General features: G+C 36.8%; 6 protein-coding genes across 7 annotated transcripts in view; 5 read left to right on the forward strand and 1 right to left on the reverse strand.

The window, feature by feature from the left end:
• Window positions 1–5204: 5204 nt before the first annotated feature.
• Window positions 5205–7450, forward strand: LOC137402360 (putative transcription factor SOX-14). The gene is made up of 2 exons (XM_068088863.1): window positions 5205–5983; window positions 6306–7450. The coding sequence occupies exons 1-2, from the start codon at window positions 5581–5583 to the stop codon at window positions 6881–6883; spliced, it is 981 nt and encodes a 326-aa protein (XP_067944964.1). The 5' UTR covers window positions 5205–5580; the 3' UTR covers window positions 6884–7450.
• Window positions 7451–8452: 1002 nt separating this feature from the next.
• LOC137385720 (uncharacterized) lies at window positions 8453–69772 on the forward strand. Its single transcript, XM_068072254.1, has 14 exons — window positions 8453–8566; window positions 12701–12829; window positions 21416–21582; window positions 41063–41121; window positions 45017–45146; window positions 50575–50720; window positions 55322–55476; window positions 57171–57303; window positions 60899–61065; window positions 61542–61651; window positions 62444–62534; window positions 64955–65084; window positions 69049–69187; window positions 69345–69772. Exons 1-14 carry the CDS (start codon window positions 8459–8461, stop codon window positions 69442–69444), a joined length of 1764 nt encoding a protein of 587 aa, XP_067928355.1. The 5' UTR covers window positions 8453–8458; the 3' UTR covers window positions 69445–69772.
• A 1256-nt stretch (window positions 69773–71028) lies between these two features.
• Window positions 71029–91420, reverse strand: LOC137385721 (threonylcarbamoyladenosine tRNA methylthiotransferase-like). 2 transcript variants are annotated; one of them, XM_068072256.1, is made up of 10 exons: window positions 91411–91420; window positions 84846–85132; window positions 81734–81897; window positions 81364–81551; window positions 81059–81162; window positions 76696–76862; window positions 74167–74312; window positions 73356–73599; window positions 72501–72584; window positions 71029–71548 (listed from the first exon to the last, which is right to left on the reverse strand). In XM_068072256.1, exons 2-10 carry the CDS (start codon window positions 85096–85098, stop codon window positions 71249–71251), a joined length of 1650 nt encoding a protein of 549 aa, XP_067928357.1. In that variant the 5' UTR covers window positions 85099–85132; window positions 91411–91420; the 3' UTR covers window positions 71029–71248. The 2 variants fall into 2 exon arrangements, with proteins under 2 accessions (XP_067928357.1, XP_067928356.1); XM_068072255.1 differs by lacking the exon at window positions 91411–91420 and adding an exon at window positions 86769–86788.
• A 4507-nt stretch (window positions 91421–95927) lies between these two features.
• LOC137385727 (N-alpha-acetyltransferase 60-like) lies at window positions 95928–105524 on the forward strand. Its single transcript, XM_068072264.1, has 5 exons — window positions 95928–96034; window positions 96306–96441; window positions 100949–101048; window positions 101148–101315; window positions 105327–105524. Exons 1-5 carry the CDS (start codon window positions 95949–95951, stop codon window positions 105467–105469), a joined length of 633 nt encoding a protein of 210 aa, XP_067928365.1. The 5' UTR covers window positions 95928–95948; the 3' UTR covers window positions 105470–105524.
• A 2969-nt stretch (window positions 105525–108493) lies between these two features.
• On the forward strand, window positions 108494–127827 carry LOC137385719 (monocarboxylate transporter 14-like). Its single transcript, XM_068072253.1, has 10 exons — window positions 108494–108654; window positions 115849–116055; window positions 116287–116430; window positions 116879–117061; window positions 117487–117727; window positions 120516–120780; window positions 121845–122073; window positions 123308–123487; window positions 125104–125229; window positions 127461–127827. The coding sequence occupies exons 1-10, from the start codon at window positions 108507–108509 to the stop codon at window positions 127586–127588; spliced, it is 1851 nt and encodes a 616-aa protein (XP_067928354.1). The 5' UTR covers window positions 108494–108506; the 3' UTR covers window positions 127589–127827.
• A 3175-nt stretch (window positions 127828–131002) lies between these two features.
• LOC137390642 (monocarboxylate transporter 14-like) overlaps window positions 131003–144179 on the forward strand; it is a 14458-nt gene continuing 1281 nt past the window's right edge. The window contains exons 1-9 of the mRNA XM_068076972.1: window positions 131003–131147; window positions 132334–132546; window positions 136199–136342; window positions 136595–136777; window positions 138654–138807; window positions 139253–139505; window positions 140573–140801; window positions 141995–142177; window positions 142799–142924. Coding sequence (XP_067933073.1) covers window positions 131003–131147; window positions 132334–132546; window positions 136199–136342; window positions 136595–136777; window positions 138654–138807; window positions 139253–139505; window positions 140573–140801; window positions 141995–142177; window positions 142799–142924 — 1630 coding nt within the window. The remainder of the gene's footprint in view (window positions 131148–132333; window positions 132547–136198; window positions 136343–136594; window positions 136778–138653; window positions 138808–139252; window positions 139506–140572; window positions 140802–141994; window positions 142178–142798; window positions 142925–144179) is intronic.

Here is a 144179-nt window from a genome sequence, read left to right on the forward strand (position 1 = left end):
TATACATACTTTATATATATATTTCATATATATATATACAAATATTTCATATATATATACGTTATATAAAGTGTATATATGAAATAGTTAGTCTCGAATATAGTGCTAACAGAGCTCCCATGGGCGATGATCAAAATTTAAAATTTAAAAAATCTTCATGCGTCTCTACAGATTTATCTGCTAACACGTTCAGCAAGTTGTCTCAGTTTTATTTCAACCGATGTCTTTGCGAGCTGCTTGTATTTTTTGATTTTGCCTTAAAATTTTAGACTCGTTGTCATCCTTTGACGATTTGACAGGAATATGATGGTGTCTAGACTCACGTCTGTTGATATGATATCACTGAACAGGCCTGCAGTGTGTACACTGCTTGTATACATGCATCTGTAAACAGAAATGAGATCAAATAAATCATCCAGTAAACAGGGCGTCTCACAGCGTTCATTCAACTTTTTACCGTTTCTGTAAAAAAGCCTGGATCTATTCAGCCCCTGCATATTAATCACGAATCCTATAAGCTGGGAAGGATGACCCCTCCGTTCTGCCTGGGTTAGGACACGGAGCTAATATTTTGTTGGGCCACCGGTGAAAGCAATTAGGGCAGTGCAAGTGAAATAAGATTCTGGGCATGTGGCTGCCATGCGCCAGTTGACATTTGAGACAGTACGCTGTCGCTGACACGCTTATGCTGGCATCTGCTTCTTTGATTTGTAAGACAGCCTTAGTTTATTCTTACGAAGATAACTGTATACGATAAAACATGAAAGGTTTTTAGGCAAAGGTTAAGCTAGCGTTGCTGGCATCGATCATCATCGCCGGCAAAACTTGGCCATGAGTAAGTCTCACGCTCTCCCCAATTTGACAGCATTTGCCCTCGGACCAAACGAGTCATGAATCGCAAAGTTCATATGAGAAATAAATTAGCCAGCTGTTTATCCTCGGCTAACACGCAACTTGTTGCTAGCTTATCTCCTTTCCTTACCCCCTGAAATAATCTAATTAGGCGTTATTTAGTGTGCAACTATTTCCCTTACATTTGTACTCTCTTAAAGCTTTGCTAGCCCTCCTTTAAGTCTATGATGATGTTAAAAGCTCAGTGCATCTATTGTCCTAACAGATGGCCTCTCAGATCTACAGCTCTCTACTGCGTTCTCACCCACTCGTTAAGATTTTCAATCGACTACATATCTCTACACTCATCTGATAAGTGTTATTCATAGAAAAGTACTTTAAACTCTTTACAGGTCTGTCCATACGTGCACCAGCGTGAGAACTTCTCCGCACCATTCTACCAACCTGCAAAAATCATTCTGGCGGTGTAGCTTTTGCTTTCCTTTTGCTGCCATAAATGCCAACTGGTTGCCTATTGGGTTTAGGGCAGCTCAGATTATCTAGGATAACCTCGAGGCAAAAATATCCATCATAGTGTCAACTTGTGGTCCCAAGAGAGAAGTGGTAATTGTAGCTGCCCTGGTGTATGACTCAATCGCTCTGCTGCCACAGATGACTCATGCGTTTTCTTTCGCTTATTCATTGATTTTCGCTTAACTTTGATTTCCGCATGCACGTGTTGAGCATTTCACTTGGCCCTTGGGAGTTCACTTGGAATAGGTCTTTAAATTCGAAGTGATACGATTAGGCATTTTTTGAATGATGGTAGCCTATACACCTGTGAGGTGCATTTTGAATTGCATTACGATTAGGGACGTTAGCGCCCTTGTATCCATTGTTATCCTTTTAGTGTTAGTATAATATCTATTATCATACATACATTTTATGTCAGCCATCTGAAGCCCTTTTTTATGCCGAAACGCATGACTCAGCGTTGACATTCTTTCAGCTATGGACTTTGTATCATTTGTTCACGATGAGAATGTAGAACTTGTCACTTCCAGCCAAAGTCCTACTAATTCCATTTTATTTTTACATTTCCCAGCAGATATTATTTGCCATCCTGTTACCATCTTTATCTTGATTGGTCGACAAAAAATATAGATTTTGGCACGAATAAGGGCGCTCATAAAGGTAACTAACAATCAATGAAATGCATCTCATGGTTTTTGTCTACTCAACTCTGTTGTTGTAGAAGTTACTATAGATGTACTCTCCTATAGATGTACTCTCCCACTATGGTGATGGATGGAAGAAGTTCCACCAAAGGTTGGTGTTAGATGTATTAGTTACAAAAAGCCTAGTTTATATTATCTTCCATTGTTCTTGAGCGCTAAAATCAAGTTTAGCAGTGTTATTCAAGCCCAAATTCATAAACTCAATTACTGCGTTCACATCGGAGTTGCTTTTTCTCTGGAAATGTTTAATAGCTTTTGCTAGCAAGCATTGAACTACTTTTTATGATGAAACAAATAAATTTTTCACAAACTCCTAAAACAATAAGTATATTTTAGAATTTATTAAGTAGGAATATTTCATGTATGTTGATGAGAAATTTACCTCATTTTAGAGTATTCAATTAGAAAAGTTGATTGTATTATTACATGGAAACTTGCAATTAGGGTTTGCCAGCAGAACCAGGTGATTTCATCCATTGGTTCATTAGTTACCGTGTGATATACCTCCTCTTCTGCTCTTCTTACCTCATACTACCGCCGTGAGATATCTCTTGTTGTTTTCTGATTTGGTAATGATCAGAAATTTCCGGAAGCGACAGTGATTGGCCCGAGTGCGGTCAACTGTTTGATTGTGCAAAGTCTTTTGGCTTTTGACTACAATAGACATTGGTAAATGAAATGTTTTTGGTGTGCGAAGTATTTACCTTCTCGCCCAGAATGGTTAGTTAATCCGAAAAAGCTTTCGACATCTTCGATGACCTCTGTGACCTGTAATTTTGATTGATGTCCTCTTGTTAATAGCGGGTGGTTATCATCATGTTATGTAATGAAATAAATTCCCGACCAGTTTGGAATTACCTTAATCTTAACCTTGAGTCGTATAAGCCTCTATTTGAATGAACATAGGTTTATAGCTGATCTCGTGGTGCAACGGCTGTGGCGAGTGTTGTAAGAAGATATACGATGAGAAAGACAACATCAAAGAACATAGCTAATTTTCATCATGCATACTTCTCAATTATTAATCTATCAGATTAATTTAATATTTTTCTATAGATAATCCGATGGAGCTTAGAGAATTAGATTATTACTAAATACGATACTTTTTATTGATACGAAATTATTGAAGATATAAGTCTGTATAAGTATATTGCTCACTAAAGTTCGTGCCTCCTTACACTCGGCTCTCGTCCCACCCATTTATCACTTCTCGCTAGATTGTCAATAATCTCTTGAAATTCTATTATTTGCTAACATATGTTTCCGTTGCGCTTACAGTTTCTCAAACAAACTGCCTGCTTGACTTAACGAGTTCCCCAACTTCTTCAAAACATCTATTCATGGACTCTCAAATCTCTGCAGCACGCTATTATTAGCTAAGGTTTCTAAAATCGGCAGTAATTAACAGATGAATGTCGGCACCTCGAGGTTACTAAGTCGGCACCACGGTGTTGATTGCAGGACTCGGCCAGATGTCACCAGTCGTTACTATTGTTATTATTGTTTTAGCCTTCTGGGCTGTTGACTGTTTAAATCTGCCACCACATAATCACTTAATGTCTTCTAATAGCTACCTTTATTATTACTGTTATTATGTAACATCACCAGCGTCCTTGCAGCTGTATATTAAGCAAATAGCGGGCTCGTGTTTCTACCCTTTCTAATTTTAAAGGTGCTTTGCTAATCAATCTGGTATGAGGCAACTCGACTTAGTCCTCACCTTTCTTCCTGTTTTACTACCTATATTGTTGAGACATTGTTTTAATGGCATCAGAAATTTAGATCCCTTGCAGGAAACAATACGTAAATATTGTCATTTAAATTTGTATATCGTTTAAAATTGTACATTCGTTTGTACATAATGGTTGCCTGAATACTAAACTGCTGCATTTACAATTTGTATATTTACATTTGTATCTTGTTGAATTATATTGCGATACCATAGCTGCTGATACCATACCATGCTGCTAGTGTCTCAAGGTGATACATAGCTTGCTCATGGTGTGTGCTAGCCAGGAGCCCCTTGCATGAGGTTTGTTTCATTCAGATGGCTTCAAACCACCACTGTTTACTTTCAGATTGGACCTGTCTGTATGCTAGCTATAGTGACATTTTTTCATTGTGTGCACAAACAGTATCACTAGCTTTGGGCTTAGAGCCGTCAGAGGGGTTGATTGGCTAATTGAGTGCAGCCATCTGTCCTTGTCGCGTGCTCTTGCTCAGGACCACCTGCCCCTGCCTGCATTTGCGCATACTCTCCACACTACCTGTAATTGTGTGTGTTTATAGCAAATTCATCTAAGATGCTATCATTACGCATACACACCTTGCGTGCTCTCCCAACAGTTTGCATTCTAAGAATCTCTCTGCGCTTGGCCAGTTTCATCTTACACTCATTTGAAAATTGCTAGTTGAATTATCTGAATGGGTGTTGATTCAACATTTGGGTTGTAAACCCTCGGCCGACCAGCTGCTAGAAAGTATTTCCCTGAACACTTCGATCATTTCCATGCAAGAGAAAATTCAGTTCAATAATTTCCATAAAGTTGTACCTTTTAAGTGAAGAAAGTTTGCCTTCATGCAGTCATGATGATAGGGATTACCAGCATTAGCTTGGAGACATTTATGTTTAACTTTGTGATGACTATAATTAGGAGTTGTCCTCTCCCTGTTTTTAGAAGAATAACATTGTTTGTAAATTACTCTGTTCCTATCAGGTACTATGATGGCTAGTACCAAAGTGAGCAGCAACAGAGTTTTGCATTCCATGCTCTGTGATGCTATTGCCTGTCGAGGCAGAGTATTTCCTGGCTGGTTTCATTGAGTAAACCACCCAGTGCGACGGTATAGGCCCTATCTCCTTCTCCGAGGCGCTATAAACAGGAAATCTCAAGTCACAGGTACTAGAGGGAATGAACGTAAAAAGTGTCAGTGACTTGATATGATATATTTCTAAACTGAAGCTTGTGTGCCAATTCCTTGTTCTTGTCAAATGAATTGTGCCTGAGCTCACCGTGCATTCACCTGAAAGTCAATCAATATATTTGGCTTCGACTCTTTCTTCGCAGATTGAAATTTAAGTTGTCTGATCAGATTTCATGATTATTAAGGGTGAGATTATTGAAGATTTGTGCAGAAATGTGATTTATTTCAGGTAATAGCACAATCTGACTCTATTCACTTGCTATGTATTTTTCTTGTCGACAGTTTTATGGCTAACCTATGGATAAATGTAAATTTCTAATGTTGTATTTCAATCCTCGCTTCTAGCCCAGAAAGTCACGCTTACTTCACCCATTGATATTGTCCCATCAACCGGTGTTAAAATCTGTAGCACCGCCCCCCATCTCATGATTGGTTGATGAAGCGCACCGGTTTCCTTAAAACCTCCGTGATTCATTTCAATGAAACATAACACGAATCAGACTCGAACGTGAAGGTTGTTAAGTAATTTTGTAAATATATATTTTTCATTGGATGCTTATTACTGGACTTGAAAATATTAGCCGCAATGAGTGACACACTTATGATTGGAATATATGAGAACACGAAGATTCCATTAAAGGACATCACATTTGGAAGCACGCAAGTGAGCCCGGACTCGAGGACGCCATACTCGGATGCGACGCAGTGCAAGAAACATACAGACCATGTCAAACGACCTATGAATGCTTTTATGGTTTGGAGCCAAATGAGACGGAGAGCGATCACAGAATATGCACCTGACTTGCATAATGCAGAAATCAGTAAGAAACTTGGTGCCATTTGGAAAACTTTTTCTGATGCTGAAAGACAACCATTCGTAGAAGAAGCCGAGAAGCTCAGACTATTTCATCTACAAGAATATCCAGACTACAAATATAGACCGAGGAAAAAGAACAGCGAAAATCCAGAAGTCAAGAAAGTTGCTCAAGGTGAGTCTAGCATAAAATTTGTAGTAAATTTCAACTTTTATTTTACTAAAAAATATAGTATAAAATTACCGTAGTTTCCATTCCTATTATGCTATGTATTTTTGTATTTGATGCATTTAACTAAGTTTAGTAGCAATTTTTTAAGGTCATATCTTGAGACGCATGTAATCCTATTTGCAGAGCGTATTGCGGTCTTAGCAAATCATCCTTAGTGTTGCCAAATTTCTGTGATTGTATGGTTTTATATCTAATCTGTAACATCCATTAAAGTCACATCTCACGAGTGTCATGGTAATTAATATTTGTTCATTATCTATTCCAGCTAAAAGCAAAGTGTCCAAACAAGCATCTCGACTGAAGAAATCGGAAGGCAAAACGAAGCGTCTCGTTATCTCCAACTCAGGAAACCTCAGCCGTCTTACTTCACTTGACAGCTGCACATCTAGTGAGGGGCGCATGTCTTCACCTGTGGCCAACATGCAACCCGGGGAGCCACACTCGCAAGGCATCTATTCAGGTGAGGAATGCAGTGTATTTGGAGATACCCCGGAGTCGAGCCCTTGCAACAACAACTCTATGCATTTGGATTACTACCATCAGTCACCTAACCAATGCTCGCCCATAGACAGCAGCCTCTACAGTTATCCCCAAGCCCCTGGTCATCTCACACCACTGGCCACTTCCGCAGGACCTTTCGACTCGACCGCCCAAACCATGGTCAGTCCAACTGCCGAAGACCTCCTCAATATGGACGATCTCTTATATTGCCCAAATATGGATATTGATAGTGTGATTGACGACCTTGAGCTCGCAGATTACACGCAGGGAACCACAAGCTATAATCCACTGCACTTCTCCGATTTAGACTATAACATAGTGCCATCCGATGTATACTATTAAACCTAGTGCAGTCTGTTTTAGTCATAATTTTACAGATGCAATTTTTTATACGCATTTGAAAGGAATCAAACGCTATGCACAGATTTTTGCATGGACCATTTGATATTTTCAATTGCTATGCAGTCAATTTCATTTTGTGTACATATTCCAGACCAAGTATTCCTATTTATTTTGCTCACATAACATAATAGATTTCGCTAGTGATATATTTCCTATGGCAATCGCAAGATATGTAATTATATTCTAATTCTCTCCTCTCATTCTTCCTACTAGTTTTATATTAAATTAACCCTAATTATTTTGTGTATAGTTTTCTAGTTTCCTAACAAATTTTGTGTGAATCGTGTGAACAAAAAAGCATTAATGCTACTGTATAGTTGCCGTTATAATTTTGTACAAAGCCTTGGCCTTCTTGTATTATTGTACATTACATTGCTCATATCACAGATAACAGAACGTTACGTTCCCACAATATTATATTTATTCATTTTATATTTTTCACACACACAGATGTTTGGTGCACACTGAGAATTGTTGAATATTAAACAAATAAAAGTAGCACTTTAATTGTGGTCTTCCATTACTATGCCTCAGTCGGTTGTCGGCTTGGGTCAGCTGATCATTCCCATTGCAATATCGCTCATCAACATGAGACGTCTGATTAGGTTGTGGTTGACTTCAGATCTTTATGGTTTATTTATTGTTTATAAAGATAGGTAATCTTAATAAACGGGTATAAGTTGGCCTACACTCTCAGCCCTACTTCTACTAACTCACTGACTCACCATAGGTTGTTCAGCTGCGGTGTTTGTTGTTTCGCAGAGGGGTGTTAAGAATATCTTGATACATGCTTTGCTTTTGAGATTTCTGTGAGTGATATGTACGTATTCAATGGAGGCGGGAAAAATTGATCTTCCGATTATTTGCATTGCAAAGTGCAATAAATAGCTGAGCGTTGACTAACGTCGCAGCGCATTCATCATCGTTACATATTCCCTAAATCTTTCTCTTATGGCAGTCATTGTTGTATGACATCTGCATGAATCCAGATAAGAAGTTGATCATCAGGGAAGTGTGTCAGCCAGTGAATACAAATTGTCAACTAGACTATTATTCACCTCTACTGCGGTTTTAAAGAGTGGCTCTGAACAGTGCACAAGGCTCATAAAACACTTGGAAACATATATAGTTGTCTCTGATCAGTCGGATTTCAAGTACTTGAAAGCACTTAGCGCTTGTTTCACACTTAAACCATGAACCTACACTTCTCTATGCATTTAGACTCAATCATTTTGTTTTATGCAAATCTCAATAACCTGGAAGGCGTATAACACATTGAAAGCTGGGCAAATCGATACAAAGTGAACTATAGTGGCCCATATATCCGACAACTCTTTAATATTGCGGATGAATAATCGTTAATGTAGTAAAGAACTGCGCATGATAGTTAGCTTACTCTCGATTCCCCCGAGTCACTTCACACTAGGACATTTTCATTTGAGTTTGCATAATAGGTTAGTAGGTATATTGCCAGTAGAAGAGCCACACTCCGTATCTCTCGGAAAAACTCTCAACATGAGGAAAATTCTCTCGCTAGGCAAATATACACTTGATGGAGAAGTTCTTGGGTGTGGAAACTTTGGACGTGTGGAGTTGGCTACTCATTCCCTAACTAACGTAAAGGTATTGTTTGTCTTTCAGTTTCATATCATCTGTGGAGTAGCTTTCGTTCTTTGTAAGTTTGTTTCCCTGGAATCTTGTCAATTCTATTGGTTCTACTTCCCGGATATAGAGTTCTGACTATTTCATCCTGAACGTCAATATTCAGTTTGCTCTGGCAGTAATCATAAAAACACTGACAAATCTTCGTACTAAATGGCAGACTTGACTAATGACTCGTTGTCATTTTTCATTATTGATTTGTGGTTGGTCATCAGCCCTTTGCTTTAGCCAGGAATTGAAAATGTGTGGGTATCACATTGTATGTTTTGTCTATTCAGGATTATTTTACAGACGCAAGTTGAAGCATAATCATTCATCAACCACTCTGACTCATTTTGACATGGTTGACTTATGTCTGAAAAGAAGTTTTGGTACGCTGATGCAACTGTTTATTTTTATCAGCAATGTTTAGATTTGCACTTTATCTTCACGCGTATTTGAGGTTTATCACCCTGGATTCTTGGCAGCGGCAGCATAAGGAGTCAAGGGCAGTTACCGCTGATAGCCTAAGAATCGCTGTGCATAACTTTTTGGCATGTGACTATCACTTTTCACTAGACAACTTGTATAAAAAGCTGATAAGTCTGTGGTGAGCAATGTCCACCTATAAGGGGTCCATGACTTCATCAACCTGACAGCTAGCTGGGAAAACTGTCAGTAAGTTTGGCTTACTATCAGATAGTGATTGGGGTGGGGAAAAGTTATTATTATGTAATCGAGTCATCACTTTATCTATCCTCAAATGCAATGATATGAGATGGGCACAAAGTACTCGTTACCATACAGTCTCCCTTTCCCTTTCTTCTCTATACTCGCTTTGTGGTAGATGCTTTTCAGTTCTGAAGTCTACTCATGAGGTTTGAAGGTGGTGATGGTTGGTGTCAATTCCTATCATACTGTCATGATGGATGGCCGTTAGGGCAGCTGTGGTCTGGGGTATTATTATGTAAAGTAGAGATTTGACCCAATATTGAAAGTGATTAGTTAGCAAACCTGATTATGTAATATCCTATGCATTGCAATTTAGCAGTGCATGCCCATATTAGGTGCAATCAGATTAATTTTGTTTAGTGTCTCCTATCAGGTCAATCCGGTTAGACCATGCTCACTGGTTTCCTTCGGCTCTGATGCAACATGATACAGATTCAGATACACTTGAGCTGTTTTATGACTTACATATTATGTTGTTATCATTGGGCTTATTCAGTGCCCTTTCCCACCATTTGCGGTTAGAATTTTAAAGAACTTACCCTGGATGGTTTCTCCTTTTGAGATATTTCTTGGTCCTTTTTAGTGACCATTTTTTTAATGTCCTTGTGAGTTATTGAAATGATTTTAACCTTTATCTAAAGGTTACCTGCCTCAATAAAATATTAGTGAAGTCGTAGCCATAAGCAGGTACAGAACTATTGCACCATAGTTGTTGTTGTAGGGCTGCCTGGATGAACTTTGGGTTATAAAAGTGTCAAGGCAACTTGATATCCCCCTACTCCTATTGATAATCCATGGTCTGAATCATGGAGGTCAACTGACCATCATCGTAATTGGATTTATCCATCAATTACAAATGCATATCACGGTCTAAAATAAGCTAATTGTTATTATGTGGTCAGCTTAAGGAGTTTGTTGGTTCAAATGGCTGTCATCTCTAGCTCTGCCAAATGCTCTTCCTATTCATAGAACATCCATTTGACATGTTTGTTGTATCTTGCACTCCCTAGTTACTGAGTGTCAATCGTTCAGGCTATCACACTTGGCATCTGGCAAGTGCTTGCAAGTCACTGGTTCTACAGAAGAGTCGCATGCTGATTTGGCTTCCTTTTAACAGATTTGAGACTGCTGATAGCACCGAATGCTTTGGCTGCCTCAAATTAGTGGCAGGTATCTGCGTTTGCACTTCTCCCGCTGTCAAAGTTAAGGTGGACAGAACAGGAAGGCCACATTTATGTGATTAGCAAGTGCTGTCGTTCAGCCAGTGCAGGCATATTGCAGCAATCCTAAAAATTCTGAGTCCAGTAGGGCTGCGCTGGTGCTCTAAATAAAGCATTCACCTTTCTCATAATTTCTCAGGCGATATAAGCATTTTCCTTCCGTTCTTTGATTATGCTGGTGTCATTTAGTCTTAGACATTTCCTGTCAATAGTGTCTTTTACAGCGGGTCATCATAAAGGCATCGCTGAATGAATAATCTGTCATCCTCATGACTAACCGGCAGCATTAAATCAGCCACCATCGGCTAATCTTAATTACCGTTACCTGCCATCCACTGCCATAAACATATATGTCGGAGGTCAACTCGTAGTAAGCGTGCCTCCTCTCTCATCACACACTTTTACAACTTTGACTGTCATAAATTCCCTGTTTATCATTATGGCTGTCTGACTTTCATTCAGTAAAGTTATGATTTTGCCGGTGTAAGGGCTCTAGGGTCATATCAGTGCCTCTGCTTTTTTGCCTCTGATGTTTCACCACATCATTCCATACCTTCCCGCTCTTGGACATGTCACTCTTGCCCTACTCTATCAGCTACTAGTTAAACAAAAAAGGTTGATATGATCTTCTGAATCGTCAATAACGCTAAAACATAAAAAACTGATATTTGTTTATTGATTTCTGACGCCTCATTGGATCGATCTTTGCAACTGGTTCTATGTCACCTTCAATCATTGATTGGTGGTAATAGCAACAATACTAGAGTTGCGTCGAGGTCGAGAGCTTAGACTATAAAATTTTAAAAGTATGTTTTATTACCTTTAATTTGATCGCTTTTAAAAACATTTGACTACCGGTATTGTCTACACACAGCCATTTTTGCTTTGCAACACTATGAATACTTTCTGGCAACCCTCTGAATTGCTCTTTCAAGACTGACTTTCAACGAGTGACATTTTTTTAACAGGATCAATCTTTACAATTGAATCGACCCGACCTCTGTCGATCGTTGTTAGCATAATATCAGTTTATGGTTATATTTGTTATCAAACTTCTATAGCTTCAACCTTCAAATGATAAAATTTGTTTCAGTGGTAGTGATGCAACAAATCTGTTCTGTTTTAGCAAATTGACTATTTGGAAGGTTTTCTGCTTTATGTTGAGTTCAAATTATTAATACTCAGTAGCAAGATGGCCCATTTTGAACATCTGATTGCAATAAAACCTTTTTTTTTTATAAAATTTATTACTTTTTCTATGCATGCGTTTAACTCTAATTGTGATTTGAGATTTTTGTCAAAACTTTGTTTTTAGCTGACAAAAGTTTGTTATTATTAATATAATTTTTGTATTAGATAAACTTGGTTGCCTAACCTGGTGCATAATATTCATCATTTGGCCATAAAAAATAATAAAATGGTGCAATGTGGCTTGCCTCAAATATCCTACAAAAACTCCAGCATTTATGACATGTAGCCTAATAAGTTATTTTCAAGCACCGACGCAACTACAGGATTGAAGGTCATTTACTTATTATATCGTAAACAATGTTTATTTCTTTAATCGTTTCAATTTAGTTTCAATGACTTTTTATTAACCATTGACTAAGGTTGTCTTGTATGTACTGATGACCTGAGAGAGGGAAAGGGAGAAAAAGAAAGATGAGGCGAGGGATTGGTAGAGTAAGGGCAGAGAAACGCACAGCATATCTGTTAAGCTCCTATTTGAGTCATTTTATAATGGACTAAAATGGTTCGCAATAATATTGGAAGAACTTTATGAATTTAAACTAATAATCTTTAGTAAACAATTTTACACTATAAATAGAAGGAATTTTAAAAAAATTCTGGACCATTTTATATTACATTTGAAGACTAAAGTTTTTCTCTACTAAATGTTGCAGAGAACTTGGTCATTACAATGAATAAATACTGGTTCAACAATAGAATTGTGTGGTGATGGTTTATGAGGTTATTACAAAGTCTACCTAGAAAGAAATTGTAAATTCTGCCAGGATAAAACGTGTTGATAACAATTTGCGAGGAACCGTTTTATATATTTTTGGTTTTGAAAATGACTTTGCATATCTGAAGAGTTTTACATATTTATTTGCGGAAAAGGGCATTTGATCAAACACTTTATCTGTTTCATATACTTTTTCAGGTGGCCATCAAAATCATAGACACTAGAAAACTCACTACTTCGTATGCCAGTAAGAACTTGTACCGAGAGTCAAGAATTCTAGGGAAGATTCGACATCCCCATGTAGTTCGGTTATACGAGACCATGAAGGTAAAATATTGATTAAGTATATTTGTCTAATATTATAATAATTTATTATTAAAAGTATCATAAAGCGCAACTAAAATGGAGGCTTGGGCATGGCTATATATTTAGAGCACTACTGAAAATCCCTTACACGATTTGGTCTGAAGCACTGCTGGATGCTCTCCCTCTCCCTCTAGATTCTTTACTCACCTCTAGATTTTAAAGTTCAATGTTAGGTTTGGTTACCCCCAGTAGGTTGTGGTGTGCTTTATGTCATATGTCATAAGATTTTGGACACTGTTGGAGGTCTGAAAACTGACTGGAAGTTTTATGTACAACCTGAAACAACGGGAATGCAGCTTTGCTGAAAGTTTATGGCAGTAATAGCTGGTATCGTTAGACACTTGGTAAACGATTTCAATTTAAGAGCTAGAAAGTGACCTGAACCTACTGCGGCGTTTCTTGACTTGCATAATTGCTTTAGATTATGCAAACAATTTAAAATTTGCAATGATGCACTGAAAAAGAGAAACCCTTAGGGTGTTATTATGGAGAGCCCCTGATGATTGCATACATGGGTGGAGTAGGGGAAAACAATAGATTATCTCTTTCTGCAGGGCTTTTCGGTTAAATATGTTACTAATACTCTGCACCTGTCCTCTAAGACCATCCGAGTGTGTTGACAAACAATACATTACTCTCGTCTTCTAACATTGTCAATATGAATATCGCTCAGCTCCCTCATCTGTCTATCTAGCTTAGGTACAACCATCAGTTATCCACCATCACACATTCTTCACTATGTCCATAAATCAAACGCTATTGTTCTATGTGGCAAACTCTATTGTGCGTCTGCCAGTTATAATACTATTATCAAGGAAAAGATGATTTTCTCTCAAAGATTAATGACAGTGGCTTAATCTGTACAAGATAGAGCCTAGCATTGGTTCGGGCAACCATAGACTTGGACATGGGCACGTGCTCTCTTCAAGTGCGCATCGTGATTACAATATTACGCCACATAGCTCACCGATCTATAAGCTTCTTTTTACGATATTTGGGAGGAGCTGAAACAATGGATTATTGAAGAGATGTTTTCTTAAGAAGCTATACTTCTGTGATTATCCTTATTCCATTAAAAAGATGTTTTAGAGCGCGGTTTACTTAATTAACAATAGAAAATTGGGTTGAAGGCTCGGAGGTGAAATCAGTTCTAACTACCATATTTCCTACGAGTAATCCTTTAACTGCTGACTAGACTTACCTGTTTCCATATTTATCATCCACCGAAAACTGTACGGTAATGAATTTGTAAATAAAATTTTAAAAGCTACCGTAAAACCTGTAATTGACCGCCATGGCGCTCTATTTTTCAACCCTTATTTTCTAGTGGTGGTCAATTAAAGGTGGCATTCAAATAAAGGCTGGCTGTGTAGTTTTCAAATGGCTCGTCAGAACTTTGGGAAGATAAATTTAGCCCTATTACGGGCAAAGCGAATGTCGCCTATATTTTATATTAAATCTTTTGGATGCAATAAATCTGCGAGCTTACCTCCAACTTGTCAAAGATCTCTTAATAAATATGCATCGAGAAACCGAGAAATATCTCTATCAGTTGATATATATTGCTTGCAATTGACCTGCGATGATATTATAGCTTGTGTCCTTCTTTGCAATTTGTAGAGACATTTTTAATTTTTATTTCATTCTCAATTTGAAAACATATTTTTATTTTGTATCTACATTTAACAATGTTGCATAAAAGCTCATTGCATTCATTGATATGTTTGCTACAGTTTGCACCCAAAACTAGTTTTTTATGTGCAATAGAAGTGAAGTTATGAGTATCGATCCGTTGGAAGATCTGTGTTAAGATAGCCACAAAGATGCTATTAAATAACATGCTATAAATCTGCACATTTATAAGTTTATACAACGATAATCATAGATATAATAAACCTATTATTATATCTATGACAATAATCTATCAAATGATACAAATATATATTCATGAACAAGTGGCATAAATGAACCATACTTATATTACATGCAGAAGCAAAAATGTACATTTTTAAAACAAAAAATATTTCTATCGTTTGCTCGGATAGCTGGGTTCTGATTGTTGTTCTCGATGGAATGAACATCTTCTAGTTCTCCAATACCTTCCGCAATATCTTCAGGCCTCAACTCTTCTTCGGCACTGCTGAACTGGTCGGTATTAGCATCCAAACAATTTTTTGGCAGAGCAAATCTTTTATACGCTGCATTTAGCCTAAATGCAGTGTGTAAAAGTTTGCTCGCTAAATGTAACGTTTTGCCCAAAACTTGCAAACCATTTTTTAAATGCATACTCTCTGACCGTGTTAAACAAGGAGCTACTATTAGCGTAAGACAGATATTAATTGTTTCTATGGCGTTGCTTTCAAAGTTCATCTACCAACGTAAATTTAAACCGTTTTTATATAGGTACATGTACTTCAAAATATTAAGACTTCGTTAAACAAGGAACTACTTTTAGCCTGAAACTGCTATTGATTATTTCTATGGTGTTGCTTTCAAAAAATTGAAAAGCTTCAGAGTTGGACAGCGAGAGAATTGATTTTTATTAATGTTAACGATTCATTATTAATACGATTTTGTGGAGACTTTTCTACTGATCACTTGATATTATGGGTTCATAAAAATCAAAGATAGTCAAAGTGGTGGTCACATGGAGTTGGCGTTCAAATAGAAGGTGGCGCTCTATTTTTCAACCCTGTTCTCGTAGTGGCGTTCAACTAAAGGTGGCATTCAAATAGAGGTGGCGTTCAATAAGAGGTTATACAGTAAGTTCTTTCTAAATCTGAGACATAAACAATTTCTAACATGTTGCATGAGAAGTCATACATTCAGTTCAGTCATGTGATAAATTTTGCTGTCTTGCTAATGATGTTAGAGCACCGCACCAGATACTAGAGCGTCGCACTGCAAGTGTTTCGTCTTCTCATGCCAATTATTGGTACAATAATTTTTGTGTTATTGTAATTGTACTGTAATGCTACAAAATAAAATGGCAAGTGTAACATTACTTCGCATATTTGCAAACTTTCCATAAATTTAAATATGAATTTCTTGATAAAATGATTAGAGAAGTTAGTCTCGATCATATGATAGACTATGTGTGGCCAAGCGATGAACTGAGAAGATTCTGCTAGAATGCGGAGATTAGTATGTTGGAGCCGAGAGCTAGCCTCCCCTATTAGCTCATCTCAATGGCTCAAATAATTGCAGATAATAACATGCTAAATTAGCCGCAATGTAACAGAATACCGTTTATTCTCCTCTTTTATCATCCGACCGCGTTATTTGGTTTTGTAAAGTGTGTGTCAACAGCTGTATCTCGAATGACGGGTTCCATGTTATTTGCAAGGAAAACACGAGGGTAGATGTAAAGATGGGAAGAATAATAGTCAGCCATGCAAATGCGTCCCTGTCGGCTGCCTTGATATGTGAAACGAATGAGCGGACTGGGACTGGCTTGGCCTTGGGCTACCCGCACTCACACGAGCCGCTATCTCCATGAGTGCCGAAGGAAATTAATTAAATTTTTTGTCATGAGTGCGATATGAAGACGTTATTGAGCTGTTCAACTTCGTACTGCACAGATTATCTCCATTTAAGAAGTTGATAAGTTCGTTAGATGCGTAATCTCATACGCAGCTTTGAGGCCATTCTTGTCGAAGTATTTGTCTTTCCTGTAGATATAAATACATGGGCGTTAGATTTATGAGGCAAGTTTGTAAGGCCAGGAATGTTAAGAACCCGATAGAGATAATGCCTTAACATGATTATAAAACCGTGAGTTTCGAAAATGTTAAAATTGCTTTCGTCCTTGATCCATGACTAGACAGACAAACCCTGATCAGTCCAAATTACGCTAAGATTAAGTACTGCCAGTCATAGGCAGGCATAATCACAACTCGCTAATTGTTTGTACGAAACATTGAGGCTAATTTAAATGAATAACTAGCCCATTTATATCACTTTTGGAAAGCCTCAGGCGCTTCAATTGGCCCTTCTCCTTGATCCGTCGCATTAACATGGCAGCTCAAGATCGGCCAACTCTGGCATCCTCGAGGTCTGAATTCGGCCAGGGCCGGCATCCTTGAGATATATTCAAGACTCTTGAGGGCTGATTACTTGACAGCGAATTAGCGATTCATCGTCTATGTCTTGACCATCTGTCCATGCCAGCCCCGGGCTCCGATTAGGTGCAACTCTCAGCACCAAATCTGTGCCAAGCACTGCAGAGCGACGTATGACGCAGTGCTTTACACAATTTATCATTGTCAGTAGGCTTCTCCCGTGCTGTCTAATCCATCTAGACTTCTTTTGCCAGCATCCTGTCCCAAACCATTTGTGGGGTCTCTGACTGGAGTGTGTAACTAGGCAGGGAATAAAACGGCCCATTAACCACGTTTGAACGCTATACATGATCTTCCTACAATCAGGAGCAGTGCCTATCTTCGTGTACATATGTCAAATCTTTCTGGCAGGACAAAATGTTGCGAAACTGACAGATGGTCGTAGAGTCATATGATTTTGTGAGTATTCACGTTGGACTGGTTGGACTGAGCAAAAGGCAGCGATATCGCAATAGATTGTTTACAAAGGTAACCTCAGCTGGGTGCTGCCGAGTTGGGCATACCTCAACTGGAGGTGCTAACCACAGCACCCCATTCTACAGGCATGAAAGCCCTGCTAATCTTGACAGTTGCGGTCTAAGAACAGCATGCTTCTATGTACGAGGTATCAGTGCAATCTGTTTCAATTATGGAACTTTTGCTAGCAATCTACCATATGGGAACTAATAACGTCTAAAAAACAATAACATCTAAAAAACACGCCTCCCACTTCACTGTTCAGTCAGAAGGCTGCTTCAAGCTACTCCCATCTCTAATTTGTACCTTATTCAAATTCTCCCATCATAGCTCAGTTTAATGTTCACTGTTACTCTTCGAAGCCAGCAAATAGCATAAGTGTGAAACATATTCCACCGCATGGGAATCGAACCCGAATAATCAGATTCCTAGCCAAGCATGTTACCATCTGCACCACTCAATCAGCTTTCCACGTGCAAGAATAATTGTGTACATAGTTATTACACATGTCTGATCTCTCATGGTGCACGGGACGGCCAATGTACTAGTCATTCAAAAAAATGCAACAAAAATGTGAAATTAAATTGAGTAAACAGCGAGTGAATGGCAACCGTTCTTTAAGTGATTGCCTGGTGATGGCCGTTTGTGCATTTGTTTGTGTTTAGTAGAGAGTAATATTCAAGGTAAACTTCTATCAATTGACTAATCAGCAGAAGATGCGAGGCTCTCATCCTTCGGAGACAGCGTGTAGAAAAGTTTGAACTCGGTACAAACAAACTTAACTGTTTTGTTTATGTGATGATTTGTATAGACTGTCTCGATATGCATTAGCGAGTAGCGCCTAGCTTTCAATCGGGCCCATTCATCACTGTTTGCTCTTCTCCCAGTTACCTAATACAGATGAAACTCTACTAATTACTTCTTGCAGTATTATTTGCTTTCCTCCATTTCCAATACCTGATTCTATTTTACTTTGGTAATAATAGAAACCAAATACGGCTGTTGCCTAGTGCATAGTCTGATGCCTGGATATTTATGCTTCTGGCAGCCATAGACTCTCTAGTAGTCACCCGGTGGCTAGATGACCCTCTATTATTTTCTTAAGGTTACTTTAAAAATGAACTGGCACAAAATTTCACGAGATTTTACCAGAAAGCATCGGTATTTTTCTATCATTTGCGACTGTATTTAGTGTTTGAGTTGATCTGACTGCCAGGATGTTTCAAGAATAAAATAGGAAAAACTTGATTGCAGTTAAAATGCTCATATCAAGTGAAAGTGTGATTATGAGGTCTATAGTTGCAAAGAGACCTACAGAATAGCGACGCGTAACGCTGTAACTTGAACGCAATAGCTGATATTAACTATCCCAACAATAACAACTAGTGATGTCATTTCAGATGTATTTTTTTCTGAGCGTTTTAATCGCGATCAAATTTTGTCAATTTTGAAACATCCTGGCGGTCAGATCAGCTCAAACATCAAAAACAATCGCAAATGATAAAAAATAGCCTAACAATATTTTCTGAAAAATTTATAAAATTTTTCGCAAGTTCATCTCTAGCATGTCTTCGTTAATACAGCGAGGAGGCACCTTGATCAAAGGTTTACAATTAGGTAATGGTAAGGGCGTTTAAAAGGAAGATATGCATAACAGTCGATGAGATCCAATTTCACACCGACCTGCGGATGGTTTGACAAACTGTTTGAAGGATAGGATTAGCATCCCTCAGTGCAGTCAGACCTGCATGCTAAGCTGGAGCTAAGATGGTTTGAGGATTAAATAGCATACCGAGTTTTATTGAGGAAATTGATTTATTTTTTATCGTTGAGTTTTAGCTCATGAAAGTTATTATTACACGTATTTCGCAAGAGTTCCTCTGAGGTAATGGTGTGTTTATCTAATTGTGGCTAGCCCTAATTGCATTCTTGGCCTATAACAATACTGGCTTACACGTCAAGACTCTCTATCTTATCTCGATCCCATATTGTTGTTTGGCTAGTTTTCTTTTGTCTCTTCCAGTTTATTGCTGAGGATTATAGTAGATTTGTCACTTTTTGTAACGGTTAAGGTTGATTATAATATTTATGGTTAGGCAATATTAATAGTTTTATGAAAGTGGTGAACTTACAACACTCTGCCGGTGTCTCTTAACTCCTGATCACCCTCAGGTGAAACCTCAAAAACATGGCCACTCGGGTTTGACGCTATTTGATTCCATTTGTCTAAATAGACTCAGCGGGTGGCTTTATATGAAGGAGTTAAGATAAGCTGATTGTGTGGAAAGATTTTCACCGGTTCAAACCTAAATTTCTAAGTATATGTCGCTATTAGAGCTCGTTTGGATAGCCCAAACTGTATAGCTAAGTGCTACCCTCTCCGGCTGAAATTTATTTGACAAGATCAAAATCTGAACGCATTGGATACAAGTACAGTATCAGGTGAGGGTTGCGCAACTGCATGGCCATATGCACATACATGTTGAATCGCTGAGCATTATAATAGCTCGCTGTCTCTGGTACACTGAATAACTGACATCGGTCATAAAAATCATAGATCTACCAAAAGTTTCATCAGCTTTTAAGGCTTGGCAGATCAACAGCTTTGACATTTAAAATGCTAGGAAAGACCATGTTATATCGTCTTTCAATGCTTTGGGCATTGACCCTTCGATGAGTTGCATCACTCATGCAAATGTTATATTTCGATTGCCAAAGCTCGGTTAGAAGCACTTTTGGCTAACCAGCCATTTACATAATGACCAATTAATTGTGATGTCCTGAGACATCTTTCGTCACCAGAGCCTTAGAATAGAAATCAACTGATTCAGGTAGCAACTATTGTCCTTGCAAACACTTGAGCCAATAATTACTTTGCGTAAGTCTTGTCTGGTCAGACAGTTTGGGGCAAAAAAGTGCAGAAATACTATAAAAAGATTAAGTAAGAGAAAAGCACTCGTTTAAATCTTGCTCCTTCATGACTTATTTCTAAGCGTATCGTATTGCATTCATGATTGTAACATACTTAGCACCTACAACAATACACACAATTGATTCATTACAGCTTCTGTGACAACTAATATGCAAATGATATACTAATCTAAAAGTGGGGTGATTTAGGAATGGCTATCTAAACTAAGACAGGCATAACTCATACGCTTTCAATGGTTTAATTTAAGGGTAACGGCGAACTCGGCGAATAATGGGCCGAGGTGGACACCAAACACTCATCCCGTACGCATGCATCTATTATTCATGAATATTTCCAATTAATAATTGAGACATTGTTGTAATCTGTACATGTCAATGAATTGTCAGAACCTTGCAAACTCCTGCATTCTTCTCACTAGAAACATCAGTTGAAACTTTCATACGCCGATTTAAACTACTATCAGAAATCTATACTAAGGCTTTTGCACTGGTGATCACGTATTCCAGCTCACCACACTTCTGCCAACCACATCACAAAATCTTTAAAAATTTTGCCTTATCCCAAACTTGCTCGTTTCTGGATTTGTGTTACAGGTTTTAAATCCTGCGTAAACTGTACCCAGAATATTTGTATTTATCCTTACCCACATATGACAAATACCATTTTCTATTTCGCGTCACAAACATACTACATACACCATTGTATGTTTCAGTTTATGAACTTCCGCAATACTATTAGATTACCAACCATAAAACACGTTTGTTCAACTCACTCAATGATTCCTGATTCCTGGATTTTCATGTTTTTTTGTTTTTTTAGGGCATATAAAGAAAAAACATCATTTTGTTGAGGATTATCAATGCCAATAAAAACTTATATTATATCAGAAGATATCAACTAAAAAATCATGTAGGGATCTAGTCTATCTGTTTGAGATAAGGTGCCATCTCACTACTATTTCTTAAGACACAAAATAGCCTATATGTATGAAGTCAATTATTAGTAGATAAGAGCCTTTCACTTATGCAACGGTTGTAGGCCAGCCACCTTTACTGCCTGGTGCTCGAGTACATTCCCAACAAGGACCTCGACGCTTTTCTCAAGACGCTACCAGATAACAGAATGAGTGAGCTAGGCTGCTGGCCCATGGTCAGACAACTTGTAGCAGCCCTGGTCTATCTTCACTGCAACAACATCGTGCACAGGTTAGCCTCAGCTCCTTAGCCATACTTCTTTATCACTTGTTGCAACACCTTAGAATCTAAGTCATTATATTTGTACAATGGTACATGGAACTAAGGTTATTTGGTTTAGCAGAAGTAACAGGAATACAATTATGAACTTGAGTTATGGACGAGAAGTGATCCTGCAGTGATTGGCTAAGCAGACATTTGGGAAAGGGATACATCTGCAAAAACTATTAGAGAAAGTTCATCATGACATTCATTCCAGCAGCATTCTTTCATTTGTATAACAGTCCTAGCCTTGCACCCCTTGTCATAATACCCTGGTCAGGTTGTGGAAAAGCAATTGAAGCTACCTGCTATAGCCTTTGAAGACCATCGATATATTAAGTGTCATCGTGTCCGGCAAGTTCTCCTAATGAGAAAAATACAACAGTGAATAGAGAGTGAGTCATCAGCTCTGATTCCTCCTATGAAAATATTTAATTATCATATTATTACTGTCACGGGTGCCACAAATTCAGATGTTCGCATGAGTAAGACTGAGAGCTCTAAAGCCTCTCTTATCTTCCACTCACGTAGGTGGCTAGAATCAGTTATATTAGCTTGTCCTTCCCTAAGCTTCGTGCCAAACGACGTATACGGATGTTATTCTATCCAAATACCATAAACATCTTAGTAAGCATAGCTGATAAGGTTGCAGATTGGCAGTGGTGAATTGGTAGGTTAAGAGGTACATCAACGATAGTCTAGCCGTATAAACACACTTCAAGCATCGGCAGAATCTATATCCCCGCTATCTGAAAAAAGAGTTGAGAAGACGTATCAGTAGTCTGGTTTGACAGCATTACACTGTTTGGTGATCAGTAATGCTGAAGTGCTACTCCTTTGCGAGTTATTGCCTCCGAGCGGATGATATAAAATAGTCTGGTTTTTCCAAAAAACTTCTGGTATGGTTTGGTATGCAATGGTATGATATAGTTTGGTGAGACACTAAACGGTATCATGAAGTTAAGTAGAGAATGTTATGGTACAGCATGAAACCATATAGCATGGCGTAGTAATGCTCAATATGTTCTAGTGTAGAGTGAAGTGATTAAAATCTTACAAGGCACAAACCACTAATAAATTTTAAGAGAGGCGAGATTGTTTATACCTTTTTATTTCACTGCTGGAATCACTCACAAACAATGGCATGCAAGTATAATAAAAATCACCTAATACCATATAGAGCGGCGGGCGTGTACAATTTTTCTTGTTCTTCAAAGGACAAGCCTTTTGAGGTTTTCCTACGATCTGGCATGTGGCATAAGATGAACACATAACAAGAACATGTCAGAAAACTTTTTGTTTTCAGTATGTCACATGACAACAGTACAATGGCATCTTGTCACAGGTGTGCCACATGACAACGCTACAGCGATCGATGTATCTTATTGCAAGTATGTCACATGACAACAGTACAGAGATGCATCTTGTCGCAAGTGTGTCACATGACAACTCTACAGAAATGCATCTTGTTACAAGTGTGTCATATGACAACACTACAGAGATGCATCTTGTCGCAAATGTGTCACATGACAACACTACAGAAATGCATCTTGTCGCAAGTGTATCACATGACAATACTACAGAGATGCATCTTGTCGCAAATATGTCACATGACAACACTACAGATATACATCTTGTCACCAGTGTGTCACATGACAACACTACAGAGATGCATCTTGTCGCAAATGTGTCACATGACAACACTACAGAAATGCATCTTGTCGCAAGTGTGTCACATGACAACACTACAGAGATGCATCTTGTCGCAAATGTGTCACATGACCACAGTACCGGTGCAGTAGCAGATAATGTAGTAACAGCAAAGCTTTGAAACTGGCAGTGTTTTTTCTGTATCTTCCGGAAGCATTGTGAGTAAGTGTTATCAGATAGGGGATAGACAAATGTCTAGCAAGAAGTTGTAAATTCTCAGATCATGTTGCAATCACATTTTAGCCAATTGAATGATATCGGCTGACAGCAGCTGCTGACGTAGTCGCCAAATTTTTGAGAGACTAATCATAGTGGTGAGGAGACTTGCAACCTTTTACTATTAGCAGGAAATAGCTGTAGATTAGATAAAGGAAGCCATTAGTCTGCCTCATTTGTGCGAAGCTTTTTACCACATTTCCTTCACAGAGTGACATTGGGGATGCTACCTTGTTTAATCTATGCTTTGCATAAAATTTTAAGACTTAGTCTATTGATCGTATCCTAAGGCATACATATTCTGATTTTAGACTCGTTTCATCTAGTTTTTTGTTATATAGAGTTTTATCAAAGCGCATTCATGCGACTTTTTACTGTTTTAACAGAACAAGGCTATTTTTCACAAAAAAACTGGAAAGATTATATAGTAAGAATCATTTGATATTAAAAACTAGGAACATGTTGTGACAACTTAGTGTGGAAGGAAATGTTACGTAAACAAAATATTAGTGTACATATTATTTTTCTTTTATAGTTATTATATAAGAATACTCTTTATATGTACGGCATATTTTTTTCATAATCAAAATGGCTGCCTCCTGTATGATAGTCACAATTGATCACTTTCGATAAATTATTAGTGAAAATTTCAAAACATGATGGTATAATTAGTCGACTTACTGTAAAAGGTGTGCTGCCTGAATGCCAAAAACACAACTACGAATATAAATACATCTCCACGGACTCCTCCCACAATAATTGATGCTGGCTTCCATCAGAAGACTTTTACATAGCCTGTTATCTTCACTGTGTTCTTGACAAGTCCACAATCAAAGCTCGAAAAGATAAACCTTGGCCTGGCATAAACATCTGATTTTTCCTTGCCAAACAGTGTCAATAGACAATGTGATAAGAAACCCATCAAATATCCATCAAGCGTGTCTTATTTTACCTATCTACTAAAGAGACCAAAATTTGGTCCCAGATTCTCGGAGGAAAAATATAAATGTTTAAAAGAGATTACATCAATTTCAATAGACAATGCTAAAGAATGACAAGGCTCTCGCATTTGATAGCTCATTGATTTGGAATGAGCAATCTAGTTTTTACAGAAGAGATAAGGTTTCACGCATTCGGTATTACCACAGTAGCATATACATGCGTATATGTATTGTAGTCCAGAAAGTTGTATAGTAATTTAGTTGCTTGTGGTCCCGCGTTCAGCCTAATTTTATCAATACAGTTTTACTTCATTTCCTTAGAGGCTTAGATGCTTTTATTAGCTGATGCATTGTGGGTAGAATATATTAAAACTGTTTGAAGTTATCCCAGCAATTAAAATTAAAAAGATTAAAGGTTTCATGGAAACGAGCTGCTACCTAATAGGAACCCCATGAAACCTAATAGACTGAGAACCCATATGACAACATTGACTTGACATTATCCAGACATCTAACACTTTTATTAGCTTTTTGCTATAAGCATACATTCTTATCAATGTTTAATAAATTAACTTATGACCATCATCTCACTTTTTGCCGCTGTTTTTCACATAATAAATTTCATGTGGAGCCGTATCGGTATGTCCAATTCAGTCATCTTATCAGATGCTATCAACATTTATTGTTATTATAACTTACGGAAGCTTACCACTAGTGGGGTCTTTATCAGGCAAAGGTGACAATTATAGAAATACATTGCTCTCAATCCTAGTTGGGTTACAGATAACATCGCAGAACTAAGATGAGAGGGCTGTTCCTAGCGAGTAGCAAATTCAGAGTTGTTTTTGTCAAAATAATTTTCAGAGTTAAATGTTGGGTAGGGTGGATAGAAGCTGGTAAGTTTCTCAGCCTAAACTTAGAAGGCTGATGGTTGAACAGCCCCTAACTAGCATTGAAGAGAAAAAGCTATTTAACTAACTTGCTTCACCGAAATACCGACGAGATTTGTACAATGTCTGATTGTAATATACAAAAGTTGAGAGGTCGTAGACAATGGCTTGACGATGTGGAAAAGTTCATGGAGTCTCTTTTTGGTAACTTTAGCCCTAGTTCTTAGTAATTGTACTGGAAGCGATGCATAGGCTATCTTTGGACTCTTTTATAATGCCAACATTTTAATTTGGCTTTTATGGTCAGCTGGTGGTCGTAGATCAAAGCATATTATCCTAGTTGCTGCAAATAGGCTCCAGTCATCTTAGGTTTGGTAGGGAGAAATGATGGGCGGTACACAGCGCTCTTCCTCTAATTGATTAGATCTGAGGCTTCATGCATTGGATGAAGATTATTAGTCAGCAATAGGAGAGCTAGGAAGTGAAATTATGCCTCAATTACGGCTGACATATTTCTTGCGGTAGATCTGAATTTATGGTAGTTGGTAATGGGCAGGACCGCATCCTCTCAGCCCTGGATGAGCTCAGTGCAAGTAGGGAGTCTCGATCATATGCCTTTACGACTATATCCTCTTCCTATCCGAAGACCTCGCAAGCAATTTGTATGCATAGAAAGATTCGCACCGATTTTATGTAATGTAATGCATATAGCTGGAAATCATTGAAGGCACTCCGATGCGTTCAGAGAAAACCACAAGCTCGCTTCCTATTTCCTTTAGATATGATTTCACTGCTGGCATGCACAGTTCCTGGGCGGACGGTTCTGCATCCATAGCTACGACTATACAAACCTGCCAAAGCTTCTGGCCCCAAAGTTGGTTAAAGAATGTGTGGGAACTACAAATCTGTCGACGGATTAGTCGCTGTCCAACAACCGATGAAACATTCCAAAATAATTTGAATAATACACGCGTGTTTGGTTTGACGTATTTGTTCTGCTTAGCCCGGTCGTGCTTAACATTGTGAACACGGCTGGCTATTTCAGCACTGAGTCAGCGCATGACTGTTAGGTCTGTGGCAGGTAGCCATTCGGCAGCTGCTGATACCGCAAGCATTTCGATGGCATGCTCTGAGAGCAGCGTCCTGCATGTCAATATAATAAAGTGTAACTTTGTGGTCTAGTGTGACATTTACCTCCTGCTTAATGAAGCTCGCTAATTGCGCAGGCCTTCCATGCTGCCTGAGAGATCTCATGCCAACTAAATGTTCTCAATGTTGCCTAAACATCGGCAGCAAACATATTCGCTGCTCAAAGCACACAATAGGCGCCCTATTTCACGCATTACCACTTATAAAAATGCCCTGGAACTTGTAGCATACACCAATTGCTGGATATTTCACAAACTTTCGCACCATAATGTTACAGCAAAGTCTAGATAGGAAAAGGTGCATTCAATGTGGCTCCAGGACATTCCATTGCTTCAAACAAGTCACAAAACTAATTTTTCCTGTTTGAAGGATATATAACCACGGAGGATTTGTACAATTTGTAGGATTTGTACACTGTCGCAAAAGGCGTCAACCTGCTGTTATGACTTTTCACGATAATATCGCACTATTGTGTGTGGATATCTTGTATTGCTCAGTGTCATAGCTGGTCAGTTCAACTTTAACCGCATATTTTAGAAATATTTTAAACAGAAACATAATGTCCTTTTTAACAGTGTGATTATCTATTTAATCGAAGCATTGAAGGCACGCAACAGGTTGAATAGCACCTCGTGGCCTATGAATAAGAGTTTACTCAGGTAAGCTGGTGATGTACCGTGTTACCCAGTCTTCCCCGTACACTTTTGATACAATTTGCTCAGAGTTAATCACCAGCAGGCTTGCCACGCTGACGTGTCCAAGATAAAATCAGTCCACCTGTAAAGCTTTAAGGCTGCTCACCCCAATGGACAGCCAAGGATATCTTCATAGAACGCAATAATAATTTCTGAGGTCAGGAAAAATCAAGAAAACGTTCTTAATTTTCTTCCCAAGTAAGCTTTGACTACAAAATTCCAAGAAGGGGAAACAATTACAGGTGTATAGGTACCGCTATGGAATGAACTTAGAGCGACAGTATATGATTGTTCATGCTGTGTTTCTTCAGCAGATAGTAATGAATTTTCATATAATTCTCAGCGGTTATTAAAATCAGAAATGTGAGGTAATGTAAGTCAAAACTAATTGCTACAAAATCCTCTGGTTTAGCTGATGATGTGAAGCAATATATCTTGTGCCTAGGACTGCCTCTGTCTATATTTGGTCTGCTCCGCTTTAGGCTTCCCTCGCGTCGTCATGGTAACGCTTTCCTTTTAATCACCCTAATCACACTCGAGGATGTCTAAAGCATAGTGTAACATCTCATCAGTCTTCTATCATCTCGTCACAATAATTATGCAAATCTGAGTAAGTCTCTCGTTTCTATGGAGGCTGCGGTGGTCTCCCTCCCATTCTATTTATAGATTATAGAGTCACCCGCTCTCGCCTATTTCTCATCTCATACCCTTTTCTTTCTATGCGGAGTTGTATCAAACTACCACAGTCCTAGACATCTTCTAAATATGTTTATTAAATTTATTTTTTTGAATTAACCATGCAAAGGTGGGCTGGTGTGAATATGTGGGTGAGTTATGGGCATACTTGAAGTTTATAGGATTTATCTGAGATTTGTCTACTGTTTTATGCTAATACCCTTAATTACATAGCACTAATCCCCCATTAATCTCGCTTTTCGTGTAAACCATTAGTCGTCCCTTACCCGTCGTACAGCCATCAGGGTATAGGAGATCTGCATGCGTTTTCTGGTTATCAATTCCTCTATGTTTCTCGTTCAAGTGTTACTTTGAGTTAAACTAATATAGACATATGTTGTGATAGCCCTTCGTATAGCTGAATGATTATATAGCCTAGTTTTCTTGTTCTGCAGTAGTTTTTTAGTACAAAGTTACGAGGTCTTGAAATCTTCATAACGATAGTAAAAAAGGTGTTATAATACATAGAGTTATTCATTTTCCAACTAATAAAGCTGTTTTTATTGTATCGTACTGTAGTAGTATTTGTGCTCACAATCTAAAGGTACTTCATTCTGATTTTCTGATAGTCTAGCTTAATATACATTTTGCTTAATGCCGGATGCGATGTGATGGCTTTATCAATCAAATACTCAAATCGTAACCTCGCAGACGGAGAAATAAAATTAATGGATTGAGTTACTATGGAGTGGTGTAATTGAGTCAAGTAATCTATGGTTTGTTTTGCATGCTGTTCCTATGGTAATATGAAATTTCTGCCAACTGTTTTATTAGTACTACTGCTTTTGATTGACATGTCTCATGTGCCAGAGAGGCAGAAGTCTTTAGGATAAAGTTGGAGCGAGCATCTGTATTTCTATGTTCTCTAGTTACGTAACAAGATATAACAGCGACCATTTAATATACTACTTTGATACAAACGTTGATTCAGTTAACAGTTTTCTGTTCCCTAGTTTAGCTAACCAAGTATAACAGTGACCATGAGATATCTTCTGGTATTTTTTTGTAAATTCGTTGAAGTCATATACCAAACTTAATAATTAACTGATCCTTAAAATTACCCGATTGCATATTTTATTCGTGTTGTTTTTAAAAAGTAATAACTTAGGAATTGCTGCTCTTTATTAGAATTATAGTTAAGCAAATCAAGTTAGACCTATTTCTTACGTCTGTTGATACGGTGTCCTTAGTCTTTTGATTATAGCAAAACTCTGCATCTTTTATACTGCGTTTGATTTTATACTGGTGCCACCCTAAGAACTCGGCAGAAACTCAACCTAAGCTTATGTTTTCTTCAAAAAGAAACTGCTCAAACTGGTGGCAAGTAGAGACATTCACCTGTTCCTACTTGCCACTAGTGATGACACTTGGCCAAATCAAACTGGGAGCTGCTGATAACTTCTCAACATATTTTCAGTTGACTTTGACACGTTTTACAGTGACATCGCTACAATCATTTGTTGATGTTTTTTTCAAAAAGAAACTGCTCACCCTTTTACATAACACGCGTACGTGCTCTGGCTCATCGCTGCGGTCACGAATAAGCAAAAAATATACATTTTTTACAAACATTTTAAACATAATAGAATAATAAAAGAATATATTTAAGCTAGAAAATATACATTCCTCAATGAGTAAACAGCGTGTCTTTTGCAATCATTCATGTATTGCCATCAGAATATAAAATAATTACAGTTCTTATCACTTTTGTTTGAGAAATAAATAACAGAATATGAGTGTCACCCTGATGGTTTCCATCAAGTACCACTATAGAACAACTGATTGCATATGAGGTTTCTTGACCTTAGAATTAAAGTTAACTCAACCAACCACTAGTGATTAAACATTTTGTGGTCTGCATTGAAAATCAATGTGGTTTAGCTATGAAAAGGTGCCTTTGAGGACATTATTTGATTAAGAAGCTTCATGTTTAAGCCTTGTGTCAAATACACACAGCAATAGTGACACAGCAGGTTGCGGTTTTCAAAAGATTGCGCATCACGGCCCACCTAGCAGTCCCCAGCCTCCTTCTAGCCCGTTAGCACTGCTCTTGTTTAGTTATATCGCATTCTTACTTGTAATGTTGATGTTAAGTTAATGAAATGATATTAGTCTTTTTGCCACCGGAATCTTGCTGTTTTAGTTGTAACGCCTTTAGTCAAATCATAGACCTATTAACTATACTATAGTTAGTAGGTCTATGAGTCAAATACTCAGCTGCTTTGGTAAAATTAGTGTAAACTTCTGCTGGAGTACCAGCAGACAATCATGTCATCATCATCAAAGATGAACTTAAACAACATTTTTGTAGGTTTTATCAGAAAGGATCAGTATTTTTCTATCATTTGCGATTGTTTCTGATATTTGCGATGGTCTGACTGCCAGGTTTCAAGATTAAAACCAAAAAACTTGAATGCGACAAAAACGGTCAGATTAAGCGAGTGAAAGTGCGATTATGACGCCTACAGTTGCAGAGAGACCGACAGAATAGGGACAAGTAAAGCTATTACTTGAACACAATAGCTGATATCAACTATCGCAATGATAACAACTAGTGATGTCATTTCGCATGTATTTTGCTTCTGAGCGTTTTAACTGTGATCAAGTTTTGTCGATTTTAATCTTGAAACATCTTTACAGTCAGATCATCTCAAACATCAACAACAATCGAAAATGATAGAAAAATATGGATACTTTCTGATGAAATCTAGCAATATTTTGTGCAAGTTTATCATAACCTATAGACCATAGGTTCACAGAGCCGGCATCTAATAGGTGATGTCTTTGAGTTGCCTCACCATGATTAACTTTGCAATATTCACCCGTACAAGCCCGTACAATTATCTAATAGAGCTGCAGCTCTTTTGAGGTTATCAATATACCACTTCATCACAAATGTTAGTTTATCAAATGGAATGTTTGCTAAGGATTTAATTGCACAAATCTGAACATTAAATTGGATAGAAACCATAAAATCAATGACAACAAAAAAAGTAGTTAGTAGGTCGTTCTTGAATTAGCTGGTAGCGCGAATACTTCTATAGAATAATGTTTTGTTATTCCATCTTCGTGCTATGAGTATCAACAGATGATTGTAGCGATGTCGCTATAAAACAAGTCAAAGTCAACTGGAATTAAGTTGAGAAGTTATCAGCAGCTCCCAGTTCGATTTGGCTAAGTGTCATCACTGGTGGCAAGTAGGGACAGGTGAATGTCTGGCGATGGTTTGGACTGTTTTGGATGAAACGATTTATTACCTGCTAGTCCTGTCAGAATTGAAGAATGATCAAGCATTGTCATGGCACTCGCAGACCCTCGCCATCACTTCAGCCAATTGCTCATGCTGATGTTTTCAATGCATTTTTCTACAGCTGTGAGCTAAAGATAAAAAGAATTATAGGTGTGTTCAAAAAATTTTGTCTCCAGCGGTGTTGTGGCTTCCGTACCACATTCATTTTTTATCTTTGGAATCCAATACATGTCACAATTTTTATTATCTTTGCCCGAATTGTTTCATGGCTGCAAGTGATCTGGTCATTTGCCAAAAATTACAATCAGGAACAGCACTGGAACTATCAACCACTAACCGCAGGTCTGTTTTTTCTACCACCATATTATCAGAGATCAGCTACATGTGGTCGAGCATTGCATAACAGTCCACAGAAATGTGTCACAGCTGGTTCTATACCCTGCATCGCAAAAATGTATGAAAGTGTGGTTACTATGCCTGGTGTTTTTCATTAGATAGGCAGCAAGTGAGAGCCAGTTTGTCTATAGCGGACTTCCAGCATCTGCGCAAGTTCATTCTAGTATATCTTTGTATCGGTCAGTTTTATTGGTTGATTCTGTTTGAGCCAAGTACTTTTTTTCAGTTTTTTAATTTAATTATTTGTCCATATACATCTTCTGCAGGCATTTAAAAGTCACCGTTCAATCTAAAACATTGCAAAAACAAACTTTGGCTAAATTTGCCATCCAGCAATGCTCTCTAAGAGCTGTTTTATAGCTAAATGCTGTGCATCAGTTGACAAAACACCAAAACGCCACCCACTAGCTGAGAAGCAGATCCCCCCTTCCTCACCGACCTTTAAGATGGCTACGAAAGTATTGTTACAGCGACTTTGAGAAATGATTCGTTTGTTTGTTTTATTCCTTCATATGGTATCGTTTTACAACAATGCTCTAATGTATGAAACAAATTTAGTATTTCTTAGTCCACTTGGCACTTCCTACTTGTGTTCAAGAAGAGCGGTAGGAACTCGTTTTTGTGACTTGCACATTTTTTTTGTATTTTTGACAGTCTTCCATATTTATGGCTATTTACTGCCAATATGGTTTAAAATATTTTCACTTTTTTGCAACATTGTAGCTATTGTCCATTTTGCAATGGTTTATGGCTGGTTGGGCAAACATTCATCAAAAAGCTTTGGCGATTAATAAAAAAGAATTAACTGTATTTAAGTGAATAAATTCATGGAACGTGAGAAGAAACGAAAATGTGTGAAGCCTATTGAGACAACAGGAACATAAATTTACCATTTAACGTGTTTAGAGGTTCACTATTAAAGCACTCAGCAGCCGACACTGTACCGGTTGTCTCGGCTTATCATTCCATAACGGGAGTTTTACTATTATTAAAAGTGATCTTGCAGAGATTCAAAAAATAATTCATAACCGGTGAAAACTTGCTGTTAATTTAAATTCAAGATTTTCAGGACAAGCAAACGGTCAACTATCTTGTAGGCCTCTACTGATAGGTTCACTACGCGACATCAATACCAAATTCATCTTGTTGGTGTTTGCTTGTTGTATTGATTTGGACTGTGGTTGCCTGATGCTCGGCCTATGTAGCCTGTGGTTCCCTATAGCATCTGCCTATGTAATTTGTGGTGCCCTAATACATCTGCCCGTGTAGCTACCCAGCGCCTCTGCAACATTCTCTATCTTACCTAATACCTACAAGTTCCCACTGATGCCAGCCATACTTGCTTTACCACCTGCTTTTAGAATCGTTAAACATGTGTCTATTACGGCCTCTACAAGTGTTGCATTGCTGACAATCGGAGGCATTGGTAGTAAAAAAACTCTCGGTACATTTGGCACACCATATTGAATAGCTCTATGGTTTTGTGCAGCAACATCCATTTAACCAATGAGTCGTATAAATGGTCAAACATGTACAAGCTTTGATAGCAAGTAGAAAGTGATAGTATTGTTTTCCTCTCAATTGTTTGGTTTTTAACTTCTTTAACATGTATTTATGTGTAGATATGTTTATCTAAATGTAAGTAAAGGATGGTACATTTATACGTTGTTATATCTATGAATATTTACATGCTTACATTCATGAATGTACTTACATGTACATTTACTTACATGTACATGTAAGTACATTCATGCACGAGTAAGTGAATTTGTGTATATGTCGGTATACACTAGTGGCTAGTAAGAGTTTGCATCCTCAATTACAATTCGTAATATTTCCAATTGATGACCAATCAAAGGGCATCTTGTATTTCGCTTAATCATTGGAAGGTTTCTCCTACTACTCTATACTCAACCTCAACTTCAACAATAAGGAAATTAATTTCGTGGTTCACTAGTCACCAACATATACAGGATATTTGACTCAGTTATTAGTCATGTGGGATATGAGCTTAAAGTCACCCCCCACCCTGAACGTTTTAAACAATTTAAAACAAATGGCACAGGTAACGACTTCCTGTTTCAGTTATTATACATAACACCGATAAACCTATTAAGTTTTTAAAAACAGAATTTATGAAACACTTGCTCATGAAAGTGTTTTTATGACATAATTCGCCATAGTGCCAAAGTCACGTGTCAAATGACTCTTGCCAATATCGTGTGTTTGAGTGACCGAGTACAGATAGCACACTAGTTGATCGCTGTTCTACTGGTTTATTTCATTTCCTTTGGCTGTGTGCCTATCGATGTATGAGCTCATGGTCTCTCTTGTCACCTGCTGGCAAACTCGGCAGTGCATCTGTTAATCTCATCTGCTATTTCATACTCCAATCTTTATTTGATGCGCTGTTACGAAACACTCTCGCACTGATAACCTCAAGCATTCAGAACACCGTGTTTAGACTGTGGTTTTAGTCCTGGCTTCTGGCTGAGTAGCTATAAAAACTGAATCTGATATAACTAATTGCTGGTAGAGTGTCCCGGGGAGCCAAGGAAAACAGTCTAGGCTGGAAGCTTGAGGTCAACAAGTATAAGTGCATAGCTGAGATAAAATCTCCTTTGGTAAATCTCTAGTAGCATCTGCCATCTTTCCAGCCCACCATGCCTCTTTCTGCATGAAAAAAGATTGTAGTTTTCTCCACCTTTTGGATCTGAGGTTATTGCAAGGCCCTATAGCTTGGGCTATTTGAACAGTTTCAATACTTCTCGAGGGTAAACACGCTGAAGCTACGGAATTTAAAATCGGCTCTTGTAGCAGCTGTAAAAACGTGGATTACCGGTAGATAATTGATGAGATCAAGGCCAACAAAATATCTCTCATCAAATATTGACTATTGACTATTCTATAAAGCCAATCTTGATTTAATCTCATGTCACCGGCTTGTTTTCATTGCGAACTGATGAATAGCCTTTTCCCAAATTGACTCTCAAGATGGACGCATGAATCAGCAATCTCATCCCTTCCTTTCTAAGTTTACTGTAGTCCTTCACCCCTAAATGCCCTCGTCTACCTTCAAAGATAAGTCCTTCACTGACTCACTTTGCGCTAGCATGTTTATATTCATTTGGACTACTTTGCAGTGTCGCAAGTCGATATCTTATCATGCCTTTATATTTTACATTTGCAGTAGTTAGGTGACAACATTCAAGTTTACCAATAGCGAAATGTCATTTACAGGTCGATGTCATTTTTAAGCCGTGATTCGGTTAAGATGGATCGACAAGCGAGACACACACACAATTGTTATGAGATATTAAGTTGGCCAAGAATTGGAAAGTATTATTTGTAGGTATTCCGTTTGACCAATGGCTGATCAGAGTTTCTGTAGGCACCGCTGGCCATTAATCCTCTCAGAAATTTAGGGTTGTGGTATTCTCGCCTTACGATTAATGCATGTAGATGAATTGTTATGCAATGCAACAGTTGTACCTGGCTAAATGGTTATTTAATTATTTTGTATATTCAAAGTATTCGAGGTGACATTAAATAGATGCTGTAAGGGTTGACACTGACAAATTACAATAGCTGAACAGAACATCCATTCATCGCTTTTCGACCCAACTATCAGATTGCATTGAGACATTCTGTGTGAGTGCACTGGAAGTGCTGATTATTTCATTATGTTTCTAGATTTTAACAAGTACTGATTTTTTTTCAATTTCAACTGACAGGCGCTCATTGTGATTGGCTAGGCAGAGTGTCTTATATTGTTCTTGGGCAAGATTGTTAGCTGAAATCAATGACTAGCCTATCACTGAGTGTCGTGTTTCCAAAGATTTGATCAACTCAAGAACTGCACTGAGTACCTATGAATGTGAATCATCTAGTGTTAGCCATCCTCTAGTGTCAGCCTTTCTTTAGTGTCAGCCTTCGGTGTCATAGCTTGAAGAGTGACAACTCTTGAAGTTATCTGCAAATTGGACGTATTCGACAAAGACGTCTGCTCGGTTTAAAGATAGACTTACGCAAAATATTAGTATATTTTGTCAGAAAGTATCGATGTTTTTCTATCATTTGTGATTGTTTTTGATGTTCGAGGTGATCTGACTGCCAGGACGTTTCAAGGTTAAATTCGACAAAATTTGATCACGGTTGAAATGCTCTGAAGAAAACTACGTGCCGAAATGATGTCACTAGTTTATGGCCATCTGTCTCTCCCATTCATATCGGTTATTGCATTGAAGTTGCAGTGTGCAAGTCGCATCTCTATTCTGTCAGTCTCTTTGTCAAAGTGCAACTATAAAAGTCTGAATCTGAGCGTTTTAAGCCCAAACAAGGTTTTATCAATTCTATTCCTGACGAAACAAACTGGCAGTCAGATCGCCTCAAACATCAAAAACAATCGCAAATTATAGAAAAATACTGATACTTTCTGATAAAATGTACTAATATATTGTGTAAGTAGATCTTAAATAGTCTCCTCATTAGGAAGCATAGGCATTTGTTTCCATTTCACGTTTTCTAATTACATAAAGTATGATGTATGGTGGTTTCCTCTCAGATATTCAATTTCATTTGCAGATCTGATTTTGGTTTTCCCTGCTATTTCCTTACAAGTTACCTTTACTAGATCACTGAATCATCGTTAGTACCAGCTTACATACTATCAAGAAGCTTGCTTTAAGAAATGGCAGTTCCTTTCCACAATCTGTAGGTCAAAAGGTGTTTGTTACCTGTTTAAATAAGCTGATTGATTGGGTGTCCATAGGTCTGCATGGTAACACCGAGTATCATCTTCCCACATTGCCGCTTGACAACTTTTCCTACGATACAAGTGGTTGTGTGACATAATATCTGTTGGGACATTGCAGATGTCTTTACACCCTTCCTGATTGGTCAATGCCAAAAAATAATCTGTAATTATCCTTAAAATAATGACAACAAAAACTACAAGATTATACGTAATCAATAAAATGCGACAGAAGTTGATTGGCTGCGGCCTTGGCATTAAATAACGATGCTTTCACATAAACAAGTAAAGTCGCTAGGGATTAGTGATAAGAGCTATCTGATACCTTCAGTGCATTGTATATTATAGTTATTATTATTATTATTATAATTGTATGTATGTTATTATATTCAGGCTTTTGTTAGGGAAACTTATATAACTGATAGATGGCTGAATGAATAAAACTGATAGGCTGGTTGCTCAATGCTGTCTCTAACATCTGTAAGATGTACCAATGTGAGTCACACGACAGCGACAGTGGCCTTAGGCACGAGATGTGAGAAATATTTTCTTTTGGGACACTCCTCATCTGTTTCAGTCCTACTAGTTATGTGAGGAAACATAAGGGATTCGCTTTGCTGCTGAACATTATGTTTTTAGGGCAATTCTGTCCATGACTGAATGCCATTTTTGGTCATTTTCCCAATTTAAAAGCTGAACTTTAGGTGGTCAACGGAAATTGACAAAATAGCCTCGCTATTGCAACAGAAAACGCACCGTACTACACCTGGCACCTACTATAGGAATAGGTCTATGACTTTCGCCTGGCTAGCTAAAATTTATTATTAATTCGTACCAAATGAGATTTTCTTAATTCATAGCTCAGTCAGGAATCAGTATGTTGAGGCTCCATGAACTTACCCTGTGACAATTACACTTATCAGCATTTTCTCTCCTATCGATACAAAGCCTCACAGTTGGGAGGATGGTCATTAACGTTTGTTCATAAGAACAGCATACATATATGAACTGTCCTTGGGGTTATCGTTAACTCTTCCTAAGCAATTCAAGCAAGCAATGATACGTTTTTCCTCGATAAAATATCATAATTCAAGTCCTGCATTGCAGTGCAACTTGAAATAATCATCAACAACTGGAGGGCTAACTTTAAAAGCACCAAATAAGTTGTCACTGTTCATGGCACAAAATTGATAAAAAAATGTTGTTATATCAGAAGATAAATAACAATTTAGCCATAGCTTCGCATTACAGCAGCGAAAATCGAGAGAAAGTAAATCGACACAATTAGATCGATGTAATTTTTAAGATCGATTTTATTGAGATATTATTGTTCATAAAAAAGCTGGCTCTGAAAGATTTACCCAATTGTGCCAAAAAAGTTGCCATATCATCATGGAGTAATACATATGATGAACAAGTTACTGACACACGAGGTCGAGTCATCTGTTGTTGATAACAACCTTGACACGCAGAGTGCTACAATAGCACTCTGCGTCGTGATGAACATCAAGTTAATAGTTTAAGGTTCATCACTACACAGAGTGAGACCTCATTCAGTGGATTAAAAAAATATACCTTATTAAGTGTCATGGACCAACTGACAAATGTCGCATCTTTACCTATTACAAAGATTGCTTTTTTGTCAGAAACAGTGGCTGAAGATCTAGCTCAGAACAGGGTTTTGGTTGTTATTTGGACTCACACATAAATCGAATCGCTAATGTAGTCTTCCTTGGAAAACCTGACAACTCGCAAACAATTGACTCAGTTTCTACTTGGACGGTTGAGTTTAAGTTCAGCTACGTTGAATTAAGAGACACCGGAGATTTTTGGTTCATGTTGACACAGCGGCAATTCACGCAAAGAATTCTTAGGATGCGTGTTCACCATAAACTATGTTTGTGACAGTCTATTCTCAAACTTGAAACCTCCTTCAAGTCCACTCTGCCCGTACTAACGCTGCAGCATCTGCCCGCCTCTTCATCGATTACTTTCACTATAGGTAATCTCTTTCGCACCTTTCGTTATCAATAAAGCATTTTTCTTTATGCACACCTTCTCATTTCACATGGTTTGTACAGCTCACTGTTTACACCTTGCTGGGAAGGCCGACTCATATTACTAGATGCCCATCATGTTTTTTATAAGTCAATGGGCGAAGAAAACAAACTTTTAAAATGTTTAGCAGCCGTAGTTATAGTTCCACCCACTATAGCAACTGCCCTAGTGATAATTGGTCAGAAGAAAATGAAAGTACAGTCGCGCTTATGGCCTTCAAGTCATGTCAAGGTCTTTGAATGACAGCCATAATGAAGTTATGAGTACTGCACTCATGTAGACATGCGCAGGGTGGGCATCAGCCGATAGTCTCCCTACTGCACTTGACTACCAGATTGTCATTGCTGTCACCCTTTACATTACATTGCACTCCACAAATCACCTATCGTCATTTAGTCATAACTACTTTCTCAGCTTTTGACAGAACTATTCAGGCCTCCTGGGAAGCCCTGAATGCCGAAAGATGATGCAATGAGAGTTTTAATGAGCCAGCTGCTTGTTGGTGTGATATTACATAAGAGTTAATCTTCAGTACGAAGACTGCCTAAAAGATACAACACTCTACATTGATGGGCAATATCCCACCATCTAAGCATAATTTGTTGCTTTGTACTACCTCTTATTTATTTTTAATAGCATTCCAGAAGTACCAAAAACAATTTCTTGAAGAACGCTTCAAAAACCGACCAACTCTAGGAGTAACAATTTTATCAGATTTGGTGTACTGCAAAGGTGCTAAAAGGCGCATGCGCTTGTATGAATGCCATGACTGGATGTCAGCCAACTTCAGGTAACCAAGAAGGAAATTGAGGTCAACAAGTGCTAAAGAAGTTTCCAAAATTTCTAATTTATATTATTAATATTATTGCCAAATATAGTGACAGCATCCAAATGGTCTGCAATGAACCTTCCTATGAGTCATTTGTAGAATAATAAGCTACCTTTTTATAAGGTACCAAATTAACTCTAGAGCCTAGCAACAAACTGATTCGAGAGGCTGATGTCAAGTCATGTAATACAATTAGTCAACTTCCTGCTGTGCCTGAGCAGCAACTATGGGAAGGTGCAGATTGGATGAGATACCATCTTAACATAACTGTGCATGCTCAATGAAATATTTAATGCCACTCACCGGCTGACTCATCTCATACAAATTGCATCAAAAACCCCAAATTGACACATATACGCAAATATAATGAGTGATAATCAGAGAAGTGAATAACTGAACCGGCAAACTAAACATACACTGGCAGAGATAAGCATCTATTGCTTTCGTATTCTTCTAGTATTTTACAAACTTATCTGCAACCATTCATAGATCATCTTTCTGTATAATTGAAAGTCAATAGAATGAAGGTAAGAGCCATTTGAATAACGCTTTGAGAATTTCAGTCCCCTTGTATCCCAAAGTAAGACTCTAGGAATGAGGGCCCAACTGATGGGAACATAACCGCTTTTATAATGCTCCATTATATGGTTGGTTTACCATCCTCTTCTCTAATTACACCAGCTAATTGGCTTAATGAATGTACGATTGAGCCTGAGAATACAAACTGGAGTGATCTTTGGGGTCCTTGGTGGTTTTTGCTAATTTACTGGCAAGTGGAAGTCACTTATCTGTGGAGAAGTGTAATTTTAGACTAAGTTGTTGATGCCTCTAAGTCCAACATGTGTCTATAAAGTGCTGCATCCTTTATAAAATGAAAAGACAAGTAGTTTGGTGGTAGTTAGGTGTCCGATATATGCTGGAGCAAGGCAAGAGAAATAGGGTAGCAAAACAAGGGGCGTGAGGCTGTTCAAAAGTTGGGCGAATACTTGAGTGTCCGCTGGGCACAAAAAGAAGACTGAACAATAACGGTCCGGTGATAGAAGTGCGTTCAAACCTCAATCTTGTATTCAGGCATTTTAAATCAGGTTTACAATCACTCTAGCGAAATTATATCAGATGTAGACATCAACTCACTGCATCGTTTGTTCCAGCATTGGCTGAGACCATTCTGATTGTCTCATAAAAGTGTTAATATCCAAGACATAAGTATTCCAAAAAAAGTTGATTGTCAGGGAACTTCACGAACCAGCTTTTGATGGTCTCACATAGCTTCTAGTTAAATAGTTTTAAAAAAAGGAGTTAGTGATCTAGAAAGACTGAAGTGGAACTGGTAGGAACGAGAAAGGATAAAATTCCATAAATCTATAATGCAATTATTGATGGGAGTCAATATGTACTTAACTGATAAATTAATATAATGTGAAAGATGATTGAGTTAGAGAGAATGCAGTTGAGTGAGTGCAGCCACACATTTATGCCGGCTTTATAAATCCGTAGATAACTTGGCCCGACCTTCACACTCTCACCCATCATATTTCTTATCACCATATTACACGATTTCCAATCGTACCACTGCTTACTTATGTAGAAGGTATTTTAATTATATTTAACACTAATACCTCATGTTTGCGGTTTTCCCTGGTGATTTTACCATTTTTTGTAAATTAAAGCGCTAAGGAAAGTTATTCGTGTTATAACAAGTGCTAATTAGAATATTGCACTGGTAGCATGCAGTGACACTAGTCAGGCCTGTTTTCTTCGCAGACCTTACGGCTCTGCCTCCTTGGTGGTAACCACTATGCATACATATGTTCTTCCTCTCTTCCAGAGACCTGAAGATGGACAATATCCTGTTGGATGAAAGCAATGAGAACCTCAGAATCATAGGTAAAGCATTTCTCAATGTGTAATTGATCCATTTTTCTGTCTAATTATGGTCAGATCAACTTTAATTCTTTGCTTTGAATAGCATGAAGAAGGAATGACTTTGAGTGAATTTGCCTCAAAACTGTCAATCATCAATAGCTCTCTCGCTACCAGCTGACTTGGTGGAAGGAATTTTTGTAATCTGAACAGACCTCCTATGTACTATTCAAATAGAGACACAAGCAATTATCGGTTATATGCTCACATTATTCAATCTGCTGTCACGCAATGTAATTCCTTTTTATTTTACTTTAGTATCTGCAATCAGGCTAAATTTATTTGTCTTATTGTAATGTGATGATACAGTAATAGTAGAGGGATACAGGGACAATCAGTTCGCCAAGTATAGGTTAATTTAAAGACAGCTCTCAACTTTCACGCTGTTATTGTCACACTCTTCACCTTCTCTAAGTGTCATAAGGAACTCACTGCATAACCAGTAGGACTCACGAGTTGCTCGAACACATAGTCTCTTCTGCACAAGTTATGTCCATAAAAATCCTTTTTATTTTAGCCTCACATACTATTTGATTAAATTCCATGTTGAGCAATGCCTTCGTTGTCATTCACAGAGTCTCGCAGTTCTCAATAACTGCGCTTATCGTTCCACGGTATTAGAGTTATCCTTCCGAAACAGGACAGCAGTCTATTATAACTGTTAGTTGTCTTTTAATGGCTCTCACACTCAGCGCTATACGATCCCTGCCACAATTGTGGCCGCTAATAAAATAGTCTGGCTGTAATACTAGACCAATAGCGCATTTCTCGGCCTATGAGTGTTTGTACTAATCTTGTGCTGTGAAATCTGGCGGCCAAATGTTTTTAATAGTAACTCTTAATAGTCGCTCTTCCTTATTAGTTGTGAGGTGAAGCCCAATGAGAAAGAAACTTTTTTTATATATCAGGTCGGTAAGAGCTAAGGCTATTTATCTAACATTCCTCATATATAGGTGAATTCAGCTTTTATCTTAGCAAAAGTTGTGCTAAGTTTGTTCTTCTCTACGCTAAAAATCAACTGGGTTCATTTATGAATTATGCAATTAATGCTGTTATCATAGCATCCCAAAGACTCTGTTCACCCTGACATGTTTGTCTGATTGGCTCTCATGTTTCAAGTCAACTCGTTTCTGTCAAACTTATCTCTTCTAATCGCCACTTTGCCGAGCACACTCTTTTGTAGAAAGTTATCTCCCCTCTTCCTAAGCTAACGATTCATGTCTAACATATAGACGAAGTGTAATTGTGACAATGACGCTGTAAGGGCACTAATTATAGACCTAAGGATCTCTGCCCTTCATTGCTTCTCATTAAATCGCATGTTAGCCACAACGGTTTGCAGCCACCAGAAGTTCCGGAAGAATTGCTAATTTTGCTGGCTTCGTACAAGTGCATTTTGTTAGCTTATAGAGTTCGCCGTATTTAAATCCCTTTCAATCCGCATTATAACTCTAAATATATGCAAAAAATATCTAATTGTTATTTTATGCAAACAGGTTTGCATATTTCTAATAACTGCACACACCCGATCAATCCCTGATCTCAAACATTGTTTTTCATTTGTTCTGTTTATATTGGTAAGTTGACATCAGACATGTTTGGCATTATGTAACTGTCAGTTAATTGGTTAATGTATACAAACTCTTCGCCACAGGCTACTCTAGGATATCTATTTCTCATGTCATACAAAAGTTCGTCATTACTGGTGACATTTTGTTTCTTTCTCACCCAAAAAGTTTCTTATGTAATGTTACATAATCAATTAAGCGTTTATGTTTGAGCCCTTGCTGTGTAATTCAAATCATACATGTTTATTCAACTATCAAATTCCTAATTGCATTCCTTCACACTCCATCACTTCTCCCCGTTCCCAGCAGGCCATTGCATACAGTTACATCTCAGATGGATAACGATTTACATAGACTGACTTCCACCATTTTATTAGTAAAAAAAGATGAACTTGATAGAATTGCGATTTCCTCACAGGCCATTTTAGTCGCTTTTTCAATTTTCAACACCAGTTTGAATGATTAGCAAGTTGTATTGAACAAGCTGTGTACCTTTAAAATTGTCCAATAGCATTGTAGAATTCAATGTGTACCAGCCAATGACAAGTACAAATTAACGCTGCGTTTAAAAAAAAGTTATTTATTACCCTACTTAGATGTTAGCAGACTTTAAACCTCAAAGTTAAATAAAAGATATGCATGTATAAATCGATCCTAACATAAACAAACAAACACAAGAACATAAGGCAACTTTTGGCGCATATTTCACTGATATTACCATTCTGTCATAAATATCGGCCATAAAAATGAAAATCGTACATGAAAGGTCTTATAACTGATTAAACTCAATGTTAGTGGTAGTGTTAGCTACACCTTGAATAAAATGAAATATAACCATGTCTAATTTCACCATATTGTGCTGACCCCTGGCAGTATCAGTTGACATTTTCAGTCACCTGATCATATGGTACTGTGATTGGTCGGTCATTCTGATGATCGCTTTTACGGTGGGGCTGATCACATGAAACTCTGCATTGAGAGTAGAAAAGTTCTGACAAATTCAACCAAGCTTTGATAATGAACCTTTATCATGCATTTCCTACCGATATTATTGTGTTATCCAATCAAACAACAGTTCATGGTATCTGTTCAGAGTTCTGTATTTAGAGTATTTGGGAGATCAGTTCGAATCACTTTGAAATTTTCCTTTTTAGGGAGCATCTGAAAGGTCGATTTATATGCCAGTATAAGCAGTAATTATTAGTGTGTCAAAATCTGTGAGAGCTCTGATTGCCATGTAATAAAGCCACTTAATAAACAAGACACACTCACTAAATCACATTCATCCGCTATCTCTCTGCCATTAGTCGAATGACAGACAGAAATCGATTCAAACAAGTAGAATGGTTAGTTATTGGAAATGCTTGAGATCGCGAACATGCTCACAAATTTTTCTGCCGTAAACCTGTGTAAGTTGGAACTTGGTTGTGGAAGACTTAATAGGAAAGATGTGAGCAATTTTAAAGCATTTCACCTTAAGACTAGCGTAGTGATCTTACTACTTATCCAATTTGTAGCATATTTTAAACCCATTAGTTTTTTAATCAATGCAAAAAACTGGTCAAACTCCTTTGGCTTTACAGCTTTCTTGTCTGTCCGGTTTATATGCAATGCTAGTGGTCATATCCCACTTATCCATATTCAGCTGCTAGAGAAACATCTCTGGATCTAAGAGCCGACTCAACCGAATGTCACCAATCAGCAGTTAGAAGAGTTAAGTGCAAGATTGTCACACCTACATCTTGGATTGATCTAATTCCAAACCATCCCATTTTTAGAATGATGAGATTTTTATTTTATTGTCTGGGAAATGGATATTACGTGCTTGGGTGGGCTTTGACTACCATGTGTGAAACCACACCATCAGCTGTTGTCTTCTGCGGTCTGATACAGTTTTTGGATGCGGTCTGGCCATTTCTGCTCTACCTTTCCTTGCTTCTAGTGGTTTATTGCCTTCATCTTTGCCACACCGGAACGAGGGAACTTATGCAAACATCAAGGAGATGAGTATCAGAGGTTTGAAGACCCATAATGGGAGATAGATTGGGTTTGAACCTACGTGACACCTGAGGACATGAGCAGGGGCGAAAGAGTACGAGATGGAAATCGCTTCGCCTCTTCCTCAGTCAGCATTATTTAGTCATTTAATCTAAACTTATAGGTTGAGTCATGCTATGTACTGACAGCATGAGGGCAAAGGTCAGCATTTCTTCTGATTACAACCGAGTCTCCTTTAGCTGATATGTCATTTTATATGTACTATTATCATTTAACCTGTTCATCATTTTTAGATTTTGGCCTGAGCAATACAATGGTAGAGGGGGAGTTGCTGAAGACCCACTGTGGCAGCCCAGAATTTGCAGCCCCTGAGCTCTTCTATGATCGGCACGATTACGGACCTGAAGTAGACGTTTGGAGCTTGTAAGTCCTAGATTGCATGAGTTTGCTATTGAAATAGCAATAGTGCGGGCAATAGTATGCAGAATGCATGGTCGTGCAACGGCTTTCCATGCAATATAAAAAGAAATTAATCTATTCTATTAAATAAATCAGTCTATTAGCAGAAAAGAGGGACAATTAATGCAAATATTTTTAATATTTCCCGTGAAATGTTATTATTGCTCCTCCAGTCAGTGTGAGTTAAGTACTTTAGCCATGCGATTCCAAATGCCTCTCAATGAAGCTTAGTTGAAGAATGTTGACTGCTATTCTGTGAGGCACCCGCTTCAATTGTCAATGCAATAAACACCCTGTATATCATAGTAGTGTCGCTCTATTGAGAAGTAAAACCAGTTGTGTTTGGTATCCCATCTTTACACGAAAGGCCACAGGAGGGTCAAAGTGAGGTGATGATGTTGGCAGCTTTGGTTTAGCCTGAGAACCATCAAAGCAAAAATATCTCATTCAGACTCAAGCTGATTGATTAGACTTACAGAACCTTGAGTTTGACTGGATTATTATTAGCAAAAGATCAATTTCTCTGCTTTTCTTTGCGACTCAGCAATATAGACCTACTTACAGATTATTCACCACAGGAAATAGATGTTGCAGTATTAAATTGCAGAGACATCAAGGCTTGCGCACCGGCTTGATTGAATAGTATAGATTCAGCTAATGCATATTCTACTACTCTTATTATAATGTGTATTTGTTGTGAATATTCTTCAGTTTGGACATGTCTGCATACAGTTTGTCTAACAACTCTATGAATACAGTGCGTCTAACAACTCCATGCATACGGTTTGTCAACAACTCTATGAATACAGTGTGTCTAACGACTCCATGCATACGGTTTGTCAACAACTCTATGAATACAGTGTGTCTAACAACTCCATGCATACGGTTTGTCTACAACTATGAATACAGTTTGTTGGACAACTCTATGAATAAAAGTGTCTAACAACGCCATGCATACGGTTTGTCTACAGCTCTATGCAAACAGTTTGTTGGACAACTCTATGAATACAGTGTGTACAACAACTCTATGCATATGTGCTCAGCAACAACGTAATTTAGCGGGTTACTCTATAGTTCATCCATGATGAGCTATTACACAATCAGCATCAAGTATAACACCTTAGATTTATATAACACACCTTATGATACATGTCAGGTTTATTTGTGGCTTTAACCTAAGTACTGACACTGCTGTCTCCATCAGTATAACCTGCTTCTATTGAGGGTCATTGTATATTAGCTATAATATCATTGAGTTTTAAACCTTAGGGATTATGTTTAACTACATATTTGCAAACTTTTCGTTTCTATACTAGGGCAGTGGTCTGTCAGTCAGGATAAGATATGACACATCGGCAGCGATTAATATTTTTAGAATGATTCATGAGGCAGCATTCTTCTGGTTAGAGTTAGTTAAAAATAAAGCAACCATGCCGAACAATTTTATGGTTCTGTGTTCAAAGATAAGTGAATACATGGTTTTTATGAGTTTATTATAGAATTTATGCAGAGTTGATCAGTTGCAGGCCGGCATATCGTGGACTATTATTAGGATTGTGAGAAGTTCCCTCCACAAGTTTAAAGATATTCCGTTGGGAAAGGCTGGTTACTCAGGTTCAGCAAGGGGAATCCTGCTGATGCCTGAGGGCCTGCAACAGACACTCCACGGATTCTTTGCATTGCTTCATAGAAATTTACTGTTTGTCAATAACTCTTTCCCTAGTTATGTATTGAGATATAGAGTTCCTTGGTTAAGGCTGTTTTCTATGTATGTTCATCAGTCATAAAGAAAATGATCATAATTTTATGGTTTCTACTAATTTTCAAAACTGCAGAAGCTGTCATCATCAGAAACATACCTAGTTACCCAATGAGATAAAAAAAAATTCTCTTAACAAACACAGACACATTGAGTCTAGTGTCAGAGCTATTAGAAGCACGTGCTGAACACACTGGTTCCTAGATCAGCCCCTGATATGGTTGGTAACACCAGTCTGCATAGACAGCCCTTGGTATCTCCTGCTGGTGGTGTACTTAACATACACTGTTATTCATTCCTTATCTCTTCCTCCCATTAATTATAATTAGCCTTCGATATGTAGCTGATGTCTCTGCCAATCGTAATAATCCATGATTCTGCCAAGCTTAACTCACTAGCACCAAATTCATATAAGTTTGCTCGGCAGGCTCAGTAAAAAGCCAACCTAGAAATCTGCACTCATTCATCACACTTGTACTAAAGCGCCTTGTTCACTATCAGCAATGTACTTTTGATGAGAGTTTCTTGGGAACAACCTTACCCAATGACGAGCAGACTGACAGGAATACTGACAGGCGCACTGAGACACATACTGACACACATACTGACAGGCGTGCTGACACACATACTGACAGGCGCACTGACACACATACTTACAGGCGCACTGACACACATACTGACAGGCAAACTGACAGGCCTACTGATACACATACTGACAGGCAAACTGACAGGCCTACTGATACACATACTGACAGGCATACTGACAGGCATACTGACAGGCCTACTGATACACATACTGACAGGCATACTGACAGGCATACTGACAGGCCTACTGACAGGTGCGCTGAGACACAGCTGAGAAAAAGAATTTGCCAATAGTTGTTCCAATATTTGTGGTACTACTTTCATTAGCAATTTCTGGTAATAACTCTTCATCTAGGTAATGAGCACATGATGTCAGTGGGCTATTCGCATGTGTGTACAATGCCATTTGTGGTTTGTTTGAGATAAATATATAAACTATAAACTTTCTTTAATTTTAAATATGCTCATAAAACATGCTCATAAGGTGATGTGGGATTGGAGAGTAGCCATTTGCACAAATGTTTTTAGACTAGCAGATCCTGGTTTGGCTCTTACTGAGTTTTTAACTGGTTCATTCTCATTTTTGGGCTAATTTTTTTGAATAGTTTTTTATTACAACAAAAAATCAATTAAAATAACCAAATTGACTCACTTTGACCTGGTCACTGGCAAGCATCTAAATACCAAAGATAGTCAAGTTAGCGTAGTTAGCTATAAGGTTAGCATTGTAGATTACACACGAATGGTGACCACTCGTCTGGGTGGTGACAAATATCTGAGCTCCCCTCTCTCACCATCGCTGCGTGCCTTCCTGGCTCTGGTCCCCAGACCTGACCGGAATCATATATCCATAATTATCTTTAATGCATGTGTGAAACCGCCAGCTCTCTCTTTCTGTTTTCCGTAAGCTTTCGTTCTTTCCTTTTCCTTGGAGCTCCCCATTTAATTAAAATTCACTCACTGAGTAATCGCCGTCATTTCACCAAGTCTTATGCAATTATGGCTATCAGTGCTAACTAATGCCTTGCTAGGAATTTGGAGAGGAAATTGGTTGAAGACTATAAGAGTTTAGAGGCTTGGTCAACGATTAGGCTTGCTTTATTATCAACATGTCAGTCGAGGCTCATAGAAAGATAAATTAGAGTAAATTTAGGCTTTTTAAAGTGATAAGGCAAGCCAATTATAGTTGTGAGGCTTGGTCAGTGCCACTTGTCGTAAAGTCATATAGAATAGTGTGCTATGAGGTCTCTTTGCCAGTTCATTTACTCGTATCCTACTTGAATTTGCTTGCAACTATGATTTTTATGGTGTAACCAAATGGTAACCAACTCAGTTGCCTGATTCCGCTACTGTTTCAGCTGTGTTTCCTGCGGTAACTTCAGGTTGCATTGGGGCCAAAGTGTTGGAGAAAGCTAATCAGATTGGTTAATTACACAATCAGCACTAACGAAATGCTGACTTTGATATGATATTTAGCTTCTACATGTATTGCCTAATGTACTTATTAGGGGTACTAAACTCTGTGTAATATGGCAAACATCAGAGAGCACTTGTATACAGTCTCAGATATAATGCATTTTCTATATATTAGTGGAAATACCATAGATGCTGCCTCCGTACCTCTCCCGCGTACCCCTCTCACGCGTATTCATGTCTTTGAAAGGCTATAAAGATTTTGGCTCTGGTTCTTAGCTGCCCTACCACGGTAAAGATCAGGCCTCCACTATGTGTTATGTATATGCATCAATCTAGAGGGCTTGGCCTGAAAATTGAAAAATAAATGTTTGGTGAGATTTATCTGCTCTCAAGTTTTTATGATTGATTTTCTCCACTCTTTCTTTAAAATAGTTTTCAAGTATGAACAAAGTCTCTCTCTTAAATGTTTTTTAAATAGCTTTTCCAAATAAAACATAAAACATGGCAAATCTTTTTGCGTTAGAAAACATGGGTAGATAAGCTGCTAATGCCATAGAACTCAAATGTTTGCTAAAGTACTAAAATGATAGCATCTTTCTGCTTGCATAGAAGGTGCACTACTTGATAGCATGTCTTGCCATGCATAATGCTTTTAAACTTCACAGGCAAGGATGTTATCACATCAAAAACTTCATTCTTGTTAATCCAAATAGCTTATTATAACAGTTAGAAATTTGTGTTGTTTAAAGCTACTGTTTTGTGGAGGTCATTCGTTGCCAACTTTTATAGCATACATATTTTTGTCAGCTGGAGTAGTGCTCACAGAATTATATTTAAGTTTGTTTTTAGATTTAAGTTTATTGCGATTAGCACACAGGAATGTTGTAGCTACGCAATGTATGGCGTGAGGTCGAACAAGAATAGTTGTGATTTCATGGTTCTCTTATTGATTTGGAATTCCCTTTCATAATCGATCTTTAAATGTTCAAATCCCGCACGATGCAATCTGTTTTCCCAAATTCCAACCATGAAATCAGACAGATGGACGGGTGTGGCTCTCATTATAGTAAACAATAGATAAACAACTACATATGATAGAGATATATAACCTTATATTTTGGTGTGATTATATCTTATGTGATATATTACTAACTGATAGAACTAGCCATGCACACATCGCTCAATCATGTGATTTCATCCCGTCAGTATTTGAACATCATATCCCTTCCGCTATACGAGTCGCTGAAGGCAATACGCGTGATTAATGCTTGGAAGCTAGGATAATCCCTATTCACATTACAGCTAATTCCGCTGTCACTTTTCAAATGTTGTTTTATTACTGCAATAATCCTCATCCTCTATCGTAATGATACCAGTAGTTGGAGCTTTCCACAGTGGCCATGTTTGTTATTTACTTTACACATCTTCACTAATTAAACTAGTATAAAAATGTTCAACTCTAACATAAATCATTACATGAAAGGAGGTTGCATTCGGTAGACATTCGATTTAATAGCCATGCCGGTCTGCCAATTGATTTTGTAATTCATAAACTTTATGTTAGTAAAGATAGGTCATCAAAGGTCATGAACTTCATGGTGAACTTACTGACTGTACCTTGTACACTTGCAGTGGTGTCATTATGTATGGAATGCTTGTGGGACGGCTTCCATTCGTTCCCGGCTCGACGGAACCATGTAAACGCTATGCCCTCCTGAAGATGCTCAACAAGGGACTCGTGATGAGACATAAGACGGAGATGGGCCATCTTAGTGTTGGTGAGGATACCTTTAGGTTTGGAACAGGGATAGTAATTGTAGGAATATTAGGTTATCGTGTGAAGTGAACATGGGGAAGATAACTCCAATATGTGCTACTGGTAGTTTGTACACTGCCTAGTGAAAACTAATGAAGGTTAGTAGAGGGAAAGGGAGGGTAATTTTAATGGTAAATTTTTAGTGAATAATACAAAGATAAAATTAACAGAGAAAATCAGTTGATAATTTCCTATTAGGAGATGAGATGTCACCTCTTTTACTTCTAGCTCAATCACTGGTTTTTATCAGCTGATGTCATTTCGAGAAGTGATTGTGCAATGCTGCATTGACCAAAGGCACGAACTGTCATATTCAAATTGTGCTCAGCATACTGTCAGTCTAACCGTTTATGTATCAAGTTCACCCAAAGAAACTTATATTAATGAAATAAATCATATCATCGTTTGGCCTTTAATCAGTAGTAGTAGTTCTCTGAAGCATTAAGCCAACAGGATTCTAGACTCGGAGTGCAAAGAAGATAAATCACAATCAAAAAATTATACTTTGACAAACTGGTTTATTTTGTGATTGACTCAAATCTCAGATCTGACCTATTAGTACGAACAAAACAGGTTTGACAGGTGTCCTTGATAGATTTGAGGCTTGTTAGGTTCAAGTTATTTCTTCATTGTTTATCATCTGTAGTAAAAAAAAAAGGTTTTTGTCAAATCATACTTTTTCGAAATGACCATTAGGACCAATGACCATTTGTCTACTGTTATCAAAAGAAAGTTTACTAGTGTTTATTGCTGGAGGTGAGGCACGCGTTGCTGTCATATTCATCCTCTCCTAATTCAATCATTGAATCAGTAGAAACTTCCGGACAAATTTAAACAAGGCCTGTCATTTGCGCCTGCATTTTTTCTTCGCTATTCATTTGGGGAAATCTGATCAGTGAATGTTTGAAGTAAACTGCATCTCAAGATTGTAAACATGGCATTTAAATCAAGTGTGTGCCCCCTCCGATCCCATTACACATAAGCTATAAATATTTGGTTCTTGACGGTGTGCGTATCTTTGGGTGCATGCTTGCTCTTCTTCTGCTCTTCTCCTACTTGTGTACATAATGTGTATGACATAAGACGAAAATAAACAAACACCCTTTTTTGTGCGCCTGATTTAGTTTAGCCTGTTTTTAAAAGTGGACAACTTTGAACATGACTGCCTTGCGGTTTTTCATAGATGGTGCCTAGAAAAACAATGTATGTTGAAATCCTGCATAATGCAAGTGTTTTAATGCAGGTGTAGTAATGCATGTGTAGTAATGTATAGTAGTAATGCATGTGTAGTAATGCAGGTGCAGTAATGAAGATTAGTAATGCATGTGTAGTAGTGCAGGTGTAGTAATACAGGTGTAGTAATACAGGTGTAGTAATACAGGCACAACAATGTTGGTGTAGTAATGCAGGTGCAGTAGTGTAGGTGTAGTAGTGCAGGTGTAGTAATGCAGGTGCAGTAATGCTGGTGTAGTAATACAGGTGTAGTAATGCAAGTGCAGTAATGCAGGCGTAGTAATGCAGGTGTAGTAATGCAGGCGTAGTAATGCAGATGTAGTAATGCAAGTGCAGTAATGCAGGCGTAGTAATGCAGGTGTAGTAATGTAGGTGCAGTAATGTAGATGTAGTAATGCAGTTGTAGTAATGCAGGTGCAGTAATGCAGTTGCAGTAATGCAGGTGCAGTAATGCAGGTGCAGTAATGCAGTTGTAGTAATGCATGTGTAGTAATGCAGTTGTAGTAATGCAGGTGCAGTAATGCAGTTGTAGTAATGCAGTTGTAGTAATGCAGATGCAGTAATGCAGACGTAGTAATGCTGGTGTAGGATTGCTGGTGTAGTAGTGCAGGTGTAATAATACAGGTGTAGTAATACAGGTGCAGCAATATTGGTGTAGTAATGCAGGTGCAGTAGTGCAGGTGTAGTAGTGCAGGTGTAGTAATGCAGGTGCAGTAATGCAGGTGCAGTAATGCAGGTGTAATAATGCAGGTGTAGTAACGCAGGTGTAGTAATGCAGGTGTAGTAGTGCAGGTGCAGTAACGCAGGCATAGTAATGTAGTTGTAGTAATATAGTTGTAGTAATACAGGTGTAGTAATGCAGGTGTATTAATGCATGTGTAGTAATGCAGTTGTAGTAGTGTTGATGTAGCAATGAGTGTCAAGGCACCAGTAGCTTTCAATGGAAATAAAACACGTTTACCATAATAAAAATGTTATAATAGCAAGTAGCAAGCATTAGCAAGTAAATCTCTTCCTATAGTATCCAAGACATGACTTTGAGATCGATCTGTATCTACATGTGATTTCTGTCATTGGCTGATTTCTTTAAAGCCAAACTAACTAATGACATTGTAATTGTCCTACTTTTTATAGCATCGATTTGGTAAGTCTTCATATAGGTTGCCATGGTTGCAGTTCCTCTTGTCATTTCCTATCGCTCACTTTTATACCCAACCCATCTCCGAGAGCATTTACTCCTGCCAAATGTGCCGCGCACCACATTCCCATTCCCTACTAACTCATCCATCACGCGACTCAAGTCTATGACTGTTGGCTCTCCGGAACCATCTGTTCCTGCAGCCACCACAGAGGTTTGGAAACACCAAATGGCTAGCCCGCTTGCGTTCTATTTCAAGTGGAATTGTCACATCTAGTGTTTCCTCCTTCAGTCTAGCCTTCTCTGTTACTTGTATGAAACTGAAGTGGCTCACTCAACTCGGCTCTTTTGAGTTGAAAATACTTTTTTATTCTGCAGCCTTCTTGAAAACCTTTGATGAGTATACTAGCATAATTAGATTCTGTATTGAGGAATAACTATAGTAAATCGTCGCCCTACGACCTATGCGGTATGCATCCACCCGACCTTACGATCATGTCAGGAAGGTCAGGCAGCTCAGCGCAAGGTGTGGCGTAAGCCGAAACTGGCTATGTGCAACAGAAGAGAGGTTATGAGCGTCAATCCATCGTAAGCCGATTCAGACTACAGCAATGATGCCATCAAATAATATGCTACAAAAGTGCAAATTTATAAGCTATATAATAATAATCCATCAAATTCTACAAATATATATTCAAGAACAAATAACATAAACAAGCCATATTTATAATACATTCCAGAACAAAAATTAACATTTTATAACAAATATTAACATTTTTAAAACAATATTAGCATCGTTTGCTCGACCAGTTACGTTCCGTATGTTGACTTTGTTTGAAACCAGCTCATATTCTTCTGACTGCTCAATACTTTCCACGGTGTGTTCTGACCGCAACTCCTCGCGTCTCATCGCAACTCTTCCTTGCATTTCTCCCACATATAAACCGAAACCGTGTGTAATCAAAATAGCCTCACAATTTTAGCCTCAAAGACGTTCTAGCACAGATTCCATAGTAAATGTGAAAACTTTTTTCACATACATCGAAGTATCAAGACGGTGTTAAAAAAGAAACTATTAGTCTGATACAGTTACTAATTATTTCTATGTGATGCATTCAAAGTTGTAAGTGACACTATACAGAATCGACTTACGTCCAAATCGTCTTACGACCAGCCGAAACCAAACGCTGCCGTAAGTTGGGGACAATCTGTATCTTCATCATATGGTTTGCTAAGGGGACAGACAGACAGACTATGAATTTGTCATTTGCGCCCTTTATCACATTTCATCATAAAATTTAATTTCCTTTAAATAGATGAATCGTCGCTTATTATTATTCCTTGCTTTTGCACAAACAGCATTTCTTCAATATATTAATTGACTATTTTATGCTGGTATGAAGTTCATTTAAAATCTTGCTGAAAGACGTGAGGCTACTTCATAATTGTCTTTTGATAAAATGGCTGCTTTTCGCAATTCATTTATGTTTACCAAAATGCATATTGTCGAGAGTTGCAAAAGTGGGATCATGTGTTTTTGTGTGACCCTTATTGACCTTAACAAAATAAAATGACCCACATGTTAGGATTCGGAAAATTATATGACTTTTCTATTTCTGTTAAAAATTTTATGGAAGTTGAACAGTATTTTGGAGCATGCCGGTTGTTTACCGATTGGTAAACAACCAATCAATATTTCATGGCTGATAATAAGCATTCGTGTTACCCTCTGTCCATCTGATTTGTTTATCTCAAATGTCTTACCAGCCGCGGTGCCAACTAATCATTTACGCTTCTGTATTGTTTCCGTCTGTCACTGTCCTTCAGCATGGCTTGACATTTTATTTGGTAATAGACGAAAATATCAGTATAACTATAGCTGTTGCAACAACTGAATAATTAATTATTTTCATGTTTTTGTGTAAAATTAACATATTTGTCAACTTGACAGAAAAAAGACCTGTTCATGAGTGGCAAACAATTTTACGAGTATAAGCCACTGTGCATGATTATCCTGTTCTGGCTCAGGAAGGTAGTAGGAATAATTTTATGCAGAAACTAAGTGTTTTTCAAATATTTTTGATTACTTAAGTTGACAATATTATTTTGTTTTTAGATCTGTTGAAAATATTTTAGAAAACAAACTTTTGAAACCAACGAATATAAGACATCTTGCTTCATGTTTTTTTCAGACTGCCGAACACTGCTGTTTCAACTGATAGAGCCGCGATCTGAATTACGATTGACCATGCTCCAAGTTGCTAATCATGGCTGGATAACAAGAGAGGGTCAAGAACCCGTTGCTACTAATGAAAAGCCTGAGATAGACAGACCTCTTCACACAAAGGTTTGTCTAGGACACCGAGGTACTTGTTCTGTGACCTTCCTCCTTAAATAATGTTTCAGGGCCTGGGGTGGCAGTCAGAGGGTCTGGGTATCTCTAATTAACACTTCCAAAGTCCATATTGTATATAAGCAAGTCCCCTGATCCTGGATAGCATTAACAACCTTCCATCGACTGTGAATGCACTTAAAACTGAATATCATATTGAAGCTCCAAGCTTGCAAAACTCAATGAAAATGAAAAAAACAGAGAAATCAAACAAAGTAAATAGATTTTTTCACACTTTCTAAGCAGTGTTGTTTTATAGGTAACTGAAGAAACCTAATGATAGCAGTTCACAGCGTCTGATAGAGTCTGATAGAGTCCGATAGAGTCCGATAGAGTGTGTATATTTGTTATGTATAGAAGAACAACTAGTTTTAGTGTAAAACTTTTGGTGGTGAAAAGCTTTGTCTCTTGTGATTATTCATTACCAAGAATTTTGATCAGTGTGTCATTAACAACTAGTGTTGTGTCAGTAGCTATTTTTAATTTCTTGGTCAGTTAGAAGAGCCGTCGGTATCTTGGCGATATCTCAAGAGCCTTAAACCCAATTGACTTAAAACTTCATCATTAGACTAGAAACCTATTACTCACAAAGTGGCCAAAATTTCATAACTCTACGTAAATCGGAAGTGCAAAAAAGAAAAGCAAAACTAGTGTGCCGGGTCTGCTCAGGTGTAGGATCTAGTGGAAATTATAATTCCCCAAGTTATCTCCAGCATAAAGCTTTAAAATGTTAAACATTTAGCAGAATGAAAAATTGTCTGCTCTTGGAAGTAGGTCATCACATATTTTATATTATTTTTATTGTTTATACATTTTATACTTTTGACTTTCAGGTTTCACAACCTTTTCTTCCTTACTTGGTAACAAGCTACAAGATAAACATATCATACATCCGCTCATCAAATGTGTGAAAAGAATATTTAAACGATTTAAAAGCGGTGTTTGCAATCGCAAGATATGTACTGAATTTTATATCCACAAAGTTCTTTCGCTTGCCAAGTACAGTCAAACATGGATAACTCGAACTTCACGGGACCGAGCGAAAGTGTTCGAATTATCAGAGCGTCCAAGTTATCAGAGCACTGTCACAAGTCTATGTATTTACTTATTTATTAGTAGATACATGTACATATACAAACTATAATATAAATCAAAAGCACAAATGGCTTGTTTCAAATTAAATGCTTCTAATGTAAAGTTTAAAACGTTTTTATTAAAAAGTATAGAGATTTTTCTATCACTTGAGATTGGTTTGTTGTTTGAGGTGATGTTATTGCCAAGACGTTTTTAGATTGACATTGGCAAAACTTGATCATTGTTGAAATGCTCAAAAGAAAAGACATCAGTACATATACAAACTATAATATAAATCAAAAGCACAAATGGCTTCCTTTTATACTTTTTATAACAAGCGATATCTTTTTCAAATTTGTTTTAGCATCTCCGATTACGTTAGTAAGTCAAAAAATGTTATATAAAATGAAAAGGTCTTTGGTCTAGGGATTAGTATTTTCACATTTCCTTGCTATCAACCATATTGACTAGTTGTAGATAAACATAGCCTGAACATAAAAATTCATGTAAATCATTTCCCATCCAAAATTATCTGATTAGAGCAACTGATTAGAGCACAGGCTATATTTTATCAGGTAATTGAGAAGTTAGCAAAACTGCACAATATCCAACCTGAGAAGTTAGAAACGCAAGTCAGCGAGTTCAAATATGACAGCACCTCTTCTGAGTACAACATGCTGATGGACCGCTACAGCTATTTACGAAGAGGTCAGTACCGTTCTTGAGTCAGGGAAATCAGTGTTCTGTTTTAGCCTTCTCTCTTTTGAACCTTTAGTCACCATGTTATACAAACCTCTTTAAGCGCTCGCCAAATCTTTTTGGCCAAAATACACGCCAGCTCTGTACTGTAGGCTCGGTTTGCAGCATTGTCTTCTGGTAAACTTCTAACTAGCTAACTTAAATCTTTATTTAAAATACAACCACAATGCAAATCTATATAATGGCTTTAAACAAAGGATATAAAATATTTGATTACATTATAGCTGATAAACATGCTAAACAGTTAAAACTGTACTCACTGTTTGTTGCTGCAATTTTCAGACAGGAAGCCAACTCTATAGTTTTTGCTATCTTTTTTCTGAGACATTATTTGTAATGATGCAATCTGTCTCTATCTATTTCACCTCTGCAGTTATTCTTTGGCAGCTATAATGGGTTTCTACAGGTGTAGAGATCCGTACCTGACATGATCTAGTAATCTCATGTCTGTTGGAGAGCCATTATGTAATTGGCATTTATTTCAGTAACAGTTTAAATATTATAATAAAATATTTTATACTGCAATAAACCTAATAGAGAGATTCACTTATTAAACCTGACTTTGTCATTAACGGTGTATTTTCTGCAAATACTCATAAACAGCTCACCAATCACATTCTGGATGTTTTTCTGTAGAAACTAATATTTAGAATTTAGAACATACTGAAATATCGATGTGTGAGGTAAGATGCTTGTATAAGCCGAGTTTCTATAAACTAAAAACTGTTAGATCTGTTATACCATAACTTGCTAGTTAACCCTCCTATCTCTCTCTACTGCTGTTCCATGTACATTGCTCTTACATCTCTTCCATCTCTTACATATACATCTCTTCCTCACCTCTCTCTACCTCCCCTCTCTCTTCCACCCTCTCTCTTCCTCCCCTCTCTCTTCCTCTTCTCTCTTCTTCCCCTCTCCCTTTCTCCCCTCTCTCTTCCTCTTCTCTCTTCCTCCCAGCTCTCTTCCTCCCACCTCTTTCCCTCCCACCTCTCTCCCTCCCACCTCTCTCCCTCCCACCTCTCTCCCTCCCACCTCTCCCTTCCTCCCACCTCTCCCTTCCTCCCACCTCTCTCTTCCTCTCATCTCTTTCTTCCTCCCCTATCTCTTCCTCCCCTCTCTATACCTCCCCTCTCTCTCTTCCTTTCCTCTCTTTACCTTCCCTTTCTCCCCTCTCCCTTTCTCCCCTCTCTCTTCCTCTTCTCTCTTCCTCCCAGCCTCTCTTCTTCCCACCTCTCTTTTTTCCACCTCTCTTTTTCCCACCTCACCTCTCTCCCTCCCACCTCTCTCCCTCCCACCTCTCCCTTTCTCCCACCTCTCTCTTCCTCCCATCTCTATTTTCCTCCCACCTCTCTCTTCCTCCCACCTTTCTCTTTCTCCCACCTCTCTCTTCTTCTCCTCTCACTTCTTCCCCTCTCTCTTCCTCCCCTCTCTCTTCCTCCATTCTCTCTTCCTCCTCTTTTTCACTTTTCTTTCTCCCCTTTTTCTCTTTTCTCCCTTCTCTTTTTCTCTTTTCTCTCTCCCTTTTTTCTCTTTTTTCCCTTCCCTCTCTCTCTTTTCTTTCTCCTCCCTTCTTTCTCTTTTCCTTCCCCGCTTTCCATTGTCTCTTTCCCTCCCCTTTTCCTCTCTCCTTTTTCCCTCCCCTCTTTCTCCCTCTCCTCTTTCCCTTAATCCCCTTTTTCCCTCCCTCCCCTCTTTCCCTCTCGCCTCGTTTCCCTTTCTCTCCTCTTTCCCTCCCTCCTTTCTTCCTTCCTTTTCTCTCCCTTTCCTTTCTCTCCCTTTCTTTCCCTTCCCTTTCTCTCCCTTTCCTTTCTTTCCCTTTCTCTCCTTTCTCCTCTTCCTCTCTCCCCTCTCTCTTTCTGCACTCCCTCTGTCTCTCCACTCTCTCTCCCCTTCTCTCTCCCTCTCTTTTCTCCCTCTCCCCTCTCTCCCACTCTCTACCTTTCTTGCGTCTTTCCCACTCTCCCCCTTTTTCCCCCTCTCTTGGCTCTCTTTCTCTAATTTTTCTCAAGCCCTCCCGCTCTCTCCCTCCTCTCTTTATTTTTTTTCTTTACACTAAAAGAGACCATTCTAGAAAAACAAATGCGTGTTTTCTATGTTATTTCTGATAAATTGGTATTATTGAGGTAGCGTATCATTCATGTAGATAATGAAGTAAAAAATTACTCTAAATAGTAATGATAAAATTCAGGTTCAATTGACTTCTTTAAACTTTGCTGCATAAACTCAGTTTTTCTTTTTGGTGTACGATTCAATCTCTGCATTGTACTGGTTTACAAAGTGTTAGCTGCATAGAGCAAGGTTAGAAGCTGAAATAGGCAAGATATGAACGTTGCGCGTCGTAGGATGAATTAGTTTTTTAAATCCTATCAAATAACTACTCTAATGTTTATACAGTTTGAATGGTCATCCATGTAGTGCGGTGTATGTCAATAGGTCTTTCCCACAGCCCAAGTAATGCATGTTTCAGCACAGATGTAAAATAAGTAAATTATCAGAAATATTTTCTTTCAACAGTAAAATAAACACCCCTGTTTATTGAAATGTGGTGGTTTTAATTGCTCAGTTTCTAGGTCAGACTTCTACCAGGTTAGATATGTATTCTGATTTAACAACTGACAGCTGAGAGCAGGTGCCCACAGTTGGCATACTATCCCCTTAGCATTGAGAGCATATCATGCAGACCACTCAAGTAGCTGGTGAGGTTGGAAGCGAAACAATAGGGCCTTTTAAGATGTCGACCTTTTGATGCCCCCAGACATTCTAATTGACTAACATTCACCCGTACCTTAGCTGCGGGCAAGATATAACATCTTCACTTAAGACGCATTCATGTAGCAACTGGCCCCTCTAGTCGTAGAGAAAAAACAGAGACTTTTTACAACCACTCAGAGGCACTGCAGAGCAAATTATCACATATATACACTGGTAACATTACAAATCTGTTCAGAATTCAAACTTTATTCAGCGTAAAGTAGTTCATAGCACAAACATGGCATTGCAGTGATGCTATTTTTTAAAATGTGCACAATTGGGCTTAGCACATCTGTCCCATCATATTCTTACTTTAGAAAACATTGGGGTTTCCAATTGGCCATGTAAACAGAAACTGCAAACTTGTTAAAAGAAAATACAAAAAATATTGATCTTAATATATGAACATACAACTGTTATAGATTTCAACGGTTGCAAGCGGGGCAGCAGTAGGATCTACAGTTTTACAGGACATTACTGCTAACTGAGGCTTGTGCCATTATGACATTTTGTTTGAGCTGTACACTCATTATTGTTTACTCTTACCAGAAATTGTTTTTTTTATTTTACAGCCATTAACCTATTAGCTAAGGTAGTTGACTTCCCCTGACCCTTTCTTTTCAACTAACACAGAATTTTGTGAAGGCAACTACTACCATGTGGTACTTGCATTAACTGATGTTACCATGTGGTAGGATCTAGCATGGAAAAATATGATCAAGACTCTCAAGAAAAAGTCAAGATGGTCAAGACAAAAACCAAGAATCTTTATGTTTTCAGATTGTTTTTACAGCCCGAAATATCACAAGCCCGCCAAAGAAGTACCAAAGAAAATTATGCATTGCAAGTACCACACACCTTGCCCCAAGATACAAAAAGCCAAACAGTCCTCCATCACGTATGAAGGCTATACTTGGAAGTGATGTTAAAGATGACACTTGTGTTGGGCTGACACACGCAGTAAGTGCTTGCCATCTTTGACACCCTTTTAGACTGCGGTATTGCTTGTGGTGTATCGTTCAGACATGTAAAACAAGTGCCCTTATGGCTCAAGCCTCATCTTTAGAAAGGCGTTTGTGTTTGGATTACTTGTCCATCGGTTGCGAAAGTTACATAAGTGGCTGAGACTTCCTTTTTTGGGGATGAATAGCTATTAAATGTGCATGCAACAATACACCGGTCTTATAACACCTGTTGACTGAATAATGAGTGTTTTACTAGAAATATTAATGGTTTACATTATGAATATATGTTCTGCACATATATTGCATGCATAATTTCATCCAATATCCATATTTGTCACTGACACAATATAATTAGCTATATAATTCAGTCTTACAACATCTACCACAACCAGCAGTTCTCTTCACCCACCTGCTCCCCGTGACACGCTTTTCTCCCCTAACTTATTATTTTGCAGTGATTTATTTCTGTAGAGTATGCTCCATTATAACCAGCTCAATGGAAAGTCTGCGAAGGAACAGCATTTCATAACTGCTTCTGATATTGGTAACTCGGGAGCCGAGGCTAGGCCATCAGGCACGCAGTATGTAGATCAGTTGTTAATGTCGCTTTACTCCAGAGGATGTCAATATTGTTGATGTTTTGCTGGCTTTCATCCTTTTAAATAATTTGTAGGTTTTATCTGCAGCAGCTGATGCATTTAGCCTCCAATTTAGAGTGTCTGTTGAGTCCAGTGTTGCTGATGAGCAGAGCGTATTAGCGTCAGAAATAAGTGTCTTGTTAGCATGCCGTACTTCATCCGTTGTAGACCATAAATGATCTAGTTATCTCCCTTTACTTATGCTAGTCGTTAGTGGACTAGAAGCTTTATTCATTGAAGGAGAGTGATATTTCTATTGATATATTTGCAAATATGATCAGGTTTTGTAAACATTAAGTTATGTACAGTAGCCATCATGCTCTATTAAGCAATAATATATTATTATATATGATACAATTAATGAGGTATTTTAGTGTTCTCATCCATTTATTCAGCATAGAGAATTTTTATGTCAAGTAGTACAATTAGAAGAACATGTTGATAGCTATTTTAGATGAATTATGGTTGTAAAGGTCAAAGAACAAGAGATATCAAGGTAAACTTGTTCGGTTACTGCTTTGCAATAGTTTTACAGCTAACCTGTCTATTTATGATAACAACCCTTTTGTTAGACGCTTCTTATTAGATGTTTTCCATCAACAATTTAGTGGACTGAAATTTCATTTCACAGCATCTATATTAGAACTACACTATCTCCTTTTTCTAAGATTTCATACTGTTTAAATGAACTCACATACTTTTTAAAGATATGCTAGACTATATTTGTATTTTCAGCAGCGGCAGCAGTGTGAAGGCAGATCAGAAAGAGGGTGGAGTCAAGAATGAGTCAATGATCGAAAGTGACTGCGTGGTTAAAGTTACCGCTGTGAGTTGCCTTCTCCCTCTCTCTCCTGTTAGCGCAAGCTTAGGGTTGTTGGAACGTTAGCATAAGTATTATGTCACAGGTTATCTTCAGCATTTTGATTCCATGAGCTATCGACAAGTACATATATTGAGAATTAAAATATCGCTGTGAACATTCTAAAGTAAGTCGTCATAATTCAAGCAGTACAAGAAAAAGTCACATAGCTTTTCAGAGACTCACTAAAGGCCTTAATAAATATGTGGGATACATGATTACTTCAGCAGACATACATTTTATAAATCAAATAATCGTTTTAGTCAAAAAAAAGTTTCACTGACAGAAAAAAGAATTTTGGTAATTTGAGTAGTCAGTAAATCTGTAGATACACACATTTAATACAGTCATAGTTTTAATTGATTTACCTGCCAAGCTACCTGTCATCAGCATTACAAGTAGTGAGTCAATTGTAAACTACATATTAGATATTCCTATAATTTATAGTCTATAAACTAACCCTTGGCATATTTCATCTTGTTGGCAAGTACGTCATATATAAGTAACTCGTAACCCAGAGGCCTCTGAGATGTTAAGAGTTAAGCATAAAGTCAGTGTTTTACTGCCATAAAAAGTGCGTTGTTTTAGACACAAGGATATTGAAATATAAGGATTATAAGGATTAAAATGATAGTATTTTGTATTTTTATTTATTTCTGTAGAGTTCCCTGCTGGATACCGCAATGTGTTCATTTCAGGAATAGCAATAATTTTTGAGCCAATTGTAACAATTAGTTTTCAGATTAAAAAGGTCAGAAAAAGGTCAGCTCTGAATAGAGGTCTAAAGAATGAATATTACGTCAAATTTACAAACTCTTCGCACTTGATCAGGTAGTAGAAATAGCTGAACTTACAGGTTCACTTTTACACAAGTGAACTAAGGTGGACTAGAATGCCATACAGAAGTATGGCCGGACGTAGGTCCATCTCAGTTTCATCTGCCTTTCTTAAGTCTTTTGGTTGATTTACTTAATCAAAATTCTCTAGATTAAAGTAAAAACTTAAGTTGTCAAGGTTGTTTTTAGTAAGACTGCTCGCAATAGTATGGCCATAGCCTTAGCTTTTTCTTGGCACCTTCGAGCTGTCATACAGCAATTAAATTCAAACTTTGCTATTAGGATAGGAATTATTTCCCTGAGGTCATTTAGAGCTAATGCTAAGGAGGAATGTTCAACCCTGTCAGTCGTAAAGCCCTATAGAGTTATCATAGATAGGCAGCTTACATGTACTTAGACTAGGGATTCCACCTGAAAGTGAAATAGCGCGAACATTGCCAAGGGAAATTGTTTCATGCGATGTATGATCAGCCGGAAGCATGTTTCTGCTCGTTCAACGGTGACAGGCAAATTTATTTAATAACATTTGACGTCTTGGACTTAAGACTGGTTTTTTATCGATTACCGACATAGAATAATTTGCGCTATTTTCGTTCACCGTTGATCTAGTAATTAACCAAGTGCCAAAGTTGGCAATTGAACATAAAAATATATTTTAGACATTAATGGACTCTTAAAATATGATTGATTACTTTTTCATTGCCATTTATAGTGTTTCAATTTATTTGCTTATAAATAAAGCTCGTGTTTAACGGCTTCTGACTAACTTTTTACGTGTTGGACTGTACGTAAGATCGTTTCACTGGCACTCTTGCATCAACTCGCAGAGATTTACATTCTGGGTTTGCTGATGTGTCTGTCATGTTCAATTGCAATACATAACCATAATTCGATGTTATGGATTACTTGTAACTTATACAGTTTCTCTGTCGCAATGCTGATACCAAGGTGTCGGAGAACAGAATGGGGAGAGGTTAAGGTTGCAGTTGCTCCTCCCATTAACATAATAATGTGGTATATATGCGCATATGATGGTAATGGATATAAACTGCAATATTAACGATTAGCTGTTGTGTTACCTAGGCCCTGTCATTCTTTTATCCAACAACTCCTTCACGAATACGCAATTATTTTAATCTTTTTGTTTTGATGGATAGACAATAGAAATGTCGGAAGGAGAGAACTTTGCTAGGCCATGTCGAGCTGCATACGCAATAGAGGCATCTGCTGCGGTCTCATCACGGTTCATTTTTCTCATATTCAGCGTCAAAGAGCTACGTTTGTAGCGGGCATGCTATAGCCTATAATCTAGAAAAACAGAGATTACAACTATTTATCTGTGTTGATCGTCACTGTGGTTTTATATGGAGGTATGAGATCATCTTCCAATGACAGATGTTGCTTTGGTTGTGCCTCTGTAATAAAATCTGCTTAGAAATCCATCAATGATCACCTGGAATCTATTTCTCAATATGACCTAATTCGCCCTATAAGAAAGTTTTGTATGTAGCAGTGTTTTGCATGTGGTTTGAAATTGAATCTCTTTTGCAGGAAATCTGCGCAGATAGTTGTGGACCACAGTCTATCGATAGTTCAGACGTCAGTGCGGTGGAGGAGGATGACCATGGAGATAGGAAAGATGTTACACTTATACCAGGCCACTCAAAATGGACACTTACACGTGGGTTTCACAACTTACGTAATAATAAGCATATTAAAAATATAAAAAAGAAAGCAAAAAATATATGATGTAATCTAAACGTAATATAATGCAACAGTATAATATGAATGATAATAGTATTACTATTATGTAGTATTGTGGCAGAATAAAGCTACAAATAATCCTGATAAAAGCGATACGAAAGATATGACAGTATCTGCAGTAAATATAGTATGAGATAAATTATATCACATAGGAAATGACTTCAAAATCACTAATTTTAAAGAAAATTTAATGCACTTCCAACTAGCATTGATGGGTCGGCAGTCAGGAGTGCTTTAGATATTCATCTACCCTAGGGCACTTATGTATTCGCGTCAGCTAACTTTCTCATTTTCGCGGAGTCATCCTCTCGCGAAAATTTCATAGAAACTAAACTATCATAACGAACGAGCGAAAACGCGAAATTAAATAGCTTTTTTCATTGATAGTCTAAGCAACAAATGGCAGCAAGCGATCAAATCTAATTATCGATCTCACCCACACATTTCTACCTGCGGTTCATAAATACAAACTAGTCCCAAATTGAAAATCTTTTTCTTACCAGTGAATTGGACCTGAGGAATCTAATTACGTTTGTTCCACTGCATTTATTTTCACATCACTATATTTTCGCACTTATCAGAGCCGCAAACTTAAGTTGCAGTGAAAATTTACTCTGTATGCTACTCACGAAACTAAATACTAGCGAAATATAAGTGTCCTATGGTAGTCGAATGCTCATCTGATAATTATATGTATGTTTTTTAACCATTATGTTGATGTGGCATCTAAAACAAGGAACAATGATACTTATATTAGCTCTGGGAGTAGAGGCATCACAGCCACCATTTTTGCATCGAAGCTGAGATAACTTGCAGCAAGGCATCTCCATTGCGTTGTAATATATGCATGAATGCCTTTACCTCCGTGGCTTCACACATATGTATTAGCCTTGTCGCTATTAAAATATTTTGCATGGAAAAAATGTCGAACTTCAAATAAAGTGAATCTTTAAGCAAGCAGTGTGTACTCCCCCTTACTGGGTAAAGGGCTATAATCACCATTCTAATGGCGCATAGAGATATGTAATAGAGTATTAAATACATTAAGCAAGACTCAGAGCTACTTTTTAGTTTCCTCTTTCTTAAGAGATGAAGGGCTTTGAAGCTGACTGCTAACGTCTCGATGAATAGAAATTACACTTCTATAAATAATTTGGAATCTCAACTGAAATTGTCTCCCTTGTGTAATTTTTTGGGTTCTTACTTCGCCTTTTCTCATTTTACGTTTAGAAGATCGCAGCTGTCGGTATATATGTTTGATACAAATAATGCTTAGAAGCAAATTAGCTAGTAAAACTCCTGGCAGTGCCACTGAGGTAAAAATTTTACAAGGCAGGGGCAACTATTAAACTTTAAGCTAGCCTGTGCATGACATAGAGCTATTATAATTGCAAAGGTTAAACTACATATGTGGGTCAGTATGGTGTACCTATTGTGATTTCAAAAGGAAAAAGGCAAGCAGGAGCGGACAAAACCACCTTATAACCTAAAGAACAAAAGAGCTCATTCATTTTTCCTTGCACAGACTGGACCACTCCTGGTAATATCTTTTAACTGCGTCAGAGGACTGACGCACATCAAGTGCTTCATGAAAACCGCCTTTATGCCCTTTCCTTGAGCTTTACAAAGAATTTGTTTCTGTATGTCATTTGCAGTATGAAAATACTTTGGCTGCGGGCACCTTAAATGGTGAAAATCGGCTTATTTATATTATTTGTTCAGCCAAAAATAACTCGTATTGACTAGGTGATTATAACACAAGCAAGACATTGCTTCTGGAAGGTGGCCATCTCTGTTGGAATATGCACAGTTGCACAAATGTGAAATGGTGAGGGCCCAAAAAAATGCAGTAGGAGAGGTTAAAACAAGCGAATGGAAAAGATAGAGGTTGCATGTTTTCTGCTAGATCTCTGGCTAAGAATTTTGATGGTTGTGAATGGTTGATTAATATTTCCTCTGATGAGTTCGTTGTCCTTCATTTTCCTTTTAAATAAAAATTGTAATAAAAATTCAAATAATCATGTATGTTGAATTGATGGCTGGACTTCGATTGGACTCGGGCTTTCATCTTCTTTGTACAATATCATTAGTATTTTATTTTTCTGGAAATATTTTAATTGACTAGGGAATCTTATGGCGAGGGACCTGCTCAGCCACTTCAAAAAGATCTGAAGATGTGAACCGCAGCCTGATTGCCTTGATAATGTTTCAGCAGTCAGTCATAATCGTTATACAAGACTAACTAGGACAGCGCCACTGAAATTATTCATTGCGTAACTAGTACATGAGTTCTACTGAGACAAATATACTAGCCTTTTTGAAATGATGGAGCTCAAAGAGCTGTTGGTACAGGTTTTTCACAATACCCTTTGCTATCCGGGAAGACTAGTTAGGCTAGTATTATCCAAAGCTATAAAGCATGGGTAGTCTTTCTCCTTCACCTTCACCCCTTCCAGTTCTCTTCTAGCAGGCTGGGCATCCACCACCACCTCGATGTTTGTGGTAAACAAGAGACTAGACTTTCCAACAACCTGTATGTTTTGCCAAAAATATGTGTAAAACAACTCTTTTAGATCCACTTTGATAGTCTTTGATAATGTATGGCAAACACTTACTGTCCTTAGGGTCAGCCGGTCATGGTTCTTTCAATCCCTGATGATTCGCAACGAGGGTATCAATCTCACTTTACCCGCAGCTGACGGCTGTCACAAGTATTCCGCTGATTCTCAAGTATAGGTCAGACTGCATACATAACATGTTTTGCTATGTTTGTAACAATCAAAGGACATCAATCTGCAATAACATCTATTTTTAGAATCTCACAGGAACTTACTTTGTCAATAAAAAAAACATTGCTAATTGCTTATGCAGGAAGCTTGACATAAGGTGACCAAAATGCTCCCAATTTTCTAGATATTATTCATTGCTACTCCTTAACAACTTGATGGCCACTTGATTAAACCACAAACTGAACTGCTGTAGACCACCAGAGTTTCAGATAAGGTTTCCCCATCAATCAAATTGCACGGAACCCTGCTATAAATAGTAACGTACCCTTGGACTCCTGAGAACCCAACCACACGATCTTGGTCTAGCTCCATCATGTTGGTTACTGGACTTTGATGTCTTTCGGCCTTCTCAAAGACCTTTGGCAAGACCGGTTTGAAAAAAATGTTAATAGGTGGCCCCATCACACAGTGGATAGTAGTTAATTTGTGTCAACTTTGCGACAGCACATAGGTGGAGCAAAGGCTTATTCGAAACTGCACAGATTCGATGAAGTAATTGCAATTCAATTCGACAATGACAAAACTTTTTAGCGCATCCCTGTCGTTTCTTATTTTAGGTTTATTGCATAAAACAATTTCAAGCTGTAGATTCTTATGCCATTACACTGCAAAAGGGGATGGACAGTGTCATTCAGTTTAAAAATGGCTATAATATTACCAAATGTTTGGAGCTTACACTCAATAAGATTGTAAATTATAAACGCATTAAGTGTCCTTGCACTAGTTTATCGAACTAGTAGAACTAAGATGGACAAGTTCATGAAAAACGTCCACAAATTTGGCTATATGTTGATGGTTTGTAAGGTATGTATTCTTGTCCAATGTTTAAAAATGACAAAATATGTTGTTTTTAGTTCTTGAATTTGTAATTGCTTCAATTAAGGAAAATTTCGGACATCACCTCTTTGTATCTGTTGCTATAGCCTAGAATTTTCATCTAAGACAATTACGATCAGTGCAAACCTATTCTAGAGTCTAGAGTAGTAGGTAGTAGTTGCTAACCAGATTACTGAATTCAATTATAAATTATGTTTTTTCATTAACTAGACAGTTGAACTAAGAAGATTATTTAAGGCTTCATCAATATTACAGCTGCTTCAAGCAGTGATGCCGAGGAGTTGTCTCACTCTAATTCTAGGACTCCCCTTGTACACTCCAACCTCTCACAGGCCAGCCATCGGCAACACGCTATCAACAAAGCTTTGAGAGAAGACTCCCCAGAATCGCTCAGGTAGTTCCTACCTCTATCGATATACTTGGCAAGCGAAAGAACTTTGTGGATACAAAATTCAGTATATATCTTGTGATTGCAAACACCGTTTTTAAATCGTTTAAATATTTTTTTTCACACATCTCATGAGCGGATGTATGACATTTCTATCTTGTAGCTTGTTACCAAGTAAGGAAGAAAAGGTTGTGAAACCTGAAAGCCAAAAGTCTCAGACAACAAGACTTAAAGACTGGCTGAAAACAAAATCTTCAGAATAAATATGTCATGGTCTGCCAAAAGCTTAATATTTGATATAGAATCGCCGTAAGGTCTCATTGTTGTTTGCTCATAGTAAAAACAATCCATTGCCATTCCCGCTCCGCTTTTTAATGCATGGTAACTACATAAACAAAGTGCAGCTACTGCTGAAATGTATTAAACAGCCTACTTATTGCTTGGCTATATATATATATATATATATATATATATTTGTTACCTCATCTCACTGCACAGTCCACCTATCGTATGTATTTCATGGTTCTTTTACCTCCGATGCACTATCCGACCCACCTATGTTATATTTCAATATAGCCTGAACTCTCAGCTATTAAATTTAGTATAGCATGTTTGTTTACATTTGCGCCCTCATGCTTGTTCAGCTACAATACGACTTTCATGGGCGAAATGCGTTCAAATTCTCATGGTTTTTAGCCAGCGGCCTCGCAGCTGGTACATTTTATAGATAATCTAATTACAAACAGTCAGAGAAGTAGACAAGTTCACAAACTCCACCGCATCTTCGTTTCTTGACCTCTCCATTGCGAAATGACAGCTGAAGATGTTGTTTACTTTTTAATCCCAATATAATTGCTTTTTTATGATGCCTCTCATTCATATCACCTTGACATACAATCTAAACATCGGCTGTTTGCTTTTGCCCTCGTGTTGCTCAATCTTTTGACAACATCTAAAATTACTGCCACTGACCGATCTTTGTCAAGGTTTTTTAGTTGTTAAGCATTTTGATCCACTTTTATAATTAGTGTTTGTCAAATTTTAAGACCCGAGATACATAAATATATATGTGTGTATTTGGACTTTGCGCATCCAGTTGATAATCAAAACCAACAACTGGTTAGTGCAGCCTAGTTTTAGAGAAGATACACCACACTGCCCATGAACAACACATGGTGTAGTGCAAGTTTTCCGGACAAATGTTTTACTGTTATGTTACAAAGGCTAAACAATGAAAAACAGGGTATAAACTGCCAATTAGAAATCACAAATAATGGAAAACGCATTTAAAATAATTATTCAAAATTTGGATCTAATAAAGTAATAAATGGTAAATAGAAATGTTAATATGACAACTCCTTTGCTTGTAATTTTGTCTGCAAAATTTAACTTCATTCAAATGGCATTAAAATTCTTTAATTTTTTCTGTTAAAATTCTGCATATTTCATCTATTTAGCTGGCAGTTAGCCTTAATAGATAACCTATGAAGTTGAATCATTAGCTAAAATTTTAAAATTCTACATAACTCAACGCAAGATATCATCACGATGATTTAACCATTGGTTTCAATACGCAGAGGGTAGTCACCATACAAGTGTGATGGTTGTAGAAGACTACCTAGCATGTAGTCTTGGTTATGCATCTGGAAGTGCCCATTGAGCAAAGCCGACAAATTTTTTCTGCATCTCTTCAAAGAGACATCTGCTTATTAGAAACATAGACCAGTAAAACTTCTTCAGTTGACTAGTCCATACAAATACTAGTTATATTGGCCAGCACAAGCTTAAAAATTTTATTGCCGTGAAATTTAGTTGAATATGAAACAGAAATGTTTACATTGTACGTGGTAAGACTTACCTGAGTGTTGACTCGCGTTAATGACCTCTTTTCTTTTCTGCATTCATTTGATCAAAATCTAACAGTCGCAAAAAAACTGGTCAATAGACTGCAAAAGCTTATATAAGTGCAAAAGCTTATATATTTCATTAATCTACAGTATATCTGTATGCATAAAATTGAATATAAAGAAAATGCACACATAAGGAAATTTGTGAGAATTAAGAAACCTAGTACACTGGACTAAATGACGGCTGTGCAAAGGCATAGTATAGTTTTAACAACAGTGATATGGCTATAACTAGGAGACTCAAGATGAGCAATGGATGGGTGCTCCCTGGCTTCTCAGCTAGGGAGTTCTGAACTCCCGCACCAGAGAGCTGACCAGGTTTTAGTGGTTCCGGCAATCCTTCTGGGCGTGATGCTATGCAATTGTCTAGAAGGGAACATTTCATGTAATGCTTGCCAGCACTTGTTATTCGTACGGTTAATTTCTTACCCATGAAGTCACCATCCATGGGTACAAGTACCTAAAATATAACATGGCCAGGTAATTTTAGCCTCGTTCTTATTTGGGAACATGTGGCCACAACAGTTGATGCATACACGCTGCATTCTTCAGTCATTCCATATGTAGATACATTCCGTGACGCATTTCGTGGTGTCACGTCACGGCTCATGCTTGTGAAGTTTACAAACATGAGCTGATCTTATCAAATAAACTTTTATGTGTTAAATAATGTGCAACTATAAATTAGGAGTAACCGAACAGAGAGAGTTATTCAACCAGCATAAAGTCAAACTTTTAGGATGATTCAATATTTGGATACCTTGTTTTCAAAATGGTAGAGTCGTTGAAAATATATAAACTTTTTGACAAGAAGCAAATTAGCACATTATAGCACATTAACGATGGAAATAGTAATTAAAAACTTTGACTCTCGTCTTAACAACAAATATTTCAGGGGTTTCTACGTGTACCATAGAAGGTTACGTGCGACAAAATATATAAACAAATGTAGGCCTATATCGTGGTATGGATAGGTATTTGTTTAGTCGTACTCAGGTCTGTAAACTTGGAGTTATCTTCTACTCGCTGCTCTCAACAATATATGGCCAACACAGTAGTTAATTATTCTATCAAAGGCTACTAAAAGTTTTTTAGCACATCCTGAATGCGCTTGCTATAGTAAAAGCGTTGGGTTATTGTATCCTATAACAACTAAAATATTTGGTAAAGATCTCAGGCCATAGCTTTTGCAGACGTCGAAACATCGACTTGTCCGCTATCAATAGTTCTTACCGACTCAATTGCCGTTTACCATCATGTTTCCCTATTAGGTCAACAACTATTGTATTTCTCCTAAAATTGGTGGTATGCCTCCTGCGTACCTAATCATAGCCCCGACGCGTAGGAAGTTCAAATGCACACTAAACCTAATAATAACAACAAATAACAAGGAAGTAAAGTAATGAAATTACCTGATCATAAGATTTGTTGTGCCCTACATAGAAGCATTTATCAGTAGAGAGTTCAGTGATAAGGACATCTTGTTGTTCCCCAATCTAAAAAATAATGACGCAATTCTGCATATTGTCTTCTCGTGGATCAATGTAAATGTCATGGAAAGGCAACCCATAAAATAATTTGTCCATGTCAAAGGAACTAGAACACAACTCTGCTGATAACAACCAAAATGATGTTTCTGATACACCAGCAAAATTGTTTCTATCACTACATGGAAAATTCAATTGCCTAAGCAAGAGATGGCCTAGCTAATTAAAAACCACCCAACAGACTAAACATGCACCACTACCTAAGGTGAGATGAACCCGCCAGTTCATCTGCAAGTGCAGAAAAACCAGGTATAACAAATTTTATAGTAACCCACTACTTTATCACATGCAAGCATATTTACACTCATTTCCTACAGCAGTTGATTTTTAGTACTACATAAAACTAGATGGGGCCTAAACAAACTAGATGAAACACCAATCCCCTGAGGGGTTATACTAGTTCATGGGAAGGCCTTTCTAAAGCAAACTACACTACTTCAACCTGATATCTGCTAGGGCATTGAGTCAAATATTTACTGATTATGGGTTGGACCGGTACAAGCCTGCTTCTTATTGGATAGTGTAGCTGACACAGTAGGTCTAATATCAACCTCCTCTACAGTAAATGTGTATAACACCACCCCCACCTTCTCTACATGTTGGCCACCACTGCTCATTTGGTGATTAGCCAGTGTTACATAGCTCTTGATTGGTAGCACAAACCACCTGACTATTTGCTAGCGTTACCTTGCCACTGATTGACTAGCTAGCGCCACACACCTGGTGATTGTACGGAAGGTAAGATTGAAAAAGCTCTGAAACTCTCTTGGTTCTCTTCTTGACGATGTTAGCTGGAATTCTCTGCATTTTGGCAGCAGGAGTGCCGGGACGCGGGAAGAATTGGTTGATGAACAGACTGGCGAATTTGTACTGCTCAACCAATTGCATGGTACCTTCGAAGTCCTCCTCAGTTTCTGTAGGGAATCCGCATATTAAATCTGTGGCTATGTTCACACGTGGAACCCTGTAATGTGCAGCCATTACAGATGCCAAGAAACAACCTCCTAGAGAAGTCACAAGTCTGCTTTTCAACAGACTTTTTGCTCCTATTTTCAAACAAAATTTTTCTACTAAATATACCCATAGACATTGACTAGGGAGGTCATAGCCATGAAGTAGTTTGATATCTTAACAGTGGTTGTATGAAAGAGTAGTAGTTGTCCTCTATATGAGCAAGAGGAAACAACTCACAATGATTAGATAGACAACAAGCTGTCTTCGATACTATACCTTTGAAGCTCGGCAAGCAGAATGCTTGAAGGAGCCTTTGGAACAGGATTATTGTACAGCAGCCAGCAAAAATGGTGAAAACAAACGATAGCTGACTTGATATAAGTCCCGGAGCAGCTAGCTCTATGTCACCAATCTCACAAAAATAATCAGCTTTGCTATCTAATGTGACACCTAAACTTATTGTAGAATTTATGTGGTCATATATCATTACATTCGAATTCTATTACATATTACATTAAATTCTATGACAGGCTATACCTAAACCAGCATAGCTGGATAGGTCTGAACAACTCCTCACCTCTTCTTGAGGAAATCCACAACATGCCTAAAGTCCTCGACTGTATACTCCCGCTTCATATCAAAGAGCACATTGTCTGATCCAGCTTGCACCGGCACATGGAGGAAGGAGTAAACCTTCGGATGATTGAGTATCTTTGCTACTTCCTGCAACAGATAACATTTCTCTGCACACAACTGCCTTATTGCCAAATGAAAAACATTCGCAAACTTGCAGTGCTCTAAGCTTCCACACTACAAAAGCAATGTAATTATTTTTCTGTTTGTTCTAATCTCATTTGCTTGGGCAAAAAATCAATTTTTAAAACGAATGCACATGGAATAACTTCCAGCACACCAACATGATAAGCCACAAAGAAAATAAATGATATAGTTTTATCATAATTTAAAGTAATTTAGAGAAAAGAAACCAAAAACTTCTTTGTTAAAAAAACTGTTTCTAACATGTAACTACTGTACATTGATATCAGTTTTGAGCTCGTATAACCAGAGCTGTTCTCGTTAAATATTCAAAAAGACAATCAACACCGGGATTGTAGGTTGTGTTTGTTGCTATTATAGTATTATAGGTACGTTAGTATTATAGGTACATGCATCTGAATTTAAACAGACGTGTGGATGTTTCTGGGTGTGAAGTCTATATTCAGAGACAAAATGTACATAAGGGTTGGTTATAAGAACGAAAACACAGATGGCTCATAAGACGATAGGTAATTGAATAAGGATTTGCATGGTTTTACATTTGTGCTCCTAACAACCAAACACTGCATAACTTCTGGTAAACCTTTTGAATTAACATTTATTAATGATTAGGTGAATACCCGGCATCACTTGGGTAATAAGATAGTCTTTGCACAGAAAATTTATTTTTATTAAACATATTACAACAGTTAGCTACCAACTAATTTCTAAGCTTTATATCATGAGAAAAGTGTCTTGTGCAGTTCAAATAAATTAAAAAAAAATAAAACAATTGCAAAGGTCTTTAACTGTAAAATAATTAGAAAGTAGTAGGTACATACAGTCTGTTTTGCTACAATTATTATCAAAAATAATTTGATAATGATACAATTAATACGAACTGGGAAAACAAAATAATAATCATGAATATGTTGAATTAATAATAACAATGAGAGTGTGTATAAAAAGTATACTGTTGCAGCAGAAGCTATCCATCAGAACTTCTAATACGCCGATACTGGTACCTCTCAATACTGGTACAAACGTAAAAATGAGATATCAGACTGTCTTCGTCTGATACTTTGTCTGACCGAATGAAGAGAGAACGTAAAGACAATTCCTATTTCAGATAATACAATTGTCCACATGAAAAGTATTTAGCTTTTACAGATTTAGCGATCGAGTCTTAAGAAAAACCGGAAATAGGAATGTAACGGCACATTTCAAATTGAAACAGCCCATTTGAAAAATACAAATTAAAAAAAAAGGTAATCAGTAATGGTAAAAGAGCTTGTAAAGAAATTTCTAAAGAAAAACGAACGCAAAAGATAATATTAATTAACAATAAAAAGTTCATGTTTAGCGTGTGCAATCGCGATAAGAATAGATAATTTAGAATGTTAAGTACGTCTTAGCCTAATGGTGACGCACGCTTATCAGTGGACGTGCATTTTGAATGTCGCGAGTTCAAATCCAGTACGATGGTGATTTTTCGTCGTTATAAATATGCAGACTTACGACTGACAGACAGATGCTGTGATTTATAGATAATGAGAGACCAATATCAAACGCAGAATGTACCGAGAACATATGCTACTGGCATTCATCCAATTAAATGATTAGACTAAAGTGAAATCTTCCATTCATAGATATAGCAATAGGTATTCGAGTTCTACTTTTCATTCACTTGTTTTTGTGTTCAAAGACGAAATTGACTGCTCCATGCATTTAGCATCTTGCCAAGTAAGTACATTTGAATCAATGAAATTAATGATTAGGCCTACAATTGTGAAATATTGCTTTTTATTTGTTGAATCACAGTCTCAACTCTAATCTTTCACTTTTACTCAGTCTTGACCATTTATTCTGTACGTATTCAACAAAGATTATACAGCAAACTTGTAAAAAAGGTTATAAAATTTAACAAAGGCCAGTAGATGAACTGTGTGATTTCGAAGTAATATCCAAAAGTTTCTTGTCATTTTTATACAACTCTGACTCATAACTGAGTGAGTATCCTGACACAGAATATCAAAATATAGAAGGTGAGTTTGATAATGCTGCAACTGCAGTTACAATTAGTTTTAGTAGGGCCATTCAGAGTGTGGTGAAACCTGAGGTTGAGAGTCTGTCAAGATCGGGCCTGGCTTATGTCCAGTTGACCATATGACTACACACTAACATGCACACTTGACCCAGTTTAACATGAAACATTTTAGGACTTCAGACATTTGTTATTAGAGAACCGGCGTTGGGTCGGAATCAAAAACTTGAAACTTAACATTAAAAAGGTTAACGCAGGGAGGAAGCTATAGAGACACAAAAACAAAGAACATTCCAAGAGCCATACCTCGAGGTGCTCAAGTATGTAGGGAGGATTGGTCATGCCAAGCCTTAGCATACACCCATCAGGTATAACTTCTACCAACTGCCATAACAGCTGGGGAAGAGTAACTCCAATATCTTTTCCATAGGCACCTGTGTCTTCTGAGGTTAACCATAGTTCAACAACTCCCTCTAGTAATATAGTTCAACAACTCCCTCTAGTAATATAGTTCAACAACTCCCTCTAGTAATATAGTTCAACAACTTCCTCTAGTAATATAGTTCGACAACTCCCTCTAGTAGTATAGTTCAACAACTCCCTCTAGTAATATAGTTCAACAACTCCCTCTAGTAATATAGTTCAACAACTCCCTCTAGTAATATAGTTCAACAACTTCCTCTAGTAATATAGTTCAACAACTCCTTCTAGTAATATAGTTCAACGACTCCCTCTAGTAATATAGTTCAACAACTCCCTCTAGTAATATAGTTCAACAACTCCCTCTAGTAATATAGTTCAACAACTCCCTCTAGTAATATAGTTCAACAACTCCCTCTAGTAATACAGTTCAACAACTCCCTCTAGTAATACAGTTCAACAACTCCCTCTAGTAATATAGTTCAACAACTCCCTCTAGTAATATAGTTTAACAACTCCCTCTAGTGATATAGTTCAACAACTTCCTCTAGTAATATAGTTCAACAACTCCCTCTAGTAATATAGTTCAACAACTCCCTCTAGTAATATAGTTCAACAACTCCCTCTAGTAATATAGTTCAACAACTCCCTCTAGTAATATAGTTCAACAACTCACTCTAGTAATATAGTTCAACAACTCCCTCTAGTAATATAGTTCAACAACTCCCTCTAGTGATATAGTTCAACAACTCCCTCTAGTAATATAGTTCAACAACTCTCTCTAGTAATATAGTTCAACAACTCCCTCTAGTAATATAGTTCAACAACTCCCTCTAGTAATATAGTTCAACAACTTCCTCTAGTAATATAGTTCAACAACTCCCTCTAGTAATATAGTTTAACAACTCCCTCTAGTAATATAGTTCAACAACTCCCTCTAGTAATATAGTTTAACAACTCCCTCTAGTAATATAGTTCAACAACTCCCTCTAGTAATATAGTTCAACAACTTCCTCTAGTAATATAGTTCAACAACTTCCTCTAGTAATATAGTTCAACGACTCCCTCTAGTAATATAGTTCAACAACTCCCTCTAGTAATATAGTTTAACAACTCCCTCTAGTAATATAGTTCAACAACTCCCTCTAGTAATATAGTTCAACAACTTCCTCTAGTAATATAGTTCAACAACTTCCTCTAGTAATATAGTTCAACGACTCCCTCTAGTAATATAGTTCAACAACTTCCTCTAGTAATATAGTTCAACAACTCCCTCTAGTGATATAGTTCAACAACTCCCTCTAGTAATATAGTTTAACAACTCCCTCTAGTAATATAGTTCAACAACTCCCTCTAGTAATATAGTTCAACAACTTCCTCTAGTAATATAGTTCAACAACTTCCTCTAGTAATATAGTTCAACGACTCCCTCTAGTAATATAGTTCAACAACTTCCTCTAGTAATATAGTTCAACAACTCCCTCTAGTGATATAGTTCAACAACTCCCTCTAGTGATATAGTTCAACAACTCCCTCTAGTAATATAGTTCAACAACTCCCTCTAGTAATATAGTTCAACAACTTCCTCTAGTAATATAGTTCAACAACTCCCTCTAGTAATATAGTTCAACAACTTCCTCTAGTAATATAGTTCAACAACTTCCTCTAGTAATATAGTTCAACAACTTCCTCTAGTAATATAGTTCAACAACTCCCTCTAGTAATATAGTTCAACAACTCCCTCTAGTAATATAGTTCAACAACTCCCTCTAGTAATATAGTTCAACAACTTCCTCTAGTAATATAGTTCAACAACTTCCTCTAGTAATATAGTTCAACAACTTCCTCTAGTAATATAGTTCAACAACTCCCTCTAGTAATATAGTTCAACAACTCCCTCTAGTAATATAGTTCAACAACTCCCTCTAGTAATATAGTTCAACAACTTCCTCTAGTAATATAGTTCAACAACTCCCTCTAGTAATATAGTTCAACAACTCCCTCTAGTAATATAGTTCAACAACTCCCTCTAGTAATATAGTTCAACAACTCCCTCTAGTAATATAGTTTAACAACTCCCTCTAGTAATATAGTTCAACAACTCCCTCTAGTAATATAGTTCAACAACTTCCTCTAGTAATATAGTTCAACAACTTCCTCTAGTAATATAGTTCAACGACTCCCTCTAGTAATATAGTTCAACAACTTCCTCTAGTAATATAGTTCAACAACTCCCTCTAGTAATATAGTTCAACAACTCCCTCTAGTAATATAGTTTAACAACTCCCTCTAGTGATATAGTTCAACAACTCCCTCTAGTAATATAGTTCAACAACTCCCTCTAGTGATATAGTTCAACAACTCCCTCTAGTAATATAGTTCAACAACTCCCTCTAGTAATATAGTTCAACAACTTCCTCTAGTAATATAGTTCAACAACTCCCTCTAGTAATATAGTTCAACAACTTCCTCTAGTAATATAGTTCAACAACTTCCTCTAGTAATATAGTTCAACAACTCCCTCTAGTAATATAGTTCAACAACTTCCTCTAGTAATATAGTTCAACAACTCCCTCTAGTAATATAGTTCAACAACTTCCTCTAGTAATATAGTTCAACAACTTCCTCTAGTAATATAGTTCAACAACTCCCTCTAGTAATATAGTTCAACAACTCCCTCTAGTAATATAGTTCAACAACTTCCTCTAGTAATATAGTTCAACAACTCCCTCTAGTAATATAGTTCAACAACTTCCTCTAGTAATATAGTTCAACAACTCCCTCTAGTAATATAGTTCAACAACTTCCTCTAGTAATATAGTTCAACAACTTCCTCTAGTAATATAGTTCAACAACTCCCTCTAGTAATATAGTTCAACAACTCCCTCTAGTAATATAGTTTAACAACTCCCTCTAGTAATATAGTTCAACAACTCCCTCTAGTAATATAGTTCAACAACTCCCTCTAGTAATATAGTTCAACAACTCCCTCTAGTAATATAGTTTAACAACTCCCTCTAGTAATATAGTTCAACAACTCCCTCTAGTAATATAGTTCAACAACTCCCTCTAGTAATATAGTTCAACAACTCCCTCTAGTAATATAGTTTAACAACTCCCTCTAGTAATATAGTTCAACAACTCCCTCTAGTAATATAGTTCAACAACTTCCTCTAGTAATATAGTTCAACAACTCCCTCTAGTAATATAGTTCAACAACTCCCTCTAGTAATATAGTTCAACAACTCCCTCTAGTAATATAGTTCAACAACTTCCTCTAGTAATATAGTTCAACAACTTCCTCTAGTAATATAGTTCAACAACTTCCTCTAGTAATATAGTTCAACAACTCCCTCTAGTAATATAGTTCAACAACTTCCTCTAGTAATATAGTTCAACAACTTCCTCTAGTAATATAGTTCAACAACTCCCTCTAGTAATATAGTTCAACAACTCCCTCTAGTAATATAGTTCAACAACTCCCTCTAGTAATATAGTTCAAATGACATTAAGTGATACCTGCTCATACCTACAACTTCTGTAGAAGTGACAGACATGTACTGCATGACATAAATGTACTGCATGACATACATGTACTGCATGCCATACATGTACTGCATGCCATACATGTACTGCATGCCATAAATGTACTGCATGACATACATGTACTGCATGCCATACATGTACTGCATGCCATACATGTACTGCATGTCATACATGTACTGCATGACATACATGTACTGCATGACATACATGTACTGCATGTACTAGAAAAACATGTACTAACAAGTTGCACAATGCTCATGTATGTAAACATTGTCATAGCCAAAACCTTAACCAGCAACCCATTATTTCTGACGATTACATTTTAAGCTGCGTAGTACGATATAATATTATAATTTTCCTAATTTTTAAAAATAGGTTCCAAAATTTGATACTCTAACTATTGACATAGAAAATGACATAAATTGGATTACTATCGATAAAGATAATCCAGATCTGACTGTAACTAATACATTTGACGTTGAAATTCTAAAATTTAGTGACACCTAAAATCATTAAATACAGTATACAATAATGCCGACGCCAGCTATACTGTTATGACATATTTATGAGAAGTGAACTGTGATTTGAAGAGTTGTACACCTAATAATTAACTTCTCAACAAAAGCTAGGTATGCTATTGAGAACACAGCTCCGACGACTAAAGTGAAGACGCAATGAGGGAATATATTTAGCAGCACATTACCTTCAAATGACTGTACAGCACGCGCGACTATCTCCTCTGGGGGATAACTCCCCAGCTCTCCTCTGGCATGCTTTGTTTTACAATATGTGCACTGATTTAGGCACCTGTAAATCAGTAACACCATAATACGATCTCACAAACACATATCTATGCGCCTTTCATAGCAAGCCCAGCAGGCTAGTGTCAACTATCCATGACATGGTAATACCACTTGTGAGCGACTCACAACCATAGTAACACTCAGAAGCCCTAGAGCAAGGAACAGTCTTGAGTAAAATAAAAGATAGGCCTATAAGCCAACCCACCCAGTGTTAATAGCTATAATCTCAATGAGTGGATTCTTTCTAATTTTAGGAAGATCGAGACGAGCGCCACCCAGCTTTCGACCCTCTGCTTTTTTCGAGCCATATAATCGCACTGTGTGACCTTTGAGAGTTTCCTCGACAACTTCGACTACTCTGTCAATCTGCTGTACTCCTATCACACTCAGACCCTGCAATGCATTCTGGTATGTAGAGAAAAGATAATCGCAGCACTTACAAGCTCTGACATAAGCGCATGACTCCGCTGTAGGCCAACCTTTTTTGATGTTCTAACGCGGTATGAACAATACTTTTACTCTATATCTCTCACACTGCATAAACAAATTGATCCATGTATAGCCACTTATCAAACCTGTAAATAGCCAGATTTCTTCTCTCCTTGAGGCACACAACCCGCCACGACAACTTTCTTGTTTACACTCTGTGCCAGTTTAATCTCATTCCGGAAGTGGTCCTCCGCTGGGTTCTTTACTGTGCAGCTATTGAGAAGCCAAAGGTCAGCATCCTGTTTCGAACCTGACAGCGAGAGATGACCCTTTAAGAGCTTCAAATGCATCTACATTTAAACTTATCCAATAGCCTTCGCTCATACACATAAAGCACATAAATTACATAAGTACTGTTTCAGCTTATTCAGGTTCTTCAATACCTTGGCTTTTAAATGAGCCATTGTTTAACATGGTGAGACAGATATTGGTTGGGGTTTATAGGATTCCCCAGAGCACTACTGCAGAAATCTTCAATGGTATAGGCTCGGAAATTGTGACACCACAATTTTCATATTCGGTGTTGTAAGCTCTTACCGCTTATTTTATCGCTTACCACTTATATTTATAAACTACAATAATGACGCTAGTGTCATGCAAAGGTAGGACAACACCAGAAAACCAATGAATATGACAAAGGAATCAGTGTCATCAGCTCTCCATGTGCAGATTATTTTTATGATAAATAACAGATTTCAAGCAACATACTATATTTTCCCAAATATTATGCACTAGCCCTCTCTTTTTATTGTGATGTTGAGGGACACGACTGAGGCTAATTAAGTCTAAGCATTGCGTGATCGCGCAGGAGTGCAATTTACACATAGTCCTAGGGCCACTCGACTGTAGGTCACAATTTAATCGATGTGATTTCATTACCTTTACCACCATGGGTTGTAAAAGTCAATTGAAATAAATCAATCATTGGGGTTGACTCACTGCACTCCGGGATTGTTCAAAACAGAGAAGCCTACTGAACCAACTTAATCTGCCTTTAAGCTAGTATCATACAGAAAACGATTTATTTAACTGTCCGATACACCTGTTTTCTATTTTCCATATACTGTAATTTATTCGAATATACGGTAATATCAATATTGTAATTTTTATATTTTTTATATTTAATTACTAATTAGTCATTAATCAAGTTATTAATCATTTCTGTATGGGACAAACAATTCCATCATATAAAACGATGTGATAATAATTACTATAAATGTTTAAAATGAACGAAAGGATGAAAAAATTAAACTCTAACAATCACCCGAAATCTATAAACCCCGAACATATGTTTTATTATTAGCGCTCTCTGGGTTTAAGAGCACCGATTGTCCCAGAAAAGTGCAGCCTCAATGGCAGCGAAAGGAATTGACGATTTAAGGCTAAATGATAATTATGACATAACATTGTAGGAACCCCAACCAAGTGTTTATTGCAGGACATACTTTTGACACCCTGTTTTTCATAGTTCCATTATTCTTTGTGTATTGAATATAGGCTCATTTGAAAGCCAAGACTCCGATGTATTGAAATATAAGACTAGAAATTCCCCTGTCATACTGCCCATGACCAAAGTGATATTGGAAAAATGAAAGGGTACTGATAGTTGAAAAATGCAGTATTAGCAATCAAATGGCACTGCAGTGCAATAGGATAACTGCAATGGTGGCTGCAATGGTAGCTGTAATGTACTGGGTGTTATTATGTACAACAAACAGCATTAATGAAAGGACAAGATTATGTTTATATCTCCCCTTGCAATAGGAGAAATGCAATATTAGAAGTAAGATGCACTGATATTATTATAATAACCAATATTATTAATATAGTAATACAGTAATAAAAGAAAACCAATGCACAATTTTGTTTACATTTCAAAACGCCATAGCAACCAATATCAAGAAGTTGTGATATTTATCTAGATTTTTAGAAAATCTATTCAACAAAATTATTTAGAAAAAATAATAACAGTAACATATTGCCCAACATTGGTCACTATATACTTCGATCTTGTAAATTCAAATGACTATTCTTAGAATTAAATCTTAAAAAATCGAATAATTATTCTTATAATTAAACATCGTGATAATCTTATAAGAATCGTTAGAAAAATATCATCATCATTTCCTTTACTTTCACTGCTTTGGAAATCAATTTGAATACCAAAGTACTCATTATAAGTGTCCAAAATGTCAGTTACTTTGAAATCGGCAAAAAAGAAACGATTACTTTTCAGTACTTCTACGTTAGTTACAGAAACCTTCGGCAATTTGACAATGCTATAGACTGGTGAAATGTACACGTTTTTCTCGTGAAATGCGAACGACTTAATGGTTCTACTCAGTCTCACGGCCTTCTTGGCGTTTCGTTGGCCAGTCTTAATTTTGATTAAAAAAGGCTTGTCAGGTTTTAATGGCGATTTTAGGCCAAACTAATCTGTCTAAGTATGTATTATCCGATCAGATGGGTAAGATTACGATATTGTCTCAACTTTTCAAAGACTTGGTAACATATTTAAATAGGTTTATATGTGTTGTGTATCATTATTACACTTACACGACTCTATATGGAAATGGTTAAATTTTTTCATGGGATTTTTGTACAAGGGTTTGGTTACGTTCATTGACGGATAAGTTTTCGGGAGTTGTGTGCACATATGCATTTATCATAAAGCTCCCGAACAACCGCTTCGGGAACAATCGCTCGGATAAAAGTACTTATGTCATTGATGTGCTTTAACAGCATCTCATTGGAGCTAATTGAGTAAGCCATAAGCAATAACTTGCATGTTCGTTACAATCTAACGGGACTGTACATGTACTACCAAGCTTTGCATGACTTTTTCATGGCCCTTTGATTTACCCTGTGTCAGTGTAGCTACTTTAACTAAAGTGATACATATATCATTATTGTCATTAGAAGGATATAGTTCTTGATTACCATGTGATGGCCACCCATAGTTTCACCGATTGCAATAGGTGGCTTTATAGAAATGTTCAACTTCCTTTATAGTTTAAAGCAATTTTTAACTTCATCACATTCTTAAGTTATAGAGTGAGTCATAATAAGTAGAAGAACTAAAAGGCTCAAGTCTTGCCATATCTCAGCTATGTAGACTTAGAGCGTATGTCGGCATGGAGCAATGGCTATAAATACACTTTCTTAGAGAGAGTCAGATAGGAAATTTATAATGCGCACCAACAATCTTGTAGCCATAAGATGCCAGTTGACCAGCCATATATTCGCCATCAGAGTTGTTATGGGAGCAGCCCCAGGTCTTTACATAGATACTCTGAGTTCCGGGGATCACGCTGTCCGCATTCGGAGCCAGCACATCACCATTTTCTTTCTTGTTCAAACGTTTGAACTTTGGTACAACCAACTTCCTCGAATGGTACCGCTCATTTGGTGTAACATCATCCTCCCCGATAAGATCTTCGATGTCATCCATTGAAAAGTCACAAATTCTCTTCCATATTTATTTTCTGGCAAAAGACAAGCTTTGATGAGTATTTACATTCTATCACTTAAAAATTGGACATGCATCTATTTTCAATAACATTGTATGTACCTTATTTTTCTCGATATCTTTGATTAATTTCTATTCACTTATGAAGCGATTTATTGGCCAGATTAACCTTCAGCAGCAAATCTTTAGAAAACTACCTTTCCACACACTTGTTACTAAGTCTTATTTCAATCTGAATAGCAATACTTCAAGGTTGCATAGAGAAACTTTTGCTTTAATCCATATGCCACATACTGTGACAACTACTGCATAAGGTAGACTATCACATGCAACCGCAAACAATTTACTAAAAGCTAAAAAACTTATAAAATATTTGTATTTCTTGCATGCATAAAGTTTTTTAAGCTCAACAGAAAAATGTAGACAAATACCTTGCAGTAACACTTCAAGCCAGATATTTATTTTTAGTGTGTCTGTTGTACCATACAGTATTTGTATATAGAGTCAAACTTCAACTCAAAACACAAATGTTCTAACACTCAATGCAAAGTTTGAGCAAACATTTGACTCTTGTAACACAGTGCAAATCTTCACTTGGTAGCATTTTTAGGAGAAATAACATTAAACAGTGCCTCATACATCCCTTTTTCATGGATTCCAAAAAGTAGTGCTGAAAAGAAGACAATTTTTTCCTTAGAATTACAGCAGGAAATCACCATAAGACATGTGCGGGCATCTTTGAATCATTTTTTTCAGAAACCCATGAAACCTGCTAGCAATTATAATACAGAAAGCAGTAAAAATGTTGCAAAAAAGCTTTAGATGGACAAGGTGGAAAGGCTGAATGTAAAACATATATAATATAAAAGTAAACAATATAAATTAAGCAGTTCTTCTACAGTAAAGCAATAATGTTTAAACTATTTACAATCATTGAGAGTTAATTTTAAACTATTTTGATGGTGGGTATATTAGGTACATAGTTATCAAGTCTCATGGATCCTGCCCAATCCTCCCAAGATACGAACTAAATTAAAGTGTATGTAGTCCGTATGTAGTCTAAATAGAGTACCTATGTATTTCTATCATCACCTCTATTTACATGGTTCATTTCCTGTACACCCAAAGCTCCACATACAGTTGAACAAACAATAAAAATCACTTATCAAATTATTACTGGATTTTTTCCTCCTACACAATTTAATTTTTCAAGTGGAGCCTTTTAGTTTTATTTAATGCATAATTTGTTTTAATGCAATATGTACAGTATTATTTCCCCAAAGCATTTATCAATAGGCTTTTGATCAGTAGAACAGATTAAATGAAATCCAGTGTATTTTATGACAATGTGCTGTAAAGGTTTTTACAAATGAAAACAATATTGGAACAGGCTAAACTCCTGTATCATGTTGTGCAGTATAAACTTTATATGTTCCTCAAATAACTAGTAAAATATTTACTAGCAAATTTCTCTCAATTGCAATCACAGCCACCTGCCATGCAGGTCAAAAGTGTACTAACTGTTGGGGCAAAATTGGCCGATTTTGGCTTTCATGCCATTTAGGGAAGCAATTTGATTTGACATCTTAATATTTTCATACCACAGCCTGCTGTTGCATACAGTCACTATAGGGAAGTTTAACAGGGCATACCGTAATTATGCAGGAACATTTACTCAATACTCCACTGTAATTTGTCTGCAAGCAAGATTACAACCATAAGACTACAAACATAAAAAATATATATCTAACAGCTTGCGGGCAGCAATGCTATTGATACATTACAGCAATCATCTTGTTTAATAAACACAATATTACGGAGACTTGAACTAAATAGGAAACACCTGCTATTAATACATTTTATAATGTATTCAAGTAGTTCGATTATTGACAAACTGCTTTTAAACAATTATTTTCATAAGTCATAGAGGATATTAATAGTTTACTAAGCTTATATTATATGTTGATTTATTAAAAGTAAAACCATTGATTAGAATTGACGTTATAGAGCTGTAGACCCATGATTATAAATCATGAAGTAAAGATGTGCACAATCATTTTGGACGTCAAAGTACTATAGGTAGAGAACTTCACTTAGTACTGTTTTTTTTCGTTTAGGCAAACGCCACAACAAAGACTTCACTCGAGCACAGTTAGCTACCTTTGAAACTGTTTGAAAAGGCCTGTCTTAACCAGAAGGCAGAGAGCCTTGTCTAAAATTACCCATTTCTTGGACAGTTGTAATCTGGTAACATATCTATAAATGGTAAATAAATCTGATTATTTACTATAAAGATAAGTAGTTGTGATAGGGTTACGACAGGGTTGAAACATATTTCACAATCACAAGAGAATTATCAGCATTGGTAAATCATATGTATTTCCTACCTGCAAGAAATATAGCAAAAGGTTCAACATTGCATTGGAAACCATTTAGTCCCAGATGAAACACAATTGCGTTGTTATATTCAATTAGATTACTAGATTTTTAGTTTAAAAGAGCTAAAATAAAATTTTAGTACCCTGTAGGATGAAAATATTCGTTGGTTATAAAAATTCGCGATTTCGCGAACAGTCAATCCCGTGAATTATTAAATTCCGTGAATAATTAGTTCTATTTTTAATCACAAGGGAGAATAACTACTGCATCAAATTCAAAACTAGCCGCTAGGCATAAATACTAAACGTAGTTGAGTTCTAAAACATTTTTAAAACCATTGCCTGGGCTTTGAGCTAACACCATTGCCAATGCAACACTTTTCTTTACAAAATTATTCAAGGTTGTCACAAGATATGCAGAATGGCGTCATCACAAAAATAGCCGCTAGGCAGAAGTACTAAACGTAGCCGAGTTCCAAAACCTCTTTAAAATCATCGCCGGGGCTTCGAGTTTTATTGCCATAGCATCAAACTTAACAAAATTATTCAAGGTTTTCACAAGTTATTCGGCATGGCTTCGTCATCGCAAAAAATTTCCTAGTCTTTTTACATTGAAATCAACTCCATCAATCTCTAATACCGAAGTTGAGGACGATCATGATTCTGATCTGGACATTATGGTATGTATTTGATTTGCAGGGTATATACGTTTTTCCATAATTAACTGCATTAGTTAATTCTTTTGTTTAAAAACTGATCGCTTCCATTAAATACTTCAGCTATTGTTTTTTCACTTCTGCACCACAGCAAGTTTTTGCACTTTTGCCCTTATTAATATGTTTTCTTTTTTGTGTTTACTGCAGATTGAGAATGAAACGACCTACTCCGATTACGAAAACTAGAGACAAGTAGTAATATTCATCAAGGCAGGAATATTGGCAGAGAAGCAACCAGTCAACCTAAACAACACCTTCATCGACAACAACTCCTTGATACCGCTGCAGCAAAGATGATTATATTATATATTTTATTTCATGTATAGATATATTATAATTTATTACAAACTTGAGTCTACAAATAAAATATTTCAAATACAAATAAAACTTTACAAACGATGAATGGGGTAAATATAAAGTTTAGTCCATATAGCGGTTGGCTAGCAATAAAAAAAACTGGTACTCTTGATAAGTGAATACTAGCGTGTAATGGTGCTCTCTGACTAGTTATCTTGGTAATAGCAGCTCTGTCGCTGTCACAGTCTTGGGTAGATGTTAAAGGCGATTCTCTCGCTACCACATGACTGGTAAGAAAGTTATCATCAGAACTCTCCTCTTGGCTTACTATTGCAATGTTCTGCCGGTTGGCCAAAACTTTGTGCTCGTAAAGACGTTTTTGTTCCTTTTTTAAAACAGATATATTCTTCTCGTTAGCAGCTGCGGTCACTTCTACCTCAATTTCAAGACCTCCCTGAATGATAAGTGATCTTCTAAGAATGACATCTACCACCCTTGCAGTCATTGTGCTTCTGTGTATGATGAAAAATCTCTCTCTCACACTAAAACAAATGAAGCGGTAGGGATGGAAAAAATAAATATTGCGTTTTACCAAAAACCAAAGTAAAATTCAACTAATTTAGTAAATGGTTTTGAAAAATTCATGACTTACCACAAATTGTTGGTTCATCAAAGGCCTCCAAATCGATGAATATTCGTGAAAACCTCTCAACACAGCAAAAAATTATAGCTTAGCATAATCGACTTGTAGTTGCAAGCTGTGGTGTACATAGCGTTTCGGTGTATGCGCACACCGAAACACGCGGTGTGCGCATGCGTAGGGTTAACTCTATAGCTAGCTGCAATAGAGTTAACTCGTCATAGAGAGTGACTGTGTTCAGTCGCGAATAAATTAATCCGCGAATATGCATGAAAAAGCAATTTTCGCGAAATTTAACTCCGCGAATAAATTCATCCTGTAGGGTATTACTCGCTAGAGATTTGTTTGTAATGGCGATAATAATGGTTAAAGAACTTTGCGAACAGGCTCGATAAGATATGAGATCCACCATACTAATACAAAATGTTTTAGCGCTTCTGACTCTATAAAAATAAGTAAGATAACAGCCACAAAAAACACATACAACGAGCAATGTTTTAAGACTGGTGCACTGATGTTTGCTAGTCCAGAGTTCAATGGTGATAGGTGAAAATGACCACATCCAAGACGTAATTTAACCGATTTTTAAACTATTTCACGTGATTTATCAATACTAAGCTAACTGCAGGTTGTGCAACTATTACAGCGTTTCAGCTTTTCGAACCTAAAAGCAGTCTTTGAAGAAGTGAAATGACAAATGCATTCGACGAATCAGCATCGATCCAATTATGAAATAGTGGCATTTTGTGTAATAGCATGTTGGATGCTCCACATGTCTAGTTTATCTAACAAAAAATATATTGCTGTACATATTTAAAAATCATTTGTTATAACATTTTGTTTAAATTTAAGCGTATAAATTTATTTAACGTAGCTTCAGGGGCCCTACAAGCTCATTTCTTATTTATTACATATGGTTTATTGTTCAATAACAGTTTGCAATATCGCTAAATTATTTTACCAATGGCTTACCTTAAATGACTAGCTATCATTAGAATAGTGCTCAAACAACTTACATTTGCTCTAAAACCTATTTATCAATCATGCATTATAATTATAGCAGTGTTAATAATTTCGTCAGTCATTTAACGGTTAAGTTGTTGAATTTTTTCATTGAAGTAATGAGTATACAATTTATTCATCAATGCTAATCTCACTCTTCCTGTAGGAAAAAATTAAGATTATTTCAATAGGGTATTATGAATTAAGCATAGCAACAGATAATGAATATGTAAACAAAGTTTAGCAGCAAAAAATTAATTGTTATTGAAAAAGGCATTCACATTTTAAAGTGTGCTCCTGGAGATTTTGAAGCAACAGATTTGAGACAGAAAGCTAAGATATGGAAGAAAAGCTTTCACGCAACACTAAAACCCCAAATTCCGAAATATGGACCAAATTACTAATTTTATAGTTGCAGGCTTCAATTTGGGCAATACCTATGGACGTTGAGTAAGTTTGGCAGCTTTTGGTGACAATGCAGCAATTAGCCATAACCCATAGGCTTATTTTTGTTTGGCAAACCATTGTTCGTACGCATTCATCTCCCGTCTCAACCTCACCGAGGTTTAACAGCACATGTATGTTTGGATGTCTGCTAAAAATTTGGTCCTTTATTCCACGAGTAAAGGACCATTGACTATTGACGTGCAATTACCTTTCAGACTCACACATTGATTTTTGTGATGCTATTGTTGAATACTTGAGACGAATGTAAAATAATATTTAATGAAGTCTATTAATTAAGAATACATATACAGAACATGGTTTTCATTAAAATATGGAGATCCAATCATACAATTATAATCTAAAAGTTTATTGTTTCACAAGTAAAATAAAAGACAACCTAGAAAGAACCACTATTCAAATGCGTAAACATAGGATACAATACCCGCCAAAAATCAAACACCTATACTCCATATATAAGAACTAATGTATTCTATCAGTCCTTTTGGCCCCGTATACTAAGAGAGTTAAGATCATGATAAGATGAATCCTTACGACAGAATAAAACAAATGTATGTAAAAATATATATATGTATTTATAAATAAATAGAAAAACAATATAATTAAAAAAAAAAATCTTATTTTGAAACCACTTATTAGTGTAAACACACCGTGTTCTAACGCCCCTTACGCACCTGCTGTGCGGTCTAAGTGAGGAAAATATAATAATAATAAGACTAACAAGCTTGAAATAAAGTAATATTTGGGAATATATAGGTAGTATGCGCAATATACATGAAGGTATGTGTGAACGAACTTGTTTCATCAGCAAGCACATTGTCTTTAATGAGCCCAACTGTGCTATGTGCATTTTTACCAACGCAATCACTTATTCGTCTCAAGATATAGCTCGCAATTATAACTTTTGTCCCGTCACTGAGAAGGAGGCACCCACTGACTATCGCTTTGCTCATAACAGGATGCATAGCGGTTGGGCTATTTGTGCGTACGTAAACCACCTATAGAAAGACTCTAGGAAAAGAAAAAATCCAAGTTGTATACCTAATTTGAAACGCATCATGAAAACATAGTTTTCTCAATGGAATTCTCACATTTTATTTTTACATATTTTTATATCACGCAATGAGATTTCACATAATAAATATCAATTCCAGTTCTATTGTAGCAATCAGATTATTCAAGTTTAGACGGAATTGAAATATGTCTGTAGAGGCAATACGACATGTTGGTTAATTACGTAGTACTCAGAGCTTATTGTGAGAGTGAATTTAGTTTGTGATGTTATATTCTTTTCAAAGAATTAATTTTCAAATTATCTTGCGAGTAGAAAAGCTGTTGCAAAAACTCTCGGCCTTCTACGCAAACATTTGCCGAAGCGAATCTTTAGATTGTGACCTACTGCGATGATCTGTAAAAACATTCTATGTGTCAGTATTTCAAGACGGGTTATTGGTCTGAAATGCATTACGTTGTAGCACGCTTTTGAACAATTAAGTATACGAGAGTGCCACATATGTGCTTAGTTTGCTAAATGGTGATATACCACAAGGATAACTGCATCTTGCTGTTAGGGTTAGAGTTATTTGTGGCCATTCGTTGTCTAAAATTTACTGAGAATATGAATATGGATCAGTGTGATGTTCAGTAGTGTTGGGTATGGTTCATGTTCTCCACATACCCCTAGATCTTTTGGGCAAGAAACTATTATCATTGACGTCTGAGGAATTACGAACAAATGTTAATTATCCTGTAGCAGCAGAGCTGACTGGTTGTCGTAGTCTTCAGGGAAGAGCTGTTCATGTTCGTCATGTTATCATCATGATTTTGTCATCAAAATTTTATGGTCTGCGGACCTAACTCACTCTGAAAGGCACTTATATTTTGTGCCTTCAAGCTTGCTAATAATGCTAACAGCTCTATTTGTTGTATAAATTAGTACACTTACATGTATTGATGTGAAGAAGAGGAATCCTCCGTCTTTCGTTACCCTTCCTTATATCCTTCTCATACTGCCTTATACTACCTAATCTACTCGCTTTACCCACTAGCCTTATTCGCTAGCTTTATCCAGCTTTATTCACTCATCGTAATTGCTAAGATCACCTGTGGGCTCAGAGGCCAATATAGCCTGAGCCTAACAAATCTCATAAAATAACACTACTCTGTATATTATTTATTGCCTTAAAGGTAGTTCTTAAGGCTTGATCCAAACCTATATGTTGTTATTTTTAGCAACATATCAAATATATTAAAAATGTTTAAATTTTACTCAGAACTGGACCCAGAGCAATTAAAGTGAAGAACTGAGAGAAAAAGAAAAACTTTTTTAAAGGAACAATTAAATTTGCAGGAACTTCTAGCAGACTTTCTGCAGTGGAAATATCAAACTGCTAAAACCTTGCGCTAGTTATATATACTGATAAGATAATAGCAATACGAAACACTGTTGATTGATTGACTAAAAGCTTAAGCTCACTGATTTATTCTGTTGCTCCATTTACATGTATCTTTTTGCAAATATTGAAAACTTGAAACCTTCAAATTTACTTTTTTGTAAAAAAATTTTAGCGGTAGATTTGTAGAAAGATTCAGGCGACTGATTTGAATAAATACACTTCAGAACCTCACTTCTAAAATGATACACATCTTGCTTTCACATGATACTAATATAATTTTGATTATTGAAATTTATTTAGGCATCATTTAGATTTGGTTGAACGTTTAACAACAAACATTGAAAACAACTGCAACTGAGCTATTATACAAATAGTAGTCGTGAAAATCCAAATTTTGGGCAATTGAAGATAATATCAGATTTGGCTACCAGTGATTTTTGTACCATTTTAAATTTCATAGCGGTATAATCTGAAAGCATCGTTATTTAGCATAAGCATTATGATATGATTTTGTTAGAGGATCTCGAAGAACTTTTATAATTTTGTTTAGGTAGCTCATGATTGGAATAGTGTCATTTTTACTAGGATCAAATCATTAACTTTTTGTTTCATTTCACCTTGTAACTGGTGAAAGAGGCAAATGGCACTAAAGACAGTGAAGCTCATTTTGCTGGCTTTATTTAGCCATCCAGGCTCTCCAATAATGATATTTAATGAACGACAATAAAATTGTTACAAACCAGCTCAATTATTGTAAATCCTGAGATCAATATACTATATATCAAATATAATCCATTTGAGAACTATTTCAATAATATTTTATGTTTGTGCTTTTGAAACTCCTTAATGATGTAATTGAGTTTTTTTTAGAAGGTAAAGATTTTTCAACTCTTTATGTTGTATTCAATGTAGGTTTATAAGTTAGTAAGTTAATGTTATAAAACTTTAACTTACTAACTTATAATTAACTTAAGCAGTTCCTTTAAACACAGTTTTATTCGACAGTACTTTAACAATAGGTATAAGCAGTTCCTCATTTTTTTAGTTTTAAATCATTGGTCTAAAGAAAATTAATGCGAGTGGTAGTGTTTGTGAGAAAAGGAAGAAGGTAATACTTTCCTTAAGATAAATTTAGTTCTTTAAAAAAATATGTTTTACTATCTAATATTCATCATGAGGAAGCAAGTGAAAGTCATTGAAGAAAAAAAAACAAATTATTAAAGGAGGGAAAGGGGAAAGACTGTCATTGACAATTTATGATAAGACGTAAAAACTATCTAATCTAAAAACAGAAGATATACAAATAAAGTGTGTTAATTTAAACTTTGCATAGTCGCGGTAAAAGTCTCACTTTTAGGGGTTATTACTTTGGATTGACATAGTTTCACATAATGCATTTGTTTTAATGCTGCACATAGCTTTTAGAAAAAAGTTTTTCTCAAGTTTGGTCTGTAGAACAATTTAAATTAATTACACTGGGAGTGTTTGCTCTAACGTAGAATTGTTTTGAGTTAGAAGTAACTTCAGAACGAATTGATTTCATATGTCGAGATTGGACCGTGTCCGAATTAGTTTTGATGTAGTGAGCATCACGAGCATAACGAATTTGATTTTGTTTGCTGTTTGCATTCCATGATGGTAAATTAGGTTTATACATTGTTTATGGATATATTATGAAGCTAAAATAAAACCTTAAAGCGTTTGCAATAATCTCAGGAAAGTCGAAGGAGCAATGAAAGTTTTTGATACTAAAAACACACAATCTTTTGATACTTAACATTGTAATTTTACCAAAACACACAGAGTGTGACTGGTATATAGGGGAAAATCAAACCAGTTTTACAGAAAGCCTTTTTATCATCAAACTTATTTTTGCAAATGAGGTGAACAATTTTTTATTGAGTTTCAAAGCGGTTTTTTTGGGTTTTACGGTATTGCGCGTCTTTAAAAAGTAAGTTATTTATTTACTTATTGCTCTTATCAGGAGTCTAAGACCTGTTTTTTCTAGTGATCGAATTCTAAATTATTCTTTTGGCCATAACAATCAGCAAGTTATGTGATCTTCTGATGTCACTTCAACAAAAGACATCAAAGTTAAACGGAACTAGCGTTTTGTGCACTAAATATATATATGTAGCGTAGTACTGGAATACATGGGACTAGCAGAGTTAAAATACACCTTTGGAGAATGTACATGACAATAGAATGCTGGTTTAGGTGGCCTTAGCTGCTTCACAAGGATGTCTTCTTGATTGTGTCCTTTTAACCTTTTGCGATTGATATAGCTCTTACTTATAGTAATACATTTTTTTATGAATCCCAATGCATTATGAGATTGTTGCATGAGCGGCAATTTGTTACCCAAGTTTGTTAAAAAATATGTGCTGTTATTTTACATTCATTCAATATTGTGCGATATCTGCAGGCTTATTTTTCGTAGCATGACACCATGCCATGATGCGGCCCATAATCTGCAATTTTGTTATAAAATAAAAGGTACATGATATATATGAAGTATGCGTAGAGGAAATCAAAGTGTGAAAGCTGAAGTACATGTACATTTATGTTGTTTTTTTTATAATTGACTATGCAAACACGTGTAGAGGTTTACTGTTGTCAATCATTAATAATCTATGACGAATATTCTGTTTGAGGCAAAGTTGCTAATGTTTGAACAGAGAACTTTTTGGACTAATAATAAAAGAGCTCGTTACTTGCAGTACCCTATCTTACATGCTTTTTGAGCAATCAGTAGCCATAAAATTGGTTTTAAATGGTTTCTGAAAATTATACACGCGTATATGCAAGTCTTTAGGGGCTATTTTTTGGTCATTCCGCAGGTAATCAAGAAGCGAGAAAGTTACAGTCATATGCAAGTCAAAGGTTACGAAAGTTTGTAAGCTAGACACTTTGACAGTATCAATTTGAAGTTGCCACAATGGATGCTTCATGGAGTTATCGGTTTCTTGAACCACGTGATATTGATGAAGTTAAGGACCTTTGTCGAATTTGGTTTCCCGTGAGGTGAGCACAGCTTTAACCTGATGCACAATTAAACTATATCAATGCAGTAAAATGTTTTGGAATAGCCGGTGTATGTTCTATTGATTGATTGCTTGATACCAACTTCAACTTGCTAGTTTGTAGTGTATGATGTTTACTTGGCTTTTCTTAACAATCAAATACATTTAATGTACATTTATTTTTTTGTTTAAGCTTCAAGTATGCAACATGATTGTTAGAGCCATTCGTAATTAGGTATCTGTACATGCTCCTATCGATATTGGTGCTATAGGTATCCAGAGTTTTGGTATCAAGACGTGACCAGTGCTGAGAGATATTATTCCCTTGCTGCCACACATCCAGTTGATGGACATATTATTGGAATGATTGTGTGTGATGTAAAGTCTCTCAAACAGGTTAACAGAGAGGTAGGTTTTGGTCTCAATTATAGTTTCATGGAGAGTACTTCTGGTCGGTTGGTCCCATTTACTACTGTGTTCAGGGTTGGAAAAAATCATTTTGTAGAAAAAAATATTGGATTTTTTTCATAAAATTAATTATTCAATGCCAATGATGTTTTAGAAAAATTAGATCAAATAACTGTAATGTGAATTTTGTTGCAAGTCAACCTTCAAGCACATTTTTTTGATGTGATCGATGCTGTGGATCATGCAAAGTATTATTGCCAACTTTTCCAGTACCTAGCCAGTTTCTTATTTTTAATGAATGAAACCAAAAGTGGAGAATGCTTGCAGTTGAGCACTTTTGAAAACTGGACTAGGTACAGATGCTACCTCACAATTATTCCTGTTTTGCGGCTTTCTGTTTTGTTACTGTGTTAACATCAATCTTGTATGCTATTGTATACTAATTCATTCTATTTACTACTGTTTACTAGTCTATCATACTACTGTATACTAGTTTATCATATTTACTACTGTGTACTAGTCTATCATATTTACTACTGTATACTAGTATGTCATATTTACTACTGTATACTAGTTTATCATATTTACTACTGTATACTAGTCTATCATATTTACTACTGTATACTAGTCTATCATATTTACTACTGTATACTAGTCTATCATATTTACTACTCTATACTAGTATGTCATATTTACTACTGTGTACTGGTCCATCATATTTACTACTGTGTACTAGTATATCATATTTACTACTGTATACTAGTATATCATATTTACTACTGTATACTAGTCTATCATATTTACTACTGTATACTAGTATGTCATATTTACTACTGTATACTAGTCTATCATATTTTCTACTGTGTACTAGTCTATCATATTTACTACTGTATACTAGTATGTCATATTTACTACTGTATACTAGTCTATCATATTTACTACTGTATACTAGTCTATCATATTTACTACTGTATACTAGTCTATCATATTTACTACTGTATACTAGCATGTCATATTTACTACTCTATACTAGTTTATCACATTTACTACTGTGTACTGGTCCATCATATTTACTACTGTGTACTAGTATATCATATTTACTACTGTATACTAGTATATCATATTTACTACTGTATACTAGTATATCATATTTACTACTGTGGACTGGTCCATCATATTCACTACTGTATACTAGTCTATCATATTTACCACTGTGTACTAGTCTATCATATTTACTACTGTGTACTAGTCCATCATATTTATTACTGTGTACTATTCTATCATATTTACTATATATCAACTTGCACCTACTTGATGTTTTCTGGAATTTTCATGTAATGCGAAGCAAAAACTTTACATACCGTAAAACCTCTAATTGAACGCCATCTCTATTTGAACGTCACCTCCAATTGACCGCCAACCTGAGAGAAGGATTGAAAAATAGACTGCCACTCTCTAATCGAACGCCACCTCCATTTGACCGCCACTTTGACATTACTTTATCTTTACGAGTCCATAATATCAATGACCAGTCGCAAAGTGTCCACAAAATCGTGAATCTTTCACATCAATAACAATTAACTCTCTTGGGGTCCAACTCTAAAGCTTTTCATTTTATTTCCCTTAAAACTTTGAAAGCAACACCACAAAAATAATTAATAACTGTCTCAGGCTAATAGTAGTTCCTTATAGTAGATACTTCGAAGTACAAGTATATAAAATCGGTTTACATTTACGATGGCACAAAGGTTACGTTTAGCGAGCAAAACTTTTACGCGTTGCGTTTGCGTTAAAAGCAAAGCATAAAATTTTTGCTTTGCCAAAACATTGTTTGAAAGCTAATATCGACTAGCTCAGCAGTGCAGAAGAAAAGTTGAGGTCAGAAGACATTGTTGGGGGGTACAGTACAACCAAAAGCTGTTCGTTCCATCGAAAGCAACAATCAGAACGCAGCTGTCAGAGCGATTGATGGAAATATTTTTGTTTTTAAACATCAATTTCTGTTTCTGCATGTAATATAAGTATGGTTCATTTATGTCACTTGTTCATGAATATTTGTATCATTTGATCAATTATCATTATATAACTTATAAATATGCAGATTTATCTCATATTATTTAATAGCATCCTCGTGGTTAGCTTAACACGGCTTACAATGAATGTTTTATTTGCACATAAAAAGCTCTTTTATTGCACATAAAAAGCTAGTTTTGGCTGCAAACTGTAGCAAACATATTGATGAGTACAATGAGCTTTTATTCAATATTGTTAAAAGTAGATATAAAATAAAAATATGCCCCCAAATTTAGAATGAGATTAAAAATTGAATGCTCTAACAAATTGCCAAGCAAGGCTATAATATCATCGCAGATTAATTGCAAGTAATAGATAACCACTAGTAGAGCTATCCTTTCGCTTTCCAATGCATATTTTATTTAGACATCTTTGACAAGTTAAAGGTAAGTTAGCAGATTCCAGTTAGTAGGCTAGCCATCAGCTCCAGCATACTAATCTCCGCATTCTAGCAGAATCTTCTCAGTTCATCTCTTGGCCACACATAGTCTATCATATGATCGAGACTAACTTCTTTAATCATTTTATCAAGAAATTCATATTTCAATTTATGGAAAGTTTGCAAATATACGAAGTAATGTTACAGTTGTCATTTTATTTTGTAGCATTACAGTACAATTACAACAACACAAAAATTATTGTACCAATAATTAGCATGAGAAGTGGAAACGCTTGCAGTGCGACGCTCTAGTATCTGGTGCAGTGCTCTAACATCATTAGCGAGACGGCAAAATTTATCACATGACTGAAGTAAATGTATGACTTCTCATGCAACATATTAGAAATTTTTTATGTATCAAATTTAGAAAGAAATTGCTGGAAAACCTCTAATTAAACGCCACCTCTATTTGAACGCTATCTCTATTTGACCGCCACTACGAGAGCTGGGTTGAAAAATAGAGCGCCAATTTTTATTTGAACGCCAACTCCATGTGACCGCCACTTTGACTATGTTTGATTTTTATGAACCCATAATATCAAATGATCAGTAGAAGTGTCCATAAAATCGTATTAATAATGAATCGTTTACATCAATAACAATCAATTCTGTCGCTGTCCAACTCTGAAGCTTTTCAATTTTTTGAAAGCGATGCCATAGAAATAATCAATAATGGTCTCAGGCTAAAAGTAGTTCCTTGTTTAACGTGGTCGTGATACTTCGAAGTACATGTACCTATATAAAAACGGTTTAAATTTACGATGGTAGATGAACTTTCAAAGCAACGAAATTGAAATAATTACTAGCTGTTTCAGGCTAATAGTAGCTCCTTGTTTAACGCGGTCAAAGAGTATGCATTTAAAAATGGTTTGCGAGTTTTGGGCCTAACGTTACGTTTAGCAAGCAAACATTTACACACTGCATTTAGGCTAAACGCAGCGCGTAAAAGATTTGCTCTGCCAAAAAATTGTTTGGATGCTAATACTGACTAGTTCAGCAGTGCAGAAAAAGAGTTGAGGCGTGAAGATATTGTGGAAGGTATTGGAGAACTAGAAGATGTTCGTTCCATCGAGAACAAAAATCAGAATCCAGCTATCCTAGCAAACGATGGAAACATTTTTTGTTTTAAAAATGTACATTTTTGCTTCTGCATGTAATATAAGTATGGTTCATTTATGTCACTTTTTCATGAATATATATTTGTATCATTTGATAGATTATTGTCATAGATATAATGATAGGTTTGTTATATCTATGATTATTATTATTATATAATCTTATAAATATGCAGATTTATAGCATGTTATTTAATAGCATCTTTGAGGCTATCTTAACACAGATCTTACAATGGATTGATGCTCATAACTCCACTTCTATTGCACATAAAAAACTAGTTTTGGGTGCAAACTGTAGCAAACATATCAATGACTGCAATGAGCTTTTATGCAACATTGTTAAATATAGATATAAAATAAAAATATGTTTTCAAATTGAGAATTAAATAAAAATTGAAAATGCCGACAAATTGCATAGAAGGACACAGGCTACAATATCATCGCAAGTCAATTGCAAGCAATAGATATCAACTGGTAGATATATTTCTCGGTTTTTTGATGCATATTTATTAAGAGATCTTTGTCAAGTTGGAGGTAAGCTAGCAGATTTATTGCATCCAAAAGGTTTAATATAAAATATAGGCGACATTCGCTTCGCCTGTAATAAAGCTAAATTTATCTTTCTAAAGTTCTGACGAGCTATTTGAAAACTACACAGCCAGCCTCTATTTGAATGCCACCTTTAATTGACCGCCACTATAGAGGAAGGGTTGAAAAATAGAGCGCCATGGCGTTCAATTAGAGGTTTTACGGTAAATTCTTTGTGTTAACTTGAATTTACGTTATAGGAGCTTCACGATATAAGAGCGTCCACAGTAACTGTATCATTATCTGTGTGTAAGCCCACCTTAGCTATAAATGTTCTCTATCTACATTTAAGGACCACAGCCTACTTTCTAGAGAGCATTGTACCGAGGATTCACGAGTTGCATACATCCTCAGTCTTGGGGTCGTAGAGTCATTTAGGCGCAAGCGTCTTGGTAAGTTGTTTAGTTCCGCTCATCAACTGCCATCGTTATAGTGTTCCTTGGCCGTAACTGTGACTTGTTACGAGCAACATTACTGGCTGTTTGATGCAGGATCAGCCCTTTTGAACAAGCTGATTGAGTACCTGACATCTCCCGTGAAGCGGCACGTCAAGGCAGTCTATCTCCATGTGCTGTTTTCAAATATGGCTGCTACTTCCTTCTACAGGAAGCATGATTTCAGGGAGCATATGTTTCTGCCTTTCTACTATCATATTAATGGTGAGCCAGATAAGATAATGTCGACGATCAATCATGAAAGTGTGCACTAGATAAGGGTATATGAGAGGCAATGGTAAATTTCACCCGAGGATCTGCCAAGCATTGTTTTTAGTATTACAACAGTTGGAATCGAGGAGTAATGGCGCGTCCTGTTGTACGAAATGATTCATGGTATGTTTTGACTGTTGGTAAAACGGGACATAGATCAGAAAAGATGATTCTAATATTTTGTATATTTCTTCTTAGTTACTGTAATAGTCGTTATAGTTGTAGCATCTATTCATCTTAACTGGTCGGCAGGCATCTACTGTTTCCTTACACTTTCCTTCTAATCGTCACTATATCACACAATTTTCACTCAAACTTATGAATCACAGCTGCGTTATCGTGATAAGCTTGTAGTATAGGAGATGCTGTAGAGCCCTTTTCATGTAATATAACAACGATTTGCTCACAACGATAGAAAAGCTCAGTTTACTTATTTTGCACACTAGCTATTGTATGCTCCTAGCTGATCATTACGCTGTTGATGCTGTAGTTACCATGAAACCTCTACCCTAGGACACTTATGTATTCGCCTCATCTAACTTTTGCGTTTTCGCGGAGTCATCCTCTCGCGAAAATTTCATGATCGAAACTAAACTATCATAACGAACGAGTGAAAATGCGGAATTAAATAGCTTTGTTCATTGATAGTCCAAGAAACAAATGGCAGCAAGCGATCAAATTGCATTATCGATCTCTGCCCTACAATTCTACCTGCGGTTTACAATTACAAACTAGTCCCAACTTGAAATTTTTTTTCTTGCCGGTGAATCGAACCTGAGGAATCTGATTATGTTTGTTCCACTGCATTTATTTTCACATCACTATATTTTCGCACTCGTCAGAGCTGCAAAATTAAGTTGCATCGAAATTTAACTCTGTATGCTACTCACAAAAATAAATACTAGCGAAATATAAGTGTCTTAGGGTATGTGGATGCCACCTTTACTTCAACGGTGCTTCTATTTGACCACCACTAAAAGGAGAAGGGTTGAAAAATAAAGTGCCACCGTTTAATTGAGTGCCACTTCCATTTGACCGCCACTATTTGACAATCTTTGATCTTTTCGAACCCGTCATAGCGATCAGTAGAAAAGGGGTCCGCAAAATGGTACTAATAATGACTAGGTTACATCATTAACAATTAATTCTTTCATGGTTGCTGTTCATATGGAAGTCCATTTTCTAGCTACAAAGCTTACAATTTTTCTTTAAAACTTTTAAAGCAATGCCAGAGAAATAATTAATAACTGTATTGGGCTAATAGTAGTTCCTTGTTTAGCATGGTTTTGATACTTATAGCTATATGGAAAGCGGTTTACAATCACGATGCTATCTGTAGTACTATTTTCAGGCTATAAAACTAGTGCTTAGCATGCATGCGGCTAAACGTTTATCATCATTTTCAGAAAAAGCTTTTTAAATAAAAACTCATAAAAGTTTTGCTTTGCTAAAAAAATTTTTAGACCCTAATATCGACTAGTTCAGGGGTACAAATAAAAAGTCGAGATCAGCAGACATTGCAGAAGGTATTGAAAATCGGAAGACGATGGAATGGCTCTAAATGAAAGCAGCAATCCGAACGCAAGTGGCCGACCAAATGATGAAAATATTTTTGTTTGAAAAATGTTAATTTTTGTTTCTGCATGTATTATAAGTATGGTTCGTTTATGTCACTCGTTTATGCATATACATGTATGTCTGTAGCATTTGATAAGTTATTATTATATAACTTATAAATTTGTAGTTTTATGGCATATTATTTGATAGCATCATTGCAATTATCTAAACTCGGCTTACAACGGATAACTTATTTCATAACTGTTCTTCTATTGCACAGTTTTGGCTGCAACCTGTAGCTAGCATATCAATGAGTGAAGTGAGCTTTTATGTAGCATTGTTAAATCTATCTTCTAGTTATATACATCTCAATGTGTGTCATTTGTTTGTCCCACTATAGCGATAAAGTTTTAGTGCCGAAAAATCACTTACTGGATTTGAACTCATGGCATTCAAATCGCAAGTCTGCTAACAAGCGCGTATAACCACAAGGCTAAGCCTTACTCATCGCACGCATTGCCCTTATCATATACTGTATATCCTTATGCAATTACACACGCTAAATGTGTACATACTTTTTGTTATTAATTAATACAGCGTGTTCTCGGGTTATGATGCCCCTATTATAAGATTTTTCTTGTCTTGCTATATGGAACGCGAAGTTTTTTCGTCCTTGCCATACGAGGGCAATTTTTTATATTTTTCCATAATATGATATCAATAAAAATTTCTCTCGAAATTAAAATTTGGTAGACGGTGTACTGCTTAAGACGAAATAACGAAAATGCCGATATGCTTGTCATTGAAATCCCTCCTACAACACTTGCAACAGATACTATATTCGCTATCTCAGTTCAGCGTTATTCCTTATAAGTTATAGTACAAACGAATTCGAAAACAGATAAGTAATGAAATTTTAGCCTATGACAAGGTTGAAGTTTAGTTTAGTAAAATACATACTAAAACTTAGATTCAAGTGTGTATTTAGTCAGCTAAATTCATTTAAGTTAAATTCAACATTTACAGTATGTTATATGTATGTCTCGAAGGTAAGAACTCCCCACGATACGTACTGCGCGTAGTACATTGTAAAGTTACTTTTTCTTGTAGATCATAACTGCTAAATACACTAAAGGTAAAGTCTTAGGTAACTATAGTTACTAAGGTTAATATATTTTTTGTTACTAATTTTTAACATGTACAGTACGTATATAAAATTTTGATGATTTTTACTAGGGGATGTTTGCATTAGATAAATACTATGGGTTTCTATACCACTCTACATGATATTTTCGCCTCACGATGCCAACACTGAAACGAATTGAAATCATATAATTGTATACCAAATATTTTTTGTAATCTTAGCAAAACAGACTTTAGTTAGCCATTATTTGCTAATTATTTCACATTTGCAACCTTTGCAAGTTTGTTTTTCTCGTAATTTATTTGAACTGCACAAAACACTTTTCTCATGATATAAAGTTTGAAAGTTAGAATGGTAACTGTCATTATATGTTATATAAAAATTAATTTTCTGTGCAAAGACTTTCATTACCCGGGCAACGCAGGGAATTCAGCTAGTATAGTTATAAAATAAACATTTGCCTTCAAATTTAGAATGAAATAAAAAGTTGAAAGTTCCAACTGATTGCAACGCAGGCTGTAAGATCATCGTAGGTGAATTGCAAGCAATAGATATCAGTTGGTAGAAATATTTTTCAGCTTCCCAATGCATGTTTATTAAAGAACTATGACAAGTTGAAGGTAAGCTATGACCGATATAGTGCATCAAAAAGGGTTAATGCCGCTTGGAGAAGGGTGCAAATAAAGGCGACATTCGCTTCGTCCGTAAAAAGGGTTAAATTCAGCTTCCCAAAATTGTGAGGATGTATTTGAAAATACAACGCCACCCCTTATTTGAACGTCACCTTTAATAAAACATCACTATAGGTATAGGGGAAAGGTTAAAAATGAAAGTTTTGCAGTATATTACATAGTAAAGATTGTCTTCACATATGTTAAAGAGCAGACAAATCCAATTTATGATAAGTTCTAATTGAGTAAGCACTGGACATTCCTATTGATGCATTTCTTACTTTTTGAACTTTCTACTCTCCCCCCTCATCACTTAATATTAGTCTAGGTTTAATTGAGAGCTCGTTGAAAGTCACTCGCTTGTATATATCTTTTGTAATCGATGAACTGAATCTTATTGCTATGTCGGTCCTCTGCTAAGTCATTGGCGTTGTGTATCATGTTTGATGTAAAAGGTAGTTTGCTAGTTTATAGTGGGTAGTTGAGAGGATTCTATTCCAGACTCTTCAGCACGGCTGTAAATTAGACGCTGGTTCAGAATATATGCTGCCTTAACTAGCACCTCACGTCGTCTGCTGATTGATTTTACAGGAAGATCAGCAGATGCATGCAGTTATGTACGATATATTAATGGTGGAACTCCACCCAAGACTATCATATATCCTTTATTCTACAACTGTGTTCCGGTACTTGTTTGTTACATTGCCCTTTTATTGCAAACAATTTTCTATTAGAATGCATGATGCAGTATCCTATAGCGTGATTACATTAGTCATAATGTTGCTAAAAGTCAAAGTTGTGTCTAAGGGTTATTCTGACACTGCGCTAGCTGTCGGCATATTCTATTTTTATGGTGAGTAACTCTATTCCAATTATATTCTGATGTATATATTGATCGGGCACATTAATTGCTAAGCGATCTTTCATAGCAGTGGCTAGCAAGTCGTTGTAGGATATTATCCCTGTGATAATGATCAATGCTTGCTCATGAGTGCTATACCAGTGATTTTTGAACTGGTATAGCATACCATGGTGCGATACCAGAGTGATTTTTGAACTTGATGTCTAGTCTGACACATTGTCTGCAAGAACTTTTAACCAAAACCTTTTACGATTCTAGGCCAATCTGCGAACACATAATTATTTTGCAAAATCAGTTAATTCTAGTTTGGGACATTTTCTCCTTGACCATGTAATACGGCCAGTTTGTCACAGTGCTTTTATGGGCTTGCTTCAACTACCTTCAAAGTCTTGACTTATCCTGGTCGACTCGCATACCAACTTGCTCTGAGAGGCACAGCTCTTACTCTTGGCAACTGGAGGTAAAAGAGGGCAAAAGTAGACTTGAGGCAGGAGGAGATGTCAGGATGTGGTACATTCTCTTTTAGGTTGGTTCTTAATTATGGTTACTATGAAAGACATTTTTTTCAGAATTAAAAATTATATCATCTTTGGTGTACTTTTGAGGTGATGCATCGACAGGCTGCGCTTTCACAACTTTTTAGAAGAAATCCTTTCATAATGCTTAATTTGTAAAAATATATTTGTTAATGGTATGTACATGTAGTAGTCTAGTTCTTCATCTTAAGGCTGGTTCACACTAGATCGCTGTATCTCAGCCTTGATGCCACAATACTTTGGTGATCGTCAGTGATAACAATGTTCACGCTATCACAAACCCATTCACGTTTGCATCAGCAAATACTTCGCTACGCAGTGTGATTGTTTTTCTTTTTGATTTTTCACAAAGGAACCTCTTTGTTGCCGCATGCTGGAACTAAATACTAGTCCCGCAGCAACTATCATAAACGGAAATAAATAGAGCACACTATCTGTGACTGCAAATTACTATCGCCTAAATAATGCACATTGCACAGGCTAAGGGAAAGTTTGACAGCTGCAAACTTTCCCGACGTATCCGCATTGCTTCGTCAAAGCCCAGCGCCTTGACTAGCAATGCTACTGCGCAGTTTGGGCCTCATCATTATTTCTTTTGTTGTTTTTTCTGTTTTCATATCTTTTGATGAAATAAAACAAACGAAGCCATCGGTTTCCGGCGCACATAATCGACGATAAACGCCGAAAGGACAACTCCGACATACGGCCGTCTAGTGTGAAGGAGCCTCAAGTATGGCCTGTTACAGTTTTTGTCATGCTGCCTGATGTTCGTGCCAGTTGAGCTTCTCACTTGTGCAGGTTGTTATGTTCTCAGTTCTTATGCAAACAGTTTCACAATTGGGCAGCTAGCTTCAGCTGTTATCTAATAATATTGCTGCATCGTATTGGGCATAGAGCCAATCATAACCAATGTCTGTGTTGTATTTATATAAACTTTGGCTTCATGTCTTGTTCCGTTCTCTTGACTCGTTCTCTTGACTCGTTATAACCCCTATCTTACTGATTTACTTCCAGCTTCCATTTCAAATATTCGTATAAGGCATGCATCACAATCGCTGCTTTCGAAATAGCGAATCCATTTTCTTTAGCGTTAGTATTAATTAATTATTTTGCAAATATAATTACCACTAAATTTGTGCGTTTCTTTACATTTCTTAATGTGTCTTTGACCTAGCACATTGTTCTACAGTATGTCAAATGTTTGAGTGTTTAGCAGAGCAAACACGGAGTGAGGCAACTGTCCCCAATACATTTCAATAACAGCGCGTAGCTCTCTGTATGAAAATCAATATTATGCGTATTACACTAGCCTGACCTGCAGAGCGTGCAGGAAACAGCTGACTGTGGCTTTAGCATTAGCTCTATCCAACAGGCCAGCTGGAACGTTTCTCTCGCCTTCTTTCGTACACTTATGAAGGGAAATGATGACTAGACAGGCACTCATTTGACGCCTCCCTTCAAACCAACTGGGTATAAAGGTAGGTTTTGCACAATTGGAGTATAAGAGGCATGTGCAAATCTTGTATTTATGCAGAGGTGCAGTATGTTTAGAAATAACATTGTGTTACTATACTTAGCAGAGGTCTAGAATGTCCGTCCGGCTTATCGGGGCAGGGGGATGCGTGAGTAATTTATCTGTCGTATATAACCATCCTTTCCTCTTTGCAGAGACTTAGTGCGGTGTGTGAACTCCTGTGGTCACATCTAATTGCTTTGAGGTTTGTTACATAAAACCATCTGCGGTAGCTGTGTTTCGGTTTTATGTAAAACTCGCAAGAGTTATTTTATTATTGTTTAAATGTTTATGATAGATAATTTAGCTAAATTATGGAGTATTTACGGATTAGTATTACGGATTAGATAAACATACTCGGTTTATAGCCAGGGTGAAGCAACTCAAAGACTACTAAAATTCAGCCTTTCATTTTTCGATCAGTTGGGATTCTGTTTATATGTCAAGATTCTGTGTTAAGTTTAGCTAATGTTTCATTAAGTGACAGTTCGAAGTTTTATAGAAGACACTAGAATTATTATGTCTGATTGCCCTCATTGCAGGCAGCATTTATGTATGTGTTACCATGGTTGCATTGTAAATGGTTGGTGAGTTTTATGATATTCGTCTTTGTTAAGAATTTTACACAAAAAATTGCCAATATTCAGTTTGAAATTCAAATTAGAAAAAAAACTCTCGTTTAGTGTGTGGTAACGAGGGGTGAAAACTTTACAAATTTTGTGCACTACTGTTTGGCCAGTTCACTTTCTCATTAGCGATTCTGGCAGTAACCTATTTATATTGATAGTAAAAGGGGAGAGGGGCTAAGGGCAAAACAGAGAAAGCTGTTAAAGTGTTGTGAGGGTGAGCTGAAGGGAGAAATGGTGCAGCTCCATGACTCCCCTAGCAAGAGTCCAGGAGGAAACTCTAAGCTTGTTCAGTCAAAGGATGGTGAGGACGCCACCTCCAACTATGTGTCGTCTCACAACTCCAAAGCTAAGCCTGAGCACCTCGATTCTTCTGATGACCGTAAGTCATGTCTTAGAAACCTGCTAATAGTATTATATTAAAAATATTTTCTATAGAAGCCTTCCTTTGAATAGGAATTAATTATTTGAATCTGTACAGTTGTCATGGTTATAATTTAGACTTAATTTTTTTATTTTGGGCTTTGCGCTATCTCTTAACCTCAGGCTGCAAATTAAATGTTGTAGAATTTGCAAATGACGCTTCGTTTGGAGTTTTATTGTGGTCAAACCTTAAGTTTGTTTAGAAAAATTCAAATGACACTTGTAAGTTATTTGTTCAAACTTTATTAAAGATCATCAGTGCATAAAATGTAACTTGTTTTTCATGGTACTGTTGGACATGTTCAGGTAAAACAATTCGTTAACGCTGTGTTGTCACATCAAGCTTCTTGTGTAGAATCACCAAGTTTCATGGCATTTGAATAAGCAGTATTTTCAGAATTCACATGGCCAAATTTTACGCGCATATTTGAACAAGACTTCAAAAATGACAACGGTCTTGGTCAGTCATTTGATGACCTATATAAAGAATTGCACTCTACTATTTAAGGCACTTGACGATGAAATAACTGCGTTCAAACTTTCACATGTAGAACAATCAAGCAAAAACTGATAGCTGAATTTCTCAGTTATCCTATGGAATAATGCTTATTGACCGCCAAGACAGATAAAGGACTATCTTCACTGACATCTTCTTTGATCATCTATAATAGTGTCGCTCTTTCAATGAGCTTGTATACTTCTAAAAAGAAAGATATTCTAACGATGCGTGGGCGGAGTTTATCGTTCAAGGTCAAATATAACTCTAGTTTCACTAAATGTTTCCGCTGCCTGTACGAATGTATCGCTGAAATGCTCTGTTCATTCTACTAGCAAGAGTCTTTACTCTAAAATTAGCTATAATTTTTTGATTTAGTAACTCTGCTTAATATTTTGTAAACAATCGTGTGCAATTCCTATTATGCGTCATCAAATAACCCGTTGAGACTATATTGTTTTTCGAGCTGCGGCCTAATAATTTTAGTCAGTTATGAGAAAACTAACATTTCAAATAACTTGAAACTTGCTGATTGATTCTACATAAAATACTCTGCCTAACAACATAGCGTTAACATATTATTATAACAACGTAGCATTAACATATTATTATAATAACATAGCGTTAACCCTTTCACTGCCATCCATGTACAAATTTAGCTATCGGCCTACTGCCAGCCATTTTACCGAAAATTGCCGATATTGCTTCATGATGTGTATACAGTATTTTTTCAATTTCAAACTTTATTTAGAACATTTTTGTTACATATTTTATTTTGCCAACATTTTAACCAACACTGCTATGCAAAAAATTCAATGTATCTGTACTTTGTGCGATGATAAAGCTATGTGAAGCTACAACCGCTTCGAAGCTAAAACGATCCTCCACAATGTTACTTACTCTTACAAAACTATTACTTTCACCACTATCAGTGCGGCTACTTTAATTATCTGTATAATCACGAAGATCTAAATCGGAATTGGCTATAATGTCATCAACATAAGTAATTACCTATTTTCTGACTCGCGCGATACTTAACAGAACTTAAACAAAAAATGTTTGTTTTTGGTTTGAAAATTCTCAAACAAAAATTTTAAATTGCTTCGTCATTTTAGGCTAGTTTTATAACGAAATCTTCGGACAACACTGTAAGTATCATAAAAGTCCTAAAGACCATGGGTTATGTTGTCAACGAATAATCAAATTCAGTTACTACGCAATTGCTGGGAAAGTCGCAAAAATGCGTCTACGGCAGTCGACCATAGAAAACGCATAAATGCGTCTACGTTAGTGAAAGAGTTAACATACGGTATTATTACACTTGAAAATGGCCCAACAAGACCTTTAATACGCTTTCTTGATGTAACAAGTTTTATACAAAACTAGTACATTGGCAGTCTCGTGCGCTGCGTGAGATTAGCTTGTGTAATAAATATCAGCACAAATATTCCGCAATAAGCTAAGGCAGTTGAGTGGCGCAGTTGTTAGTTTGCCTGGCTGCTGAGCCGAATATCTGAGTTTGATATCCTGTGTAATGCTTTTTTTCTTAAGCTCTACGCATGACTTCAGGCAGACGGATGGGCATGACTCCTATTATAGTAAGGATTACTTTGTTATGGGAAACATACTTTTATACATACAGTAATACTTCAACTTACGAGTGCTCCAACATACGAGAAACTTGAGATACGAGCCAGCTTTTAAGCAAGTGTTAGCACTAACATACGAGCCATGTTTGAGATACGAGCACGTGGATCACGTGCCAAGTATGCCGGAGGTGTTTTATGAGAACAGCATCACTCTGTATTTTTCAACTGCTCAGGTTATACTTTTGTATCGTGTTTTTTTTGTGCGCGATTTTCAGTGCAGAATTATGTGAATTAAAAGTACTGCGCGTTGACCGAAAGTTTGCCAGTAAAATGAAAAATAATGCAAAGAAAAAGCGAATGATAACAGTTGATATTAAACGGGAAATTATTGAAAAATATGCAAAATATATATGTGAGATTGAGCTAGCTCAGCAATTTGACAGAAATACATCCACAATTATCAAACAGAAGGATAATATTCAGGGCATTTAGTTCGCAAAAGGACTAACGATAGTTTATAAACGGCACAGCGATCTTCACGACCGCTTATGGAGAGACTACACAGACATTGGTTAAAAGATAAACAATGGGCCGGTGACAGCGTACTGAAACGATGCTATGTGAAAAGGACGGGTGCTATCTATCAAAACTATAAAAATTGACATTCTGACAAGTTGGCTAGTGGTCGTGCATTAACCCTTTGTGACGACACCTGTGTTCATCCTATTCGCAACATGTTGAAATGGCGACAAAGGCAAACGTCCTTAGATAGGTTTATCTTAAAACGGCTGGCTGGTCGTGAAAGCGAAACAAAGGAAAAATTAGCTAACCAGCGAGAAACTTCAAACTATGAACGCCAAAGAAATTTTAATTATGTTAAGTTGAAAATGAAAGTTTGCTTTTAGGTTTGCTTCTAAGTTTGTCTGTTAAGACATTGATAAAATCCAAATTTATCAAAGTCAACTGTCGTAATGAAGGATAACTTATATTTCCCTCCCTGGCAAATGCTAGCGTTAGCTGCTATTGTATGTATTTAATTTTACATTTTAATTAATCACATTTCCTTGCATTATTTTTTAATTGTTGCTTTTTAAAAGCATGTGGTAAGTTAGGACAATAACCAACATGTTCTTTCTATTACAATATCTTGTTTTGAGTGTTTTATTTGCATTTTTTAGAGTATGGAAACCAATCAATATATATTTAATTGTTCTATATATAAATAAATTGCACCAACATGCGAGCAAATTAACATACGAGCTCAGTCTCTGAACGCATTAAGCTCGTAAGTTGAAGTATGACTGTACTTATATACCCTTATATTCATATATGGGTATTCTAATGTTTTCAGAATTACATATGATGGTGATGATCTTGACCTATTCCATTTAAGTATTATTACTGCCATACACTCGCTTACTGTTCTGCTACAATTGGGGTTTACAGACTAGTCACCCCACCTCCCACCTGCTCTATATCTCCCTATTTCCTTTTTTAGACCACTAAATCGTGAAACCAATTTACTCAACTTAGAATTGTGGCTCTAGTAAAAGATACCTGACTTTTTGTTTAGCATAGATATAAGGCCATATCAAAGAAATGGCAATCATATATATCTACACGTATTTATATATAATTAAAATTAAATAAGATGAAAGTTTAAGTCAAGTTTAAACCGATTTTGTTACTAATAGTATCATGTCACAATAATCATCAGGTATGATATGTATATATATATGTATATGTAATATATATATGTATATATCATACCTGATGATTAATAATAATAATATAATGTAATATATATATATACATATCATACCGTTATATAGATATATATATGTAATATATATCATAATATATTTTATATTTGGATTTATATATATATATATATGTATATATATTATGATATATATATTATGATATATATAAGATATATGCGTATACAGTATATAATTTGTCCAGATGCGTTTGTTTTGGTCAATTGATTTCCTAGTTAAATTTAGAAGACTTTACAGTTAGTGCTACGTTAGGTGTTGCTAATTCATCATAACGGACGAGAGAGGTAATTCATCATAACGGAAAAGAGAGGTAATTCATCATAACGGAAGGGAGAGGTAATTCATGATAACGGAAGGGGGAGGTAAGTCATCATAACGGAAGGGGGAGGTAATTCATGATAACGGAAGGTGGAGGTAATTCATCATCACGGAAGGGGGAGGTAAGATAACTATTTTAAGATGAAAGGGAAAGCATAAGCTCAAGTATTTGGATATATTCACAATGAAAAGATGGGATCTATGTTCGATATCTGTTTGATCTGTTAAGTCTATGTTTGATAGTAGCTTTATGTAATAGCGTTTTATTAGAAAACCAAAATTTTTTCATGTTAACTTCAGTGTATATTTAACACAACGTACTCATTGTCATTAGTGTTTTGAAAATATGAAAATATATAGATCACGGTTTTAACGAATGCATTTAAATCGCCTGCGAGTCCTCAAACATTAAAGCGATAGCTTTCTTTGCAGGTGTTAATACCACGCCATTTACTGATGCTGATCATGCTAACATTCTTGTCTTGCTATTTTTGGTTAACAGAACTTGGTAATTGCGTAATGCTGCTGCATGTTTACAGCTTCTCACGTTGCACTTTTGATATCTATAGAAATAACCACAATAATGTGAATATGAGACATAGTCATTCGATGAAGGACACCGATCTATTTATATATACAAACACATAGGCAACCACTTCACACAAAAAATCTGGCAAACCACCGAGGAGCAAGGTCAATATGCAAAATGCATACAAAAGACTACAACTCAGATGTGGACCAGGACATAAAAAGGCAGCAATGATGCCAGAGCTGTCAACAACAAAGAAAAAAATATTTCTTTTTAGGAGTTAAATATATATATGTATATATCACTGTATAAAGAGCCAAAAATGTGGTCATAAAGAGTTGATAGAAGGCTAAACAAAATGGCTACTAACCACACTTTACTACAAATTGTTTCATGTAGTGTGGACAAAAAAGTTGTTGCAATTACGGTTTGTCACCACAATTGACAGGTACGGGTGTTTTATTAGAAAGTAGCTCATCAGCTATATATATATATATTTACGGTATATAGTGATTATATATATATACAGTATATTGCAATTATGTATATACGGTATATAGTAATTATATATAGGGTAGATTTTTTATACAAATTTTTATTTCAAAAGTTTTGCAAACGTTGCGTTTTATTTCTTGGTCTGCCAAACAATGATAAAGTGCCTTTTACGAGGTCTGATCCAAAAGTTCCCGGACTTGAGTTGTATACTCGTGCATATTCACACGATGGAAAAACCCATTGCAGGGTTGGCTGGGAAACACCTCTGGAGTGTTGTCACAAAATTTCAGGTTGCTATGACAATGCGTTCTCATGTGAGCTAACGATATGTCAAGGTCTGTCCGGTGTTTCCATCTTTTTTAAAAAAAAATTTATCATCATGTCTAATAAACCAGAACAGCGCATTTGCATTAAATTTTGTGTGAAATTAGGAAAAACAAGAATATTACGACCTTTAAAATAAAGTTTTGAACATTCTTGAAAGCTTCCTTAAAATCGTTGCAAGTGGCATCCGGAGCTCGTTTTGGTCATCAGTCAGCAAGCTTGGCACGAACTTTGCTGCGACTCGTTTAATTTGTTAAAAAATTGTTTAAATTGTTAGTTAAAACTTTTTGAACAGTTCCAAAAATAAGTCCAGTCTCTCAAGATATCTGTAATGGTTAAACGTCGATCTGGCATGACTAGTGACCTCACACTGTCAATTTACGAGCAGGTTCTTGCCGACGCTGGTCTGCCAGACCTCGCGTCATCTTCAGTGCTGTCTCTACCTTCACAAAAACGTTTGTACCACTCAAAAAATTGTGTTTTTATAGACCAGCATCTTTAAAAGCAATAGTTAACATTTCAACTGTCTGAGTACTTGTTTTCCCTAATTTCGCACAAAATTTAATGCAAATACGCTGTTCCGATTGATTAGGTATGACGATAATTTGTTTAAAAAAAAGACGGAAGCACCGGACAGACCTTGACATATCGTTAGCTCACATGAGAACGCATTGTCATAGCAACCTGAAATTTTGTGACAACACTCCAGAGGTGTTTCCCAGCACACCCTGCAATGGGTTTTTCCATCGTGTGAATATGCACAAGTATACAACTCCATTCCGGGAACTTTTGGATCAGACCTCGTATTTCTCATTTATGGATAGGTCCACACACATTCGCGCATATTGCTCCATTCACGTTCCCTAAAACCTAATCGAGCTATAATTGTACATTTTAAATGTTTTCAAACTTTATTTCACTTTTTTTTAGATCATTCGGCTCAAATATTTAAAATCTATATTAAATCTATAAATGATATCGAAATAATGAGGCCTCACTGAGTTCTGTTTTAAAATCACTAAAGATTTATGTTGTTTCCAAATTTCCTACCTTCGAGATGATAAATTCATCAAAACAACAAATGATCTGATCTCACTGCAGAATTCATGGGCTTAAATTTATCAATACATTAAGATCTGCATTTATTCTTACCGTAGTTGCCGCCTTTAAAAACTATGCCCTGCTTGAGTTTAGACATAATACTGTTGTTGTAAAAGTCTGTACCATTCAAACTCGCATACCAACTTGTTTAGACTATGTTTAGACTATTAAAATGGCATTCGTAACCAACACTCCTAATTCTATTTCAAAGTTAATAACTGGTAACGTAAGTGTAGCTATAGACTAACCTTGTTTTCTTGAAGAATATTTGAAAAAGCTGGTTTATATTTGTCACCAAGACAACCGCTAGCGTTTGTGGTTTATTCAAAATCAAAGTGGTATTTTTCAGCAATTATAGTTTTTAACTACACGCTTGCGTTTTTTTGTTAAACGTCTTCGAAGGTGTTGACTTGAATGGACTGTTTTGCCATGCCTTGTTGTACTCTTGTATCTTAATAAGGATTTACATTCCCGTTGAGTATCGATAAATACCAACTAATAAACGAATGCGTTTAAACAGAGAACTGGGAGGACTACATACCTGAAGCACCTGATGGAGGTTATGGCTGGGTCATCATGGTCGCCTCTTTCTTTAACAACTTCATATTGGATGGGATTGCTTACTGCTTCGGTGTTTTCCTGCTCGAATATTCCCAGTACTTTGGCTCAACATTGGCTGCCACTAGTCTCGCAAACTCTCTGCTGTGTGGAGTCTACCTGTTAGTCGGTTTGTAATATGCTTTCCTTACGTTGGTCTAAAAAAATTATTTGAGGTGTTTAGAGCTGGCCCAGTTTTTAATCAGAGTACTGTCTATTCAGTGTAGAAAGTAACCACTTTTTTTCACCTTCTGTAAAAATATTTTGCTCGGTCAAACTTTCTGTTTCCACCTTAACATCTGGTACAGCTTTATGTAGTATTGATGCTTTTGATTTTTCTCTACATATAACACTGTTACAGGCCCTGTGGTTGGAGCCTTGGTGAATAAGTTTGGATGTCGCGCTGTCGGCATCTCCGGATCACTCATCAGTGCCTCAGGTTTTCTACTCAGCTCTGTTGCACCAACCATAACCGTATTCCATTTTACTTACGGAGTCATGGGTGGTAAGCATTCTCCATCTTTTCTGGCAATCTGGCCAACAAAAATGGCAAAAGATTCTAGCTATCACTTTTCTGGAAACTGTTAGTGTCTGTATATGTCATGTGACTTGTTTATAATAGTTCCTTGAACTTTGCCTTCACACGATTGATGAGCCGCATATCACTAATATATTTAGACCAGAGCCTTATGTTTGTGAAGTGAAATTGCCAAATATGTTTATCAAGTTATTATCTCCTTTTGGTGCATGGCCTTAACGTCTAGGACACCAGTTAGCTGTTCATCAGATTTGGCAATTAAGAGTGTATCTTGAGCTGACAATCAAACCATGTACAGAGTCGGATCAAGTTGCGTCACAGGATCCTAAACACTCATTAAACTTTTCCATAAGTTTGTTAATGGTTTAACTAATGTTGCTTTTTAGATGTCGTTCTCAAAGTGACTCTGTTTTAGGAATTGGTTTTGGATTGATGTACTTGCCGAGCATTGTCGGGGTTGGCTACTATTTCAAAAAGAAACGAGGTCTTGTCGTCGGCGTTTCCGTTTGTGGCACCGGTATCGGCACCTTATGCCTAGCACCTCTTGCAAAAATCATACTCGCATACTACGGCTGGAGAAGTGCTCATTTCCTGATAGGTATGACTGCACAGTTTACCTTCCCTCTTTTGCTGGTGTCTCATGTGAAGACAGAAAATTCTTAGCTTGAGTCAAAATGTTGTATTTTTCTAAACATTTGGATGGCCACCCATGTTACAAGTTTATTTTCATTGGCTCTTTGCCTGAATATACTCTCCTTTCCTAATTGGCTTCACATGTTTTTTGTATCAATATATGTTGAGCATTGTCTATAGCTTCCGCAGCCTATCTATACGTGTTGCCAGTGGTGTCATCCGCTTCTCACTTCCAGCGTACCTCTAGAGTACGTCTGGCACACCTTTAGCGTCGTTTGAAGAGAATGTTTTAGCTAAAGTTGTATGAGTTCCCGAAGGGAGCAGTTGAGAGTTCTAGCAGTATGAGAGTTGTTCTCTCTCATCACATTTGAGGCATTCTTAAACTTACAGCCGGGCTCATTCTACAAGGCTGCATCTCCTCTGCGCTCATGCGTCCTCTCATAGCTAGGAGACCCCGTAGCACCACTCTTACTGGTAATGGAGCTGCCGGCAAAAGGGTGTCTGATGACTTACCTAGGAATGGCCATGACTGTAATGGGGAGGTGTCTCCCAAGGAGGAACGGATGACACTTATATCTGGGAGTCAAACAGCATCAGGAGCTGTGAAGGATCCGTATAGTCTGAGAAACAGGTTCCTCTTTCAGTGTGACCGCATGGTGTAATACTCTCAGTTCTCTATTCAGTTAATTCTATGGTACCAAGGACACATAACTCCTCAGACAACTCACCTAGAACTGCTAGGTGTAATACTCTCAGTTCTGTATGATTAACTCTATGATACCAAGGATGCATAACTCATTAGACAACTCCCCTAGAACTGCTAGCTGTAATACTCTCAGTTCTGTACGGTTAACTCTATGGTACCAAGGATACATAACTCATGAGACAACTCACTTAGAACTGCTAGGTGTAATACTCTCAGTGTCGTACAGTCAACCCCAAGGTACCAAGGATGCATAAGTTCTTAGATAACTCAACTAAAACTGCTAGCTGTAATACTTTCAGTTCTGTACGGTTAACTCTGTGGTACCAAGGATGCATAACTCCTTAGACAACTCACCTAGACCTGCTAGCTGTAATACTCCCAGTTCCGTACAGTCAACTCTATGGTACCAAGGATGCATAACTCCTTACACAACTCACCTAGAACTGCTAGCTATAATACTTTCAGTTCTGTACGGTTAACTCTATGGTACCAAGGATGCATAACTCCTTAGACAACTCACCTAGAACTGCTAGCTGTAATACTCTCAGTTCCGTACAGTCAACTCTATGGTACCAAGGATGCATAACTCCTTACACAACTCACCTACAACTGCTAGCTGTAATACTCTCAGTTCTGTATGGTTAACTCTATAGTACCAAGGATACATAACTCCTTAGACAAGTCACCTAAAACTGCTAGCTGTAATACTTTCAGTTCTGTATGGTTAACTCTATGGTATCAATGATGCATAACTCCTTAGACAACTCACTTAGAACTGATATTTTGAGAAGAATTTTTTCTGATAAAATTTAAATAAAACTTTGAACATCTCAGTGCAAATCTACTCTAAAATTAAAAACTTAGTATTATATTTTTGGAATGTTTTGGAAATTCTCTAAATCATTTTCCAATTTGGCATGAATAATTAGCTCATTTTTGTAGAGTTGAGTATAGAAATTTGCATGTTACGATAAACAATTAAATAAATTGCTAAGAGTTCGGTTAGCTGACTATATCTTCACATCTCTACCCTCTTTACAATATTTTATCATTACTCAAGTTAATATTATCCATCAAACAAGGCATTCTAGGTTGTCGCGCTTTGTTGATATTTAATTGAAATTTAGATGAAGCTTGATGTACTGAAAACTCTTAAAAATAGAGATTTACAGGTTTTATTTGTCACTTTGGCAAACCACGGTATTTGAAATAAAAAACTGGGTAATCTCATTAAATAGAACTCGAAAAATTTTCGATTTTGTAAGTTTTAAAAAGTCACCGTTATATACTGTATGCGTGTTATCAGTAGTGTGAGGAGCTCATTCAACAGCATATTCGTAAGATGTGGGACAGAGGGTGTTGAGGCATCGGTGTCCAGTTACTCGTGTCCATCTAATACATTGTCTGATGCTGTGTTGGTAGTGAAGAGGTTGTCAAGCTGTGTTACTTATAATTTTAATATTACGATGCATCATTCTGTTTTTCCCATTCTTATTATATTTTTATCAAAGTTGTTTGGTACTTTATCATCTTTAAAGCATGCAGGCACTAATAATTAAGCTGGTATTTTGTTAATTTGCTAAAGATTTTTTAAAAAAAATTAGTATTTTTATGACTTTCTATGATCACGAGATGCCATGTAGTAGGCTGCCAAAGTCAGCAAGGTATGTGGCCATGAAGATGTGATGCAACAGATAAATGACTTTGCTAGACACGCTGTTAAAGAGATTTTGGCCTATGGCAGTGATAACCCATGTTGCAATTGGCGCATACTGTGGACCCGCAATCCTATGAGCTAGTAAACAACAAAATACACCAGCATTGACTATGTTAGAGGCCTGCTACAACATGAGATTTAAATCCATTCCCTGGAACAGCTGATCATTTCTTCTTTCTCTTAAACATTGCCTGAACGTAACAAAGAGCTTTAAATAGCTGGTGCTTTTATAACAATTTAGGAGGCTTCAGTATAGAGTATTTCAAAGGAATTTGCTGCTAAGTTGATGAGCTATACATTTACTTGTCTAGCATACAGTTAACTCTTAATAGTACACTATTGTATTTTAAGTGTTTTACTCCCTAGATGTATAGGCTTCACCTAACCGAGCATCTCCTAGCCCTCGTATATTGTAGCGTGTAGAGGAGCAAAGTGCTGCCGCTCAGCAATTTGAAGCAGTTCTAACTTTGTCAGTTTCTTACTTGTCACTCAGTGAACTTTTTAGCTGTCATAAGCTCATCCTTCAGCAGCTGCTGTTGAGATTAATAAAATATTGGTTTAAGCTCGTAGTGTTCGGAGGTTTTAATCGGCAGTCTTCGTTACTAGAAAGAAAACTTACCATATCTGGAATATAAGAAAGTACATCATTGATGAAAGAAGTTGAATGCTCATTGCTTTTTTGTCTCTTTCTATTTATAAATAATTTTTATTTAATTGGATGCTTTCAAATTACCTACCCTTAGAAGCCCGCGATTACTTACCCTCCGGGAAACTTGATTACCTACCTTTAGTGAAACATGATTACCTATCTTTAGGTTTGCGTCATTACCTACCTTTAGCGGAATGTGATTACCTACCCTTTTGGGAACTGTCTGTGTATTCATGAAAGAAAATGTGTTTGTACTCCAGTTTCTGTACGTACATACCAAACAGCGAAACTGTATCGCATGTACCCAGCACACAGATTTCTCAAACTTTAGTCTGTGTATTCAACAGGCAGAGACAAATTAGTAGCTCAAGCTATATAGCTGGCTCAAGGCTGGTGGCTGAGACGAATTCTCCAGCTGACAATATTCATGGTAGCGCTTTCCTGACTGGAGGCTCACCTGGCGGTCCTCATGTGAGCACTGCTGACCTGTCTCGGCCACTCTACCGAAAGGACATCTTCTACAGTGGATCTGTTCTCAATGTTTCTCCTGTGAAGTCCAGATTGTCTCTCAAGAGCTATGTAGCTAGCATCGCTAGCTTACCTTCTGTACAGGTCAGCTGTGTACACTGTTCACTATCTTACTTTACTCCTCTGTATCTATCGTACACGTAGAATAGTGTATTTGTAGCTAGCTAGCCTGTCTTGACAAACTGTTGTTTTTGCGGAGTTGTCCCCCGTTGAGCGGGGCGAGCAAAACAACAGCTTGTCACAAGACGCACTGCACCTGATGCATCAGCTGCACTGAAAGGATGTTGTTCTCTTCTGTCTATGTGGCTTGGCTGCGATGTTATGGCGGTCGCTCCATTGGTAATCATAACGGATTTCGCGCAAAAATTTATGTAGAAAAAAGAAGATAAAAACGTTTAACCAGAGACCAGTCTCTGCGGTAAACTTTAGTATAGCTTAAGAACTTAGGCAACAACAGCAACTAAACATGTTGTTATTTGTGCGCTCAGTCAGTTTTATTTCTATTTTTGTATCAATCAGTTTTATTTGCTCTTGTTGATTTTATTTTTAATTTATTTTATTCTTAAGTTCTACTAAAGTTTACCGTAAAGTCTGGTCTCTGGTTAAACGTTTGTATCATATTTTTTCTACATAAATTTTTGCGCGAAATCCGTTAGGATTACTAATAGAGCGACCGCCATAACATCGCAGCCAAGCCGCATAGACGGAAGAGAGCAACTCCCTTTCAGTGCAGCTGATGCATCAGGTGCAGTGCGTCTTGTGACAAGCTGTTGTTTTGCTCGCCCCGCTCAACGGGGGGACAACTCCGCAAAAACAACAGTTTGTCAAGACAGGCTAGTGGCTAGCGCATAAACGTACAAGTTTGCCAAATTATTTCGTCACACTTAATCAGTAAGATTTGGGCCACAGAAACGTAGCAGTGTGCACAGGGTTAGTATGGATAACTTAAAGAGCAAGCAGTCTATGTTAATGTTCGTGCTATTTTCTTATGACGGTATGTTTAGTCCTGGAAATAGCCTCAGCGTGGACTGGCAACTGAGCCAATCTATTCGTCCGCAAGTAAAGTCTAACTTATCGTGGTGACAGCGAGTACTGTGTCCGAGTCACTGTAGTTGACTTACTTAGTCTGCTGTTGCTAACTCATGCAGGAGAGGCAGTCGAGGCTCAAATGCTTAAACAGCCTGCCCAAGCCGATGGCAGACATATTGGCTGAGATGCTGGACTTGAGTGTGCTGAAGAACAAGGGAATGATGGTTCTTGCTCTCGCCAATGTATTTGGGATGCTTGGCTTCTACATACCTATCATATATTCTAGTAGCAGGGCTGTGTCGCTGGGAGTGAGTGAGAGTAATGCAGCACTGCTTCTTTCCATCGTAGGCAAGTAGTGCACTTTTACTATACTCCGATCATTCATTATTGTGCTGCAGCGAGTTTCTTTATGTGCACTTCTATATTATAGTTTACAAGGTAGGTTTTCCTTATGTGCACTTCTATATTATAGTTTACAAGGTAGGTCTTCTGTATGTGTATTTCTATATTATAGTTTACAAGGCAAGTTTTCTTTATGTGTATTTCTATATTATAGTTGACAAGGTAGGTCTTCTGTATGTGTATTTCTATATTATTGTTTACAAGGTAGGTCTTCTGTATGTGTATTTCTATATTATAGTTTACAAGCTAGGTCTTCTGTATGTGTATTTCTATATTATTGTTTACAAGGTAGGTTTTCCTAATGCGTATTTCTATATTATAGTTAACAAGGCAGGTTTAGCAATAGCACTAGCAAGATGGCCCATACTAATAATGTAAATTCAGTTCAATCAACTCATTCAAGTGCATGGCATGTTCATAAAGGATCCATGTAGCAGGAGCAATTTGTGTGATTCAATTATCGGATACACGTATTATATTATTAAACATTTAATGAATCTCTGTCTGATAACAAACTTAGCATATCCTGAATATTGCTCTCATAGGCGGGTGTTGACATCTTCACAGGCACCTCAGGGCAGGTAATGAGACAAGTTTTGTGCACTTGCATAGTAAGGATTCTAAATTTAAAGTTGTAAACAGTCTGAAGAGACCGAATATAAAATAATTGTTTACAATAGCAACTCTGTTTGACCGGAGAAACACGCCCGCCGAGAGTACCTACACGGAAGAGAAGGTTGCTTATTAAATTAGACACGCTGAAAAGGCTGACCTAATATTTAACTTATTAGAACACATGTGTATCTATTTGTAAGCGTATTAATCATTTTGTCTGGTAGCAAGCTTGTAGATTGCAAAATCGATGCAGTTTTTTGCTGTCATCTTTCTCTATATTGGATGATGATTTCTTCCTTCTCAAATCCCATTTGTTGTAGCATTATCATTAGATCAGTTTTGGTTCGTAAACATTTGGTTTTGCAATATAATGACAAAATCCTATTTTTCTTGGTTACAACAGAGCTAACTCCATAGATGTGTTGGTATGTTGGTAGTTGTTTTCCCATGGTCTTCACTATACGCATGAGACACTCCTACGGTGACAAAAGCAAAGATCTGCTTTTATAGTCCACCTTTTTTCCCACATTCTATGTGCTGCTAAATTTATTGATATTATTTTCAGGAATTTTTAACACTGCTGGCAGAGTTCTATCTGGATCACTCTCTCTCATACCATCGGTCTCACCACTGCTCGTCAACAACATATGTCTCGCTCTCACCGGTCTATCTGTCTTGCTTACGCCACTTTGTCAGACGTTCGCTCTCATGGCTGTGGCCAGTGCATCGTACGGTCTTTTTTCTTGTAAGTCTTTTTCTATAGCTTTCTTTACTAGATGTTTGATTTTACCAGCATCTCTAAAGCTGTGTCTACACTTGCTTATGAAATGCTTGAAGATGTTAGTTGAATCCTGCACCAACTATATTGTATCATAATGAACCGCATAAGCAAATAATACAAGTGATACATTTCATAGTTTTTACTTTTTTCTCATTGTCTATAAGAGTACATGGCTCTAAGCAATCTTTTTGTGCAATTTGGAGGTCAAGGATGTATATTTTATTTGTCTGGCAGGCAACACAGTGCGTTTGTAGACCCATTATAGAATGGTATCGATCGATTTCTTTGTTTTCTCATAAATATTTGCTTAAATTCTTCATTTTACCCAGCTGCAAGCGATTTGCAAGTTTTCAAATGGTAACCCTATTAAAGCTCTGCAAAACAGCTAATTCTATTGACAACCATCTTCTTACAGAAAAATTACAATTTTTTTAACACAAACATTAAATTTGGGTAGTTTCTGGCTTTATTTTTATTTTATGTTTAGTTAAACACAAACGCTGTCTGATAAAAACGCAATAAAGGGTACAGCAGCAGCTGCTTTCATTTTCCTTGCTGAGCTAACCAATCAAGTGTGAGGTCTGAGCAACATCTGCAATGTTTAGCCTATGGCAGAGAGAATTTTTTTGGTTGAAAATTGTTTGTAAATAAATTGTTTACCACATTTTCTAATCAAAGTTGCAGTAGTGTTTGTAATAACAGAGATCTGGTAAACTTTGTGGTACATTCTTGGTACACTTGGTAGTACTTGGTACACATGATAGTACTTGGTACACATGATAGTACTTGGTACACATGATAGTACTTGGTACACATGATAGTACTTGGTACACATAGTCCAATGATGAAAGTCATTTGACTATGATGTTCATCATTGGACATTATAATTATAGTCATTGCAAACTGAAACTACACTCTCTGTGTGTTAGTCTTCTCTGATTCGTTATTGTAACGGAATAATCATCTGACAAACTAAAGATGACCAATTTAAGTTTTAACCAATAATTCGACCAGATTTTAATCGACCAATAATGAGTAACTGCTTTGAATGGTTGGCAGACCCAATTTTTATCAAAATCTCTTTATATTATTAAACATTTGCGCTGCTTCAATTGCAGGCGCTGCTTTTAGACTTGTTGAAATGTGTCAGCAATAATGACAGAGCTATAACTTCAAATTTGTTTGAATTGGTGCTCTAACTTGCTAACTAAGGCTTTGATTCATTGTGATATCAAGTTAAGGAGAGAGTTAAAAGTGGTCCAAGGTGCACAAGTATGAACGAATGTATGTTGCAGCAGTACTTAGTACTAGTCTATTTGCTTGTCAATTCGTATTCAAGAGTTTCTGGTAACATCACAACATCTACTTAAGTGGTATCTTCACTACCAGCTGACTGCATATGAACTATCTCTAAACATGTTTCTTATATGATCACAAGTGACATGTTTCTTATATGATCACAAGTGAAATGTTTCTTATATGATCACAAGTGACATGTTTCTTATATGATCACAAGTGAAATGTTTCTTATATGATCACAAGTGATGTTTTCTTTACTAGCGATGTGACTTTATTTGTAGCCACCTTTGTGTCTCTTACTCCAATTATAATGTGTGACCTCATTGGCCTTGAAAAGTTGACCAATGGCTACGGACTACTCTGTCTCGTCAGAGGTATCACAGGCATTGCTGGGCCTCCGCTAGAAGGTGAACTAAATTGTAACTTTTCTGCCTCATGGTCTGTCAGGTTGTTTCAACTTTATTGATTTTTGACACTCTTTTTAAGAACTGAAACGTACATTCTACACACTGCATAGTCCACTTGCTCCAAACTGCCTTCCATCATAGAATCCTTAACTATTCACTGGTCTGTAGTGTGTGTCTGGAGTTATTCTCTCTCTGAAGTGCAGAAGCAAGGCAGTTTTTTACTCTCTCATAGTTATGAGTTTTAGAGGAAACAGTGCAATCTGTAGTATTGCTGTTTACAATGGTTGGCACACACGAATCCACTTGAAGTATGGCCATTCGTGCTGAAAAAGATGCAGAAAGCAGAAATATCTTCACTTTTTTAAAAATGCAGTTTGCTTTATGAGAAGCTATTTGTTACGTTGAAAAATAAGATTGTTTAAAAATAGCCATTTATTTACTAGCTGGTGTGCTCGGTTAGCAAAGGCTTTTCTTATTCAGCTCCATCTAGCAGGCTTAATCGTTACACAGACATACTTGCCTGCAGAGCACCTGCCAGTGGTTGCCAGTTATTTGCTCCCACATGTTAAGTTCATTGACTGATGTAATGATGAGCGCAAGCTGAAAGGAGTGACTTGTTCAAACTAGTTCAGCACTGCAGTACTGGCACCTTGCCAAAAACATATCTTTGCTCTCTGAAATAATTCAAATGTTGGTTATATATTTGTAACAATATTTATAGTCATACACTTGTGTTTTGCTGTCGACTAGTGTGAGCCTTAACCACTTTCGCAGGTAAAACAGGTAGTTTGCAGTCTACAAATATCTATTAAGTTCATTTCTTCCTTTTGTACAACCGGTTTAAACTGGTTACGCAATCTAGTTTTTAATTCTTGCATCATTTTGTTGACGCTAGTTGGGTGAATAATCGTTCATATCTCTTGGTCAATACTCAATAGTTATATCTGTTCTTGTTCAAGTGCAGGTATTTCATGTCAGGACTTGCAACTTTCACTTGAGAAAGGTTTTTCATTGCTGAGCTTTACACTTCTGTGAATGTACTTGCGTCCTAAACACCTGTGATGTGATACGGTAAATATCATGCTCTGCGTATGTAGTCATAGCCTCTACTTGTGATTGCCTTAATACATGACTAACACTGCATAAACTTTGAACACATACTTGCCCTTAAGCAGTAATTAATTCCAGCCTACATCGCTCGAAACACGTTGAAACACCGCAATTTCAAAAGTCGAATGACTGGGGGAAATTCAAAAATGAAACAGAGAAAAGTAATGGGTAAATTATATCAGTTGAACTTAGAGTATCTCTATCACCATCTCTCTCTCGACACAATTATTTCTAAGCCTACATTTGCCGTCGTACTTGCGTTATCTGACATGAAATATGAATAAAAATATATTTTTTATTTGATTACTCATTTAATTTTCTATTTCTTTCAAGGCCTGCCCACGCAACCTCATGAGAATCCTAACCAATGTGCGATCTAAAGGTTTGCTTTGGCTACACACACCGACTCTACAAAACAATGCGTCGTTTTGAGAAATAGAAAGGATTGACCAATGGAAATCCACCTTAGCCGTGTGAAAGCCACGATGTTTACGCTGGATTTTCTATTGTCGTTATTGAAGTATCATCAGTGTATTTATTATATAATATGGATTATCAGCAACTGAGATTGTAATAACTTGTTGCTCAAAAAAAAGCTAAATGTTAATGATGAAAATGCCAAAAATTAAAATACTTTGCGTTCACCACATAAATAAAACAATAAAAAAGACTGGTTTCAACAGATTTAATTAATTAAAGAATTATTTGAAAGCCTTCGCTGAGGAAGAAAGTAAATGAATTATATTGAATTGTTTATAGGAGTATTTGATCCAAGGCGCAGCGGTTTAACACATGAGGCAGGTCCTGAAACGAATTAAATTCATATGTAGAAGTTGTACTCTACGTTAAACTTAAGAGTACTAATACATTTACTATCAATAGTATCAACATCTACAGGAGCTTCTAGAAATATCCTTTTCCTCATGAAAAGCTATCGCAATTTTAGTTGGAGGTAGTAAGGTACAGGTTAGAGATGTTTGTTGTATTCAAAGAGATCATATGTTAATGTTGGGGTGTTTCCAGCTCCCTCCCCATCCTGATATGTTCTTTTAAAACTAAGTAAACAAATAGAGGTATAATGTAGCGATGCTGGTGCTACGAGGTATGACTATTTGTTGTAGGAATGCTCTACGACTGGACTGGCGACTATGGTGCTACATTCTACACAGGAGGCGCTTTCCTGTTTTTATCTGCTGTTCTCCACTGCCTGTTGCATCTGCGCTATTTCAAAGACCAGACGGTCGCCTGAACTCGCTGTATATGTAATAGCTTTGATGTTTAATATTACATATCATTCACTATTATATCGAGCTAGATCTAAGTCAGTCTCTGAGTTACATACACATTGACAAATGTACATAGCATGCAGAACAGTCTTACAGGCTGATTCTTGATTGAGGAAACCTCATATTGGCAAGATGTCTTTGTCCTTTTGGTTTTTCTTTGGAGTAGTTCTCGATATTAGCTGTCAAAAGATGTCTTGACCAATACATGTACGTACTTGTAAAACCTTAGTTGTCAGACTGATGTTAGTGGAATAGTATATTTGTATTATTCTTGTCACACCTAATCTAATGAAAGAGAAGAGTTTAGTCATTGGAGTGAAGACCAGTAGTTTGTAATGATTGCTCGTATTGGTTAGAGTTGACAAGTCATGAAGAGTCTATTTCCAAATGCTATCAGATGAATAGTGATTCGAAGTTGTAACATGAACAATCAGAGGATACGATTGACAAAATGGCTTGCATGGAGAGCTATTTGTAAGCCAAGTCATGCTAACAATACATGTATTTTGTAACAATTATTTGTTCAAATAGCAGTTGGAAAGAAACAGCTAGAAAGAAACAGCATAAAAAGATCCCAAATTGTGGATAATCATTCACTACCAGTTGACCATGTTGTTATTAACTTTTTTCTAGAAATGTATTGCTACATACAAGGTGAGACCCTCATGTAGAACTGCATATGTTAATGACTTCTTATTGTACTCAGTTGTTGTGGTGTGACAATGTCAAGCTAAGGGGTCACTCGTAAAGTAACCACAAAGGTTCAGTATTCAGGGTTCAACAGGTGCTGATGGTCGCAGAAAGGTTCACATTATGAACCTTCAGCTCTGGTTTGAGGACCTGTAGAAGAGCATGCTGGTCCATTACATGTATCCTAAGAGTAGAACAAAGGTTATAAGTTAGTATTGAGCTGAATGCAAGGAGAATAATTTGTCATCTTGCATTACATCATCACCCTTTTAGTATCTGTAGCGAAAAACCACCTTTGATATTATTTACAAATATTATTCGGGGTTGAGAATTTTCAAATAGTTATGATCCCATCATCTGTGTTATATAACTCGCATGGTCAGGCCTTTCTTGTATGTGTGACACAGACACCCACACGATTTCACTAAGTTTCTGTGAACAGAAAAAATGTGAGCAGTGTAAAAGTAAACATCTGTCATCATTTCCTATAAACTATAACTGGTGTGAAAACACTCAACTAATTGTATCTCTGAAAAAAGAGTGGTGTTCACTGTGCCCCTAAGGGGCCACTGTTACCCCTACAGGCAGCCAGCAAATGAGACTGATGGTCAATCAGTCATATGAGACTGATGGTCAATCAGTACACTATAAAATGTGTAGTTTGTAATAGAATCTCTGCAATTATAAATGCATTCACCTCCCAGGCTCTCCTGTGCCTTCAGACCTCTACAATGCAAGTTAGCATAAACGAGTATGGCAAATGTAGATGGAGGAGAAAGAGGAAAAGGAGAAGAGCGGAGAGTGACCCTATGTCTAGGTCAAATCTAGAAGCAGGTGCAAGCGAGAATCTCTTTCATTCAATGCAAGTTTGACGCTGCACTGATCATATGGAGGGGCTCTGATCTTTTTGTATTTGCTTATTCATCAGATGATTGGAGGGTGTGACCTTATCCTCTCTTTTCATTGGCTTGACCTGTTCGGTGCATACTAGTCCATGTATTCTCTGATGTGTGGTCGAAGGCCCTGGCACTTCTGAAAAGAATAGCTTGTTACTGTCGTTGAAGAGGCTACATCGCAATGAACTGGCCTTCACCAAAGCCAGCAAGCTCAGCACAACGAGCTCAGCAGCCGAACGTTGCTGTAGTCGAGACATGCATGTCTGCAAAGTTTCCTCCCAGCACACACACTCCTTCGAATAGTACTGACATCAACGTTCATACGCGAATAGCAGCGCCTTTTTTTCAGTGGCTTCTGTTGCGCGTCTAGCTTTGCAGCAGTACCAGTTTGTAAAAATATTATTAAATGCTACATCACTGCATGTCCAGCATGGGGACACGAAAGTTTGCAGATTAAATCACAGATTTTTGTCCAGCTACATTATCGATTTTGTGTTCAGGCATAAACGCTGTCATATCTCATCACAAAGGCAACTTGTACAGAATGTTCCATTAGCAAAGAATTCAAGCCTCAAGTTGTATATTCTGGCAGATCTTTAAGGACAACTGCAAGGCGCCGAGATAGACGTTCTTCTGTATTGAAATTAACAATAAATGTCACTGACATAAGTTTTATATTACTAGCTGTTTTTTAATATATCGACACAGATGTGGCAGCAAAAATGTCTAAATAAATGTTTTCGCATTATTGATTTTAAATATACTGACATCCTGCAACATTGTTATGTTTTTGCCAATTTGAAATCAATCAAGTTATGAAATATTTTATTCTGACTTGGTGAGGATGCGTGTACGCCTTATGACATGAGACACACATCCTGAACAAGTCTACTCTCTTAGGCTACCGAGCCAAGTTCTATCTGATGCAATACTTGCTAGAGAGTACCCTGAGAACCTACCTTGAGGAAGTCGCAACACTTGTATTTTTTGGAGTATTTGGCAGCTTGCCCAGGCAAGTCTCCTGCGCCAGAAGGAATTAATAGAATGGCGATGATTCATTACATAACATCAGTTATGAAGATTTTAGAGGAATGTTGAAACTTGTGCCAGCCAAAGTTATATATATACATTTCTGCACTGAATGCCCTAGATACTGTCTCATAGCAAGTTTTTCTCTGCTAGATTATATCATCTGTTTGAGACGCTGTTTATCAACGATCACCTTTGTGCTTTTATTTTCTAATATAATCATTTGAACTTCCCAATTGTGTGTGACTAGATGCCTTGGCTCCTAGCATTCGCTAGCCCCCGCAGCAGGTATCGGACTGACGTTGCTCGTGCTAGCTTTGAATTTTAGATCTTGAATGTCTCATCTGCTTTGAATTAAGGCTACTCGCTACCAATTCACCCAGGTTATGATTATTTGCTTCTCAAGGGGACGAGTCACTGCACATATTAAAGCTTTCGCTCTCTACTTGCTTGAAAATCTACATTTGAGGAATTTATCACCAGGTAGTTTATACTGTGTTCTATTAAAGTATTCGATCGATAGATTAATTCAATTTAAATAACATATAGCATGTCGCATTACGTATTACGTATTATAACCTATTGTAGAATTTAATACAATTTTCTTTTATGCCTATTACCTGAGTAAATAGCTACAGATATTTAGGCATTAATAGAATTGTATATAAACACTAGCTCATCGCTGCTCTAAATCAAAGCATTGGACACTGGATGGGTTAAAACTTTAACATATATATTACCATAATAGCGGCTGGTCGCTGAATGGAGGAAGAGGCAAAGAACACTGTGCCCGACCTGAACGGTTTTAAACTTCACAGTCTACAAAAAAGAGGCAATGAGTCAGGATCTCTTTTACAAGAGAAGGTCGCAGATGAACCAGACACAGAGATACCTGAAGACCTTGAAGGTAAGCCTTCCAAAGGTTTATAAACCTACTACAGCCCTTGGTATTCATGATCTTGCGTGTGTATCTATGAACAAAGCTGACCTTAACGCTTTTTTGCTTCCACTTTTGAAATGGTCAGTTAGGGTTCAAACTTTTTTGTTAATTTCTCTCAACATAGTACGGCCAAACAATATATACACTAATATATTCCAAAGTAGTGTGTTAAAGCTGCCAAATAGTGCTCAATGAGTGATCAGAGCTTAAATATAAAATTTATTCATGTATGGTTTTACATGAATAAATTTTATATACACTAATATATTATATTGCTGCATTTGGGCCATTTGTCTTATACTTTACTGCAATCCATACGAACAGAAAATGTTGTTCAACAATGCCTTTCTTATAGCCAGTGCGCTACAATACCAATTTAGCCAGGAGGTAAGCTTGAAAATATTTATTTATCCTTTAGATGACCTACAAAAGTGGTTTCGATTTTATGACTGATCTGACTCAATATTTGAAATTTAAATGATTTTTAAAACCGCCAATCAGCAACAGCCAGTACACATGTGAAGTCATACACTTTCTTGGTCATATTTGCAAGATCTGTATTTTATTTCTGATATAGCTTTTTGATAAATTTTTATGTTTAATCAATATTTTCATAGGTGTGTTTTTTGAAACTTAAGAAGTGTATCATTGATGCGCCCTATCTCAGCGGATGAACCTAAAATATGTACATCATCATCATATGTACTTCATCTTCTGTTTAAAATACTCTTGTGTTTAACACATAGATATCAGCCTCATTAATACCTGTCTCATTCAAAGCTTACTGGATTACTTTTATTCTTGAACGACAGCAAATAAAGGTCAAGGGCGTCCTAAATGTGTAGTAAATGAACTCTTTTGATTTTTCAACATCATGTTGAGTTGCACGCTCTCTAAGTTTAGTCGGTTAGATACAGCGGATATGATCAGGCCACTTTCAGGGTGACAAGCTGATTTTTGTAGAAAAATTCTGCGTTTTTGAACCCATTTAAAAGGTGACTATAATGGCAAGGCTCTTGAGTTCTCTTTGTTCCAATAAATAATGACGGGGCTTTTTAAACATACTCTGCTAGGTTGAAAGAAATGCTTCGGGCATTTTAGGACAGCAATAATCTTCAGAGATGTCGGCCTACATTATGAGTCTGGTTTTTAGTCGAAGTACACTGGGAGGACTACATACCTGAGCCACCGGATGGAGGATGGGGCTGGGTCATAATGATTGCCTCATTTTTCAACAACTTCTTAGTTGATGGCATCGCTTACTGCTTTGGTGTGTTTCTTGCTGAATACGTCGAATATTTTAACACCAGTGTCGGCAATGTCAGTCTCTCCAGTTCTCTTCTTTGCGGTTTCTACTTGTTTGTCGGTGAGTGTAATCGTATTTACTTGCCATATTATTATCAATATAAGTTGCTTTTGGATTTCCTATGCATAGCCTAGAGGACCGCAAAATTTCAAAATATCAAAAGATATATTATATTTATCATAGAATATGGTACGCAATAAGCATCTAAAGAGCAGCTCTAGGCTACTGGTCTAAAACAGCTGATCTGTGAAGTGCAGGTCGGGGTTCAACTCCAAAAAAGGCCTCTAGTGGTGACAGGAACTAAATCCTGCCTCAAATTGCTCTTTACAACTGGGCATGTCTCTAGTTGTCGAGGTTCCCTTGTCACTGGACATAGACATGACTAGCCAAGATCATAGAGACATTAATTGCGTCAAAAATGCTCTTAAAACTTGCACAGCCTCTGCTTGCAGTCAGATAAGAATATGTCTTACTCAATCTTCGAGGAATCGCTCACGCAGACGAGCATCCACGTAGTCCTCCGTATCTACATAAACTTGGAGTTATCTTCCGCACACAACTTTCAGTGTGTGACCAACAGAGTAATTAGTCTTGATAAGCTGTGAACAAATCCAATAAAAAATTTTTGCGCAATCACTAAATGCGTTTATTACGCGACAAGGGTTTGGTTATCGTAGCCTAAAAACATTGAAATATTTATAAAGATCTGTCAACGTATCTTAGTCGCCTCAGTTATTATATAGCCTCATGTATTCTAACAAGGCAAAAGCGACTATAATGTTCGTAAAATTGTGAAGCATACTCGAGTAGAATGCAAAGTTCTCATGTGTGCCACAATTGCGTAACCCTACGTGCAGTAAATCGAAAAGCACCGTAGTTCAATGACTTACAGCTGTAACCAAGATTAGCTCTATTAATTTATTGTAACAGTAATAGATTGATTGTTGTTATCTGGTAATTGATTCCTGGCTTGTTTCTGATGCACTGTCAACCAGTAACAGGTAGGGTGCACCTTCCAACTTTCATCAGGTGCGATATTTTACTCTAAAAGTTGGTGAATCCAAAGATTTGTGAAACGATAATGCGGAATATGTATTCCACATACCTACCTTTTTAATGTATATATGTCTACCTTCATACATGTCTTAAATTTACTAAATATATTCTTGCATTTCTATTGAATATATGTCGACAGTTGTAACACTTGGATGAATAAAATTGTTTCTTCACCCCTGTTACCCTGAGTAGATGATAATGTCTACCCAAGGTCTGGTCTTCTACCAAAGACCTGGAAGTTTGAGCACTCGCATCAAGATCTTAGCCTTTCCCATTAACATGCTTTTCTGAAACTGACTTGTGTTGGTTGTTGCCGGTATTCGCACAGACTACATTTGATGTGCACGCGTTTATTACACCCAACTATCTAATGACTACTATGGAATATACTTGCTCTTATATGCCAGTACCTTTCAATCTCCTTTCTGAGTAGCAGATATTTTTTATTGAAAAAATAACTAACTTTTTACATGTTTATCAGTCTGTTAAACTTGTACTGATACCTTGTATCTACTCCTGTCTTTTTATCAAATATCAGCATTTGTTTTGTTAAATACTCTCATACCTTGTTTCCGCAATACGGAAATAAATTCTTATGCTACATATACCTGTTTATTTGTCAGCAAAGTTCATATTTTATATACTCTTAACTTATCGATTCTTTCTGAAAAAGTCTGTACCGCTCTGTCCAGTATCTCATAAGGTGGTCTTGTAAACTAGTGTCTGGCCACTCTAACGGAACAGTTTTGTTTATTATATTGTGCGTCAGTTCTTTATTCACGTAGCAAAGCTTTTCTTCCATTCGTAATAGCTCTTTTTGTCTCGTCATTTCACATGCGAATTGCACACCTTTTAGGCTCTCAGTTATTCAAGCAAAGACCCTCACTCTTCTGGGATATTTCAATATGGCAGCTCCAAGTTTTTTCTGTTGAAAAACCCTAGCTTTCTACTATTCATCTGAGAAGTGTCATGCAAAGTCTGATCCAACCGACATCATGTATGCACTGTAAAGATTTGCTCGTAGAATAAATTCAGGCCATGTTTATCAAGCCAGGCTCATGACTTGTTTGTGAAAAGCAGTTGCTAGCATTGCATAACTAACAACTCAAAAACATAAGCATGGCTAACTATTTTAAAATGAAGATACAAAAGGGTATTATCACGCTCGAAAGATCATGCATATGTAACTTCATTAGTTTTAGTGATTGCATAAAGTCTAGTCTCAGAGAAATGTTGATTCTATTGAACAAAAGGTCTCACAATGTGTTGAGTTTGGATTTGCACTCATTTTCTTCCCAAAACTTAATTTTAAAGTCTCTAGAGATGATTAAGGGGCAACTCTAGAATATGTTTATTTTCTATTTATATAGCCAACAAATTGGCAAAATGTTGCCCAGGAGACCTTTGGTGAAACCTGCCTGTAATTCATCTTAATAATTCTGAGTGTACTTCCTTTCTAAAATCTTCATGCTGCTGGTTTTGCGTACATATAACCTGCCACACAATTGTGCTGCCTGCTAAATGTAAAAGGCCGTTCTTTTGAGGAGATACTTTAGATTATCTTGGAGATGAATTGTGCACTACATACAACTAGCCATAATAAAGTTATAAATGTTAGCTTGTAACAGCAATGACAAGGTTTATCTGGATTTATTGCGTAGACTCTTATATGAAGGTTATCAAATAGCTGTTGCAAAACTCTTTCTATGTCTTTTAAACAAATATGTTGATAAAGTTGATGTAAGGCACTATAATATCCTTATGGTAGTTCTGTTGCAGTGTGATCATTTCTTTGCTTGATAATAACATTTTCAAAACATTAGAAGTCATGCCATAAATTCATATAATGATCCAATATTGCTGAATCATTAAGTAAGACTTTATTATATTCAAATACTCATTACTTAATTTGTCTCATTCATGTAACTTTCAGTTGTTCACTCTACATTTTGACGACTCTCAGTTAACCCGGTATGACTTTGTACGATCGCCATATTGTATAATAACAAACCGCTACAAATTAATACTCGTTTGTCTTTCAAAGAATTGTCTTTCTGCTATAAAATTTTTAAGGCTCATTCTCCATTCTAGAGATTCAGCCTAAATAGGCAACATTCAACTTTATTTTATACTGTAAGTTGTTGCAGCAACAGATATATTTGTAGGTTGCGGTTGTTTCCAGCTAGCAATATATGTCAGTTCACCTATTGAGTATGTTAGTAATATAGTAGTAGATAGAGAGAAGCTATCTCTCACTGTCTGCTAAAAGTTGATTCAAATAAAACAAGTAGAAATCCACTCACTGTAAACTCTACCCCGTCTTTCCATCAAATATGCTTGCATTCTAGTATGCTAACAACATTGAGTTCAGTAAGAGTTCTAACAACATGGCCAACAAGGTAGTGAACCATTTGATGTCTGTTATTACTTATTACTTGTATATAACCTGATGGAGCATTTTTAAATATTAAATAAAAATTAGTTATCCACTTTGCTAAAAAACTGTTCTAAAAAAACTTCTTTAAAAGTACATTTGGGTTGTAATACGTATTGACTTTTTATTTATACTTTTAAAAGAAGCAGTTTGCATTATCTTGACTTGCACCATTGAGATAAGTGATGTTATAAATTGTTCATTGCACAGAAATGTTTGCAGGACCAGTAGTAGCCGCATTCGTAAACAAGTGGGGCTGCAGAAAAGTTGGGATAGTTGGAAGTCTGATCGCTACCTCCGCCTTCCTCATCAGCACTTTCTCCCCCAACATCTTTATGTTTCAGTGTACATATGGAATCTTAGGAGGTGAGCTGGTTTCGTTACTTATTTGGCAAGCTCAAAATATGGCAAACAGGTGCTTCTACCGATATCCAATGGCTAGTTGCCATTTAAACTCTTAGTCCGCTAGCTTGCACAGTCTGTATGTGTAACGCAGTTGGATCACAGTTAATGCAAGAATTTGGCAATTTTTAGTTTGAATTTTGTTCTGTCAGAAATTTTGGCTTTCTTATCACTCGTGTGGTAGCCGCATTTAGTGACCAAATGTTTCATTTTAAGGATTCGGGTTTGGTCTCATGTACCTACCAGCGGTGGTCGGAGTTGGCTATTATTTTGAAAAGAAAAGAGCCCTAGCAACTGGCATCGCTGTCTGTGGCACTGGGATAGGTACATTTGCAATGGCACCTCTGGCAAAGTACACACTAGATGAACTGGATTGGAAGAACTCACATTATGTCCTTGGTAAGTAATTGCTTTACTGGTTGAGCTGAGAGGAAACATATCGTAAGGTCAGAGCTTCTAGATACAACTGAATCTAGCTACAAGGTGAATGTCACTCTACTTTCAGAATGAACAAAGTTTTTTATGTTTAACCTAATCCGAGCAAGTTTTATATTTCTTGCAGTAAAAAGTATGGGTGCTTCTAGACTGCTATGTATTAGAGACATAATGGTTGCAGGCTTGTGCAGATAACAGATGTAAGCAGTTAAAATTAGGGTGCTTTCAGCTAACTTTTGAGAGAGCAGACATTTACTTCTGATTATATTGGGACATAGCTGTGCTGTCTTATTTAATGTCACTAAAATCAATCAAATATCAAACTCCTTTAAAGCCCAATTTGCAGTCAGGCAGTTTTTTAAGATCAGTACCAGCATGTTATTTACAGTGTATTTCAAAAGCCAACCAAGTTTAAATGCTCCTATACGCGGGGACAGCAATGATCAATCTCGCAATATCTTCAGCTGTCCTATTTGTGTGATAGCGTATCTCTTCGGTGAATCAGAAAGCAAAATTCCATCTCACTACTGACCGTAGATAGATCACAGTCGAGTGCCATCTTATTATGTTATTAAAATCTCCTGGTGCATGCGGCGGACCCCTGTGGTTTCCTGTCACAGATATATATTATCAATTATATGATCTATTTAATGAATTAAGGAGCCAAAGCTGTTGCAATAGTAATCTGCTGCACACGTTTCACGTACCAGTGAGGCATGTAGATGATACGTTGTGTCAATTACGTAGGTTTGTCAATTCATTTGTGCCGCTTAAATTCTTGAGAAACAATGCTAAAGTTATGCTGAAGGGTTAGTGAGTTACTAGGTGATACTTGTATTACATGTTGTATAGGTCACATATGTGTGCGTGTGAACATCTGTGGGGTGTTAGCTTCTTTATTCTTGGTTATTAGCTGATGTCTTCAAGTTTTTTTGCGTCAAAAGCAGCGAGAACAGCTTTGATTTTTGAATGTGTTTATTTATTTAGGTAAAAAATATTGCACAACCGTAGAACAAATATGAACATACTGTGATCAAAAAGCTATAGCCCACAGTTGTATTTTCATGATTTGCTCTCATTATAGGGATTAGGGGATTAGGGATTAAGAGGCTAGAAATTAAGAAGCTAGGGTTTAGGGAACTTGAGATTAGGGGGCTAGGGATTAGGGGACTATGGATTAGAGAACTAGGGATGAGGGGACTAGAAACTAGGGAACTAGGGATTAGAGGAATAGGGATTAGAGAACTAGGAACTAGGGAACTAGGAATTAGGGGACTATGGATTAGGGGACTAGAAATTAGGGGACCAGAAATTAGAGGAATAAGGATTAGGGGACTAGGGATTAGGAGGCTAGGGATTAGGGTACTATGAATTAGGGAACTAGGGATTAGGAGGCTAGGGATTAGGGTACTATGAATTAGGGAACTAGGGATTAGAAGACTATTTATTAGTGGACTAGGGATTAGATGACTAGAGATGAGAGGATTAGGGATTCAGTGACTAGGGATTAAAATACTAGAGATTAGAAGACTAGGAATTAGGGAACTAGGGATTAAGGAGCTAGGGATTAAGAAACTATGCAACAGTACTTCACAACCCTTAAACAATTAACAAGATACAATCAAGTTTGTTGTGATGGAGAAGAGTATGAACGAGCTACCGCAAATCTGTAAAGAACTCCAAAACTTATGAGTTCTGCAGCTCTTATTACTGATTTGTAGAGCAATAGAAGTATACCTCCACCATTGACATGAAGTAGTGACAGATGCTTACTGGTTTCATTTTATGTCAATGCCAGTCAACAGTGTCACATTTGTCTAGTATATCAAACACATTTCAGCTGGCCTTCTTCTACAAGGATGCGTTTTTTCTGCTCTCATGAGACCTCTGACAGCACGAAGGAAGATAACAAAAAACAGCTATGACAAATCTGATGATAAAAAGCCACTAACAGATTCAAGGGAGAAACCATCAACCGCAATTAAAAATAGAAGGTACTTGCAAAATCTTTCTCCCATTTTGTAAGGTATTATATTGTGCATTTACAGCAAGAGTTTGCGCGCGACTCTTTCGAAATGGGTAACGCGATTTTTCGTTTCATAGCTATCAAACAAGCCCTCGGGATAAGTAAATGAAGTTTCATTTTTTACCGGAGCAGATCTGCTGATATCAACCAGTTTTTATAGTTTAGACTTTGCTTAGACTGTTTATACAATTTATGATTGTTAACTTAAGATACTTAACTAAATTGGCCTGGTGCGTACAACACAGGAAGTCACTAGTACTCTACAACAATTATAAAGCAAAGCAAATGACCAACAACCAACTCTGTGCCCAAGACATCATTTTATTAATCTGGTCAATTTAGCAAACCTTCATTTTGTCAGTCGGATCAATTCACCCTAATTTTAAATATCATATTATAATTCAATATTAAAGGGACTTTACGCAGTCCAGTCACACACTGAGGGTTGCTGAGAAAGTTGGCTCAGTTCAGAGACTTCATGCTAGCGCATTCATTGACACGACACAAAGAAGTTTCAAAGAACTAACTGAGGATATGGCAAGACCCATGTACAGAAAGGACATCTTCTTCAGCGGTTCCATTTGTAACATACCAGGATACAAAACAACAGAAAATAATGGTGACAACGCAGAAAGAGGTGCTAGTGTCATGAGCCTTCCATCAGAGGTGAGTTGCCACAGCAAAATTAGCTACATATTTTGTCTGCATGCGTTTTACGTTACTTTATTTGTTAGTGCTGTAAAGCTAACTTTAAAACTAAACAAGTATCATGATAAATTTTAGCCAGAGTTGTTTTAGCTCAGAGTTAAGTCTTAAGAGAGCTTGAATAAGCGCTGCCAGCTCGGCAGTCAGTTGGAACCCTGCAAATGTACCAGGGTTTCAAGGTGATGCTGATTGTCATGGTGCTGACTTGCTCATTCCCGGAAAACATGGGTATTGATTTCACTCACAAAAATTGAAGAAAAATCAAAATTTTGTTTTTACGTCTGAGATTTAGTCCTAGTTTCTCTAAAAATCCAATGGGGTGAGCACCATATTTGTTAAACTCACTAACACAGGTAAAAAACTAATTTACCAAATTTGTGATTAAACAAAGTGTTTTAATTGGTAAAGCGATGCATCTAGGTCAAAAACATCTTCAAATGCTGAAGAATACAGCTAAACAGAGACAACTATAAATATTACATACTTTGTTATTGAGTGATAATGATATCAATGATATAAAAGTTCTGTTGCCGCTACTGCGCCACCTGGATGGTCATATAACACCGGGTAATACTTAATCAGTGATAAAAACAGTGCTTCGCTATTAGCCATGATGTTTAGAAAGCTTCACCTGTTAAGTGCATTTAGAGAAAGTTTTGTCAGCAACTCCTTCGCAAAATTTTAACAGCGTTGAACTTTTGTGATCACCGCCAGCAGCTAATAGTGGTATCCAGAGAGTAGATTCCCATTTCCTTAATGATGCATCGATAAGCCTGGCACCTCTATTTCGAACTATATGGGAACCACCCATAACAATTATGTTTAAGTTATTTTTATGTGCACTTGTTTCTAAAGAGGCTCACTTTACCAAGACAAAGGTAAATTCGTACTAAATGCCAAAAAGCTCAAAAAGACTTCTGCTTAAAAACTTTTGCGACATTTAGAGTAGTACCTCATATAATTGGTGAAACTCTAAACAGCTCTTATTGTCCATATACGTGTATTGCAAGTTAAATTATCTTTTTCAGAAACCCCATGGAAGGCTTTCCTGTCTAAATTCTCTGCCTAAACCAATGGCCGATGTTTTGGCAGAGATGCTTGACCTGGACGTCCTTGGCAACAAATCCATGCTTGCATTGTGCCTCGGCAATCTTTTCGGAATGCTTGGATTTTATGTACCTATTCTTTTCTCAACAAACAGGGCTATGCAGAAAGGTGTTGACAAAGAGAAGGCTGCATTGCTGCTATCTATCATGGGTAAGAGATGAAAAGTAGTTCCATAAACCACTAGTAAAATCTCCCAATGCCTTTTTGCCACTGGTTTTGTGCTGATATTACAAAACTGAAGTCAATTTTTGTTATTTCTGTAAGATATTATTTTTTCTGTCAGACCAGTGAGTTTTAAAAACTAGATTCAAAAAAGGACAGCTACCAAAACATAGTTACGACTGCTATAATGTAATCTGTATAAGGTCACAGGTGCTAGCAGGTGCTTGTAGATGTGATCCAGATTCTAGTTCAATTATTGCTAATTGTAAACAGGCTACCTACCACCTCGTTGCCCAACAAAATAACATAAAACAAACAAGCTTAAAATTGTATTTCTAAAATTGTCAACAGTAGCAGTGGTCTCTCGAGTTTGTTTTAATTGTTTCATGGAATGACTTACCGTCTTCACCTAGTCATAAATATACATTATTCCTTTTTGACTAACTGTGGTTTCGAACAATCACATTCTGAATATGGACATACTGCGAGCAAAAATATATCTGGCACCTGTTGCAAATGTTCTAAATCAAAGTTTGAGAAAAATGAGGATCACACACAAAGTGAAAGTGAAACTAATATCAGCTACTAACTTGTAGAAACTACTCAAACCCCTAGTTTGCAAAAGAAATAATCATTTGATAATCAAATAGGAATTTTAGCTTCAATGTTTTGTTTTTCTCTAGTCTGGCTCACCTGAGAATTAAAAAAAAATATAGCACTCTTTTATAATCATACATAATTCAAAATTTTTTAAAGATATGAATAGCTAATTTAAAGATCATCACTAATAAAACATATGAACAAGAAGAACAAAGTGGTTTATATAAAATGATGAAAACCGATTAAAAAGCTTTGAATGTCTATTTGGAGTATATATAGTGATTTTTTGTTAACAACATTGGTAAGGCTTTAAATCATTGTTTAAAGTTTGCTAGATTTTTCCAACATTGATCCAACTTTCAATTTAGTCAGGTTTTATTGATTCATATGCTGAGACCATTTAGCTTGTGGTCCCAGTTGAACTTGTATCCAATACGTGGCTTGTCAAATGTGAAGAACCCCATACCATTTTTAAATGTGCCTATTTCTATTTTTATTCTCTGTATAACCAAATTTTCTTTTCAGGAGTTGCTGTTATTCAGGAGAAGATAATTTCTGTAAAAACTATCTTTTGTTATCAGGTGCTTGCAACACAGTTGGCAGGGTGCTCTCCGGTCTCATGGTTGTATTCATACCTAAGCTTTCTCCTCTAGCTGTAAACAATGCCAGTATCACCATGGCTGGACTAGCAGTTATGCTTACCCCCTTTTGCAACACATTCGGTACAATGGCTCTGGCTATAGCTGCCTATGGTCTATTCGCAGGTAAAAACATGCAATCATGGTTGGTTGAAATACAAATAAATTTCTGTCTAACCCACTAAACATTAATTTCTAAGGTAACTGGATAATGTTTTACAGCTTCTAACCAGTCTATAGCTGAATTCGTTTTATATATTTCTATATAATTGCTGCAAGTTTTATTCAATTATGGTAAAAGCTGATTTGTCAGCAATGCATTATGCGTGAGTATACTAAATATCAACATCACGATGAAGGCGCATGAAAACGTATCAAGTAGAAAAAATGCAATGCTTATTGGCTAAAACGCTATTTACGGTGTTATGAAGATCATACATTCGTCCAACAACAAAAGTGAAAAAACGTGCCCTCAAATTCAGGTTACATATATTCCTCCTTTTCAGCAACGTTTGTTTCTCTCGCACCGATTATTATCTGCGATCTGATCAGCTTGTCCAAGCTGACCAATGCATTTGGACTTTTGTGTCTTGTCCGAGGATTGACTGCCATACTCGGACCTCCAGTTGAAGGTATACACTGGGTGACTTAACAACGACTAACTCCGCTAGTGGCTTCGACCAAACTGACAGAAATTAGCCTAATCCGAGTTGTAGACTAACATCTGTATCTCTCGCTCTCTTTCAGCATCTTTCATAGCTCTCTCATCCATCTTAGTATGTGACGCTGTTGGCCTTGAGAAGCTAACAAATGGCTTTGGACTAATATGTTTGGTGCGAGGGATAGCGGCTATGGCTGGACCACCAATAGAAGGTATAGCTATATGACATCGTGATAGCTGCATTACTAACATAAAAAGCCAGCCTGCCTAATGTTGAAACGCTATTGTCTTCGTTGTGTGAATAATTGATTTTGAGAGGAGATTCTGTGAAGAGGTAAGTCAGAATATTTAAAAATATCTAATCAATTTTGATGTACAAATTTCATCAAGAGTTTTTCATGGTAGCTACTGTTTTTTATAGAGCATCTATCACTTTGTGAAAACAACTTTGTGAAAACACTTTCTAAAAAATGTACTTTGTGAAGACAGCTCCTAACTTTTTTATACGCAAATTGATGGTATGCGACTTTAGAGCTGTACTACTTTTGAGCACACAGTCCAAATTCAGTTTCCGAGCACAATTTATTTCAGAGGGCTCTTTAAAAAAAATTATTTGAATTCTAAAACGATTTTGCCCATTTCATAAAATGTGTAGGGCCTATATTTTAATTTATTCAAAAACTAGAAAATGATTTTTTAAGCATTTTTACATAATTCTATGCCACAAAACCTATATCTTGAAACTTGGTAATATATAAAGTGCACTGAATTTATTCTTAATACTCTAGTAATGGAGAAGATTAGGTGGAGAAATGTAACTCATGATCTATAGTAGCTCCTAATTCAGTCTCGCTTCTTCAGATGTGCTGTGTGAAGTAAAATAGTGTAGAAATAGCTTGTGTTCTATTCTAGCAAAGGGTAAAAAATATAACAATACATCAACAGGCTATATCGACCACAGCATACAGTCAATATTCCATAGACCACAGCAATTAGTATTTTATAGATCAAAACGGTCAGTAGACCACATAGTCAGTACTCCATAGACCACAACAGTCAGTATTCCATAGACTACAACAGTCAGTATTCTATAGACCACAACAGTCAGTATTCCATAGACTACAACAATCAGTACTCCATAGACCACAACAATCAGTATTCCATAGACCGCAACAGTCAGTATTCCATAGACCAAAACGATCAGTATTCTATAGACCACATAGTCAGTACTCCATAGACCACAACAGTCAGTATTTCATAGACTACAACAGTCAGTATTCTATAGACCACAACAGTCAGTGTTCCATAGACTACAACAATCAGTATTCCATAGACCACAACAGTCAGTATTCCATAAACCAAAACGGTCAGTATTCCATAGGCCACATAGTCAGTATTCTATAGACCACACAGTCAGTATTCCGTAGACCACAACAGTCAGTATTCTATAGACCAAAGCGGTCAGTA

Source organism: Watersipora subatra, chromosome 1 (genome assembly GCF_963576615.1).
Source record: "Watersipora subatra chromosome 1, tzWatSuba1.1, whole genome shotgun sequence".
Classification (NCBI taxonomy): Eukaryota; Metazoa; Bryozoa; class Gymnolaemata; order Cheilostomatida; family Watersiporidae; genus Watersipora; species Watersipora subatra.

Bases quoted from the DNA above. Each gene is read 5' to 3' on its own strand.
- LOC137402360 (XM_068088863.1), top strand. From the start codon at position 5,581: ATGAGTGACACACTTATGATTGGAATATATGAGAACACGAAGATTCCA. The intron at 5,984-6,305 runs GTGAGTCTAGCA...TATCTATTCCAG, and splicing joins AGTCAAGAAAGTTGCTCAAG to CTAAAAGCAAAGTGTCCAAA.
- LOC137385727 (XM_068072264.1), top strand. From the start codon at position 95,949: ATGGATGCTTCATGGAGTTATCGGTTTCTTGAACCACGTGATATTGAT. The intron at 96,442-100,948 runs GTAGGTTTTGGT...TCTACATTTAAG, and splicing joins TCAAACAGGTTAACAGAGAG to GACCACAGCCTACTTTCTAG. The intron at 101,049-101,147 runs GTAAGTTGTTTA...TGTTTGATGCAG, and splicing joins ATTTAGGCGCAAGCGTCTTG to GATCAGCCCTTTTGAACAAG.
- LOC137385720 (XM_068072254.1), top strand. From the start codon at position 8,459: ATGAGGAAAATTCTCTCGCTAGGCAAATATACACTTGATGGAGAAGTT. The intron at 21,583-41,062 runs GTTAGCCTCAGC...CCTCTCTTCCAG, and splicing joins TGCAACAACATCGTGCACAG to AGACCTGAAGATGGACAATA. The intron at 55,477-57,170 runs GTTTGTCTAGGA...ATATTTTATCAG, and splicing joins ACAGACCTCTTCACACAAAG to GTAATTGAGAAGTTAGCAAA.
- LOC137385719 (XM_068072253.1), top strand. From the start codon at position 108,507: ATGGTGCAGCTCCATGACTCCCCTAGCAAGAGTCCAGGAGGAAACTCT. The intron at 116,431-116,878 runs GTAAGCATTCTC...ACTCTGTTTTAG, and splicing joins TACTTACGGAGTCATGGGTG to GAATTGGTTTTGGATTGATG. The intron at 123,488-125,103 runs GTAAGTCTTTTT...CTTTATTTGTAG, and splicing joins ATCGTACGGTCTTTTTTCTT to CCACCTTTGTGTCTCTTACT.
- LOC137385721 (XM_068072256.1), bottom strand. From the start codon at position 85,098: ATGGATGACATCGAAGATCTTATCGGGGAGGATGATGTTACACCAAAT. The intron at 81,898-84,845 runs GTGCGCATTATA...TCTCGCTGTCAG, and splicing joins TTATGGCTACAAGATTGTTG to GTTCGAAACAGGATGCTGAC. The intron at 73,600-74,166 runs GTGAGGAGTTGT...TGCACATTACAG, and splicing joins GTGGATTTCCTCAAGAAGAG to GGTTCCACGTGTGAACATAG.